The sequence below is a fragment of the Peromyscus leucopus genome, chromosome 8a (assembly GCF_004664715.2).
Source record: "Peromyscus leucopus breed LL Stock chromosome 8a, UCI_PerLeu_2.1, whole genome shotgun sequence".
Classification (NCBI taxonomy): domain Eukaryota; kingdom Metazoa; phylum Chordata; class Mammalia; order Rodentia; family Cricetidae; genus Peromyscus; species Peromyscus leucopus.
In genome coordinates, this window is record NC_051085.1 from 20,227,558 (window position 1) to 20,361,760 (window position 134,203).

The window sequence follows — 134,203 nt, forward strand, 5'->3', positions numbered from 1 at the left end:
CTAGCACCTAGCAGGCCAGGTCACGTTGGCCTCGTTGAAAGCCATCTGTCATCGAGTCGTCGGTGAACCCCTGACAACCTCTTCAAAAGCCCAAGTGTCGCACTGCATTCCGTTGCCAAAACCTCAGTAAACAAACACAAATATGTTCACAGGATCTCTCAAACCCACCTTCTTCAGAGTTACATTCTGACCCACAGTAAGAGAATAAAGACATCGTTGGCTCTCTTATCCTGCTAAGGTAGCAGTGATCTCCAGGGTACTCATGGTCAGAAGCTCTTGAAAAGAACCATCCATCGCAGGACGCTGAAGGTTGCTTTACTTCAGAAAGGAGGGTGTGGCATTAGGCTCCTCTTTCCCAAAGCTACATCACTGCTAAGTAGAAAACGACAGGTATTTAGCATGGCCGACTTCTAGGCAGCACGTTTCTCAGTGGTTATCACAGACCATGCCTTGGGTGGTTATTGCGAAGCCCCAACCCAAAAGGAAAATGATTCATAAGCACTGTATAAATCAACTAGAAATCATTTTGCTCAGCTTTTACGTCACTGTTGTGAAATGGAATTAATAGAAACTAATAAAAAAAAATAATCATCTGCCGAGATTGACTTCTTCTGGTGCCTTTTCCACATGTTCACAGCAGGCTTTGGTTAGGAAGGGAATGTAGCATGTGATAGAGACCATTTATAAAATTCTCCAGCTGAGAAAGGAAATTCTATACCTTGAACCTAGGTTCCCATTACTCTATGAAGTAAATTATCTATTGGCACACAAGCATGGTTAAGCCACAAGCATGGCAGCAAGAGCATGTGTACAGAGAGATAAAGAAAAATGGGTATACATTCAAAAGAAAAGATTCAGCCTCGAAGAATTTCTATAGAAGGCTAATCACCAAGTTTCAACAAATAATTAGAGTTACTTGCTTGTGTAGTTCAAATGACTATCCAATGGGTATGCTTATTGTCAAAGAGACATTTGTCTAATTTACCTGGAGTTTAATGTATTTCAAAGAAAATAAAGAGAGAAACAAGTTACACAGGGTGTTGTACCTTAGTTGATCAAGCACTTGTCTACTATGCACAAAGCCATAATTCTATACCCAGTACCATATTAAGACGGGTGTGGTGGTATAAGCCTATAATTTCAGGAATAGAAACAGGGGGATCAGGTTCTAGGTCATTCTCAGCTACATAGTGAGTTCAAAGTCAGCTAGGCATCACCTTGAATTTAACATTCATTATCTCCTTAGGTCTCAGTAACATTATTTTACATGAGTAAACAGGAGTTGAGAGGCAAAATGATACCTTCAATTACCTGGATAGTATCAATAAGAACACAGATGTTCATTTAATTCGTTTGGCTCCTAAGGCAATGCCAGGCATGCAGTGGATGTTTAATAAATAATTGTTGGTGGACCAATTCCAAAGCTGATACACTTTTCCCTATACCGGGGTATTTCTCCAGAGCTGTGAGGTGATAAGAGGGGAGAATAAAAGAAGGAGGGAAGGAGGAGAAAGAAGAGGAGGGGAGAAAGAAAACAGTATTTGCCTTAATAGGCAAAAGAACAAAAATTATTGTAACTGCTTAAAACATGTGGGCAATTGTTTTTCTGCCCTGCCCCTGTCTGGTTAACATAGCTGAAATTAAATTTCAGTTACAGAGCACCAAAAGTATCTCGTCCGGATCTTGTTAACAGATGTTTAGAACTGAAACAGAACTACTTCAAGTGCTTAATGATGCAGACATCAAGGCCAAATTGGATGATCACCATATGAGCAGCTAAACTGACATCACTTGATCGCTCATCGGTACATGGCTGCTATATGCTACATAATGCTGTAAGTATTGAGAATGTAACTATAAATACAATAAAATTTCCACTTCAAGTTTATGAGTTTGTAATATAATAAAGCTAAGAAATAAATGTAATATGTGTTACAAAATAGAAGAATCTAAAACATAGAATATCTTCATAACCTTGAAATAGGAAAAAAAAACAGAAACGTATACATATGATCTTAGCCAGAAAGCTGAAATGCAATTAAATAACCTTCTTAATCAAAACACAAAATAATTTTTCTGCCATAAAGAATAAATTTATATTGTTTCCAGGAAAATGTATACAACTGGAGATAGTCTTATTAAGTGAATTAAATCAGTATCAGACAAAACATTACATGTGTTTCTCATTTGTGGATCCTAGCTTTTATAGATATATATAAAATTATATAGGTATAGATGATGTTAATATATAAGCAAAATGTGTGGGGGAGAGGACAGAGGGAACTATCAAAAGGGGAAAAGAGGAGAGGAACAGAAAAGAGAGGGTAGGGAGTATGGTAGTATGTGAGGAAATATGCTCCAAGTACATTCTATATGGCCACATTAACACAATATCACGAAATTTTAAGTTAAGTAGTAACATTGAGTGGCATGGTAAGAACACCAAGCTTTTACCCTGAACTCTACACAAGGCCAAAGATTGAAAGAAGTTCATATGTTCATTTGAAAACCTGCATCAAGGGTTCATTTGGCCTTGATTCTTTTTTAATATGTTTTTCTTAATCATGTGTATATAGGCGGGTGTGTGTGTGTGTGTGTGTGTGTGTATGTGTGTGTGCGTGCGCGTGCGTGCATGCGTGTGTGTGTGTGTGTGTGTGTGTGTGTGTGTGTGTGTGTGTATACGTGTGTGTGCATATATGTGTAGGCCAAGGAAGTCCCCTCCAGCTGGAGTTACAAGGAATTATGAGCCACCTGACATGGTGACTGGGAACCAAACTCAGGCCCTCTGCAAGAGCGGCAAGTGCTCTTAACCACTGAGCCAACTCTCCAGCCCTTTTCTGTTGAATCTTTGGAAGCCTTGGCTAAAGAAATTTCCATTGTTTCAGATATCCCAAAAAAGTTTTACTAAAAACCTCTCTGATTTTATGAGGAAAAGGAGGCAAACGCTAATAATGGTGGTTAAATTATCATAAACTGGACTATAAAACATTTCTGTTTCTCAAGGGATAATAAAGAGCATATGATGTTTACTTTCATGTGTCAATTTCACCGCAAGTTATTAAAACATTAAACTGTGGGTGTGTCTGAGTGTGTTTCCAGAAGAGATTAGAGTTTGAATCAGATGATTGCGTAAAAAGATCCACCCGAGGCGGGTGGGTATCATCCAATTCTTTGAATGCCTGAATGGAACAAAAGAGGGAAGGGACTGAATGTGTTCTCCTTTTGAGCTAGGACATTTGTTCATCTTCTCTTGCCCCTGGCATTCTTGCTCCTGGTGTCAGGACTTCAAGCTTAGCCTGGAACTAACAACCACCAGTTTCCTAGTTCTTAGGATGCCACGCTCAGACTCTGGAATTTTGAATGTCTTTTACTCCAATGGTTCTCCAGCTTACAGACAGAAAGTGATGAGACTCCCCCAGGGGTTGATACATCTGTGGCTCTGTTCTATACAGTATCCTAATTCAGAGAACAAAAAGGAAGTACCCAGAGCTGTTGGACGAAGTTACAAAGAGTACTAAGTGGTAGTATTCAGAATATATAAAGAACACACAGAAATCAAAAAGAAAAAGACAACTATCTCAATCGAGAAACAGGTAAAGATTTGAAAAGTCACCTCACAAAGGAAGCTAACCAAAAAACCAGTAAGCATATGAAAAGATGCTTACTTTCATTTGTTATTAGAAATGAAACTTGAAACTACAGCGAGCCAGAGCTTAGTGATAGGTGCCTGTAGTCCCAGCATTCCAGAGGCAGAGGTAAGAGGACCGCTACAAGGTCTAGGCCAGCCTGGTCTGTATAGCGATTTCCAGCCAGCCTGGGCTACCTAAGGAGACACTGTGTGGTATTAATATTAGCTGCTCAGTTGATTGGATCTGGAATCACTTAAAGACAACAGCTTCCAGGCACAACTGCAGGGGGTTATGCCGATTTGGTTAATTCAGATGGGAAAACCCACACTAAGAGTAGGCAGTGCCATTCTCTGACTACAGATGCAGTGTGACCAGGTCCCTCAAACTCTTGCCACTGTGGTTTCCCTGCCATGATGAATTATAACCTGGAACTGTCAACCACAGTGAACACTTCTTCATTGTAACAGAAAAAGAAACTAAAATTGTCTCAAAAATAAACACTCAAATAAAAAAAAAAACAACTACAATGAAATGACACATATTTACTAGCATAGTCATATTTTGATAAAAGTAACAATTTAGTAGAAAATGTCCAGGTTTGAAAATGTGTCACATACAAAGCATTCGTCTTTTGCTTGTTCTTTACCTCTCTAGAGGCGGTGGGATCCGAGAGAATGGAGCCAATAAATGAGGCAGACTAAAGTCTAGTGCAATAGCCAACGTTATTCAGAGCATCAGACAATTTATACTCTGAGGGTTAAAAGGAGTCACATGAGTAAAGTAAGTGTCCAATCACAAGGGCAAGCTGCACATGGCAGACAAGCCACGTGTGGCAAAAACATGTTTTTCCACAGAGGCATGCAAACAAATAACAATAGCCAGTCGTAATGAATAGTCTGAAGTCACACCCCTATGTGCTACATCTGGGAGGGGCACAAAAACATCATCCAAGAGCAATTTCATGTTTTTGAAGACACTGAAGTCACAGGACTCATGTCTTTATTTGTTGGAGTTTCCTCAAAAACATTCAGAATTCTCCTCACATGGCTCCGTTCTTGAACCATGTTCCAACAGCTAGGAAGACTCAACTTTAATGTAAAGCCTTAGGCAACTAAAGAATATCACAATTGAATCTACACGAACTTGATGACTAGAGATTCAGTTACTGGTTGGACACCCAACAAAAATACAAATAATTGTTTATCAAAAGAGAAGTTGGAGAAAGAGCTCAATTGGATAAGGGCATTTGCTGTGCACTCCTGAGGACTGAGTTAAAATCACCAGCACTTAAAATCAAAAGCTGGGCATAGCAGCACACTTGTGATCCCACTACTGGGGATAGAAACAGTGGATCCTGAGAGCTTGCTGGCCTACCAGCCTAGAAAAAAACTGATGAACTTTCTGTTCTGTGAGAGTAATAAGAGAGGGTGTCTTGTGGCCTCAGTTTCTTCAAAAACATGGAATTATTCTTGGATGATGCTATGTGTAGCACAAAGGAGTGAGTTGACTTCAGACTAGTCATTACGACTAGCTATTGTTATTTGTTTGCATGTCTCTGTGGAAAAACATGTTTTTGCCACATGTGCAGTTTATGCCTGTGATTGTACACTTGACTCACATGACTCCTTTTAACCCTCAGAGTATAAATTGTCTGATGCTCTGAATAAAGTTGACTATTGCATGAAACTTTAGTCCACCTTACTTATCAGCATCATGATGTCCTGCTGTCACTTTCCTCTTAGAATACATGAGCACAGAAACCTGCACACATTTGTGACTATATCCATATGCTACACTCACATCATACCCCCCACCCCACATACATTACATAAAGTATATTCATAAAGCATATTTATAATGTCACCAAGCTATATAATAGCCCAAGTGCTTATCTATAGTGAAATAAATGAATTGTGTTAATATGTATATTGAAATTTTATAGACCAATGAAAATAAGCAAATCACAACTGGACACAAGATAGATGGTTCCAGAAAATATAATGTGGATAAGACCATAAGATTAAAAAAAATACTGCTATTGAGAAGGGGGAAAGAGGAGAGATAGAAGGAAAGGTGGAGAGGAGAGAAGGAACAAGAGGAAAAGTGCGCAGCATGATGAAGTAATAAGGAATTGGCTGCATGTTCTGCCTTAACTAAAACACCAGATAAGTTACAATGGTTTTCAAGACACTAGGGCAATGCAGAAAACACACACACACACACACACACACACACACACACACACACACACACTGAAAACCATAAACTGTCTCTACTATTTGCCAAGCTGGAAGTAGAGAGCTCCAGGGCTATAGCACAGAGAACTAGAGAGACATGCCCCCCAACAACACAGCTGAATATTCAGAGAAATGGGGTAAGTAGAGTTTGTAAAAGCAGGGTACTGGAGAAAATGGAGCTGATGAGGTTCTGCATGGAGCACTAAAATGAGTACTGGTTATCATCTAGGAGAAAGAAAACTACTCTTAGAGAGGGAAAGAACTGTGAGAAAGAAAAAAGGGAAAACTGTAGAGCCCTGAACAGTCGCTACATTGCCCAACCCAAATGGGAGGTCTCATCGTTCATGGGCACTGAGTAGAGTATCCAGAAGACTCTTGCCTTGGCAATGGAGTCAAGTGACTCCTAAGTTTTTCTGGTTCCACGTAATACATTTTACAAGCAAGGTATGAAGGTCTCAAAATGTACTCAAGGAGCTTAGCTGTGACTCAGGAGAAAAGCTATTGGGCCTCAACCCCACTACCTCTCTTGGTTCATAGCTAATTAACAACTCATGGCCCATCCACTTTTCTCTCAAATTTCACCTTAGTTAAACAATATTAAAAGTCCCCTTTTTCTGCTGCAGCAGCCTCAACTCTATTAAAAGCTGTTTTTCCATAAGGCTCTCACATTTGCTCGTCTAGTGCAACAAAGCACTGGCCCTTCCTTCTAGAAGGGTGTCGATAAAGAAGATAAAGAAGATAAAGACAGTGTCTCCTCCCTCAGCGAAAGGCCTGATGCGTGCTTCAGGCTGTAGAAGATGTAGATAGTGTCTTGAAGCAAAGAATGGCTGTTACTCTCCCCTCTATACCTTTCATACAGTAAATCTTGAAGCAGAAGCTAGTTCACCACAGGCGGAAAGGAAAGGGGACCAGGGGGAAAACTGTGTGTCACTCACAGAGGTCAAATAGATGATGGAGTTACAAGAACGGTTAAAGCAGGAATGATGAGGGTGAGGAGGCTGAGGAAGATAAGAGAGGGGGCTGGCAGCTGGGTATGAGACAGCCTGGCTGAGAGATAAGGAGAACAGGAGCTCTGGGAAGTAAGGTCATGTTAGTAACCGGCTGGCACTCATGAAGCCCTAGGGAACATATACAAAGGCACTGTTCCACTTTTATGGATCCTTGGCCCTAATTCTAATGTAACTAAATGGACCAGATTAAACTGTGGGTAAGGATGGCTTCTAATAAATTTCCACCTATTCTAAGAAGAAGACCACTCCACAGACAAGGAACTAGATATGAGGTGACCGAAAGGAACTACCAATTAAATGTTTGTAGCTATGAAAGTTAGCCCACAAGCCTCTACCTTCTTCATGATGTTATTCATCTGCATGCAGAGATCCACGGCTAGGCCCCAGGTGGAGCTCCGGGAGTATAATTAGTGAGAAAGAGGAGGGTTTATATGAGCGAGAATTGTTGAAACCAAGGTTGGATAAAGCACAGGGACAAATAGCCAAACGAATGGAAACACATGAACTATGAACCAAAGGCTGAGGGGCCCCCAACTGGATCAGCTCTGAATAGGTAAGACAGTTGATTGGCTTGATCTGTTTGGGAGGCATCCAGGCAGTGGGACCAGGTCCTGTGCTCATTGCATTGGTTGGCTGTTTGAAACCTGGAGCTTATGCAGGGACACTTGGCTCAGTCTGGGAGGAGGGGATTGGACCTGCCTGGACTGAGTCTACCAAGTTGATCTCAGTCCTCGGGGGAGGCTTTGCCTGGAGGAGGTGGGAATGGGGGGTAGGCTGGGGGGAAGGGGAGGGGGGCCTGGGTTTTAATGGGTAAAGCGTTCCTGGGCGATTCCTGGGCCTGCATAGAGGAGATCAGGAGGCAGGAGGGGGGAGAACAAGGGAATCCGTGGCTGATATGTAGAACTGAATGGTATTGTAAAATAAAATAAAAAGAAAAAGAAAGAAAGAAAGTTAGCCCACCACACACACATAATGATAAAACTAGAAGCTGATCATGTAAATGGGAGGGCAAAGAATGAGGAGTCTAATTAAGAGCCAGAAAGACCCTTAGCAACGCTAGCAAGGGTAACAGATTGCAGGCAGTCCAGTCAGGAGCTCACAGAGCACATATCGAGCTAGACGGGGAGACTTCGGCCTCCCTGGCTGGATGGTCAGCTGGCAGACGGGACACAGACATCTCCTAGTGTTTGCATTCACTTTACGTTCTCTCTGTTTTTACTCTTCCTCAGAATATGACAGTAAACCTGAGAGCCACTGTCTTGGGTTGAATTTTGATGGCTGTTGGGTGTCTGACACCATAAGTCACCAGGTTGCATGCATCCCAGAGGAGAAAAATCCCATTGCTCTTAAAACCCTGTATCAAGAGGCACCGAATATGCACCCATCATCTGGCCCACTATGTGTAACAGTGCAGGATTAGGACTCAGAGAACTAGACCTTAAAGAAACAAACAAACGTTAACACTGTGCCCTGGCATTCTTATCATAAAGAGCTAAGCTCTGACTGCAGTTTCCAATTTGATGCCGGCCCCCTTGAAACTGCAGACTACATTTTCAGCTAGTAAACAGAGTACACATTCCCAGATCCTTCCCAGTTTGGGAAAATTCAAATGATCTGAGATGTTTTCAAACACCATCATTCAGTTTCTGTTTGTATCAATGAACTCCAAATCTTTGCCAGAAGATGCTGGCATTGGCTGCTTTAAAAGTCCCCGTGTATTTCTAAAGGGCAGTCATATTACAGTAGCCCACAGAGAGAGTTTGAATTTGAGGCTCTCAAATTCTGACTCAAATTTGTTTTTCAAACTTGTTTTCCTGAAAGAAAAATAAAAAAAAGGAAAGAAATCAGCTAAGAAAGGAGAGACATTTCTCTCCCCGCAAAAAGCAATTCAAATGTAGAAGACAGGCTAGATAGATTTTAAAAAAAAAAAAAGTTGGGGGGGATTAAAATTTTTTAAAGAAACTGAAAAAACGAAAATTTGAAGAACAGGATAGAAAGCTACGAAAGAAAAATAAGACGCATCTGAAGCTGTAAGTTGTGAAGGACGAGGCTGGAGAAAGAAGAAGTAGCTAATGGTTAGAAGAGCATAGTATTAACACAGAAAGAATGAAGCACTGTTTGAGAACACAGAAGAGAAATTTCTTCAAGCAGGCCAGGCTCCTGCAGACTGTGAAGAGCGCCTTCTCCAGCTACAAATAGAATTTATTGTCAAAGTAGTCGGAGAACAGCTGCTTGCACATGCAGCAGGAATAGTAAACTGCTAAATAAAATTTAAAGCTGCATTGGTATGGAGGATGCAGGGGTGGGTGGTCTGTACTCATAAGTTTTAGGCCTTCTGAAGGTCTCTCTGCTGCCGCAACAAACTGAATCAGACCGAATCAGGAAAAGCCCAGGTTTTAATGGGTAAAGCGTTCCTGGGCGATTCCTGGGCCTGCAGAGAGGAGACCAGAAAAATCATGTGTCTGTTTTCTGGGATGCATAGATAGATAGATAGATAGATAGATAGATAGATAGATAGATAGATAGATAGATAGATAGATAGATAGATATCTCCTGTGGGAGTCGTCCTGAGCCTCTCTGTGAGAGGAGCTGTGTTTGGCGGGCTTTGAAGGAGCGGGTTTAGGGAAAGAGATGGGGAAGGGAGCGGAGCTGGATCTTCCACCAGACTCCTTCCAAACATACACAATCCAAGAATTTCAAGGTGAGTTTCAGAGTGACTGGAGTCCTGGAAGTACATGCCAGAGACTAGGTGGAATTAGAGCTGAAAAGATGTCAACGTAAAGATGAGACATATAGAAATGGAGCCAGGCAATAGAAGAAAGAATCTCAAGTTAAGTGTTGGTCTGTTCAGGGAATACAGAATGCGGGATCATCAAAGTGTTTGACTTGGACAATCTGTATTGATTGACAGCGGTGGGGTTTTTCTTCCTCTCACCCACCGCTCCATGGGGGAAGGGGAGGGGAGACGTGAAGATGAGTTTCCCAGGAAGCTGACTCCTGAGACCAGCATTGAGGTCCAGATCTGGTTTAGTGTGTGTGTTCACTGGTATATGTGCATGCATTATCATCCAATAAGCTAAGGTCATATGGAGTTCCTATCCAGTGAGTCTGAATGGCATGCCACCTGCATTACGAGAGAGTGTACAGGGGGGCAGCGTGTCCAGATACTGTGTCTGCAGACAAAGAACAGGAAGCAGGCAACGCCCCTGGGCTTCGGCGCCAAATTAGAGGGTCTCCAGTTAGCTGGGACTCCATTATGAGTCATCTAGTGTTCCAGAGACGCAGGTCTGCTCAGACAGCCGCAGGAGGTGTTGGCATTTCTCAGGCTGCCTGTCTTTTATTGACACCATCTGAACAGAGACCCCTCAGGCTAGCGTATGCATTGGCGGTTCCAGAATACCATGCTATCAGCATTAATTGGTAGGATGTAAAGGAGAGTCTCAGGGGAAACACAGCAATTGCGCCAAGCAAACAGCACCAGAGAAGGGAGGCAGCAGTTTTGAAGGAGTGCGGAAGTTAGCGTTTCAACTGAGCACCCCTGCAGGAGGAATTCAAAAAGTGGGGAACAAGGCCTGGGGACGGAGTTCAGTGACAGAGAGCTTGCCTAACAAAAGTGTTCCTGGTTTCAGTTCCCCTCCCCACAAAGATGGGAGAGGCCATTTCTACAGAAACAGCGTAGGAGAAAACGTGATTTCAAACACAAGCCCTCAAAGGCCGACAGTTGGTTTCAGAACAATCAAAAGGAATTCTGGTTCTAAAACTAGGAAGAAAGATTCTTGGATTGATGCAAAGGGAAATTTCCCTTCTTGCAGGTTTCTAGACTTAGGCACTTTGTATTAAATTTGGGGGAGATAGGAACATTTGGGCCAAAGTATGAAAGGTGAAGGAACTATGAACACGTGGTTAGATTAAACTTTGGGGAACAGGAGTTGACAAACAAAGCTGAAATGACTCCTGCTGCCTCCTTTTCAGGAACAAGCTACCTAAGGGTACACATTATTCTTTATCCTAACTGATAGGAATTCTAGCAACGTCACTATGATTGCGCATGTCCTGGTGAGACACTTGGTCATTTCCGCCTAGTCAAGTCATTCCCAGGCCGTAAATCCTACGTTATCCGTGCACTACGTGTAATTTGCGTGCAACATGATTATGTACCTATGTGCATGCGTGGAGTAGCCACCTGGGCCCATATGCGCATGCATAGGGTAGGCCATAAAAGGTCAGTCCCATGTACCCTCCCCTCTCTTGGCACATGTCTTTTCAGCAGGCCTGACCACATTCTGTCCTGTCCCTCTCTCCTCCTAATAAAATTCTTAGAGTGGGTTTTTGTTGTGCCGCAAGACTTTTCCTTGAAAGGTAAAAGCGCAGCATGAAACCAACACTAACATTATTAATATGTTACAACTATGTCTTCTGGAACATGGTCTTCTGCGGTCCAGATTGGCTTCTGTTTGTTTATGGCCTCTGTATTTATGGAGTTCCGTATCTTTGCCACACACCCAGACAAGTGTTCCAACAGCTCCTGCAGGAACAAAGCTAACACTCAGATAATCCACCCGCTAGGTTGCTTTGTTCATGGCAACTTAACCATAACAAAGAGAAAGGATTTAGAGGAATGTGATATACTCTTCCTCCTCAAATCCTCAATCTCTTCCATCTTGAAGCCCAATTTCACTCTATTGCCTCACAGCAATGGCTTTATTACCTGTCTAAACCAAGCAGCCAATGAAAAGTAGCCTTGAACCACAGCAATTGTAATAGGAGTGTGTGTGTGTGTGTGTGTGTGTGTGTGTGTGTGTGTGTGTGTGTGTTTCTGGATAAATGTAGATGTGATTTGGTAAGAGATTAGAATGTTATGCAGGGCAGAAGAAGAACCTGAAAAAGAGAGAATAATGTCACTGTGAAACATGAGAAAAATAGAACACACAGAACTGGACATGGTTATCAGGACTCCTTCAGGGTGACAGGTGTGTGTGTGTGGCATACGTGGGGTTCTAAGCACTGTGTTGTGTGTTAATGATACACACATGAAAGGGAAGAGTTTTGCCAAGGACCCCATTGTGTCTTGTCTTGCCAGGCAGCACTAGCAGCTAGCACAGTGATGTATTACATACAGTAGAACCCAATCCTTGGGCACAAATCCCTTGCTTTAGCTAGTCAACGACTATGAAGAAGAAATCCAGGGACAGGTCCACAACAATAGCTGTGTCACCATTATCTCTGTATCTTTCTACCCCCAAACTTTCAGAGACATTTAATGCACAATCTCCTCATTTCTAAGCCCCCAAATTCTGGCCCCTCTTCCTTCCTTCTGTTTCCTCCTCTATCTTCATTTCCTTTGGTACCTGATCTTTGCTCCTGAAAGGACCCATGAATTATGACCTCAGGAATGGAAATCAGTCCACCGAATCTATCCTTCCCATATCTCCATTTTTCTTCCTGATCTGGCATCAAAACAGTCTACACTCCTTTCTAGAAATGCCAGAACCCTGTGGGAAGTGATGGATGGCATGAGGCTAAGCGAGGAGAGTCAGAGTTCTTTCAGGGAAACTACAAGGAAAGCTAAGAACTACCATGCAGCATTTTCAGACACAGTTATAATAGAAATGCTGAATTTATACTATATTAAATGTCTTCACAGAATCTATTCCTTTAGGTACAATGGGTTTGTGGGTTTGTTCCTTTTTGTTTTTTAGACTGAGCCATCTTTCCTTCCTCACACTCTTTCCAGTGAATATTTTCTCATGGATAATATTAGGATTTTTAAAACACTTTAGGATGTATGTGAATACATATATATCCATATACATGGCAACAACATATTGTCAGCACTCCTGTAGAATTTGATCATTTTACTTATAATGTATAAAGAAGAACCATACTTACACTCACCCCAAACCTCCAAAATTAATGTTGCCTATCTGTTTCTCTTAATTCTATAAAGAATATGATCCTCATCACTCCAGCCAAAGCCACAACATCAGTGTAGAAGTCACTGTCTTTCCCATAATTTGCTCAACTAGATCTGGTAAACCTTACAACTGTGACCCTTGTTCACATGACTACTAACACAACCACCCCAGTGTCTCATCACTTTAGACCTGGAAGCATCGTAAGTCAACTCCCGTTGTAAGCTTCCGAGCAGCAATAGATTAAGTTTAAGTTAACTTTACATAAACATTCCAGTGGATTCTCACTGTATTTAGAGTTAAGTTCACATTCTTTGATCAAAATTTGACTTCTGGGGAGGGGAGACAGTTTGGGTGGTAAAAGACTGCCTCACAATACCTACCCCCCTACTACGAATCCCAGCACTGAGAAGGTAGAAACAGGTGGATCTCTGGGACTTGCTGGCTAGCCAAGCTCACCCAGCACTCTCAATGCCTAATGAGAGACCCTATCCCTATCTAAACTCTGGATAAACCCTGGACTGTATTAATGCCATTTTCTTGGTTTTATAAATGTGCTGAAGATGTTAGCATGGGGGGAAGATTAAATGAAGACACATGGGACCTTCTCATTCCTATGCTTGCAGGTTTTTACTTTTGCCCCTGAGATAACTCCCAATAAAGGTGCTTGATGCCCACCTTGATGTTCTGAGTTTGATCTCTGGGACAACGAGGTGGAAGAAGAAAACTGATTCTCACCTGTTGTCCTCTGACATCCACACGTGCACCATGGCACAGGCAAGCCCACACACAGACACACAAATGAGTAAATAAGTATAAAAAGTGTAAAAACTGTCTTACACACATGATTTTTAAAAAATCCTTATTGCAAACACACAATGACAAAAAATGTGAGATATATATATATATTCATATCTCAACCCTATACAAATTAAATATTATGAAATAAAACATGAAGGACCCAAATCTGTTAACAACAGTTGCTTTTAGGGAATGGAATATGGAAGTGGGGGGGGGGGACAGGATGGAAAAATTGTTTGAATTGTATGTCCTTCACTTTGTTACACATTTCTTTATTCTTTCTTATTTTTTGAGACAGATTCTCGTGTATCGCAGGCTGCTCTCTGACTTATGATGTCATCAAGGACCAAGGATGACCTTGAACTTCTCAATCCTTCTGCTGGCTCCTCCAGATTGCTGAGATTATTGGCATGGGCCACCTCCTCTGGTGCTGCTAGATAAGCACTCTGCCAATTAAGCTACACCCCTCAGCCCCTACATAATACATTTCTGTACTGTTCAGCATTCTTTTTATTAGCATGTATTTCTTTTAATAATTAAAAATTGACAGAAGCACTAAGAAGCAAAAACTGAGAAAGCAAAGAAATGAAGAAAAAAAAAAAAGAAAGAAAGAAACGGCCCTGTCCCTTTGCCATCCCCACAGGTAAGATCTGTTTTAAGAGTTGTAGTGTTAGATCTGAACGCCAGGGGATTTTACTTCTTAACACACGCAGGTGTGATTTAGGAAGGTGATCAAGAACTGTATGATAATGTAGTAGTGACAATGCAGAGTAGGTATTCCTTTCAGAACATCAAGTTATCGTGCATTATTAAGATCTTCGTTTTAATTAATAGATAACAATTGATTTCTGCCCAACCATCTTACTTCCACAATTAATTCACAGCTGCATCATTTCCTGCAAGACACTGTGCTGCCCCCCTGTGGCGGCTTCTGTGCATGGCAGCAAGCGTCCTCTGCGATATTCAGGGTAGACGAAAGATAATACAAAAGGCTGATGTCTCCCATCGAACTTCCTGTCTCTCTCATCGAAGTTGGGGAACAGACGAGGCCTGCTGACGATATCTGAGGACCTACTAGCCACACTTTCGAGAACGCATCTAAAGCTCTTCAGTGTACATGATTTCCCTTTACACACTGACGCCTACACAGTTGGGATGTTCACTTGAAATAACTGAAAATTTTAAGTGCAAATATTAATTTTCCACTAACATTAAGAAAAAGTATGCCTGTATTTGACTCTACTCCAAGAAATTACTGTGTACATGTAGATTTCTCAAATGTTTGACATAGTGTCACCTCAGTTACTAAATGATGATGAAAACATAGAAATAGCTTTTATTCAGTTTTAGATTACAATATAAAAATGATTGTTCTGGCCTTTCCAACTTCACCGTACTTCCTGCGCCACCTACAGGAAATTTGTAAAACTTATATTAAGCATAAGCAAGTGTGTGGTGCATAGAGAACAGTGGTTCTCAACCTTCCTAAGGCTGCCACCCTTTAATATAGTTCCCCATGTGGTGGTGACCCCCAACCATAATTTTATTTATTTTTTTTTTCTTTTTTTTTTTGGTTTTTCGAGACAGGGTTTCTCTGTGTAACTTTGCGCCTTTCCTGGAACTCACTTGGTAGCCCAGGCTGGCCTCGAACTCACAGAGATCCTCCTGGCTCTGCCTCCCGAGTGCTGGGATTAAAGGCGTGCGCCACCACCGCCCGGCCATAATTTTATTTTTTGTTGCTACTTCATAACTGTAATTTTGCTACTGTGATGAGCCATGATGTAAATATCCGATGTGCAGGATATCCGATATGTGGCCCCAGAGGGGTCGTGACCCACAGGATGAGAACCACTGATATAGACAACCTGAGCAAGCTCATCACTAAGCTTATAAAAACAATTTCACCTCACTAAGAGGGTTCTCATGGAGTCCTCTGGAATATGACTTTTGATCTTACAGACATGAGGACAAATGTCCTAGTTAGGGTTACTATTGCCGTGATCAAAGCAACGTCGGAGGAAAGAGTTTAATTTGGCTGACACTTCCACACCACAGCTCATCACCAAAGGAAGTCAGGACGGGAAGGACAGGACCACAAGCATGACAGGAGTCTGGATGCAGGAGCTGATGCGGAGACCATGGAGAAGTCTTGCTTGCTGGCTTGCTCCACTGTTACTACTGTTCTTGCATCCCACGGTACTAGAATTTCTGAAATGCTGGGGTCTCTTGCTGCATCTGGGCTTCCCTTTCAGCAACAGCATTTCTTGGGCTCTCTTCCAGGACCCCCAACACTGCCACACAGTGCCAAGCCTCAGATGCTCCCCATGACCCCTTCATGCTTTCGAGCTCAGTACCACCTGGGTGACTCTTACTCTGCCAAGTTCATTTGCCAGCACAAGGTACATCCTTAGCAACCTCTGGAACACAGCTTCTGTGTGCTGACTCTCAGGAAACACTTCCAGAAGATTTCACCTTAAGTGGTGCTGGCCTCTTCTAATTACAGCTGTTTCTTTAGCCCTGGTTGACCAACATCCACTGTCCCTGCAAAGAAAATCTTTTACTTTAGTGGTTCTGATCTCTTGTTAATCACAGCTGATTCTGCGACTCCAGCTGACCAGACACCAGATTCTTCACATAAATGGACCCTTAGTGTCTTTGTCACTCTCTGAAACCATGCAAGCCAGGCCTCCATCATCTGTACTGCTCTCAACATTCTTATCTTCCACGATCCTACAGAACAGCCCACTGAACTCTCAGCACTCAATGACTCTTCTAGCCCAACATTCACAAGTCCTTCCAAAATCCTCCTCCAAACATGGTCAGGTCTGGCGCAGATGTCTGAAATGTAGTATATGCGCTTACAGTTGCAGTGACTTAATATTTCACTTCATTGGATTGTTAGATTTACAAAGGCTATTCTTTTTCTTTTCTTTCAGCAAGTTATAGTTATATGTTAATTCCTATACACATGTATGTAACAATAACAACTAAAGAAAAAAGAGACCATGAATCTGAGAGGAATTGGAGGATGTGGAAGGAGTTGGATAAGAGGCAGAGGGCGGTGAAATGATGTAAATGTGTTAGAAATACATGAAATTCAAAAAAGAAAGAAGGAACAAGGGGTGATATTCATGAGCACACCAACAGTATCATAACTTCCACCCTCCAGGCTCCCACCTCTCAAAAGTCCTATTTATCCTGTCGTCTCTCAATAATACTGTGTGCTCGAGACAACCTTTGTTATGGCACCTTTCTTTTTTAATTATTTTTTTATTCATTTTACATACCAAGCACAGTCCCCCCTCCCTCCTTTCCTCTCACTCCCTCCCACCTCCCCCAGCCCACCCCCATCCACTCCTCAGAAAGGGTAAGGCCTCCCATTGGGAGTCAACAAGGCCTGGCATGTTCAGTTGAGGCAGGACCAAGTCCCCTCCAATCAAGACTGAGCAAGGCATCCCACCATATGTAATGGGCTTCAAAAAGCCAGCTCATGCAGCAGGGATAGATCCTGGTCCCACTGCCAGGGGTTCCACAAATAGACAAGGCTGCAAAGCTGTTGCCCACATCCAGAGGTCCTAGTTCAGTCCCAAGCAAGCTCCCCAGCTTTTGGTCTAGTGTCCATGTGCTCCCACAAGTCCAGATCATCTGTCTCTGTGGGTTTCCCTCCCATGATCTTTACCCTCTTGCTCCTATAATCCCTCTTCCCTCTCTTCTACTGGACTCCCATATCTCGGCCTGGTGCTTGGCTGTGGGTCTCTGCATCTGCTTTCATCAATTACTGGATGAAGGTTCTATGATGACAATTAGGGAAAAACCTATTCTTAAAATGAAATGAGAAGATAATTTTTAAAAGGAAATTTCTGGCTCTCCTTTGTTTTCTGTATAAACAACAAAATTTGTATCACTGACAGAAAAATCCTAAAATATTTATTACAAAAATTTCCAAGATAATACTGCCCCCAATGAGAAAAGATCAATTGAACTTTTCACCAGATATTTCTGGCCTCATCACATCTATGTAGCAAAGTGCATTAAATTCATGGCTGAAGTACTTTCTGGAAGTAAACATCCTTAATATAAACCTCAGGTACTTAATTTCTGACAATAATTACTATTTATAAAAACAATTACTTTACAAACACATTTTGAATGTTCTTGATGGTGGTGGTGGTGGTGGTGTGTGTGCACTTGTATGAGTGCATGCGTGTGTGTGTGTGTGTGTGTGTGTGTGTGTGTGTGTGTGTGTGTGTAAACAGGTTGGTCTGGAACTCACTATGTAATCTAGTTTAGCCTGAAACTCATAGCAATTCTTCTGCTTCAATCTCCTAAGTGCTGAGATGCTGTGTATGCTGTGAATGTGTTGCTCTGATTGGTTAATAAATAAAGTGCTGATTGGCCAGTAGCCAGGCAGGAAGTATAGGCAGGACAAAGAGAGAGAATTCAGGGAAGTGGAAGGCTGAGTCAGGAGACGCTGCCAGCCCCCGCCATGAGAAACAAGATGTAAGATACTGGTAAGCCACGAGCCACGTGGCAAGGTATAGATTTATAGAAATGGGTTAATTTAAAATATAAAACTAGTCAATAGTTAGCCTGAGCTAATGGCCGAGCAATTTTAACCAATGTGAGCTTCTGAGTGATTATTTTATAAAGTGAGCTGCAGAAATGCGGGAGCCCGAGTGGAACTGGAGAAAACTCCAGCTACACTGAGATTGCAAGCATCATCTGCCATGACTGACTCCATCAACACGATATTCTAAAGATGAGGATCAGGTCCAAGCACTGGAGAAGCAGACAGGAGGAAGCAGGGGAACGTTTGAGGTCAGCCTGCTCGGTGGTCTCATTCCCAGACCAGCTGGGCTACAGAGTGATGGAGAGCCCATCTCAGAGAGAGAAAAAAAAAAGTCTCTGCCAACCATAACTGTAACTGACAGAGCTACATTGGGGTGACATGTCTAAGCCTTGACTCCTCAAACCATGCTCAGAGCCTTCTCAAGAGTGATGTCCTGGACCCCATGACATTTGAAAGACCTTTAGAATACATTGTCTCTTTCCTTGTCTAATCCAGGGTCTACCACACTGACTTGACTTCTCAATGACTCTCAGCATTGCTTTCCCTTGTCGCTCTCTACGACAAACCCAACTCAAGTGACCAATACTTTAAACAGTATACCTAGAAAATGGTGCAAACTGACAATGAACAGGGAGATAGGGCTTTCAACCACTGACTGCAAAATCGAACTGGGAAGACTGGGAGCAGGTGAAGGACCAGTGACTGACGGACACAGCAAAGGGAGGTGCTACAGGGCACTCACCGAAGGGGCAGATGCAGAGATCTGGCCTGCCCCCAGAACCCAGGGTACGGAGAAATGCAAGTGCTGATGACATTGGTGGGCAGAAGTGAGGCGTGGGCTGAAATGGGTAAGAGTCATTGAAAGATTTCAGACAGATCCACAGCCTGCTTAATGCTGTGTGGCTCAGGTGGGTGAAAGACACCCACAGGGCAGCCTGGGTCCTGAAGGCATCCACCAGCCTGCCCAGTGCTATGGTGAGCAAGTATACAGTAGAGAAATGGGGGAAAGGGAGGCGGAATGGTTCGTGTGCTGTGATAAGAGGCAGATCTGAAGAAGTGGGGGCGATGAGGAATGGGCTGATGTTTGGCAGCCTGCTTGCCAGGATGACATCTGGGCCTGGGCTGCTGCCTAGGGCCATGTCTGGGTCCATGGCCCTGCAGCAGCCAGGGTCTGTGTTGATGTCCATCACTTCAGTAACCACTGAAGGCCCTGCAGATGATTAGGGTCTGGTCAGACACCCAAGTACATGTTGGTGTCCAAGGGCCACGCTGCCACCAGGGCCATGGTGACCTCTGAGCCTGAGCTGTGGCAGAGGGCCATGACTGGGTCTGTAGCCCTACTACAGTGAGGGTCTGGGTTGATATCCATGGCTCCTGATACCACTGAAGGCCTGCTAATACCCAGGGTCCGGCCTGTCACCTGAGGCCAGGTAGGGATCTGAGGGTCATACAGATCTGAGTGGCCTGTGCTGTCGCAAAGTGTCTGGATCCATGACCCTACCACAGCAAGGGTATGTGTTGATGTCTGTGGCTCCTGATACCACCAAAGGCCAGGCCATGTCGATGCCAGGGGTCTGGGATGCCACCTGGGACCATGTTCCTGTCCTGATGTCCCAGGGCCATGCTGCTCCAGGGGTCATGCTGATCTCAGTGACCTATACTGCCACCTGGGGCCATGGTGATATCCAGGCCCAGGCTGCTACCACGGACCATGTCTGGGTCCATGGTCCTACCACAACCGGGGTTTGTGTTGATGTCTGTGACCCATGGTAACACCGAAGGCCACATGGATGCCCAGGGTCTAGGCCGCAATCTGTGGCTATGTTGATGTCTGAGGGCCCTTGCCGCCACCAGGGCCATGCCATCCTTGGTGGCTTGCACTGCCACACGGAGCCATAGTGCTGTCTGGGCTGATGCCTACTGCCATGTCTGTCTCCATGGTCCAGCAGCAGCCAGGGTCTGAGTTGATATCCATGGCTGCTGTTACCACCAAGAACTGTGTGAATGCCTAGGGTCTGGACAGCCACCTGAGATCACATTGGTGTCCAAGGACCTTGCTGAAGCTGAGGCCGTACTGATGTGGCTGTCCTGTACTGCTACAAGGGCCATGGTGATGTCCGGTCCTGAGGGCCAGGTCTGGGTCCATGTTTCTGCTGCAGCTGGGGTCTGTGATGATATCCAAGTTCTGTATTGCCACAGGGGGTCATAGGAACCATGCATGTTGAAACCCTTACTGGCCCCGGGATAGCGGCCTCTCCCTGTCTCTGGACACAACAACAGGAGAGCTGTCCCCACCCCACCCCCATGGGATAGCTGCCCCCCTCACTCGAGATAGATGGCCCACCCATCAACAGGGTCCTAGGAGAGCTAGCTCTGCCCCTCTCCTGAGAGGGTGGTCCCAGTGACTGAGACCCACCAGCTCAGTCAGCTACCACCCCGACCCACCCACATCCTGGTCTTTGGGTTGGCCCACCTGACATCTACCCCATCTATGACCTGCTGGAGTGCGTGAAGTGACTGGACCGGCAGAATAATAACCTCAGGGTTCCCATGAGTAGGGGTAACAGCAGGATACCTGAGAGAAGTTTCGGTGAGGGTCCATTGATGATGGTGTGCCAGAGGCCTTGAACCAGACCAATGCATCATTGCAATGAAAATGTTGTGGGTGGGGCTGATTGGACAAAAGGATATACTGCGTGACACACCACAGTTCCCAATGCCACTAGGATGAGTGAAGAGGGGTTGGAAAGATGAGAATCGGAGTGGGGTTTTTTGTTTGTTTTGGCTTGCTTTTAATTGATTGGAGGAATGCTTCTGGAGTTGGGGAGATATGGAGGGACTGGACGGTGAGCGGGATTGAGGTACATGATGGGAAATTCCCAAAGAATCAATAAAGAATCACGATGTATGGGTGGGGGGAGACTTCAGACAGGACAAATTCAACATGTACCTTCACCCTCACCCAAGTTTTACCTCAGTGGGTCTAATGGCTGCCACTGACCCAATCCCATTCGTGGGTGAAAGAAAAGGAAAAAAGGGGGGAGAGGAAGAAAAGAAAAGGTGGCAGTGGCGCACGCCTTTAATCCCAGCATTCAGGAGGCAGAGGCAGGCGGATCTGTGTGAGTTCAAGGCCAGCCTGGGCTACAGAGTGAGTTCCAGGACATCCAGGGATACACAGAGTAAGCCTGTCTTGAATGAATGAATGAATGAATGAATGAATAAATAAATAAATAAATAAATAAATAAATAAAGATTTTAAAAAAATAAAGAAAAGGAAAGAGAGGAAAGGGAGAAGGGAGGATTAAATGCTTCTATGTTTCTCTAGAAAACCTCACTTATTTATTTATTTATTTATTTATTTATTTATTTATTTATTTATAATGTTGGAATCAGGCCTCTTGTTTGGACATTGGAACTCTGGCCTCTGACATGCAGGAGTCCTAAATGATAATGCTCAGCTCCCCTACCCCATATCCCAGAATACCTCTCACCAGTATGAGAAACTCACTCAGCTTTTGTATCGCCTCTTTCTTAAACACAAATGGACAAACAACAAACACAAAAGATCTCAGGGGGAAGAAACAAAACTGCAACATGAAAGGGAAATGTCAAATGAAGCAAAAATGACTCAAGAAAAACCAGGTAATTCATCAATGAAATGGGAAAGGGTGGCAGGGAGAGGTGGAGAGGCTGATTTACTGTCCTCTCAGGAACATTTGAGAAGATGTTACATCATTTGCATGTGAAGAGCGAACAAAAATAAGAACAAGATGTTATTTAAAGTAGAAATAAAGAAGCAAATATATCCTTGGAAATTAAAATGTTAATATTAAAACAAAAAATAGAACCAAACGATACACATGAAACAAAATGAGACATATAACTGTTCCTGAACTGTTTCCCAAGATCTTAGAGATGGCCACAGTTTTCACTTTAGGAAATAATTTTTAAAACATATTTAAATAAATGTAAAACACACTATAAGAATATTTCAAAATTCCGTTCCTGATTCATCAAAGAAACAAAGATGAGGTATGCACGTGGAACATCACCTAGGTGGTTTTTGTAAAACCAGACCTTCTAAGAGAAATACTTGCTGTGCATTTGTATTTATCATTCTACACAAGAAAACTGATATTAAGGAAGGGGAGAACATTTGATCTCAGAAAATACAACTCCCTAAATTACTTTCTAAAACATAGCTTTTATGAGGACATGAAATTCTGTGAAAATTAAAATTAATTGATCAGATTAAGTGTCATATAAGTGCATCTGATATTGAAAATTAGATTTCGTAGCACAAGTGCTTTTTCTGTACACATTTTTTGGGTGACAGCAGTAACATAACATGAACAGTAGGGGGAGCAAGAGGCAAAGCCATCCAGTGACCTTCCACAAGCCCTCATAGTACTTCCCAGAACCTAACCACACTCAGACTTAACTACACACGGATAACCATGAAGATGTAGAAACCACACTGCGTGAAAAAGACAGGTTTCTGCATTCCCTGTAGTCTGAAGATGTCACTCTATGTCTATTGAAGCCCATTCTTGCCAAGCATTACTTTAAGGCAAATGTACTTAGGAAGAGGGCCTTCATATTCGTTTATTTTAAGCACACCTTGAAAACACCATTTTCAAACATTTCAGCATCTTTTAAGAGTGTACCACTAATGAGTGCAAAGTGGGGAAAGGGGTGTTAGCCCCTCAGCATTCCTGTGGACTTGTAAGGAGACCCTGTTACAGGCCGTTCGCCATAGAGGAGGCAATGGTTTTATCTCCATTTACTACTGTTTTCTGTGGGTGCATGTTTTCTCAATTCTTCGTGTACAGCACTTCTATGATATTACACTTGCTTATTGCTTTTCTTTTAGATATACTTTCACCAACAAACCTTTAGCCAAATTAACTAAGAGGTGGAGAGATACGATCTAAATTGAGAAAATGAGAGATGAAAAGGGGACATAACGACAGACACTGAGGAGATCCTGAAAATCATAAGGACATACTTTAAAAACCTGTATGTTGTTGATTGTTTTTGCTCTTTGGGGGAGGGGGGGCTACCACCCAGCTCCAAAACAAATCACATACAGAGGCTTATTCTTAATTATAAATGCCTGGCCTTAGCTTGGCTTGTTGCTTGCCAACTTTTCTTAACTTAAATGATGCCATCTACCTTTTGCCTCTGGGCTTTTACCTTTTTCTATTTCTGTATATCACTCTTTCTTATTCCACGGTGGCTGGCTGGGTGGCTGGGTGGCCTACAGATGACCACTTCTCCAATTCCATGCCTGTCTACCTGCCTGCCACCATGCTCCCTATGGCCATGGTCTCTACCATGATGATAATGAACTAATCTCTGAAACTGTAGCAAGGCTCCCAATGAAACACTTTTCTTTGTAAGAGTTTCCATGGTTATAGGGTCTCTTCATAGAAGTAGAATAGTGGCTAGGGCAATATCATGAATTGGTAGGATTAATGTAGTAAATATGGCCATCTTACCAAAAGTAATATACAAATTCAAAAGCACTCCCCACCAAAATTCCAATCAGAATTGATCTACCTCAAAAATACAGCTGTACCACTCTTGATCATATACCAAAGGACACTTTATCCTACCACAGAGACACTTACGCAACATGTTCATTGGTACTCTGTTCATAATAGACAGAAATTGGAAACAATGTAGATGCTCATCAACAGACGAACCGATAAAGAAAATGTGGTACATTTTCACAATGGAGTATTACTCAGTCATCAAAAAATGAAGTCATGAAATTTGCAGGTAAATGGATGTAGCATCTACTATGAAGCATGGAGTCTACACTTAAGACTTGGTATATCCCAATGAGACTCCATTGGAGAGAACTAATAATTCATTTGTGAATGGTTATCAATTGGAGCTAGTTTCTGGGTTTGGGATGTGGGCTTATGTCTGCCTCTTCTCTCAGTTCTAGCACCCCATCGAGCCCTATCAGTTCAGGCCCTGTGTATGCTGTGTTAGTTTCTGTGAGTTCATCTGCGTATTGGTCCTAACATGTTTCAAGACCTTGTGTATTGAGTCTCCTCCACCCCCACCCCCCACCTCCGGCTCTTCCATCCTTTCACCCCTTTTACTTCAGGATTCCCTGAGCCCCGAGGGGAGGAATTTGAAGGAGACATCCCATTTGGGACTGAATGTTCAAAGGACTCTGACTCTATGCACATTGCCTGGCTGTGAGTCTCTCTATTTCTTCCCATCTACTGCAGAAGGAAGCTTCTCTGATGATGGCTGAGCAAGGCACTGGACTGTGAGTATAGCAGAATGTCATCAGGAGTCATTTTATTGCTATGTCCTTTGGGAGAATAGTAGTATTTTCTTTTCCCCTAGGTTACTAGCCTATCTAGTCTTAGGTTCTAGGCCACCCAGCAGTGTCAGGGATGGGGTCTATCTCATGTGGGTCTTAAATCCAATGAGATATTGATTGGTTACTTCCACAGACATTGTGCCACCATTATACTAGCACAATTGCAGGCAGGTTGTCCTTGTAGACTGAGGGCTTTGTAGCTGGGTTGGTGTTTATGTTTCTTCTTTGGTAGCATGCAGAGTACCTTCCTGTGCATGAACACTACTAGTGTGTTGTCTGTTGTTTTTCACTCCTAGCTCTTTGGGGGACCCACCACCCAGCTCCCAAAGAAATTATATGGAGGCTTATTCTTTCTTATGAATGCCCAGCCTTAGCTTGGCTTGTTTCTAGCCAGCTCTTCTTAACTTAAATTATCCCTTCTATCTTTTGCCTCTGGGATTTTATCTTTCTCCATTCTGTGTACCTTTCTTTACTTCTTACACTATGTCTTGCTGTGTAGCTGGTGGCTGGCCACTGAAATCTTCTTCTCTTCCTCTTTCTTGCTCCTCCATCTTCTCTTCCCATATTTCTCCTCCTATTTATTCTCTTTGCCTGCCAACCCCACCTATCCTTTCTCCTGCCTTGCTATTGGTTGTTCAGCTCTTTATTAGACCAATCAGGTGTTTTAGACAGGCAGGATAACACAGTTTCTCAGAGTTTAAAAAAAATGTAACATAAAAGAATGCAACATATCTTTGCATCATTAAACAAATGTTCCACAGCATAAACACATGTAACACATCTTAAAATAATATTCTACAACACTAGTTTATAGGTGTGAAGGCTATAAGTAGGGACCAGTGCAAATTCTCTGTTCATCTGAGTTATGCAGATGTTTTCTTCAGCAATGAGGCCTTGTCGTCAGTTTGTGAGAAGCAACCAATAGCCTTGGCAATAGTCTGGTTGTTTGGGGTTTCCAATGGTCCCTTGGGCCAAAAACTCAATTAGATGTAAGCCATTCCCAGCACTGGTAGCTTCATTTGGTTATAAGAAATGTTCAACTGGGGCTCCATCTCCCCCATTATTTGGTGACTTTTATTTAGATAATTTTCCCACATGATTATGTTTTAAGAAGCTTCTACACTATTTGGTTGCCATAGGACCTCTCTAATGTCCCTTACTTTTAGCCGCCCCCTCTACTTTCTCCTTATCCCCTCATTTCCCTCCCTCCTCCCTGTTGGATCCTCCCAGTTCCAGATCCTGCCTCATATACCCATAACTAATCTGTTTTATTTCCTCCTCTGGGGTGACCCAATCTTCCCTGGTCCCTTACTTTATCTAACCTCTGTAGTTATAAGGATTGTCGGTTGCTTATCATTGACTTAACACCTAATGCCCACATGTAAGCGAATATATACCAAATTTGTCTTTTTGGTTCTGTGTTACCTCATTCAGGATGATTTTTTCCTAGTTCTCACCACCATGTACCTGTTAATTTCATGATTTAATTTATTCTAATGGCTGAGTAATATTTCATTGTATAAACTACCACATTTTCTTTATCCATTCATCTATCAATGGCCATCTAGTTTGTTTCCAGTTTATGGCTATTATAAGTAGAGCTGCAGCTGGGTGGTGGTGGTGGTGGTGGTGCACACCTTTAATCTCAGGAGACAAAGCCAGGCTGATCTCTGTGAGTTCGAGGCCAGCCTGGTCACAGGGAAACCCTATCTCAAAAAACAAAACAAAGCAAAACAAAAACAAACAAACAAAAAACAAAGTAGAGTTGTAATGAACTTGGCTTAGTGGGTGTCTCTGTGGTAGGCTGAAGCATCCTTTGAGCCCAAGAATGGTATAGCTGAGTTTCAAGGTAAATTGATTTCAATCTTCCTGTGGAACTACCATGCTGATTTACATAGTGGCTCTACAAGTTTACAAACCCAGCAGCAGGGAATGAATGTTCCCCTTATTCCACATCATCACTAGCATGAGCTATCATTTCCTTTATTGATCTTAGTCAGTCTGACAGGTGTAAGATGAAATCTCAAAATAGCTTTGATTTGCATTTCCTGATGGCTAAGGATGTTGAAAATTCTTTAGGTGTTTCTCAGCCATTTGAGTTTCCTCATTTAACAATTCTGTTTATTTAATTATATGTTTTCTAATTTGTTTAAGTTCTTTATATCTCTTGAATATTACCCCTCCATCAGATGTGTAGTCACTAAACTATTTTTCCCATTCTGCAGGCAGCTGCTTTGTCCAAATAATGGTGCCCTTTGCCATGCAGAAGCTTTTCAGTTTAGTGAGGTCTCATTTATTAATTATTGATCTTAGTGCCTGTGCTATCAGTGTTCTGTTCAAAGTCTCTTTTCGTTTACCAATGAGTTCAATGCTATTCCTCACTTTCTCTCCTAGCAGGTTCAGTGTATCTTCTGATTTTATATCAATGTCTGAGTCATTTCAGTTGGGTTTTGTGCAGGGTGATAAGTATGGATATATATTTGTATTCTCTTGCATACAGTTTGACCAGCACCATTTCTTGTAGATGGTGTCTTTCTTCCAGTGTGTATTTCTGGCTTCTTATAAAAAAAAATTCAGGTGTCCGTAGGTGTATAGTTTTATATCTGGGTCTTCAATTTGATTCTATTGATCAGTGTGTCTGTTTTTGTGCTAATACCATATTGTTTATATTAGGTCTGGAGCAAAATTTGAGGTCAGGCATGGTGAAACCTCCAGCAATTCTTTTATTACTCAGGACTGCTTTAGTATCCTGGCATTTATGTATTTCTATATGAAGCTGAGGATTGCCCTTTTATGTTCTGTGAATAATAGTGTCAGAATTTTGCTTGGGATTACATTAATTTGTAGATTGCGTTCGATTGGACGCCCATTTTTACTATATTAATTCTAATGATCAATGAGCATGGGAAATCTTTTCATTTTCTGATATCTTTTTTCAATTTCTTTCTTCAATGTCTTAAAATCTTTGTCATACAAGTCTTTCACTTGGTTGGTTAGAGTTACCTGAAGATATTTTCTTTTTCTTCTTTGGGGGAGTCTTAAGGGAGTTATTACGAAAGATATTGCTTCCCTGATTTCTGATTTTTTTTCCTCAGTCCATTTGTCATTTGTGTACAGGAGGGCTACTGATGATTGTAAGTTAATTTTGTATCCAGCTACTTTGTTGAAAGTGTTTATCAGCATTAGGAGTTCCCCAGTAGAATTTTTAGGATAACTTACGTATACTATCATATCATGTGTAAATAAAGATATTTTGACTTTTTCCCTTCCTATTTGTATCCACTTATCTCCTTCAGTTGTCCTATCACTCTTCAAGTACTATATTAATTAGGTATGGAGAGAGTGGACTGTCTTGTCTTCTAGTGAAGATGATTTTAATTTCCCTTCGCTTAGGTTGATGATGGCTGTGGGCTTGCTGTAACTCACCTGTACAATGTTGAAATGTGTCTCTTATATCTATGATTTCTCTGGAACTTTTATCATAAAGGGAGATTGGCTTTTGGCAAAGGCCTTTTCTGCGTCTAATGAGATGGTCATGTGGGTTTTGTATTTCAGTTTGTTTAAATGGTGGGATATATTTATCACTTTATGTATGTTAAACCATGCTTGCATCTTTAGGATGATACCTACTTGATCATGGTGAATGATTTTGATGGGTTCTTGGACTGTTTGCTAATACTTCATTGAGAAATTTTACATTTCTGTTCATAATGGGATTTGATCTGTGATTCTCTTTCATTTGGTCTTCACATAGTTTAGTATCAGAGTAACTCTGACCTCATAAAACGGATTGGGCAATGTTCTTTCTGTTCCTATTTTGTGAAATAATTTGAGGAGTGTTAGTATTAACTCTTATTTGAATGTCTGGTAGAATTCTGTGCTAAAACCATTTGGCCCTGGGCTTTTGGGAGTTGGAAGACTTTTATTTACTGCTTCAATATAACTAGAGATTGATTATAGGTTTGTTTAAGTTGTTTATCTGATCTTGATTTAACTTTGGAACGTGGTACCTTTTGAGACAATTATCCATTTCTTTAGATTTTCCAATTTAGTGAAGTACAGTATTTTAAATTTGTCATTATAATTATCAGTCTTTTCTCATCATCTGTTGTTATGTCTACCTTTTAGTTTCTATTTTGCTAATTTGAATCTTATCTTCTACCTTTTAGCTAACTTGGCTGAGGATATATTAATCTCTTTTGTTTTCTCAAAGGACCAACTCTTGTTCATTGGTTCTTTGTATTGTTTTTGTTTGTTTCTATTTTATTGATTTTAGCTCTGAGTTTGATTATTTCTTGTAATTTACTCCTTTTTAGTGTTATTCCTTCTTTTGTTTTAGAACTTTCAGGTGTGCTGTTAAGTTGCTAATATGAGATCTCTCTATCTATTTTGTTTTTTGTTTGTTTGTTAGTTTGTTTTTTTATGTAGGCACTCGGTGCTATGAACTTGCCTCTTAGAACTACCTTCTTCGTGTCCCACAAGTTTGGCTATATTGTGTTTTTCATTTTCGTTCAATTCTAGAAAGTTTTTAATTTCTTTATTTCTGTCTTGACTCATTATTCATTTAGTAGTGGATTGTTCAGTTTCTATGAGTTTGTAAGCTTTCTGTTGTTGTAGATATCCAGCTTTAATTCATGATGATCAGTTAGGAGGCAGGGTGTTATTTTAATTTTCTTGTACCTGTTAAGACTTGCCTTCTTTCCAAGTATGTGCTCAATTTTGGAGAAAGTTCCATGAACTGTCAAGAAGAAGGTATATTATTTTGTGTCTGGGTGGAATGCTCCGTAAATATCTGTTAGGTCCATTTGGTTTGTGATGTAATTTAGTTCCAGCATTTCTCTGTTTGATTTCTGTCTGGTTGATTGTCTATTGATGAGATTGGGGTCTTGAAGTCTCCACTATCACTGTGTGAAGGTCAATAAGTGATTTAAGCTGTAGTAGTGTTTCTTTTATGAATCCTTGGATTTTATGCACGTTAAGAACTGCAATGTCCTCTTGGTGGATTTTCCTTTAATGAGTATGTAGTGCCTTCCCCATCTCTTCTGATCAGTTTTAGTTTGGTCTCTTTTGTCAGATATTAAGTTGTCTACACTACCTTGCTTTATGGGTCCATTTGCTTGGAATATCTTCTTCCATCCTTTTACCCTGAGGTGATTTCTGTCCTTGGCAGTAATGTGTATTTCTTGGATGCAGCAACAAGATGGATCCTATTTTCAAAACCAGTCTGTAAGACTGTCTTTTTATTAGAAATTGAGACCGTGGATATTAAGTATTGAGGACCAGCCCCAACCTGTCGAAGGGTATTAAGATCAATCCACGTGAGTCTATTTAATGGGTAATAGGGATTTCTTAAGATATGAATTGAGGAAATCCACTCATGAATACAGAACCGAGGAGACAGCTGAAGTTGTGTTCTGATATGAACGGGAGCAAATCCATCTCACAGGCAGGAGCAGGGAGAAAAGGCATCTGACCCTTCTCCCTTTCCTTTTAAGAGGTCATATACAATGGCAAGAAGCATCGCCTCCTTTGGGTCCTACAGCTCAAAGTCATGAGCAGAGCAAATACCACTATAGAAGGTTCTTGAATGGAGGAGTGAGGAACTGAGAAATAATACAAAGAAATATAGATGTAGACAAAGAAAAAGTCAGAGACACAGGATAGCTTTCAGAAGGGCCCTGGGTCATTATCCAGTTGAGTTTATTTCTAATGGGTTTTTATACACCAGCAAAGGGAGGGGCAAAAGACCTCCCCCTTTCAAGATCAAAGTCCAAACAAGTATAAACCCTTTCTTAATTCTTTAAACACCTGTTAACCATGCCTTACGGCAAAGCATGGTATAATTAGGCCTTGAAGCATAAGACACCTAGTAACCACACCTTTTATGCAGCCTTAGAGAGCAACACAAACTCTTACTCTCTGTCCTTGAGTCAAATTGGAAACAAACTACTGTGGTGATATTTTGAATAAATAAAATTTGCCTTAAGATCAGAGGACAGAACAAGCCACTAGATTAAACATAGAGGCCAGACAGTGGTTGCACACACCTTTTATCCTAGCACTTGGGAGGCAGAGGCAGAGAGAGATCCATATGGATCTCTGTGAGTTCAAGGCCATGCTGGGCTACAGGAGATTGATCCAATCTAAAAGAGAAACGGAGCCAGGCAGTGGTGGCACTCACCTTTAATTCCAGCACTTGGGATCACACACCTTTAATCCCAGCACTAGGAAGGTTGAGACAGAAAGTGATATGGCTGGGCAGAGAAAGGAATATAAATCGGGAGGAGACAGGAACTCTCACTCTTTCAGGCTGAGGAGGTGGTGAGGTAAGAGGTGGTGGCTGTGGCTTGCTCTGCTTTTCTGGTCTTTCAACTTCCACCCTGATATCTGGCTCCAGGTTTTTATTATAAGATGGTTTAGGATTTGTGCAAAAAAAAAAAAAAAAAAAAAAAAAAAAAAAAAAAAAAAAAAACCCACAAGGTGGAATCTTTGTGGGCCCCCACAGTTGAGAGTCATCCATCAATGAGCAGTGTTTGATGACTGTTATTTTGTTGTGGTGGTTTGAGGGTTTTTTTTTTTTTTTCCTTTTCTTTTTTTCATCCCTCTTTTGATTTGCTGGTTTGAGGTTGTGTTTTCTTCTGTTTTCTTGGGTGTGGTTAACCTTTTCAGATTGAAATTTTTGTTCTAGCATCTTCTGCAGAATTTGATTTCTAGGTTGATCTCGATTAAATTTGGTTTTATCATGGAATGCCTTTCTTTCTCCGTCTATTATGATTGAAATGCTTGCTTGGTATAGTAATCTGAGCTGGCTTCTGTGGTCTTTTAGAGTTTATAGAACACAAACCAGGCCCTTTTAGCTTTTAGAATCTCCATGGAAAAGTCAAGTATTATTCTAATAAGTCTACTTTTTAGGTTATTTTTCTCTTTTCGTAAAGGTTTTAATATTCTTTATTCTGTACATGGAGTGTTTTGATTATTGTCATTTGTAATTTCTCTTCTCATCCAGTCTATCTGTTGCTCTGTATGATTTCTGTACCTTGATAGGTACCCCATTCTTTAGGTTAGTCAATGTCTATTATTTTGAGGGAAATATTTTCTGTGCCTTTGACTGTGGTTTCTTCTTTATTCCTTTTTGGAGATTTTATATTTTCACAGTGTCTCAGATTTCCTGAATGTTTTGTTTCTAGATTTTTTTTTTTTATAGATTGGACACATTCTTTGACTGAGGGATCCATTTCCATTTGTCTTCAGTGCCTGAGATTCTCTCTTCCACATCTTGTATTCTGTTAGTGAGGTTTGTCTCTGAGGTTCCTACTCAAGTTCCTAAATTTTTCATTTCCAGTTTTACCTCACTTTGGGTTTTCAATTCCACTTTAATTTCAACTGTTTTCTTTGTTTCATTCTACTGTTTGTATTTTAATGGAGTTCATTAGCAGATTTATTTATATCCTTTTTAAGGTCTTTGAACATAATCATCATAGCCTTTTGGAGTCCTTTTCTTATGCATCACCTATACTACATTTTTTCAGGGCCTACTGTAGCAGGAGTGATGAGTTCTAGTGGAGAGATATTGTCCTGGCTGTTTTGAGCATGTATTTATGCTGGCATCTAGGCATCTGGGTTTGAGATTATTGTAATTCTAGGTGTTGATATCTGGTCATGTCTTTGTTGGGTGGGTGCTCTGTTCCTTGGTTTCTATTGCCTTCTCTGGTTCTTAGGAGACTGTGGTAGCTGTGGTTTGTCTGGGAGGGAATGCTTCTGAGATCCTGTCATATATGGCCTCTGGGGTTTGGGGGTAAAATGTGTTTTTAGGTATTCAGAGCTGCAATTACAATATCAGGATAGGCTAGAAGCGGGGTGGGCTGAGAAGGTCCACAGGTGGAAAGAAATCTGCACGGGCCGTGAGAATCCGGGTAGACCTTTGGCAATGGAGGCAGAGAGAAAGGAGAGGCCACAGCTGCTACAATGCTGGGGATAATGACAGGGGAATGGAATTGGAGGACAGGAAGGAGAGAGAAGATAAGCTATCTGATTCCTTGGTTGGAGTGACTGCTGGGACTCCATCCAGGAAGTACCCCCTGGAGCTGGAGGCTGAGATAAAGGGCACAATCCACATTCTCAAACAGTGACTTTCACCACACCACCCACACCACCCACACATTCCCCTTCTTTTGTGCTTAAGGTATCAAATCTAAAAAATCTTTTCCTTCGCCGGGCGCGGTGGCGCATGCCTGTAGTCCCAGCTACTCGGGAGGCTGAGACAGGAGGATCCCTTGAGTCCAGGAGTTCTGGGCTGTAGTGCGCTATGCCGATCGGGTGTCCACACTAAGTTCAGCATCAATATGGTGACCTCCCGGGAGCGGGGGACCACCAGGTTGCCTAAGGAGGGGTGAACCGGCCCAGGTCGGAAAAATGTTTTCCTTCTTTTCTTTTTTTATTGAGAGATTCATTTTCTACTTTCATAAAGTAGGAAGTATATTTGTTTCTGTTCATTATTTTGTGTTTATCCAATGCCATGTATACTATAGCATAGCATAAATGGATAGTTTGCTAAGACATGTACGCACTGTGACTGGTGTGTATAAATGTGAAATAAGTAGGGCAGATGGAAAATGAAAGAGAAATGATAAAGTTTATAGTAAGTATGAATAAAGATAATAAAAAGCACTACCATGCAGCACCCCAAGAAAGCACAGTATTTTCCCTTGAGATTTGGAATTAGTGTAAAAACTACTTATGAGGAGGAAAGGCTGTGAGGAACCTTAAGGAGTGAATGAGATGTTTATGAGTATAATGAACAATATTGAATGAGATAATGAATAAATGGAGTGGAGAGAGTAAGATGAATGGCAATACTTAGGCTGAAAGAAGGGTGTTGAGTCAAGAGGTAACCAGCTGAGCACCAGGTACACTGTGTGTGCCAGTAGGGATGATTCTTTTGCAACATTCAGATCAGACTCCGCCTCTATTAACCCTGTCACCTTCTCCAGTCTCAATGACCAAGACTGGAAATACTAATGATCACAATTAGGACTTCCTTGCTCTCTTTCTCCTTCATGATGTGAGATAAAAATTAGCACTTCCTTCTTAGGAATTTGATGAGAATTTTAAAGGTTGCTGAGCAGAAATTCCTTAGAACTATACTTACCGCATACTAAATGTTGTGAAGGTGTTTCTGGCCACTGATATTGTGTTCATACTAAATGTTATTTGCCAGGAGCTCTTATAATCGCTCCAACCCACTCTGCTTTTCTATTTCACTGCACTCCTAAGCAGTGTTGCCTGGATGCGACTTTATTATTCTCTAATTATTTTGTGTGTTGTCCTTTTGTGTCTTCACTAGATCAATGACTCCTCTTGGATGGGATGGTAAACTACTGTCATGCTTGTTTAGCTTTCCTTGGAACTAACAGGACTCAGGATACACACTAGCAAATGCACTCACAGAGCATTAACTGATCAATGTTTCCCATGGAGTAAGTAGCATGAGCGGCAAGCCTCTGTACTGGTTAATGGAAGTGAAAATATTGTATAAGCTTGGAAGAGAACTGAGAAAAACTGCCCTCACAAACAGATTTTCCTGCTTCTAGGTTGCTCGCTTATAATGGGAACATTCATTTGACATCTACTATCAAATATTTATCCATTCAGATTTATTGTTATAATTTGTATGACAGTCTTGTGAGGTTTTATAAGGGGATGAGATTCCCAGAGGTTCTCAATCAAATTGTTACCGATCATGGAGGGGTTAAGATCCATATCTGTATCTATAAACTAAGTGTGTGCTCTTTCCTGTAAGCATCTTCCACCAATATAAGCAAATGGGGAGTAGTAATTCTCATTTTTGGACTAAGCAAATGCGTAAAGCAGAACAATTATTAAATGAACAAATAAGGCAAAAAGAAGAAGAAAACTGCATATTACAGAGTTAATCAAGGAAATATTAGGGAAGCTAACAATGCAAATAAAATGATTAATTTAGAGGATCAGAAATTCTTATGATATATCAAAGTCCCAAGACCTATCAATGCTGATATTTTTCAATGGTGCAACACACATTTTTTTAAGCAAGGGATATGGGAAAGCTTGAATAAGCATCCATTATTGAGAGACTCAGAGCTCTGAGAACAACAAAGCATTTGATTTTTTATTTCATGTTTCAAAAAGTGCCATCCATCCTTTCTTCCCTTGTGACAGAATCATTTCTTGGCTCTCTTGTACTAAGATATTAATAAACCACCCTCATGCTTCGTCAGCTCCTGTCACTAACTTGACTGAGTGCTCCCTAAAAATTTGCTTTTCTTTGTTGTACATCTGTTTTTCAACAGGTTATCTATTGAGAACCTGTAATGTGCTGGTACATGTTCAGAATTTTGGAATACACTAGTGAAAAAAAAAGCAAGCCAACATTCCCTTTTTCTTCTGAGACAAGGACTTTCTACTATGCAGCCCCAGCAGCGCCTGGATCTCACTACATAAGACCTTGCTGGCCTCAAATTGACAGCAATCCTCCTGCTTCTGCCTCTCTAGTAGTGGTATTCCAAGTATGCACACCACACTCAGCAGCATTACTGCACCTTAGGGAAGAGTGAAGATTTTGAGGTCCACAAAGTGGGAGGATATTGAGACAGTTGCAATTCCGGATGGGCAATTCCGGACCGGCCTCCAGGAAAAGATGAGATACTTAAACAAAAGCTTAGACAAAAGGAGCTCCCAGGAAACCTAGGAAACTAGCATTCCAGGCACAGGAAACCTCTATGGGGAAGGCCCCTAGGCGCAGTTCTTCTGACATGTTTGATGAATGTAAAGTATCCAGTGCATCTGGACAGAAACAGACAATGCCATTAAGAGATGAGCTTTGTTTGGGGAGAGGGTATGCTGTTAAGAAGACAAAGCAGGTAGATACATGCAGACCTTGGAAGGACTCTGGCTCTACTTGGAGGAGATGAATTATGGGAGTGGCATACCCTAATACTATCTATACTTCAAAGTCAAAAGCGCCAAACCGGGTAATTATTTCTAGAGAATAATTCAAAAGTAGGAGATTAGGTCTGTTGGTGCAGACTTGTAATCCCAGCTGCTCAGGAGGCTGATGCGGGAGGATGGCAAGTTCAAGGCTAGCCTGGGTAACTTAACAAGACCTTATTTCAAAATAAGAAATGAAAAAAGGACTGGAACTGCAGCTCAGCAGTCAGGCATCTGTGAGACCCTGGGTTCAATCCCTAGAACAACCACCACCAGAAAAAAACAAAGAAACAGTGAAAACAAAGAGGAAAAAGGTCTACCATCTAAAACATCAGTAGTTACTTTTCCCTTAGATATGAAGATGCGTTAACTAAGCTTTTTATACTAGTTAACAGATATTTCATAGATAACCTTAATTTTAACATAAGTGAAAATGCTTTGCTTATATAGCCTTAGAATAATACTTTTATCTAATCATTAACTTTCAGCTATTAAAACGAAAATATTGATGATCTTTCACAGTGTACTCCATCCCTAGAAATCAAGTATATTAGTAAAATATGTTGTTAGAGTTGCTTTCACATACAGAGCAGCTGGCCTTTCAGGGTAACCCCAAGTTTTGAACTGACTGAAGGAAGGTAACCTCTTTGTGGAGTGCATGTTCGTCATCTCAGCTGCAGGAGATGAGATGTGTGAAGAGCAAACTTATAAAGACCAGTGCTAGGAAAGAAGCCCAGCTTCAAAGCAGCTGGGACCAGATGGCCAGCAAACCAGTTGCCATATCCAGAGGGCATGGTGAATTCTCTATCCCGACAGCACTCACACCTCACACAAGGAGATTGAAGATACCAGAGCGGCTCCATTGCTCACCTGATTTTGCTGAGATCTAATTGCCATTTACAATTACCTCTATGTGTGTGAAACCATATAAACGTATTTTTTTCTGGAGCCAAGCAGTTCAAGGACCAGGTGTCATCAGGTCTGGTTTCTTTGGAGATATCTCATCTCGGCTTGGAAATCGTTGCACTTTCTGGGACCATGCATAGTCCCTCCCGGTCCATGTGGCCTCTGTATCCTGAACTCTTTTTGAGAGGACACCAGGGATACTGGGCCAGATCCTCCCACAGGCCCTCAGTTATCTTAATTATATAGCTAAAGGCCTTATCTGCAATACAGTCACAGTCTGAGATTTCGACACAGAAACTCTGGGTGAACAAATCAGTCTGTTACATCTACTTTCAACATCCAAATGAGCTCTCTGGCGAAACAAGACTCTGGGTAGCAATATTCGGTTATTTAAGTTCTAGATAAACAGGGGGACTGGAGCATGCCTTTGTTGGGGGTAAGGAGGACTTGCTTGCTACAGACTTTGAGATTTTAGAAATCATTGAGGGAAAAGTAGGACTTTACTTTCTTATATAGTCTTAGTTTTCAATTGGCCTCTCAAATCTTCATGGACACTCATTTACTAGCCCATGGCTAAGAGCCAAGAAAGCTGCCCAGTCAAGTGAGTAGGTTTGGATGCCTGGTTAGCATCATGCATGGAAGTTGGAATACATATCGGAAAACTATAACTGCACCAATTTAGAAACGTGAGAGACAAAAAGAGAGGCTTTCATTTTAGATAGAGATGGGAAGAGCAGGCACTCCTTTCACATGGATCAGATACAACACACCTGGAATCAAGTTTGATTTCAATTCCTTGAGAGCCAGAGGAGGATAAATCATAAAGTAGTAGAAAGACCGTAAGCTCCAAGACTACACACACGAACACATACACAGTGATGGTAAATCAAAGAGAACACGAAGAAACTTCCCTGGATCTCAATTCTATAAACATCTTCATAATTACTTGTTAGCTTCCTTTTGATCTCACAGCTGAGTGGGACCAAAGGAGATAGTTGTGGAAAATTATAAATTAACCTAGTGAACACTACAGCAGAAAGAAATTGGTCCCAGAGCAACACAAAATTACATCTTCAGCAACCAATGACCAAAATGTCACAAGTAATGAAATTCAGTTCTTGGCATTACAATAATATCTTATTAAAATAACAAAGAAGTAAAGTATTTTCTTTCATTTCTAGCCAGTGATGAAATCTCGCCTGAACTCAGAGTATTAGATTCTTTTGTGAAGCTTAAACATTTGTTATTGCCATAGAAGCATGCTGTTGACATTTCTGGTTGCTAGGCGCATCATTCCTTGGAAGCATATATAACAGCATTCTGTTGGCTCAAATGTGAGACTTTTTAATCAGCAGGATTCTGTTTTTACATGCTGTACTATATTAGAAAGATTAACCTTACCATTCCAATTATACCCAAAAAACCTAAATCCACTAAGCCAGAGAAATATAAGCACTAGTATTTAAAGACTTATGTCTAAGCAATTTTTCTTGTGTGTAGTGTCATTAAGGAACAAAAATTTGATCAAAGCCCTGAGAAAATGATGCCCTTTGGTAGCAAAATGTCTGACTATAGTATGATAGTCACACCACAGAATGCCATGGAATCATTAAGAGGAGTAATATAAGTATATTATTGTAAGTAATATAAGTATAGCTATGCCAGTTAGCTTGTAAATTTCTATATGCTGTCAAGTGAGAACAGAAAATTATCTCGAGTTATGTATATGCAGCAATGTTCATAGCCTGTAGTTTACAATAATCAAAAATGGGGAACAACTAGTGTCCAATCCAAATGCATGCCCCAAAGGTGTGTTATTCCACTTTAACTATGATGGTAATTATGACAAACGCTACAAGAAGAATGAGCCCTAAAGACATTGTGCCAAGGGAAATAAGACACACACACACACACACACACACACACACACACACACACACACACACGGACAAGCCGCAGGTAGAGTACCCTATTTATAAAGACAAAGTAAAGTGTTATCTGTCTGGAATTTCAGGGGAGGGAAAGGGGTAGCTACACTCGTACATGGCTATGTGTTTTCAAGACAAAAGAGCTCTGCAGTTTTGTTTCACAGTTTGAACATATTTAACACTAGAAAACCTCGCACTTCAAACAGTTAACATAAACTGGGAATGACAGTGCCTGTCCTAGCACTCAGGAAGCAGAGGCAGGAGGAGGTTCAATAGTTCCAGGGCATCTTTAACTACATACGGAGTTCGTCAAGGTCAGCCTGGGGACTTGAGAGTCTGTCTCAAACACACACACACACACACACAGAGACAGAGAGAGAGAGAGAGAGAGAGAGAGAGAGAGAGAGAGAGAGAGAGAGAGAGAGATTTAATTATAGTCATTAAAGGTAAATTTTAAAAAATTTAGATAGATACAGTGGTGCATGCCTGTGGGCCCAGCCAGTTTAAGGCAAGAGGCTCAACTGAACCCAGGAATCAAGGCAAACATATATAAAACCCTTGCCTCTTACACCCCACAAGAAAAAAAGCAACAAACCTAAAAAAAAATCTATGAGCAAAAATGTCAATAAACCCATCGTGTGACTATAAACATATATAGTCTCTGATGCAGAATTGTTAATTATGCAGAAAAGCTAGAAGGCTGCTACCAGGTTGTCAAATGAGTTTCCCTGTGTAAATGCTTGGTACGGAATACTAACTATTCCATTACATCAAGAAACTAAGAGAGACACAATCTATATGGAAACAATAGGAGTTCATCACAAAGTAAGGAGGTTCTTAGGAACCTCCTCCTGCCTCTGCTTCCTGAATGCTAGGACAGGCACTGTCATTCCCAGTTTATGTTAACTGTTTGAAGTGCGAGGTTTTCTAGTGTTAAAGTGGCTGGTAAGATCTTAGACTATATCCCTAACCGCTAAGAGGGGCTACAAAGTCACGTGTCATAAACTTTACAAGCCAGCACGGAAATCCAGCTTCTTCACTGAACTCCTTCCTGGTTGTTGAAAGAAGAATCTGTTTTGTTGCACGAGTTTAGAGAATTTGTCAGATTTCCACTTAGAGGAATTCAACTCAACTGATTTAATATTTACAATGACAGGATTTTTTTGGTTGCCCCCAAAGAATTCAAGTTAGGGGAAAGGTTGGTCATTCTTCCACAATCTCACAATGATGTGGAATGTTACCAGGAACATAAGTCTCAGTTGGAATTCTTCCACACACAACAAAGATGAGTCAGCCCAAGGGCACAAAAAGTCATTTATCATGTTGTATGAACCCGAAGAAGTGTATTGCCTGGGAGACATTACAGTGACTACAGGCGTCCACTACCTTTCAAGACAAAAGTCAGTTGGTTAAAATAGTACTATTACCCTCTATGGTGGTTTGAAAGAGAATGTCGTCTATTAGTCTCAGGGATTTGAATACTTAGTCTCCAGCTGGTGGCTTAGTTTGGGTAAGTTTAGGTGTGGTCTTGCTAGACCGGCTTTGAGGTTTCAAAGTGTTATACCATTTGCACCTTGCCTCTCTACATGCTTGCTGCTCCAGATGTCAGCTCTCAGCTTTTATCTCCAGCTGCCATCCAGTCTGTCATGGATACTATCCCTCTAGAACTATAAACTCAAGCATGCCCTTTCCAGTCTGTCATGGACTCCTGTCCCTCTAGAACTGTAAACTCAAGCATGCCCTTTGCAGCCTGTCATCATGGACTCCTCTCCCTCTAGAACTGTAAACACGGGCATGCGCTTTACTCTGTAAGTGGCCTTGGTTCCCAGTGTCAAACCACTGCAACAGAGAAGTGATGAATCCACCTTCAGACTCTGGAAAGCTGGGTTTCTGCCAAGACTTAGAAATTCCAGACTATCAAAGCCACATAAAAACAATTAATACATTGGTTAAATAAAATTGAAAAATGTATTAAGAGATAAGTGGATACTCCTTACCACTTGAGATCCAACACTCATTATTAATAACCTGGAACACTCTGTACCATTCCAGCGATGGAAGACTCCAGAAAAATGCTTCAGTTCCAAGTGCCCTGAATACAGTTCCCAGGCTAAGTCTGTTGCTATCAGACACAGAAGTGGCTTCAGTATAAGGAAATAATGCACTTTTTCAAATATAAGAGAATTTGATTATATTCCCCAAACATTAAGTTTAAAATATCAGTTCTTTGTGGATAGTTTTATTTTAAAATTTGAAGTTGTTAGGTTCATATGTAGTTTAAAATTTTATAATTCTAAATTTTTGTAATCTAAATACATGAACATAACTTCATAAGTTCTCAATGCTCAATATTTACTTTTATAGTTTAGAAAGAAAAGCACATTCACTTTTTCAGGCTTTGAATATAACTACATTTTTCATATTTTGATCAATACTCCCAACAAAACTCAAATTATGTGATAATTTTAATAAGGACAAACCAACCAGTGGCTTCACTGAAGTTAATATTTATAACAATAATTGTATTCAATGACCATATAACAATATATATATATATATATATAACTATATGCTATTATCATATAATTTAAATTATATGACTAATAATCATATAAATCACAGACAGGTATGGTGCAGTGTGCCCATTATCTCAGCACCTGTGAAGCTAAGGAAACTTCCAAACCATAGGTTCAAGGCCAGCTTGTTCTACATACCAAGTTCCAGGCCAACCAGGACTGCATAGAAAGGCCTTGTCTCAAAAAAAAGAAAATACAATAATTATGTATCTTTATGCTATTCATCATTTAAAAACCACCTTTCCACCATTAAAACACCAGACAATAATACCTGTGGTTGGGAGGCGGGTAAGTGCTCTATCAGTGAACCACATGCTCACTTTCTAGACTAATCTTAGAAAACCTGTGTGGTTCTATCCATCCTTTAGTCTGTTGTTATGAACATGCAGTCTAAGAGGTAGAGAAAAGAACTCATTTTATTGAATGACTTGTTAATTTGATTCACAGGCTTTAAGTACTCTAAAAAATAGTGTCGCCCTCTTTTGTTTCCGTTTTGTTGTTTTGTTTCAAGACAGGGTTTCTCTATGTAGTTTTGGTGCCTGTCCTGGATCTGCCTCCCGAGTGCTGGGATTAAAGGCATGCGCCACCGCCACCCAGCATCCATCAGCTCTCCTAGTGACGCAGACAGTTTGACTCAGTGCGACTGGCGCACACCAGCCCCCTATTTTTTTTACGTTGGCCTCAAGCCACTCAACTCTTTCAGTAAAACTTATGAGAACCCAAAGATGTGGGTATCTGCACCAAGCTATAGGTGGTCACTCAAGATATTACGACTCCCAATTGGTCCAACAGTTCAAAAGAAAACACTGGTTTTAGTTGATATACATACTCTAAACTTTATTTGTACTATCAAAAAGTAAAGCTTCATTTCTACATCCTCTGTCATAATAAAAAAAAAAAACTTCTGATGTTCTTTTAAAAAGGAAGAAAAATTTAGATAAGCTTTCATATAGTAGGCATTTGATAAATCTTTCTAATGTTAATTAACTGCCAGAAAAATACACATTCATCATCATTACAATACTTCAAGTGTTAACCTACCCTGGAGCACAGATTACAATGAACTATTACACTTTACAATACTGTTTAAATGGTATTTTACAGAAAATTAGAATGTTAACAACCATTATAAATTACAGGTATAAACATTAAGGTTTTTGCTATTTAGCAATCATTTCTCAAGTCCCACAAGGTCATAATTAAGACAATATCAAACCCCAATTTGGAAGGCTGCTATTATGCAATCCTATCCCAGGGACATGGCTTGAGTCTCTGATTGATCTAAATTGTATCATAACACACACTGCAAATGAATAGAATAGAAAGGAAATTTTTCTCAATATAGCTGGTGCCTGGGTACCATTTATATTGGCTAAACAGCAAAGAAGTTAGAAGTGTTCCCATCAATCCTACATCTATGTACACACTTCTCAGATCATGACATATCCATAATAGTGGTTGCATCTTCCAGAAGCCAATATCTACATTTTAATATAGTATTCAGATTAAGAGTATTTATACATCTGAGCTCAATTAATATACAATGCATTTAATATTTGAGGTGGCTCACATATCTCTGTTGTCAAGTGATTTGAACCATTATTTAGAAAGATGAACTGCAAATTCCTTTATTTTTACTACCACCTTCAACTGGAATGAGGAGAATGGAAATTGTAGCCTTAATATGATTCTATTCTGGTGAAAGTAACAGAAGGCTTCAGTTGAAAGTCACTTACCAACTAACTCCATTTTTCTGCTATTTCCAGACCTTTCAATTGTCTAGACCCGTTTCCTTTCTAATAAGCAAACTTCCATCAGGGCTTTGAGTAGAACACAGAATGAATCCATTTATCAGCTATCTGTTGGAGTGCCTGTCAAAGAATACCTCCACTCAGTTTCCCGAAAAGGCTAAAGCCCGTGTTCTAGCTACTCTTCTGTTGCTGTGATAAGCACTCTGACCTAAAGCAACTCAGGTTGAAAATGGTTTATTTACAGTACAGGTTACAGTCCATCATCAAAGGAAGCCAGGGCAGGCATCGAGAGGCAGGAACTGAAGCAGAAACCATGCAGGAATGCAACTTACTGGCTGGCTTCCTCTGGCTTCCTCAGCTAACTTCCCTACAGAACCCAGGGCCACCTACCCAGGGATGACACTGTCCACAAGGGGCTGTGCCACCCTACATCAAGTAGTAATGAAGAAAATGTTAGACAGACATGCCCACAGGCCAATCTGAGGGAGGCGATCCCTCAGGTGAAGTTCTCTCTTCCTAGGAGACTCTAATTTGTGTCAAGTTGATGAAAACTCACTGGTACAGCTGGTATTCAAGTGTTTAAGTCACCTGTTGACACTCGATGCTTAACTTGTCAAGTTTTGCTTCCTGTCCAGCATCAATGACTGAGCGAGACTAGAGCTGAGGTGATTAACCATCCTGCCTTATTTGGGGCATAGGACTTTCAATACTTAAGATATACCCTGGACGAACCTAGAGTAAACCATTACCTTAACCAGAAGGTCAGTTGGATTCTTACCACTTCAACACAACATGGCATTTTAAGCCAATACCTGCTGCAAACCACACTAGCCCGTTCCCCTTCATGCCTGTCACACACAAGTGTGGCCTTAGGAGGAAGGATGCTGCTCAGCTGCCTAGGTAGTTTGTTGTCACTTTGACACGAGTTATCTGAGAAGAACCTCAGTTTTAATGCCACCATCATATCGATAGCCTGTAGCATATTTTTTTGATTAATGATTATGAAGGGCCTAGCTTCCTATGTTCAGTGCCACCCCTGGGGTAGGCTGTATAAGAAAACTGGCTGAGCAACATGAGCAAACCAGTCAGCAGCGCTTCTCCATGGCCCTCACTTCCGTTCGTTCCCGTCTCCAGGTTCTTGCTTTGAATTCCTGCCCTGACTTCCCTTCATGATGAACTACCCCCTAAAAGTTGAGGAAATAATCCCTTTCCTCTGGAAGTTGCCTTTGGTCATGGTATTTAACTACAGCAATAAAAAACAAACCAAGACCAAAAAATTGGTACCAAGAATGGGGGTGGGGGATGATGTGCCAAATCTGACCATGTTATTTAGGGGAAGATTGTGGAAGGAGTTTGATGGGGGTGGGGGTGGGGTGGGTGGGGTGGGGTGGGGTGGGGTGGGTGGCCGATGACAACAGTTAGTGTTGAGGGATTAACGAGCTGTTGTGGAAAGTTGGAAGATAATTGAGAAGAGTGCATTATCTTGGAAGATATGGAGGCCTGGCTTGTGACTCTTCAGAGGAGGAGTTTGAGAGTGCCTCAAAGTCTCTACGGGAGGCACTCGGGTAATATTTTGTATTAGGAATCTGGTGTATCTATCTGGTCAGCTGCAGCTGAGGAACTAGCTGTGGTTAAGAAGAGACCAATACACACTGAAGTGAAACTCTTACTGGAACAAATAACTCTGGTTAGCTGGAGTTAAGTCGGCTGTGATTAAGAAGATCTCAGTGTCACTGGAATGGAATTTTCTGGGAGTGTTTCCTCATAGTCACTACACAGAAGATAGGGTCCAGAGAAGGCCAACGCTGCGTCTCATGCTGTCAGATGCACGTGGTAATGTGGAAAAGTCTTCCAGGTGACACTGGTTTTGAAGGCATGGAAAAAAATCACGGAGAATAGGTGAGGTTTGGCACCAGGAGAGGCCATTGGTAAAGGTGCAGTCTCAGTAGCAGTGACAAGCACAGGAATACAGGGTCAGGAAGAGAAGCAGAGGTTTGTCACTATGTAGCCGGGTCAGAGTCCCTGAAGAAGGCTTAGGAGAGATATTGGTAAAGGGGCAGCCCAGTCCTGGTGCAGACACCAACATACTGGAGATGGCTGAACCATAGGTGACTGCCACGGACAGCAGTAAATGTAGAATGGCTTTGGCCTAAGCCTATGAGAGATGTTGCATGTCTGCGAATGGCAGACCGGAAGAGGTGGAGCTGCCTAAGTTCTTTGGAGCCCAGAATAGCATGAGTAAATTTCAGGTGCAAATCGTTAAGCTAGAAGATTTAATTTACACCGTTGGAGCTTGGTTTTGCTTTGATGTGAATGTGACTGGGCCCTGATTCTTCCCTCTCAAAACTAAGAAGATGTTTAACTTCATTTTGATTTATGGGTGTCTACAATTAATAGACTTTGGGTATTTTAAAAAGATTGAACTTTTCAATTTTTTGAATTTTTAAATACTGTGGGACTTTTCAGAATTGGAATGTTTTCTATTATGATGTTGATATTGATATGAGATCTTAGGGATAAACAAGTAAAAAATTACTGTGTAATAGTGTTGTATTGATGTGACAAACTGACAAGGCAAGGCAGGCAATTAGCCTGGTTCGTTTTTTGTCAACTTGACACAAGTTAGAATTATCAGGGAAGAGGAACCTCAGTGGAGATAATGCCTCCATCAATTGCCTTAGGCAAGTCTGTAGGGTATTTCTTGATTAATGATTGACGTGGGAGGGCCCAGCTCACTGGGTACAGGGCCACCTTTGGACAGGTGGTCCTGGCTTCTATAAGAAAGCAGGTTGAGCAAGCTTTGGGGAGCAAGCCTGCAAGCAGCATTCCTCCACAGCCTCTGCTTCTGTTTCTGCCTCCAGGTTCCTGCTTGAGTTCCAGCCCTGACTTCACTTCATGATGGACTACAACTGTAAGCTGAAATAAACTATTTTCCCCCATAGTTGCTTTTGGTCATGGTGTTTTTAATCACAGAGATAAAAAGCAAAGTAAGATATCAGCCTTCTTGAAAAAAAAAATGTAGTGAACTTTGAGTCTTCTTGGGAGTTTTCCACTTGTAGAAATACCTTCCTAAAGGGGGCTTAAGCACTTTGCCCCTGCAATTCATTTTGACACCACAAGTGACTTCAAAGGTAGGATTCAATGACATTCCATTATTATTTGTCTTTTTCAAGGTTCTGATATTTTCTCAATGCTAATAGCTCCTCAGCTATATGCCTCTAATTTGAGCTAGTCTTATTTACACCCCCACCCCCACCCCCCACCCCTGCCTTTCAGGCCCCAGTTTCTTCTTTGGTAAACAAAAAGGTTTGCACTGAGTGACAGGAAACTGAAAGGGCCTTCTTGATTATTAGGTAGAGCATATTTTATCCAAATGATGTTTTAAAGCTGAAATTATTCATGTGATAAATATTTATTGAGCACTCCCTATGTTATTAGCGCCCTGTTTAGTGCTGAATATACAGGGTACACAAGGTCAGCAGTCTGCCAGACTAATGAGGGTGTTGAGAGGCAAATGAGCAACTGAAGTATGATCAACATTTTGAAGGCAAAGTTTCACAAGCTATGAGAACACACAGGAAGAGCAATCAACCTAGATTTGTTGGTCATGGAAGACTAAGCAGATGGTTAATATTTACCTATTTATGTATTTATTGATTTAGTCAACACATATTAGATAGGCAAATGTACATAAGGCACTATGTACACTGTTTCTATTAAATATTTTCATAATCTACTGTAAGTCTAATAAATCCTATAATCTATAATAAAAAGTATGTAAATACAAATATATACTTTTATGTTAAATGGGATAATACAAGATTATTAAGTAAGGTTTTACAAAAACAGATGTATTCTGCATTAGTCAGGGTTCCTAGAGAAACAGAACTGATAAAATGAATACATATATTCATTTAATATATTTTATGTAAGTCATATTATTTATACTGTTATATATAAGATACATGCATATTATATATATATGTAATATATATACACACACATATATATATATGATTAATTAGAGTGGATTACAGGCTGTGGTCCAGTTAATTCAACAATGGCTGTCTACCAAAGGGAAATCCAAGAATCCAGTAGTTGTTCAGACCATGAGGCTGGACGTCTCAGCTGTTCTTCAGTATATGTCAGAGCCCTGAAGAAGTAGGATCTAACACCTATGAAGGTATGATGTTGCCAGAAAGAGCAAGCAGGGAAAAGAGCAAGGACTTTATTCTTCTTCCATGTTCTTCGGTACAGGCTGCCAGCAAATATTGTGGCCCAGACTTAAGGCAGATCTTCCCATTTCAAAAGCTCTGGATTTAGGGCAGGTCTTCCCACCTTAAATCATTCAATCAAGAGAAAGCCCTCCTGGGTGTTACCCAGCTGCTCCGGGGTTTTTGTAGTTCCAGATGTAACGAAGTTGATAACTTCATCATAGAATAGTCATCATAAGTTCTGTGTGGAATTCTGCTTCACCTCCCAGGTTCAGAAGGAACATGGCAGAGCCAACAACATTCCAGAATTATACAGAGATGTGGAAGAATATGAACAGTTACCTGCAGTACAGCTATCATGTGACCAAGATGTGACGAGTGATTGACAGTGAACAGGCTGGAGGATGGTGTTGGATCACTAATGATCTTCTGTGCCATTTTAGGGGAGGGGGGCAAGACTTATTCTGGAAAGCAGGAAAGGCCATGGGCTGGTTTGGAGCCTGGAAGTGGCTGTTCAGATTCATGTTTCAGAAAGGTATTTGTAAGATTTCAGAGACAGATCGGAAGAAGAAGTGACTTACTTGATCTTTGTCTTGTGAAGTAAATACATGAGGATTTTCACTGGCATTTTATCTACGAGGCTCTGGGACTGGAATATATTTCCAAATTGAGGGAAATCAACACAATGTCACATTGGAATGTAATTGGAAACTTCTATCCAACCCACTTTGGGAATCTGGTTACAGGGTTAGTTCTGATTAGCTTTGTATAATTGATTGAATGGACTTTGTACCAACCTGAATCGGACCCTTTGAAGCATCTTTGTAGAATATTATTTTAAGGTGTGTTATTTTTGTTTATGTTGCACTTGTTTAACTCAGTGAAGCTGTGTTACTGTGCCTGTGTAAAACACTTGATGGTCTAATAAAGAACTGAATGGCCAATAGCGAGTCAGGAGAGAGAGATAGGCAGGGCTGGCAGGCAGAGAGGATATATAGAAGGAGAAATATGGAGGAAAAGAAGGAACAAGAGAGGAAAGATGAGGACTTCAAGGCCAGCCACCCAGCCACCCAGCCAGACAGCAAGCCATGGAGTAAGAAACAAAGAAAGGTATACAGGAATAGAGAAAGATAAAAGCCAGCGGCAAAAGATAATGGGATTAAATAAATCAAGCTAAGGGCAGGAATTCATAATTAAGAATAAGCCTCCGTTTGTGATTTATGTAGGAGCCAGGTGGCAGGCCCCCAAAAGAACAAAAAAGTTAAATAACAACACATCTTCTTTGGGTTGCTGTGAAGAGTAAATAAGATAACACATGTAAAGCCCTTGTCAAATAAGGTCTCATCAAATATTAATCTTTTTATCATAATTACCCTGTCATATGTCCATTTTTTGTAGCAAACAGTGTTGTATATGACTATGTTTAGTATATGCTTACTGAAAGTTGCACATATATGTATATAAACACATTATATATATATATGTGTGCATATGTATATATATATATATACATATATACCTAATGTATGCTTACTTTGAGAGAGAGAAAGGGGATCTTGCCATGTAGCCCAGGATGACCTGGAGCTCATATTTAACCCAGGCTGGCCTCCCCTGCTCCACAATTCTGCCTCAGCCTCCAGAGTGCTGGACTTACAGGTCCAAAACACCATGCTCAGTTATTGTTTTTAAATGTATTATTGTATATATACCCAGGATGTAAACCAACCTGGAATAGAATGGAGTGGTAACTATTACCTCTGTTTGCAAATCATTCTTTCATGTGTTTTTCCTGTTTAAAAAAAAAAAAAAAAAAAGAACCTTTAAAGAATTCTTTACTTTCAAAGTATTTTCAGAGGTTTACATTATTACAGCCACTCTGAGTAGGTAAAAAGTCTTATTCTCAGTGAAGAAATGCGGGGAATTGTGCTAGTTGATTAAGGTTTTACAAATCACACATTGCCAGAAGAAACCTCTGTAAGGTACACACAGAACAATTTTGACCCAAATACTATAAACTAGACTAATTGCTTTTGAACTGGGTTTATGGCAGGCACCTGACGTCTGCTGAATTAAAAAACAGCGTGTAAGATGCTCTTAACAGTTGCTGCCTTATAATAGCTCATTTACTGGGTCCTTGCTATTCTATATACTATTACTTAAGCTTCAGGTTTTGATTACAAAGTGTCTCAAATGAGCCATTTTTCTCCCATTGAAAAATGTAAAACAAGGCTCATTATTTTTAAGATAGCTTCAGCCAGGGGCCTAGCACATCTTGCTCAGGAGCACCTCTCCGCCGCATGTGATTTATCCCTTCCTTTAGACTGGAGCAAATTACTCTTTGCCGGCCAAGACTTATGAGTCAACGGCTCCCGGGGGCGTTTCTGCACTCTGCCAGCCGCAGCCCGTGCGCCCAACCGCTTTCCACGTGAACCCACCAAACAAGGTTTCCCCGGGTCCCAACCTCGTTCCCTTTCAGAGGAGGGGGTCTTGCCTAAAAGGTAAAAGACAAGGCGGACCTCCTGCGCCCACCCCCTCCTCGCAGCAGCAGCAGCCAATCGCCTTGCTCCGTGGTGCACCCCCGCGGCTTCGGATTGGACTACCAAGAGGCCCGGGGGCGGGAGCAGAGCGCCTGGGGTGGAGCGCGAAGCCCTGTCCATCACGTGCGGCCGCGGGGGTCTCCCCGCCTCACCACGCGCCCCGCGGCGCCCAGGGGGCGGAGCCCGGGAGCCGCCGCGCCTGCGCGGTGTGCTTTCCCGGGGAGCAGCTGCTGCCGCCGCCGCCGCCGCCGCCGTCGCCGCTGCCGCCGCCGCCGCCGCCGCTCAGCGCCCTCCGCGTTCGGGAGTAGAATTCGGAACCCCTGCGCCTGGCTAACAATGAAGCAGAGTTCCAACGTGCCGGCTTTCCTCAGCAAGCTGTGGACGCTGGTGGAGGAAACCCACACCAATGAGTTCATCACCTGGAGCCAGGTACGGGTCCGGGGATTCCGTGGGCCGCCCCCCAACCCCGGGTGCTCCCCCCCCCCGTGGAACCGGCCGGGCCGCGCGGCGCCGGGCTGGGCTGGGCTGGGCTCGGCCTGCGCGGTGGCGGCGGCGGCGGCGCGCGGCCTCCCGGTCCTTTCCCTCCCTCCCCCCTCACTCACGCGGACCCCCCGGCTTTGTGTGAGCCTGGAGCCGGGCCTGGGCCGGCCGGCGGGCCCCGCTGCCTCGGGCCGCGGTGGGGGAGGGGCGCCCTGGTAACGTCCCGCCGACCGGCCCGGCCCGGCCCGGTGCGGTGCTCATTCGTTCGCTCGCTCGGCACCGGCCCCGCGCGTTCTGCACACTCATCCTCCGCCGTCCGCTCGCTGCTGCGGGCGCGGTGGTCATTCGCCGGGCGAGCCGGGAGCGGGCGGGCGGGCGAGCGGGCGGGCGAGCGCGGGTCTTCGCGAAGGAAATCAACCTCCGCGGGGATTGATGGCTCGCCCTCGCGTTGCCGGGGGCGGGGGGGGAATCTTTTATGATGATTAAAGGGGGAAAAAAAAATGTACAGACTCGGATTAAAACTGCATGGAAACGAACCAGTTGTGGTTTGGAGACTGGACCATGCTTAGTCGGCTTTTTTTTTAAAAAAAAAATAATAATAATTCTTATTTTAGTGAAAGTGGCCCTAGACCATGCTTAGTAACTTAGCGAGGAGTTAAAAAAACGAGTCGTTAAATCTCACTGAGTAGTTGCTGGAGGAGTGGTATGTGGCTGCCCGGATCAGTTTGATCCAGATTCTACTTATAAATAAAGATGACCTTAATCAAGCCCGGTATCTTGCCTGGTCTAAGTTATGCGTAAGATGAATGCGTTGCCTAGGTGACCCAAGGACCCTCCCCCCACCTTCCTAGTTCCACACAAAGATTCTTTGCAGTGATTATTTACATCCCTTGTGCCTTTGGTTTAGTAGGCTCAGTTCTTAGATTATTGGAGTCACTTTATGAAGGGGATTGGCGGCTCTTAACTGTAGACGATCACCTCTTCGTGGGTATTTTCATGTTTACAGTTTTTGAGTAAGTGAAAACTTAACAACTTAATATAATGATCTCTCTTTCCTCTGTTTCTGTGTCTTTTTGTTTGTTTGTTAAACTAGTTTTCAGTTTTACATGATTTTAATAGCGAACAATGCAGTACCTCTTATTTTGACAACTATATTGAATTTTGCGTGGTATTAGTGTCATTTATTTTTTAAAACTTCTAGAATTCACTTTTCTTATGTATTCATCAGCTAGGTGCCCCGCCCCACCCCCTGCAGGTTATGTATATTAAGTATTTGGTGAATTTGGTACAAAGAAGTGAAAATAAGAAAGGTAGCTACCAGCGTGTACTTAAAATAAACAGATGTCTCATGCTTTTCATCAGTCAGAAGGATTAAAGGTTGACAAGGCTGGATCAGTACAGACTGTTACTCAGCTGTGTTTTAACATTAGAAATTGGACTGAAATACTTTTCCCAGCCAAGCTGAGTTTATTGAACTTCTTTAACTTGCAAATGTCTGCTAATTTGTGCTGTTAAAAGTACTACTCAAATACATTAATAATTGGTTCTAATTAAAGAGTATTGTCTAAGTAGTAAGTCTAATAAATTCAAATTAGCCAAAACATTTTAATAACTTTCTTTTGATCGATTTAAAATGTGGAGAATTTAAATCAGTGCTTAAATATGAAGTCTTATTACATGAAACAAGCTACTTAATTATTTTTATTCATCTCATTATTAAGTCTCAGTTTATATTTTAACTGCCCATTTCTAATATACCAATAGGCAAGTCAAAATCTAAACTCAGGATATTTATTCTAGAGACACAATTAGTGCTTAAGGTTTAAATCATTGAAGCTGCTACAAAATGTAATGGGTTTGGTTGGAATGGTATCACAGGTCCTGGGATAACAATGAATGTGGCCCAACACATTTGTAGATGACAAAGTCATACTGTAATGTCAAAGGTTGGACACCCCTGTTGGAATAATATTGAAAAGTGTCTTACAGATCATCTAGATCATCCAGGTTCTTGTATAGTTATTTCTATGCTTAGTGGGCTATAATGCTTATGTGTATACAGGGTAGATGAGACTCCTAACAAAATTCTGAGCTCCAAACTCTCCCACTATCTGCAGTATTCTTTTTATACAGGCTGGTACTATCTTTAGTTCTATATCAGTGTTGCCCTCTACAACTAATAGGAAGTTCTGGGCAAAAGTTATCTAAAGCTAATCCTGGTTTCTTCGGACAGATTTCTCTCCCATTTTCTTTTACAGATTTTTCCAAAAAGCAATGCCAATACTGAATAGTAAAACTTTAAGCTGATGTTGGATGGAAGACTGAAAATAGTTATTTTCTCTCTTTTAAAGGAAGAGTTATTTTCTCTTTTCTAAAGATTTTATTTTTTAATCTGTGTGTGTGTGTGTGTGTGTGTGTGTGTGTGTCTGTCTGTCTGTCTGTCTGTCTGTCTGTCTGTCTGCAGGTACTACACTTGAGTGCAGGTACCTGCAGAGGGCAGGAGAGTGTCAGTTTTCCTGATGCTGGTGTTATTAAGGGCTATCATGAGCCTACCCACCTGAGTTGTAGGAACCAAACTGGGGAACAGTATGTGCTCTTGACTGCTGAGCCTTCTCTCCAGCTTTCCCCTTGATAGCTTTGCATGAGGCATTCAGTCACTTCACTTCTTCAAAGAAAATATTACCCTTCTTAGAGGTTTTCAGTAGGGTAGACAGAAAATATTTCCTTAAGGAGGCTTTGCGTTAATTTATATTTCTGTTAGTAATTAGTGAGTTCTAAAGTTTTCTTCTGTTATTAGCCACTAGGTTTCCTGTTGTTTATATTATAGATTTTTTATCAATATTTTTATTATTTATGGGAGTTCCTTTATAACAAGTATATAGTTACCTACTATTTGTTGTAATTGTATTTCTTCATCTTTAAAAATTTTTTGAAAATTAAGATAGTTTAAAGTTGAGGCAGTTTAATGTATTGGTTGAATTGAAGGAGAATTAGCAGCTTTACAATGCTCTATTTGTTTTCCTTGGATCCGTTTAATGTTTAATTAAAGGTCCCATGTGTTTTGATAATTTGTTATTGGGATATTTTACTCTATTGTAGTTTCACATTGTCTTCTCTTTAAAGTTTTATGGAGAGAAATGTGCTTTTTCTTTTCTATGTCTTAAATTTATATAGAATAAACTTTTTTAGCTGGTTTGAAGGATTTATCTCACTGCTTTTTTATTTACTTAGTTGCCCAGTATCTTCTATTAAATAATCCTTTTTTGGACGATTTATGCTGCCATCGTTGTGTTGTCTTTTTTTTTCTCTCTAGTAAAATAATATGGCATCAAATTAATCATTTTAGCTGTGCTTAAGTGTACACTTCAATTACATCATTTTTTTTTAACATAACCATTATCATTGCCCAACTCTAGAATAACTTTTATCTTTTCCAAACTGAAATTATGGCTTAATTTGTATTGCTGTGATGAGACATTAAGACCAAGGCAACTTACAGAAGAGTCTCTTTGAGGCTTACAGTTCAGAAGGTGAGTCTATGACCCATTGGGATGGGAGCATAGCAGACACACAGGTATTATGTGTATGTAACTCAATTAAATTGTAATGGATAATTAAGAAATACAGATTAACAATTAGTCTTCTATGATAGTCAAACTTATAGTCATGCTATTTAAGTTTTCTAGGTATACATAGATATATTTCAATTAGGTTTGTGCAGAATATGGCATCTAAAATGTTTTAAAAACAGACTTTCTGGACAGTGAGATGTGTCTGCTCCTGGCAGCACCAATTTACTTCAAAGAGGAAGATAGGCCTCGAGGACACTCTATGTGGAGTTTATCTTCTTGGCAGAATTGGCCATTTGGGCAAGAAACTGTTCTTGCCTAGACTGATTGACAAAATGTATCAACTGGACATGCAGGACCCATGGAAAAATGACCACTAAATTTTGCTAAAACAAGGCGAGATGGTCCTTCAGGTTCCTGCTTTGCAGATGAAACTGCCAGACATTCTACAGGACATAGAAAAAAAAATGACTAAGGGACTTGGCCTGTGGGTTGAAGATGGATACCCCAACATTACTAAGGAACTTTAGGTGACTGTCCTGGCAGCCAGCTGTCTCTGTCATCCTAGATTTTTGGAAGTTGCTTACAATGCACTTCCTATTTACTTAGGTAATATTATATCCTTCTGAAGTCTTTGATGTAATTGAAGACTAGATGGTTATAATTTTCCTTAGTTAAGATAAAAGGTAAGTTAGATATGAAACTTTAGACTCACAAATATAGGATAAATAGGGTATTTTATTTGAATTTGCCAAATATAAATAAATAAGTTAGATAATGTAACTAATTCTTGCTTGATAACTGTTTTGTTATATATAATTTTACTGTGTTAAAGTTAAAGCTTTACTTTTTAATTAAACAGAAAGGGGAAATGCTGTGGAATACTGCTTTTGTATACTGGTTTAATAAAATGCTGATTGGCCCTTAGCCAGGCAGGAAGTATAGACGGGATAAGCAGACAAGGAGAATTCTGGGAAGAGGAAGGCTGAGTGAGTCAGGAGACACCAGCCTGCCGTCCAGGGAGCAGTATGTAATGGCACAGAGGTAAAGCCATGGAAAACGTGGCGATGTATAGTTTAACAGAAGTGAGCTGAGTTTAAGTGCAAGAGCTAGTCAGTAATAAGTCTGAGCTAATGGCTGAGCAGTGATATTCCTCAAACAAGACCATACCTCCTAGTCCTTCCCAAACAGTTCCATCAACTGGGGACCAGTCATTCAAATATTTGAGCCTAAGTAGCCATTTTTATTTAAACCACTACTAAATGCCTACCTGTTAGACAGTAACTGTCCCCTTTATCAATCCTGAACAGTCACATCCTATTCTATACTTGCCTTTAAGAAATTGGCTTTTTAAAATACCTTGTGCAAGTTGTATCATACAGTATTTTGCTCTGGGACCAGCTTAGTTCACATAGCATAATGTCCTTAGGATTCATTCATTTTGTAACATCAAATTCTATTTGAAACACTGAATAATATTTCTGTGTCACATTTTGCTCATCCATTGATCAGATGAAGAACACTTAAGTTGCTTTCACGTTTTGGCTTTTGTGACATATTACAGGGATCATGCAATGCCGATATCTCTTCAGGTTCTTTTTTAGTTTTAGAGTGTTTATATAGAGTAGGAATTATTAGCTCTTTGAGTATTTAATTGTTGTTTTTTGTTTATTTTTAACAACATTTTTTTTTGTTTTATAAAAGCCATTCTAAATTGCTGGGAAGTAGTTTTCTTGTTTTTGTATTCCTAACGATTTGTGAATATTTATGCACTTATTTGCAACTATGAATCTTTCAAAAAAATGATATTCAGAGACCTTGCTTATTTTTAATTGGCTTTTGTTGTTGTTTTAAATATATGTCACATATCTGATAGACAAATCTTTTTTACCATTTTGTGGGAGGCCTTTTTATTCTTGTTGATGTTCAGTGTGCATAAATTATTAAACGATATGGCCCCTTATTTCTGATTTTGCTGATGTTGCCTGTATTCAGTATTGTATTCAAGAAATTATTTCCAGTTCCAAAGTCATGAAGTTTTTCTTGTGTGTGTGTGTGTGTGTGTGTGTGTGTGTGTGTGTGTGTGTGTTTGGTATTTGGAGACAGGGTTTCTCCGTGTAGTTCTGGCTGTCTGCATCTGACTCTTGAGTGCTGAAATTAATGGTATGTGCCATATCGCCTGGCAAGATTCAGATCTTTGATGCTAATGTGTTTAGGTTTTTTAGCTATTTTGAGTTAAATTTTGTACATGATGTCAGGTAAGAGTTCAACTGTATTGTTTTGCATATGAGTATCTTGTTTTCTTGGTACTAATCTAGAAGCTAGCCTGACCTGCTGGTGATGGTGGTGCAGCCTGTTGTAGCTTCTCATAGTCTGAGGCCTGGAGTGAATTCTTGGCCAGCCTGGGCAACTAATGAGACTGTCTCAGAAACTAAGGGCTGGAGAGATGGCTCGGGAATTAAGAGCACTTGTTCTTGCATAGGACTTAGGTTTGGTTCCCAGTACTCACATGCTGGTGCACATGTAACACAGTTCCAGGGATCTGAAGCATTCCTTGCACCTCCATGAACACCAGGCATATTTTTAGTGTACATACAGATATAGGCAGAACACTTAAGTACATGCAATTAAAGATCTTATTTTAGAAATAAAAAGGGGGCTGGAGATACAGTTCAGTGGGTTAGTACCTGCCTAGCTCTAAATGTAGACCCCAGTAATTAATTAATCAGTTAATTAATCTTGTAACCAGAAATTTTTCTAAATTCTTTTATAGTTTTTCAGTGTAATATACTAGTTACACTGTTACATATGTTGTGGATAGTGTTAAAATGGTGATTTCTCTGTTTTTGTCTGTTTATATTAGCTTTAAAATAACTTATTAGTACTGTCTACATATTAGACCTTTTGCTTACCTAGTAAAAATTCTTTTTTTGTTTGTTTTTCGAGACAATGTTTTTCTGTGTAACAGCTCTGGCTGTCCTGGGACTTGCTTTGTATACCAGGCTGGCCTCGAACTCACATAGATCCACCTGCCTCTGCCTCCTGAGTGCTGGGATTAAAGGCCTGTGCCACCACAGCCTGGCAGTAAAAAATTCTATTAATATTTTATCACAGAGTATGGTGCACTTTTTGGTTTGATGCTGAGACCTAAAATGTTCTTATAATTTGACTTGTAATGTTGGTCTGAAGGTATCTGGAAAGGTTTACTAGAGCTGATTTAGATTCACATATATAACTTCATCAGAGGACCTTAACTAAGTGACATTTGTGGGCTTTTTTTTTTTTTTAGAATGGACAAAGTTTTCTGGTCTTGGATGAGCAGAGATTTGCAAAAGAAATTCTTCCCAAGTACTTCAAACACAATAACATGGCCAGCTTTGTGAGACAACTAAATATGTGTGAGTATGACCAGTGGTTTGCTTCTAATGCTATTAACAACCACTGATTGAGCCAGCTTTTCTCATGAAAATAATAAAGTATATTTCTGTATAAGCGTTATTAATTTTTAGTTATCTAATTTTAGTCATGTAAATTTGAATCTTTGTCAGATGGTTTCCGTAAAGTGGTACATATCGACTCTGGAATTATAAAACAGGAAAGAGATGGCCCTGTTGAATTTCAGCATCCTTACTTCAAACAAGGCCAGGATGACTTGTTGGAGAACATTAAAAGGAAGGTGAGCTGCTGCTAACGTGCATTAATTAGGTTATAGACATGAGGCACAACTTTTTTTAAGCTGCTGGACTTAAGAGTACACAGAAAAAGCCGTCTGTGGTGGTCCACACGTGTGGTCCCAGCACTCGGGAGGCAGAGGCAGAAGGATTGCTGCAAATTGGAGTCCAGCCTGGTCTACATAGTGAGTTCCAGGCCAGCCTGGAACATGGAATAAGACCCTCTTCTCAGTAACCCCCAATAATAACAGATACATGAATAATGAAAAATGAATGCAGAAATACAGAGCTATTTCTTATGGAGATGAACTAGACTAATAAATCTTTGATTAATTGTTCATCTGTTCACACCACTTATTTTAGTACTCAACTGTGCTGAGAGTAATGTAGTCTTCACTTTAATGAGGGAAGGAAAATGCTCACCGTGGAGTCACAGAGGGTAGAGTTACCCAGTGTAATGGGAGGGCTTACTCTTGAGTTGGCAGAGAAAAACAGCAACTGTCTTCTGCTAAAATGAGATGTCTTTCCTAAATCCATAGAAGGTATATAGAAAAGAAAGAATGAGGATATTGATAGTCCAGTGTTAGAGCACTTCTAGCACTTTGAAAACCCTGGCTTCAATTCCTGTCACCAAAAACGTAGGAGGTGGTGGTGAAAAGGAGGCAGGGGAATACTTATAGCCCAATGGCTAGAATATGTAAGTCTAATTTAACATGCACAAGGCCTTGAGTTCAGTCCTAAATACTGCAGAATAAAAACAAAAGGTGAAGAGCCCATGGAAAAAAATGACTTACCGTGAAGCTGTATTACTATGTAATTTTAACTAATGTAGAATATGATAATAAAGAGACTTGGAAATGATGGGAAATTTGGCAGAGGGAATAAAAAAGATCTTCATATTTCTGCTCATCTCAGTATGATGGCTTACTCCTAAGTAGGTTAGGAGAAGGGTGAAAAATAAAGTGGTTAGTCCTTGATTTCTCTTGTGTTGAGCTATAAAGTTTATTCTTGCTCTAGAATTTATCTAGAAATTTGTAACCACATCTCACTTATTTAATAGGATACAGAAACGTCTCATAATAGGAAGTTTGAACTACAATTAGTATATATTTAATTTTCTAAATTTGTATTTTTGGAAGGTTTCATCTTCAAAACCAGAGGAAAATAAAATTCGTCAGGAAGATTTAACAAAAATTATAAGTAGTGCTCAGAAGGTTCAAATAAAACAAGAAACTATTGAGTCCAGGCTTTCAGAATTAAAAAGGTAAAATATTATTTCCAAATATAATCCTAATATTATGGAGGTTGGGGCATGTGTGTTGGGGTTTGGAGAGTGTCTAGTATTTTACTTTAATCCTCAATAGCCAAGATGAAAGGTCATCTTGTTTTCTGTAAGTATCAGTTCTCTTTACTTTTAGTTTGTAGCTGTAGACTTTGTTCTAATAGCAGGTTTTAATTATGGTTGTCAGACTATATAGAATGTTGCCATGAAGCTAGTCTTGCTTATGCAATGATAGATCTTTAAGATAATATAGTAAATAGTACTACATCGATTAGTTTTCATGTGACTCACACATAAATGAGGGCACACGTTAGAAATCTTATATATAACTAGTTGATAGTGTAGTAAATACAGTTTTACATAGATTAGTTTTCATAAGGTCTTCATATATAAGTGACTTAAATGTATGTTTAATTGTGGCCTGTCTATTAGGAAAAAGTAGGGCATGGGAAATAACACACACACACACACACACACACACACACACACACACACACACACACACACAGAGTTGCCCTACGTGATATTGCACATAGACCCAGGAGAGGGTTCCACAGACCTCTTACCTTCAAAAACGTGGCTTATCTTGTTTTATAACATTATTTAGTAGCATTTTTCTTAACTGCCGCACTATCAACTTGTAAATCGAGTAGGTGTGTTTTATTCTTATATATATGAGGAATTCCATTAATAACAAGAGCCTGAGGGTAGTTATTTCACACATTGCATCTATAGTTTTGCTGTTAATTGTTCCTAATTCAAATGTTTTCATGAGTGACTTTGGACTTTGAGTCCTGGTTTGAATAAGCCTTTCACTTTCCAAATTTGCTTATTTTATCTAACTAGTTGTGCTGTTCGCTGTTTGTCTTCTGCTGGTAGCATCCTTTAAGTTAATTCAAGAATTTGATCATTTAATCATTCTGTAACAATTTTCTTTTCTGATAACTCTATATGTGAATCTGCCCTTTTGTTATAATAGTACAGATAACTTGAGGAAGATAACTTTTGGGATGTTAATAGAAGTTAAAATAAGCATTTGATAGTTGGATTATCCTCTGTATTTTATTAGCTCAGCAATACTTAATAACTACAGTTTCGATTTTACAAAGGCAAGTAAGGGAAAGGAATTATAGCTATTGGGTAAGTTATTGGACTTCTTTTGAAATGCTTGGAAGTGTTCTGCGCTTCCTTAGAGGGTGTGAGTTTACTTTAATTAGGTGCAGAGTTATCTGTATGATATTATGCAGAGTTCCATCACTTCATCTACATAGCAAGATCATGATTCTTTTCCTGGCAGTGTTTATGGAAGTTTAAGTGTTCCATACATGTAAGATGCTAAGCATAGTGCCTGGAGCATGTCATATGCTGGTCAGTGTCCCTTTCCTTTGTGTCCTGAAGGAATTACCAAAATCTGTATGTAATTGCTCTCCTGCTTAAACCTAGTCTACTTTTAAACAAAAAGTACCAAGCCCTTTTATCAAAAGGAATAAATTACCTGCTACTATATGCTTGCAACTATGTATCTTAAGGCTTTTTACAAGTATTGCCATGACTAGTAGATAATACAGTTGAGAACAAATAATTAGAGGATAGGAGAAGCATAGTTATGTAGTATTTGTTTCTTTAGACAAGGTCTCACTGTATAGCTTAAGCTGGTCTTGAACTCATAGTTCTCCTACCTCTGTCTGCCTACTTTCCCCTCTAGAGTTGTGAAATTCTCTGGCTCTCTTGATTAAAGATGTGGCTTGGTCTTCTGACCAAATCTTTCTTGTTTGGTTTTTAAATAAATTTTAATACAGTGAGAACGAGTCCCTTTGGAAGGAGGTGTCAGAATTAAGAGCAAAGCACGCACAGCAGCAGCAAGTTATTAGGAAGGTAAGAAGCCTCCCTGCCCACACAGTGCTCTACAGTTGCTTGATAAGTAGACAGTTTACTGATTGTGGACTTTTGGTAGTTGTTGCTGTTTACTCTGATCGGCATAGTTAATTTTTAAGTCACTTGGCCAAATTTCCCGGGAGTTCAACGGTGTTTTTTCCAGTGTATGCTATAATTGGGTTTAATATAAAAGTAGTTTAAAAAGTTAGAAAATAAATACATGATATTGAACTGAAAATTAATGGAAGAATTAGAATCTGCCCATGGCATCATGTCCTTGTCATTTAATCTTTATATTCCAATTTCGACTTGCTATTAAAAAAGAAACATGAGCGTAATGAAGCTGTCTATTTTTTGCTTAGGAGTAAACTGGACTCAGCAACAGGTTCCTTTGAGGGGAGGGTGAGGGAGAAAGGAATCTTGTTCCTGCTTAAAAAGGCACTTGAGCTAAAAATAAGCTTATGAGTGACAGGATTTGGATCTAGTGAACCAGGCTTACAGTGGAGATGAATAACAGTTGTCACATTTGGCCTATGATCAAATAGTATACTAGTTTTATAAAATAAGATAACATTAAGGTTGGACATAATAGAATTCATTTCCCAGTGTTTCATTTAAGTATGTGTGTTTTTAGAACTTCTGCAGGCAGTTCTAATGCATAGCCCTGTTTAGGATAGTTGAGTTAAAATAACAGGTTTTTAATTTTGTACGTGATGAAAAGATCTGTTACTGTTTTTCACAAAATAGCATTTTGGATAAATATTAACTACTTAATCTGATTTTTTTCCCCAAGGCAATGATAGTTGGTGAAATAGTTGACACAGCACTTCAGTTTTTCACCAGTACTTTTTCTGCTCAGTTTTGAAGTTATATGCTATATAATAGATAGACTTAGTTGATACATTCTTTCTTAATCATGTTAAATTCCATACACATATACAACTCTACAGAGTCTAAAACAGTCCTCTAACCATTTTGGCCTTTATTCAGACCCTGGAGCACTTCTTTTCATTGTTACCCACTGTCTGCACTTGGACTTGGCATCTTTAGGTAGGAAGCTGACAGTAAAATTTCAAGTCCCACGCTAAGCCAGAGTAGTTCTCATAAATGTTACCTAAAAGACTAAACAGTTAATACATTCATTGCTGGACCCCATCAGAATTCAGGTCGGAAATTTCTGTGTTCAGGATGAGGAATTAAATTTCTAAGAAGATACTAGAATAGTGCTGCTGGGCCATGTTAAAGAAACAAATTTATAGCCGGGCGGTGGTGGCGCACGCCTTTAATCCCAGCACTCGGGAGGCAGAGCCAGGCGGATCTCTGTGAGTTCGAGGCCAGCCTGGGCTACCAAGTGAGCTCCAGGAAAGGCGCAAAGCTACGCAGAGAAACCCTGTCTCGAAAAACCAAAAAAAAAAAAAAAAAAAGAAGCAAACTTATAAAATAAGGTTCATTTACAGGTCTATCTGTTTAGGAGTTTTCTCTCTAAATTTAATGAGATATTTTAAATTTACGGTTGATTTAAATGTCTGATTGGGCAAGCTTATATGGATGCATTGCAACAGTAATATTTATAAAACTGGCCGTTGTACTTTTTCGGACCTGAAAGATTATGATCTATTCTGAGTTACTTTTGCCTCTAATGATATTACCTTAGTTAGGAAAATATTGTCTATCAAACACCAGTTTGTCTGTCTTTGCATCACACTTAAGTCTTCCTAAAGAAACTGCAAATATTAAGTGTTAACTTGTGAGAACTTAAAATGACTGAGCATTAGTTGGTGTGTGTTTTAGAATCATTTATTGAGAACCCTGCACAAGGGCAGAAAGCTAGGTAGTAACTCATAGGATGTGGACAGAAGCTTTGATGAAAGAATTTTATTTACATTTTCCTCTCAGATTGTCCAGTTTATTGTTACATTGGTTCAGAATAATCAGCTTGTGAGCTTAAAACGTAAAAGGTAAGTTTTTTTAAGTTTTGACTTAAAAACTGTTTGGTGTTTAATCATGAATACCTGTGTTTGCTGAGTATATGTCTGGTACCAAAGAACAACTCTCCCTTGTTAAATTTTGTTAGCACTTCAAGAGTAGTCTTATCAGGGTAAGCATCCCTTAACACAATGCTTTTAGGATAGTAAAAATATTTGAGATTGTAATTTTTTTCAGATTCTGGAATATTTACATACATAGGTGTCTGTGATAAATTTTATGTCTGAACTCAAAATTCATTTAGGTATTAGGCATACCTCATGAATGCATGTAGCCTGAAAGTAATTATCTCTTCAATAATTTTGTACATTAGGTAGTTGGTTTGTCAAGCAGCTAAAAGGGCTGAGAATGATGCTTTTAATTGACCATGGCCCATCACATAAATATAAGTGACTTTTCCATTTATGCCATACTAATGCTCAAAAATTTACTTACTTTGGAAATATGCAACCTATTTATCCTATGTCCCCAGCTCCATGCTGATGTTTTTTTTTTTGTTATTTTTTTTGTTTGTTTGTTTGTTTTGTTTGGAGAAGTGAGGCTAGGCTAGATGGTCACTTTGTAGACTTGAGGGTGTTACTAATAACTGATTTTTCATTCATATTAACAGTTTAAAGTAGCATTAGGAGGCCCCAGTGAGGAGAACTCTTTAAAAATAGGTCATTTGTTGTGAATAAGGAGAGAATCAAATATTTGGTTTAGTTTATATATGGTTGACCCAGTCTTTTCAAATCTTAATGATAGGTTGTGATGATTATATTAGCGGGTTATGGCATTGGGACACCTAAAGCAGAAGAAGAGCTGAGAGAGTCACAGATAGAATGACCTGTAAGGCCAAGATTTCAGCAGGTTATAATGTCTGCTGCCTCTTTCTGTAATGCCACTGGAAAAAAAATCAGTATGTGTTGTAAGGAATTCAGGAGTTCGAAAGAATTTCTGTTGTGTTTTTATTGAAGGTTTTTATTCACTATTGAAGTAAGTATGCTTGAGGTGTTGAGTAAATTATTAGAAAACTTTAAATCCCTTTTATTTTTTCTCTTGGAATTATATAAATATTATTTTTGTTTACAGGCCTCTACTTCTAAACACTAATGGAGCTCAAAAGAAGAATCTATTTCAGCACATAGTCAAAGAACCAACTGATAATCACCATCATAAAGTAAATTTTAATGTATTTTATATTTATTGTCTCAAACTAAATTTTATTATGGCAGTATTTCATGCAGTCAAAGACGTTTAGTGAATAATAATGTAAGTGCTCATTCCCCAGCTCTATTAAATCATGACAGTTTCATTATTGGCTTTAAGTATTTTAAGAAATAAATCATTACAAAATAGTTGTTTATTTCCAAGCTTTAATATTTGTTATTGCCATGGGTGTTTTATGTTTGAATTCAGGAGTATTGCTGAATATTTTGCATATGTCTAAATTTCATGTAGATGATGTTATTTCAATACTCTGCATTGTGACTTGCACTTTGATACAAGGGTTTGATTGAACATGGGCCTCTTACCTACTAAGCTCGCAGTGTACCAGTGAGCTGTATCTCGGCAATGTGGCCTTTTCGTTACTTTTGGAATTGATAAAACAAATGCAGTTTGCTATGATGCTGTATAGATTGAACAGAATGATAATGTCCTCTTGGTGTAATATGATTGTGGAACTCACTGCTACTTACTCCTTTTCATCTTCTCTGATGAATATGTACTAGGTTGCTTTTCTCTAGCAATTTCAAATATTTTTGAATACTTGTATTTTTTTTTCTATAGACATCTAATTGCAGATTAGTCTAACATCAAGCTAGTCTAAGCCTCTTTATGATACTGCTTTCTTGTTGATAATCCTTTTTTTCTTTTTTGGTAGTACTAGATATGAAATCTAAGTTCTTGCATGGCAACGCAAATACTGTACCACTGAGTTACTATTGTTAATTTGAATGTTGGGATTTTTAAATATTGAGTCAGATTTATTATTGAACTTTCATTGAGGTTTTGTTTCTCTTTTATTTTACCCCCTCTGGGACAAAGCAGCGTTAACTTCATATCACAGTGTTTATCCCACTTCTTTTTCTAAACCAAGTAGATGTAGCCTGATTTTTGGATTGATCTTATATAAGTAGATGAGTGTTGGTTTTGTTTGGTTGTTTGTTTTAGTTTAACTGAAACATATTTTTAAAGTGTTTCATGTATTTTAGATGATTTTTTTTAAAGTAGAACTTACATATTTTTAAGCACTTTCAACTTTTACCTCTGTCATCTAGTGTTAAAACTTTAAAAAATTGTGCACTATAATAATGATTTGCTTACTTTTAGAGAATTGAACTTCTTAATGTAACTGACCTGAATGTACCTATACATTTTTTCTTTTTCTGTTGGTGATAGTAAAGATTGAACCTAGGGTCCCATGCTTGTTAGGCAAGTATTATGCCACTGACATATATCCCCAGCTCCTTTTTTCATTTTGTGATAGGATCCCACTAAGCTGTCTAGACTGCTGTTGAACTCACTCTGTAGCCCAGGCAGGTCTTGAACTCAGAATTTTCCTGTCTGACCCTCCTGAGTAGTTGGGATAACAGGCCTGGGCTACCTCTTAACATTAAAAAGAACAAGTTGTTGGTAAAACAGCCAAAGTATCTTTAACTATGGAATTGTTGAAGTTCTGAATATCTCTCAGTGAAGCTATTTAATGAGTAAGAATAAAGCCTCTTAGAAACAGCAGGTTCAGAGAGTGCAATCACTGTCAGTGCAGTGGCTGTGAGATTATGATTGAAATTTCTGAAGACCTAGAGCTTGTTCACTAATTTTAAAGTCGGTTAGAATATGAAGATCTCCATAGAGACAGTCTTTGGGCATGTCATCTTCAGGGTCTCTTACAATAAAGTAATTTGTTGTTAAGTAGAATGTGGGTATATACTTCATAGCTCTGTAAAATGATATTATAACTCATTAATATGTGAGTCCCAGAAGGGCAGAGGACAGAGCTGTTTTGTTTACTGTCCTCAACATTTAGTAAGTAGAATGTGTCCAGTTTATTTATTCAATGATACCCTCTGTAGTAGTCCATACGTTCTTGTTCTCTCCCGATTCTTTAGGTTCCACATAGTAGGACTGAAGGTTTAAAGTCGAGAGAGCGGATTTCAGATGACATAATTATTTATGATGTTACTGATGATAATGCGGATGAAGAAAATATTCCAGTGATTCCAGAAACTAATGAGGATGTTATATCTGATCCCTCCAAGTAAGGAATCAGGAGATATTTGGGAACATGTTCATCATTTGTTCTTAGCAAACAAATTAAAAACCCTGGTTCTTTGAAAAATTTAATTTTTCCATATTTGGTTTGAAATACTAGTCTTTTCCTCATATTTAGAGTATTGAACCAGATAAACCGTCTGTCCAAAAAAAAAAAAAAAAAAAAAAAAAGGAAGGAAGGAAGAATGAAATAGATGATTTCTATTTGGAGTTAAACCTTTTTCCTTGATTCATTGTGGTTTTCTATCTTATGAATTATCAAAATTAAGCTACTTACTCCAAAAAAGGAAACCTTTTAATAGGTGATTTGTGAATCCCACTAGAGAATGGAAATCAATTTGCCTTCTCTAAATTATATTTTTTTCTCATATCGCTGCTGTAGCTGTAGCCAGTATCCTGATATTGTGATTGTTGAAGATGACAATGAAGATGAGTATGCGCCTGTCATTCAAAGTGGAGATCAGAACGAACTAGCCAGAGAGTCGTCGTTCAGTTTGGGAACCGCTGGCAGCAGCCCTGTTAGGTCTGGTGCTGTCCAGCTAAATGGCTCATCTGCTCTGCCCTCCGAAGATCCTGTGACCATGATGGATTCCATTTTGAATGACAACATTAACCTTTTGGGAAAGTGAGTATTCATCTAGAGGCTTTGAGTTACTTTTTAGTATTCAGTTCAATAATACACCTGAAGTAAATATTAAATTTCTATAAATTCAAAGTAATAATGATAGCTCCAGTGGTACAGTGATCTTCCTTTTAGATGCTGACCCTGTCTTGTCTCTTTTTGTATTGATCAAAGTTGAACTCTGTAGTCAGGGGTTTAATTGTCCCATGAGTAGTCTTGGAACTTTGTTGAGCAATTCATTAAAATTTTTTTTTAAAATTCTTGTTGTAACTGTAAGATATTCATGCTTTTAACTGTACCAATTCTGTATACTAGTGTAGTTTCGATCAAGGGACACATTGTCTTAATTTATTGTACAGAAGTAATCAATTTGAATATTAGAAGTATTAGTGAGATAGTAGAGAAGAAAAGGGGAAAGCACACCTTTATGGCAGCACATCTTCTCTGAAAATACTAAATTTGTATAAAATGTATGAGTTTTTCAATTTTTAGAAATCCCAGATCTTAAATGTGATGTCTTTAGAACTGGTAAGGACTTTAGTCACTAAGGTGATTTTGTAGAGCTGGATTACCAGCAGTGATTTGAAATGTAAGTATAAGAATACTTAATAAATGTGAATTTTTTTTTTCTTTAGGGTTGAGCTGTTGGATTATCTTGACAGCATTGATTGCAGTTTAGAGGACTTCCAAGCTATGCTTTCAGGAAGACAGTTTAGCATAGACCCAGATCTTCTGGTTGATGTAGGTATTTTGGAAAATCTTTACTATACTAGTAGTTTGTGTACATACATATTTAAAATCAATACTTTTTTGTAGTCTACACTTTCTGCATTTTACTTTCTTAATTAATGATTTTATTAGGAAGCATAAACAGGCACTGATAATGTGATCACTCTGAGGAGCAGTTGCTTCTCTGGTAACAATATACTATTCTTTTCAACATTACCACTACTAAATACAGGCTGTGTCTGGACTTGTTGCTGTGTGTTACTGTATGTATATTTTGTTCTAGAATAAATTGTCACTGAATAAAGATCTTTGAAAATTAGTAATAGAAGTACCTAATCAGGGAGTATCATAGAGATACTTCTTAATACTTGGGAAATTAATGTTTTCTAGTAAAATAACTTTCATTATATTTGCTATATTTTGAATATCTTGAGTGATTCCCTGTTCTAGTCTTTGTCACTGTCTGTGTGGACTTACTCCAGTATTGTCTGGACTGATAATCTTTTCTCTGATTTCAGGCCCTACGAATCTTTCTCACCCATTTTGCTTTTGTTCTCTGGCATTCTTATCCAAAGCTTTCTAGATTCATCTAACTTTGTCCTACTCATATGATTCTTGTTCTTTCCTAGATCTGTTTATTCTGAGAAATCTTTTGCCTTATAATGAACCTTCTTTAACATCAAAGGATTCTGTAATATTATATCACTTTAAGAACTTCTTAATGATGCCAAAAGGAATTAGTCCTTTCTTACTTTTCAGTGTAATTTCTGGTTAATTAATCATTTGCATCTCTTCTCATGAAATTAATCTGTCACCTAGCTTAAGCACTTCCCAAATCATCAGTTCCACTCAGGATTGTATTTCACTGTCTTTAAAGATTTTCTTCCCATGCTGACCTTGTTACCATGGTAAGTGAATTAAGCTTCCATGTGATATCCCATTTCAGCTAGATAGCAGTAACCTACCAATCCTTGAGTCCATCAGACCCATTCCCAACTCTGAATGTGGGTGTTAAAAGCAAAATTCTGTTATCTATCCTATGGTCTTTGGATCATTTCAATTTTACTTTGAACATTTACTGAATTCATATTCAAATTTCCATATTTGCTGAGAATATTTCACTGTGCTTCAGGCCTCAAGCTTCGGCCCTTTGCAGTTTTGTGTCCTTTCTTAGAGAAAATAACTCAATGCCTCCTTAAACCCAGGTGTGTGTGTGTGTGTGTGTGTGTGTGTGTGTCTGTGTGTCTGTCTGTCTGTCTGTCTTTCTGTGTCCCTCTGGTTTTGTTTGCTTTATCCATTTTTCATCAGCTGGGCTGGTGGAAGATGACATGCTTTGAATTAGATAAGTCTGAATTTTGATATTCTTCTTAATACTTAGTAAATACTTAATACTTAGTAAATAGTAAGTTACTGGCCTTAGAAAAATTAACTTCCTTTTTTAAGACAGGGTTTCATGTATTCCCTCAGCTGGCCTTGAACATGGCATGTAGCTGAGGATGATCTTGACTTTCTGTTCTTCCTGCTTCCATCCTAAGTGATAGGATTACAGGCATGCATTAGACCATTACACCCAATTTACACTATGGTGTGATTAAACACAGATTTTCATGCGTGCTACTCAAGCACTACCAACTGAGCTACATCCCCAACATGGAAAAGTTGTCTTCCCCAGTTTCTTCATCTATTAAATAGGGCTAATGCTTAACATGAAGGGCTGCTGAAAGAATTAAAAATAATTAACCCTACTATTAGTGCTGTATTTTAGTACTGTAGAGTGGTCTACAAGAGAATTCATTTTGCTTTTGAGACAAGATCTCATATAACGTAAACTGGCCTTGTATCTAAGCATTCACCTCTCACATGCTAGGGTTATAGATGTGTTCCATATGAGGGTATCAGCATCTTATCTTCCTAATTATTCTCTTTCCTGTAAGAATTTTTTTTTCCTGATTTCTTTTATTTTGGAACACTCAATTTTGTATCAATTTTGTTTTGTTTTTTTGTTTTCCTCTATTTCTTGTCTCTCTGTTCTTCCTCTGTGAAAACATTTTGACATTACTATGCTGTTCTGAAATGTGCGTGTCTCTGTTTCTTAATACTTTAAATGCTAACTTGGCTCAAATTCCACTCTATGACTTTGGGATATTCTGCTTTATGTGCCTGTTTTTAGATTATTAAATTAGATTGTAGTGTCATAAATTTTAAAGACTACTTCTGGCTTGCCTTGTTCTCTGAAATGGGTGGTGAAGATCGTCAAGATGTAAACCACTAAGTAAGTGCATTGTAGAATTCTGGCTTCTCTTTACAAAGTTCAGTTCTTTCTTATATCAGGGTAGAGTCAGGAGGAGGTCATCAGGCCTCAGAATTGAAAAAGTTGTATCAGTTCTTTATATGTGAACTGGCTGTGTATTGTCCCATCTATCTTCTGCGAGTATGTGTGAGATACTCCAAAGTCAGTAAATAGGATTTTGAGGCATAAAGGGAGAGAGAAGCTTACATTGCTGTCCTCACTCAGGTGTACCACCCTGTTTATAGGTACAGAATTACATCAGGCTTTTCTAAAATAGTCACAGGCTGAATTGACATACAGATAGTAGTCATCTACCACCAGAGATTTGAGCTCTTTACCTCTTCAGCAGCCAGTGGGTGATTGGAAAAGAAAGGGAAATAAAATGAAAGAGAACCAAGGATATTCTTAGGACAGCTATGGTCTTTTAAGAAAGGAGTCCATGTCTAAAGAGAATGGAAGAAGAAAGAAAACTGTGACCTCTGTATTTCATTGTTTGTGAACCATTGACTTTGGTCATTCTTATAAAATGTGAACCTAATTTCTGTTTCAGTGCTCAGACTATTCTTAGGGGTCTTATTCCTCCTAGGATGTGACCTCATCCACTGAATAGCTTTGCACTGCTTCTTTTAAACTTGTGTATATAACTGTTCAAGTCAGAACTTGTGTTATTTGGGTTGGTCTGAACCATTTCTAGAACATGCTCTACCTTTTTGGTGTAACCGTAACTCAGGACTCTGCTGTCTTCTCTTGGGACTGCTGATACCTCGCAGCATCATGTTTATGCCTGTGTCTGTGCTTTCCTCCCTTCTTGGTCTCCAAACGCCTTTCTGCTTTTAAAGCTCTACTAACTGTTGTGAAACTGGATCATGTGTGAGTTAGTTATTTAATGTCAGTATTGTCTTTTAGATTGTAAGCTCCTGGAGAGCAGAAAGAATGTTTCATGGTGATGACTTAAAAGTTGTATTTATGAATTGGCTGGACTGTGAGTACAGCTCATTGGCATTATTTTGACACTTAACAACTACCTTTGCTACGTGGAACATAAAATGAAGTAGTTATGGCATTTTGTCAGGGCTCCACTTGTCATTATGTTAGGATTCACTGTCAGAGTAGGTTCACCTAATTAGTAGGTATTCAGTGAATGCTTAGTTTCAAGACATGGGATTTAGCATTTGGTGCTACATATGGCTAAGGATGTTTAGGGAGAGAAAAAATAAGAAATTGAATGGAGATTAAGGAAGGGATAAGAATTGTGGGAAACTATCTCAAATGATTTACCCCCCTGTAGAGAAATCCTTACAACATAAAACTCCATCTAGTGCATGGCCAGCTCGCTCTGCCTTTGTTTGTTTTTCGCTCTGCTTTCCTGCTTTTCCAACCTTGTTTTAATCTGTGGAAACTTCCCAGTGTAGGAGTGACATTCCTTCACTCAACATGGTTGTATAGAAATTTTTAACACACAAATCTTTTTAGATATTTTTTAAACTTATCATCTTTCTTGTTTGGTCTTTCAGCTTTTCACTAGTTCTGTGCAGATGAATCCCACAGATTACATCAATAATACAAAAGTAAGTTTTAATTCATGTTGCTCAGGACCCATAGCTATAAAAATATGAAAAAGTCCTAGTAAACATACATAGAAAGCAGTATCACTCTCAATTACAGAAAACATTTTATACCCTTAACTTGTGTGTGATTGAGACAGTAAAGTACTAGATGGAAAATCAGCCTTTGGTTATGGGGTTATTTTTCATTGCCCAATTCTGCTGGCACATGTGGGATTCACTCTCAGTAGAAAATCAGCCTCTTAGTGCTGGGAAATCACCTGGCCTTGGCTTGTTCAGATATTTCTTTGAAATGTACATAATTAAAATATAATTTCTGCATTTTATATTCTTAAACAATTCCATAAACAATTTCTCAGCTTTTTCAGTTGAAAATAACTGATTCATATTTCTTCTGTAAGTTCCTTCACTTTGTTAGCATTTTAAAAAGTAACTAAAGCAAAGGCAAATTTTACTAGGTAGGAGCTTTACCTGTATAAAGCTCCTTTTTTTTCCCCAAAATAATTTTTTCAACATATAGGAACTCCAGATGGACTTAGGAAATTGACAGGAGATTCTTAAGGACAGTTTTTCATGGCAGATGCTTATAAATCTGTTATTTTTATATAGCTTAATCATCTTAAATTTATTCCCCATATCTAATATGTATACCAAATTGTCAGTCTTTATTTTTTACTGATTACAAAAAAAAAACAAGTTCAAATTTTGGATTAGAGAAGTCAGTTACATTCTTGTCTTTTGTAATACAAAATGAGACATCTCAAATAAATATGAATGATTGTAGAGTTGATGAGTTGAAATGTTCTGTTGTCATGAGTAAGGCCATGAGTAAGGCCATAGCCTGGCCAGTTTTCCGACGTTTTTGAAGGTTCATCTTGGCTGACACAGAGCCTCAAAACTTTATGAACTTGTAGAGACCCTGTTTGAGTTATTGCCATATGGCACACTATTTCTGTAAATAGCCAAATCTACTAGATGTTTTTGGTTTTATAAGTCGTATGTCACAACTGTCAATGCTGTAATTGTAGATTAAGCAGATATGGGTAATGCATATAAGAATGTTTTGATAGACATTTCAAATAAACTGGCAGTAAGCTGAATTTCACCATCATTTGCCTAGGCTTATAGTAATATTTGGTCAGTATATTGAGTGTTATTAAGTCATATAATATTTTAATTTAATGAATATGCTTTGCTGTTTATTGCTAAAATTGAGTCATTGTTCTTTGATTGTCCTCCTTCTAGAAACCAATAAATTGAGAATTTTCAGAAATCTCAGTAACAGAAAATTGCATATTGCTTTTCTATTTTTATGAAAAATATTTTTAAGAGTAATGTTTTATAGTTCTGAGTCCAGAGTGATTGCAAATTATTGGTATTTTTATCTCTAAATTTTATTCATGGCAAGGTATAATGACATTTAACATAATATTTCCTTATGTTAAGTATAATACCTTATACTCCTTAGTGTAGCTGAGTGTCCACTAATGAGTAAGAACTTTCTTGGGAAAAAATACATAAATACATTCATAATCTTGGTTCTGAGATTAGTATATCAACAGTGGCATCCTTAGGAAATAACTGTTTCAAGTATGAAGTGTTTTAACATTTATATATTGTGACTTCTAAATGATGGACTATTTTTACTTAAATATTTAGAATGGTTTAGTCTTTATCTTAGGGTCATTGTCTTTCTAATATCATAGAAACTTTTACTGCTTCACTTTGTGATAGCTAACAGAGGGATGTACGAATTATACAGATGTTTGTTATACTATGCATACTAAAGCAACTTGTAGAAATGTGATACTCGGCAGTATCTGGTACTTAAGATTATCAGAAGTAATTGAGCCTCGTCTGCACCTTGGAGTTTGAGCACTGCTGAAAAGATGGCTGGTATCTCAGCAGCATTGTAGATTTAAATCCCCTATGAGCCAGAAAGGAAGAAGACAGTGGCTGAAAGAATCAACCGAAAGGAAATAAAAGAACCTAAGGAGTCTCAGAAAGGACAAGAAGAAACCATCACAGTTGAGGCTCCCGAGAGCAGGGATGGTTTCATAGATGTCACTGTGTCATCCTTCGCGACTCTGAGGCATTTATCTGTGCTAGCTCTTCTGGTCACATGAAGAATATTGTGGGATGCATTTCTAATCAAAACTGTTTAAAATGCATATTTAATTATAGCCTCACTAGCATGTAAAACCACCTGTCTTTGATTTATTCCTGTCTTTAGTCTTTGACAATTCTGTCTGTCCTATTACTGAAATGCCCTTTTCTTTCCTCCTTCTTCGGGTACTTTATTCTGGCCCTTGAGGACAACTTTCTTAGCCAGTCTGGTTAATTCCAGTGAAATTTTTCTCTTCAGTTCATCTTTCCTGATGGTCCCCTTTCTAGTATATTTCAGATGTGTTGGTGTTATTTTATCAGTTGTTAATTTTTGATACCCTTAAGGAATGTAAAAATGTAAAACAAGTATTTTCATGTAATTTATTTTCTTTTAGTCTGAGAATAAGGGATTAGAGGCTACTAAGAGCAGTGTCATTCAACAAGTTTCAGAAGAGGGAAGAAAATCCAAGTCCAAACCAGGTAGGTATTCAAGTAGTCTTAATTTCTGTAGTTGCAAACCATGCAAATATTGTGTTACTCAACAGCTGGATGGGCTGGACTCTTGCGTAGCATGTGCAAAGCCCTGGGTTCAATCCTACAAGTGTTGTTTGGCACTACCGAAAATGAAACCCATATAAACAAGTGAAGATGGACTGCTGCCTTGGCTTCTGTGGGTGGTGTCTTAAGTTTATAGTACCCAAACAAAATGTAAATGGTGAGGTAATGGTTCCTGGAGTTTGAATCCCCTCCCCACCTTATTTAACATTAAAAGACAAATCTTATAGCTAAATTGAATTTAGGCTAACTTTGCTGACAGATAACTTCTCATTTGGGTATATAAAAGTATCTTTTATGATCTTTGTAGATAAACAACTTATCCAGTATACTGCCTTTCCACTTCTTGCACTCCTCGATGGAAACCCTGCTTCTGCTCTTGAACAGGGGAGTACAACAGCATCATCAGAAGTTATACCCTCTACAGATAAACCTGTAGAAGTTGATGAGCTTCTGGCTAACAACCTGGACCCAGAACCAACCCAAAGTAAGCTTGTTCGCCTGGAACCATTGACTGAAGCTGAAGCTAGTGAAGCCACACTGTTTTATTTATGTGAACTTGCTCCTGCACCTCTGGATAGTGAAATGCCACTTTTAGATAGTTAAAACCCACAAATGGACACTATGTATATATTCATCAAAATGATGAAGTATTTATTTTAAAGTATCATTTGGTACTTTGTTTTGTAAATTACTTTTTGTTTAATCGGATACTGTGGAATAAAAGCACCTTTTGCTTTTCTCACTAACCACACTCTTGCAAAGCTTTCAGATGTTACTCGGCTGCCTAGGTATATAAATTTTAATGAACATTATTGGAATATCTTAAGTTGAATTCAAATGACCATTTTCTCAAGTTGTAGTAATTTGAATTTTTTATATACAAATATGACCCTTTAATCCCAGTTGAACTTGTTTATTTGCAATTGAGTTTAAGTTTTTAGAACTAAAGGTAGAAAATTCTGTTCTAGTTAGTTTTTATTAAAGAATTTTTGATTTGGTTTATTTGTAAAACTGGGAACATAAAGTGCCTGTATCTTGTAATATTTCATGTCTTTTCTTGGTTCAGAGAAATTCTTTTATGTTCAGAGAAATGTGTTAGTAACAGAAAAGGCAAAGTGTGCACGAGTACTCACTGAAGGGGTTCCAGCTCCACATACATAAAAGAACTGGAGACAGGTTGTTGCAGTTAAACCGTCCACTTAGACTAGCTCAAGTATGTTTTCTGGTTTGTTCTTTTGAACCATGGTATTTAGTAAATAAATATGACGAATGTTGAGTACTAGTATTTGTTGTGTCGTCTTTGGAAGTGATGCCCACGTGAAATGAAGGTGGTGGCTTTAAACTGTGTTGTCCATTTTTATCACAGTGTGGGTCACGTCAAGGTCCTTGTGGTTTATCTGAAAAAATACTGTCTATTGCAGTAAGGAAAGACTATGATGCTTCTGATCTTAATGTATTTTAATGTTCTTTGTTTAAAAAGCATACTGGCTTGCTTTTTATGTTTCTAATAAAGAACTGAGAGAAAAATAACCTCTCATTGTTGCAAACAAGGTGAGAACATTATCGGTTGATGCCACCAAATGCCTACATTTTTTGTCCTGATAAAACATAGAGAATCAAATCAACTTGTCTCTTTCAGGATTGGAGAGGCCTTAAGGCCAGGGTACTTTAAAACTTCAAGAAGTCTACACTCAGGCAGAAGGCTAGGAGCCGTGCAATTAATATCTAAATAGTACATATAATTAATTAGGCAGTAAGCGCTTCAAGAAGGCTTTTCTGGCCATACTGTGCTTCAGGTATTAGAATTTTCTTCCATGTGGTAAATTAATTAGAGTTCTAATAAATTAACATGAGAAATGAAATCTAGCATTTTCCTGGTCTTTTCTGACCACCTTCGTTCAGTCCTCCAGTCTGTATTCCTTCACTGGCTTCACGCAGAGAAGTGTACACAGCTTCTAAAAATACTCATTCACAAAAGGAACAGACTTGGCTTTCCAAATCAGTTTATAGGAGAGCCACCCAACCCTCCTGCATACCCACTTTAGACTCATCAGTCATCTTTGATTATGTTCTGAGCCTTTGGAGTTGGTTTGTTAAAGCTTTTAGTGTGCACTGGTACATAATAGTCCAAATTTTGTGAGTTGTGAAACAGAAAAAGGTAATTTTTTTCACAAGTACATCTTTTACTGGGATAAAGAAGATTTAATAAAGGCTGTTGAGCATCAGTTTTGATTTTTTAATTGATATAACAAATTTCATGTATTAATATAGAATAAAGGAATTTTGTTATAATGTTAATTCTTTTAACTCTTTCATAATTATATGTCAGAATTCAGCTAGTCATCAGGTCATGTTTAATTTTTTGAAAGCAAAATACAAGAAAAGAAACTGACCCCTACCCATGTCTGGGCCTGATCTGTTCAGAGAAATTCAGATCTCTCTTCCTAATATAAAGGTTGTACACAATTGAACAGCACAGCAAATACATTATGTAAAGGGAAAATCAGGTACAGGTTGGACAGTGTCCTTTCTAAGTGACTCAGTTGATCTAACTAAACCTCTTTGGTTTAGCTTAGCTCAGCTGGTTTCTTCTTCAAGCAGATGGGGCTTGTCTGAGAGTCTTTGCAGCTTTGCTCTTTTCTAAGGGGAGCTCAGCTTTTATTGCCTATTCTGGTAGGAAGAGGACTAGTGAATCTGATCGGTTTCATGAACTTCCTGAAGCTATTTTGAGTTTTACTTCTTTTTCTTTCTTTTTTTTTTTTCCGAGACAGAGTTTCTCTGTGTAGCTTTGCACCTTTTCCTGGAACTCACTTGGTAGCCCAGGCTGGCCTCGAACTCACAGAGATCCGCCTGGCTCTGCCTCCTGAGTGCTGGGATTAAAGGCGTGCACCACCACCGCCCGGCATGTTTTACTTCTTAAGAGCTGTTTACTATAGGATGCTATGTTTTAATCTCAGAGGAAGCTTACATAACAGGGTGAGTGTTTCTTTTGACTGTTGCTGGAGGGCTTCTCTCCAGGTTCCCCAAGCCCCACAGTCCCACAATACACTCAGGTGCTTATATCACTTATAAACTGTATGGCCGTGGCAGGCTTCTTGCTAACTGTTCTTTTATCTTAAATTAACCCATTTTTATAAATCTATACCTTACCACGTGGCTGGTGGCTTACCGGAGTCTTTACATGGTGCTTGTCCTGGCGGTGGCTGCAGTGTCTCCCCCCTCAGCCTTCCGCTTCCCAGAATTCTCCTCTCTCCTTGTCCCACCTACTTCCTGCCTGGTCACTGGCCATCAGTGTTTTATTTATATAGAGCAATATCCACAGCATTTGACCCTGGCTGTCTCTAGCAAATAGTCTTCAGTTTAGCCACCACATCTTACATACATAATAAATACATACATACATACATACATACATACATACATACATACATACATACATACATACTTAGGGGATGAATGGACCACAAAGAAAAAATAAGGAATATGGTAGGTACATCAGTGGGTTCCAAAGCATAGTAAGATTGATTAATTGTTTTTATTGAAAGTTATCTTAAACAGGCAGAATGAGTACCTAGTAGTAAATGTTCTCAAAGGCTATTATTAACTGAGCCACAGGTTAAAGTTTGGTTTGCAAAGGCAAGCTACAAGTAGTATTTCATAAGCCATTTCCACATTTTGTATTTGTTATACGCTAACCCAGATTTTGAGTTGTTACTTATTTCCTTACTACTTGTACCCCATGTTTAACCATTTGCACACTGAAAGACATCTATTCTCTAGTTTTGGCTATTAGAACTGCTGTAGTGGCAAGAGAGTCCAGAGTTAAGTTCTCAGCACCAGTCAGGCAGTTCCCAACCACTTGTAACTAGATCCAGAGAATCCAGTGCCATCCACTGGCTTCCAGTTTGTCTGTCTCTGTCTCTCTCTCATACACAATTACCTGCCTAAATACTCTAACTGAATACAGAATTTACAAACAAAATATACCAGTCTGGCAGCTGCTATAATTGATGTCAAATATTCCCATGTTTATGGTGGTGTTCCCAGGGTACTAAGGAGCAGTGATGGAAACTACAGAAGGTGGGGCCTTGTAGGCATATTCTTGAAGATGATGTAATCCTGGTCCCTTTTGAGGGGTGAGGAGTCCAGAATCTTGCTCTGCCATGGATTCTCACTGGCATGATACCTTGATACTCATAAGTTCTCTCACATATTCCATTATAGTGATAGGAAGTTAATGTAATTCATAGATAGTGATGTTTTATCAGTACAGTTGTGTACTAGAGTTTATATCAACAACAAACAGGCTAGACTCATTTGGGAATAGAAAACCTCAAATGATAAAATGTCCCAACTATACTGGCCAGAAGGTAACCCTGCTGGCCATTTTCTTAAACCATCATTATGTAGGAAGGCCCAGCCCATCCTGGAATGATATAAAAGTAGGCAGACAGAGCAAATCATAGGGAGCAAGCCAGTAAGTAAGCAGCACTCCCCCGTGGCCTCTGTATTGGTTCTTCCCCAGTTTGCTTGTGGTCATGGTGTTTTTTTCACAGCAACAGAAAGAAACTCTGAGACCAATTATATTGTTGGACACGCCACAACTTTTAAAACCATGGCTGGTGGAGGACACAAGAGGTGTGCATTTTCAGTTTTCAGAACTAAAATCCATTCTCTAGACTGAACTGGCTCATTTACCGAAGGTTCTTTAGGGGTAATAATACTACTTTACTTTTGAGAACCAACTTCAGGATTCAACGGACAAAAAAAGGGGTAAAATTACTTTCAAAATAATTTGTCAGAGTAAAAGGTGGATATTTGCTTTCTAGAGCCCCGTTCTTTTCACACAGGGAAAAAGAAATCTTTAGTTAAAGCCACCTGAGGTTTTAATGCTAAGGAACCACCACCACACAGTTTCTCTGAATTCATTTATTTAAGAGACAGAACACAGGCATTCAAAATTGTGAAACACAGTATTAACACAGTAAGTTTGGGAAATTAAGAGGAATTGTTATATTCCATGTGCAGAATAAATATTTTTAAGCAGCAAATGTAAACTGAGCTTTACTAGATAACTAATTTACACATAAACATTTTTATCTAAATTAAATGGCATACTGATTTCCAAATTGACTATTTTATCAGTTACATGGCAGTAAATACACATATTTTAAGCATGTTTAAATGTGTAGTGTAATATAATGTAAGTAGTCTATTCTACAAGTTTCTTATACACCTGGCCTTCATGTTTGGATAAAAAGCATGCAGAACAGCGGCAATACACATCACAAATTACCGTTAATGATTTATGAAGTGAATTACTGTATTTTGGATATAAAAATTTTTATGTCAATGTTGGCTAGTTTTGGTAAACTTAGAACTTCTCAACTTTGCCACTAGCTAGCTGTTTGAGCTAGTTGAGTCTGTGCTTCTGCATCATTTTTAAAGTAAGAGCTGGACGGGATCCCAAGTCCCTAACCCAGAGCATAATACTTCACATCCTGTCAGAGGAATCCCAGTTTTGATTTGCAAATGTTTAGTTTCAAAATTTTACTAACACATGATTTTCATTTCAAAGCTTTGTGTAAACTCTAACATCTCTGAAATCCATAATTGTATGTTTGTAAAGAACAAAGTTCATTTTGTTGGTGAAGGCCACCCTGTCTTACAGAGAAAGCTAAGATCTTAGATCTCATGATCTAAGAGTATATTCACTTTAAAACCCACTACCAGAGACTTTGCATGAAGGCTCTTGCCTGTTCCTTAGCCTTCCTCCACATCCTATACTGTTTTCCAGTGAACATGACCATTCTGTACCTAGTAAGAGAAAATCCTGACAAACCTACAGTGACTTGCATTCTGCAGACAACTAGCTTGTGGCTTATTTACATAATTTTAGAACAACTATTTGCTTTATCTGCTTTGCAGTCCTGTAAGGCGACACACCAAGTATTTCAAAAGGCAGCCATACAGTAATGTTTCTAAAATAGCGTATGGTCTAACACAATTTGAGACCAACTGTCAAGAATGTTTTTTACTTTTAATTTCATATGTACAGAGCAGATGATATGCCTATCAGTGTTCATCTTTCCTAATTTGCCACCTTATTCAAAATTCTCTTTGCAATCCATATCATCAATACACTTAGCAAGAACATGGATAAAATGGCAGAGTAAATCTAATTCATGCAAGAGAGAAAAACAGTGAGTTATACAACAACACATAAAACTTTACAAAAATTGGGAATACTGTTAATGTCAAATAAACAATTACCAAAGTAGGACTTTCATGCCAGAGGTCCGATTCAGTCAAAATCACGATTTGTAAGAACAAGTGGTGCCACCAGTGTCCAAACATACAGCACAATGCCAATCCAGCTGGAAGAGATTTTCACCCAGACTGCTGTCCACTGACTCTTCATCTCACGAGAAGGCTCATACCTAAAATTTGAGGAAATGTAGAAGTGACTACTTTGGTGAATGGACTGTGTTACTAAGCCTTCAAACTACTATGCCCCTTCACTCAAGCTTCCTTTGTATGGTTTTGTGATACCAATGTGCAGTAGCTCATCCTGCTGCCATGCCTTCCATACTGACACATTAGGAAGACTTCCTTTGAGCACAGCGCAGAACTGAGGCAATCTTTTGCATAGTTCTAAAGCATGGATGTAGTTCTACATGTTATTAAACAGGAGCAGATGAGACCTGAGTAAATAATGTGTGACTATTATGTACAAGACTGGAAGGTTTATGGGCCTCCTTTCTCAGCTAACACTACTTCCTCCCTCAGATTTGACAGATAGGAAATATGTCCTGAAGTTAGCTGATTTTTGTATGCAAGCAGAAATATAAATTTTACATTTTTTTTTTTTTTTGGTTTTTCGAGACAGGGTTTCTCTTTGTAGCTTTGCGCCTTTCCTGGGACTCACTTGGTAGCCCAGGCTGGCCTCGAACTCACAGAGATCCGCCTGCCTCTGCCTCCTGAGTGCTGGGATTAAAGGCGTGCGCCACCACTGCCCGGCTAAATTTTACATTTTTAAAACTAATTTTTTAACATTTGGTATTATCTGATAGTAAAAGTTATCAATTACGGAGAGCTACTTACATCTTGGCTTAATAAGATATAGTTTAATATTTTGATTAAAATATACTTTTTAATCATAAAAATATAAATACTAGCCTCAAAAACATCAGAGAAAAATAATATTTTTCTCCATCTTTTGCTGCTATGGTAAATATTTTATACACTATTTACAGACATGCATTAAAATAGGTCAATGTCAATCTTGTGTAGAATCTTTTGGTAATCATTTTATACAAAGTCAGTTTAAAAACAAACTACAAATGGTTACTTTTTTCAGGAAAGTCTGAATTTTGAAGGGATAAAAAACACGGTTAAGAGAATAATACTAGAAGTAGAATCACACAATTATTCACATTCAAAAATTTTCAGATATCTTGTATATTAAATCAACTATTAACATGAATTTCTGTTAAAACATGGTTATATAAAGTTTTTCATTTAAACTTCAAGATTTGGACAACCACATTTGTGTAATTGTTAAGGAAGTAAAATCTGTATTTCCCACTCTCAGAATTCATTTTAACTAAATACTGAACTACATCAGAGGATTAAAAAGGACTTTGAAGCTTGGGAACTGGAGTCTGATCTCAGAACCCACATTTTTAAAAAGCCAGGTATGGTGTCGCTCCCTTGTCATTCCACTAGGGGAGGGTGGAAACAGGGTGCTCACCGGAGTTTTCTGGCTAGCTAGCTAGTCTATTTGGTCTTTCATCTCTGACCTTCACACACCAGGTACACATGCACTCAAGTACTTACTGTCACATATTTTACAGCAGAATCATGAAAAACCCACCCAAATTACCCTAAGTTAACATGAGATGTGAGTACCTGTACCAGTTGGTAAGGGTCATCATGATATAAAGCGAAGCCAGGAAAAGCATGAAGTGAAAGAAGGAGTAACTGTAAGTGACACCATCCCTTTCATTATCTACAGCTCGGTGGACATCATCGCCATCTTCTAGAGATCCTTCACTTCTGGCATTCCCATCTTCTATTAGTGTTGACTCATCACTTGTTAGAGTCAGCTTATTAACCTGACTATTGTTGGAGGTACGGATGCTGCATGAAAAAGAAACGACTTTTAAAAATAAGTAATTCCTTAGTCTATATAAATACACTCTCTGTAAAAGATTTTATAGCCTTTCTTACCTTGAGTAAAACACACACAGTAGGAAGAGAACCAGTCCTATGATCCCTTGGGGATGCCACCACTGCACAGACTGCCCGTCCTTTGGGAGAGGTCTTGTGGTATTGAAGCCAATGATGCTTAGAAGACTTGGGTTGCAGTTTGTTTCTGTAAAGTACATTGAGGTCAAGTTAAATGTTAGAGTAGTATAAAAAAAATTAGAACATTAAGGGGTTTTTTCCTGCCTAATTTTATTTTCGAAAACTTAAATTACTTTATTTCCAACCTTATGAGCGCCAAGATATCTTGATCAACAAATGGATACAATTTAGACAACCTACCTAAAGTTAATACATTTAGAAATACGATGCAAACTGGTGTAGCTATTTAATATCTAACAAAATAGACTACAAACCAAAACTACACTACATACTTACTATCAAGGAAAAATTCATCAAGATGACATTTCAATTCTGAACAGCTATGCCCAAAACACCCAAGTCTGTAAAAGAAGCACTACTACAGCTTAAATCACATATTGACCCTCACACACTAACAGTAGGAGACTTCAATACCCCACTCTTACTGATGGATAGATTATCCAGACAAAAACTAAACAAACTAAACTAAACTAGACTGTCTCGAAAAACCAAAAAAAAAAAAAAAAAAAAAACCTAAACAGAGAAAACTGGGGCTAAGAAACATTACAAACCAAATGAACCTAACATGGTTTTGTGTTTTTTGTTGTTTTTTATTTTTATTTAATTTAATTCATTCATTCACTCATTCATTTTTTGAGACAGGGTTTCTCTGTGTAGTTTTGGTGCCTGGATCTTGCTCTGTAGACTAGACTGGCCTTGAACTCACAGAGATCTGCCTGCCTCTGCCTCCCGAGTTCTGAGATTAAAGGCCTGCACCATCGCCACCTGGCTACAGATTTTTACAGAATATAAAAGCATATACCTTCTCTGCACCTCATGAAACTTTTTCCAAAACTGACCACACAGTTGGACACAAAGCAAGTCTCAAGAGATGTATGAAAATTACAGTAACTCCCTGCAGCTTCTCAGATCACCATGGATTAAAGATGGCTATCCACAACAGAAACAACAGAAAGCTTACAAACTCAAGGAAACTGAACAACTCTCTTCTGAATGAAAACTGGGTCAAGACAGAAATAAGTTAAAGACTCTCTAGTAATGAAAATAATACACAGCATACCCAAGCTTATGGGGACACAATGAAAGCGGTGCCAAGAGGAAAGTTCATAGCACTGGGTGCCTATATGAAAAATTGGGGAGATCTCATACTAGCATAGCAACCAACTTAACAGCACACCTGAAACCTCTGGAAGCAAAGTAAGTAGGCACACCCAAGAGTACACAGCAAGAAATGATCAAACTGAGGTCTGAAAGGAAAAAAAGGAGGAAGCAAAGAGAACAATAAAAGAATCAATGAGACAGAGTTGGTTCTTTGAGAAAAATCATCAAAATAGACAAACCCTCTAGCTAAAAGACAAGAGAGAATATCCAAATTAGCAAAATCAGAAATGAAAAGGGGGACATAACCTGTATTCTATCAAATTGGATAATCTAAAAATTAATTTTCTCCATAGGTACCACTTGCCAAAATTAAATGCAAGATCAGATAAACAATTTAAATAAACCTTAAATCCCTAAGGAAATAAAAGCAGTCATTAAAATGCTCATCTCTTGTAGCCACGTGAGGCTTCCAGTGGTGGGACTGGGTTACATTCAATTGAGTTGTTGGCCAAGTGGGTCCCATGGAAATCCCCAAACAACCCAGGCTGTTGCTAAGACAAAAGGGTTGCTCTCTGCAAACTGATATCAGGACCCCATTGCTGAGGACAACACTCACACAACGTATTGAATACGGACCCCTATGTTCTAGTCTCTTTGGTGTAGGAATGTACTCTGCAGGCTACCCAGCCATAAAACCTTTGCCTACAATGTGTTCTGCTTGCAAAATATGCTAGGGCAATGATAGCACAAAACTTGTGAGCGTGGCCAACCGGTCTGATTTGACTTAAGGCCCACTCCATGAGAAGGAACTCATATCCGACACTGCTTGGTTGACCAAAACCCACAGATTAGATAGTCCAGAGACTTTAGGGTAAAACCAAACACTACTGGTCTTAAAAAGAAAATTTAATCCCTCTCCAGACATGTGGAGAGTCTAAATGGAAGGTCGATATCAAATCCCTCCCCTCAGAGCTCAGGGAGTCCTGCAAAAGCAGAGGTGGAGAGATTGTAGGAGCCAGAGAAGATGGAAGACACCAGGAGAGCAAGGCCCTCTGAATCAATCAAGGCACACATTAGCTCAGACTGAAGGAGCAAGAGCAAGCACAGGGCCTACTGGGGTTCTGTACCAAGTCCTCTGCATATGTATTATAACTACTAGCTTAGTATTTTTATGGGACTTCTGACCCTGATAAGGACTGTGTCTCTGACTCTTGTGTCCTTTCTTGGGACTCTTCCTGTTGGGTTGCTGTGTCCAACTCTAATATGATAGCTTTTGCTTCATCTTAGATATTTTGTCATGTTTGGTTGTTATCTTTTAGAACCCTGTTCTTTTCTAATGAGAGACAGAAAGAGTGAATCCAGAAAGGAGGGGGAGGAACTGGGAGGAGTAGAGGGAGGCAAACTATAATCAGAATATATTGTATGAGGAAGAAAATCTATTTAAAAGAAAAAAATAAAAAGAATCCTACAGTGACCTTAAGGTGAAACACTGGACACCTTGGTGGGTTGCAGGAGTTAATCTTGATACCATAGGTCTGCTGTTGTGCTTGTTATTTTTTCAACAGAACAAAGGCTAAATCAGAAATTACTCTTGGTATCACTCATAATGCACAACTCTTATTCTTCCCACAGACAGTGGACAAAGAGATTTTTGTTTCAATGAACTTCACTGCATTTACTCTTATAAGCTAGAGAGGAAGAATGCTGTGAAGAAATCCTTCAGTAAAACTGTGCCCTTAGCATTGTTGCTTCCAACTAAACAGCTACAGCCTTAAAGCATTGGGCTTATCTATTACTTGAGTCCCCACCGTGTCTATTACCCTCAAAAAACTCAAGGAGATAAAATCCATCTTGTAAAAAAGAAAAAAAAAAAATCAATGCCTTTCCTACCAATTTCTTTGCCATTTTAAAAGGATAAGCATACACTTAAGTGCCCAATATATATATTCACTTTTGATTCCAACAAATCCAAATCTTCAATCTTTATTAATGAAAACTACCTAAGGCTAACTTCTCAAGCAAATCATTAGTGATTTTTTTTTTTTTTTTTTTTTTTTTTTTTTTAGTTTTTCGAGACAGGGTTTCTCTGTGTAGTTTTGCGCCTTTCCTGGAGCTCACTTGGTAGCCCAGGCTGGCCTCGAACTCACAGCGATCCGCCTGGCTCTGCTTCCCGAGTGCTGGGATTAAAGGCGTGCGCCACCACCGCCCGGCTCATTAGTGATATTTTAAAACTACTTATTTTGGAGTGAGGGAAGAGGATTCTCTATACACTAAGACCTGTCTCTATAACAACTGGAAAAGTATTTAATGAGTTTGTAAACAGTATGATTAGAGTCAGAGAAAGTATTTTATACAAATATGACTTTACAGGTAAAAAAATTATTTTCTAAAAATAGTAATTTCTTTGTCCTTTCAGGACAATTTTATTTCCCATGGAATTCAGTGTGATGAGTACAGAGATTCATTACAAAGCCAGTTATCTACTACAAGATAGTTATAAAAAATGTGAGAAAGTTATAATTAAATTTACAACTGAGAAAACACTTAAAGCTAGGAATGGTTCATGTTCAGAATTTGAGGCTGAGGCATGAGGAATGCCAAGGTCATGGTTGGCCTAGACTGCAAAGTGAAACTCTGTCTCAAACAAAACATAAAAATTGAAAATACTTTATTTCTTCCTATATACAACTATCTTACACACTGTAAAAAATAAGTATATATGTTTTCATAGGATTTCTTAGAACCGTATCATTTTGTTAGTGAAAGAAGAAACTAAATGAAAAGGAAAACAGTAATACCTTAAAGATGAATACTATTTACATGCTTTATTCTTCTACCAGCCTAATTAGGTAACTTCCTCCCTTAAACAGTTCTGAATAAAAAAGTCAATACTGCAAAACTCATTATAAATAAAACATACCCGGTTCGTTGGTCATAGCAGACCATGTCAAATACATTGTGTAGACTGTAATTACTGAAGACTGTAACAAGCCAGATCTTGGTTGTGATTCCTACAAACAAAATATTAAGTAATACAAATAAATGTCTGACATTCTGATGTATGAAAATTTAGAAAGTTAAAGGCTTCATAAAAATGAGTGTTAGGAAGTACATACTTGGATCTTGGGCAGTATAGACATTACAGAAGCACCAATGCAGAGGAGCATGTTGACACTGATGAATGCCTTATTTTCTGAACAACTGGCTGGGTGAGTGTAGTAGACAAAGAATAAGATGATGGCAACTAAAGACAGCAAATAATTCAGAGCTGTAGCTGATAACAGGGCTGTGAAAGAAATACAATGGAATTATTAGATTTCATAAAAATATTAGAAATTCAGCCTGGTACTTGTTTTTAAACAAATCTTAGATTTTATGTAACTAACCAATTAACTCAAGCTTCTTCTTAGAATCATACTACTACAGAAATCCCCTTAGGTGTTAGGCAGCCTTTATACTTTCATAAAGTGGTCCTAAGTTTTTGTTTTGTTTATTGCTTCTGCTGAATTAACACAATTCTATGTTATTTCTAGTAGTCTTCCCTTTAACATTTTACTTTTAATGTACTGGGAAATTTTTCTGCAAAAATATATGCTTTAAGCAACAGACTCTGTACATCATTCCAGCTATTCACAGATCTTTTGGTTTCCTTACTAGTCCCCAGATACAGTGCTAGTTAGGAAGTAAATTAGTGAATTACTTACTAATGTTCAGTAAGTTGCTGATACAGTCACTCTTCATAGGAAATTAGAACACAAAAATCCTAAGGGATTTCCCTGCAAACTCTTCTGTCCTCATCAATGTTCACCATACTGAGGATCCTCTATGAAATAAAAACTTACCTGCATACCAACACCTTGAGTTCCCTTCTTCCATTTTTTCAACCCATGATTCATTCCAAGAATGGGCAAAATCAATAAGCAAGACTAGTTGTATGAGGATGAAACAAAAGGCACCTGCCATGCCTACATAAAACCACACTGAAAGGAAAAATAATGTATTTTAAGTGAAGGAATGACTGCTTTTAGTTTTTATTATTTTTCTTAATAATCTTGATACAAAAAGGGAAAACAAACTTGTATGGAAATTGATTTTGCAACTGGCATAAAAGAAAAACCAAACAGTAAGAGAATGACAACTCCAGGTAGCAGTTACTACGACATCCTGTACAAACAAACAAACAAAAATATTATCAGAATTTTTTTTTTAATCCTCACCGGTTGTAAAAGTGCCTTCCGGAATGAAGAAAGCTCCGACAATAATTGCGACTGCTGTAGCAAATTTAAAGAACCAGAATCTAAGACAGAAAGAAATGTATCTTTAATAATAAGCACCCAACAAATAACTCAAACAGTAAATCTTCTTGGAACCACTTAAAGAACAGTTACACTTTACCTAATAGTTTTAAGCATATACTGAAAACAACAACAAAAAACCATTCCACAGGCTGATCTTAAGAAAGATGTGTCACCAATTCATTTGAGAATACAGGCTTCATTCCAAAGGACTGAATATATAAAATACAATTTTATTTCACAAATGAATTGCTTTAATAAATTTAACAAATTATGACAAGTGCCTATATTCAAAACAGCCAATAACTAAAATGGTAAAAGCCTGTTATAGAACATTTTTTATTAATGCGATATTACATTTTTATTCCATCTTTGGCATAGCATGTTGACAAATAAGCAATAAAACATACTAAGAAAAATGAGTTTGGAGGAAGAAATAGATACAATTCAAACATTCAAATAAACTACCAGATGAGATATTCAATATTAAAGGAGACTGACTAAATTAGCACTTTTTTTCTAGGTTGTGAAAACAATCACCTAGAAAAATCAATGCTTGTTGAGGAATAAAGTTTCTTTCGATTTGGCTGCCTTGTAGATCTAGGAAATTTAGAGTTCTATGTAATAGGACAGGTTCACCAGAAGCTCAAAGAAGGGGCATCAACACCTCTTCCTTTAATCACATATACATATCCTCCTTTGAAAATAAGATACATAATCAGAGGTGATGCCAATAAATGACTCACTACCATTATTTAATATCCAAAGCAAGGCTTTCTCTAGGAAAATCAACCAGAGTTTTTAAAACTTTTTATGGTCAAGATGACTCTGCTTTGAAATTTCCTTGGGTAAATTCAAAATTGCCAGGAGGAAAAAGGCTCTCTAGACTTTTCTCGAGTAATTCAAGGCTTACCCGTTGTGGACTGCGGCTCTAGGATCACTGCTGCTTTTCACTTTGATCATTAGTAAAGAGAGGAGAAGGTAGAACATGGCCAAGCCAAAGCACAAGCGATACACAGCTTTGTAGCCAACCAGAATACTACAAGGAACAACGCCTTTCTCATTCTCACAGAACCCAGGAATCTAGGAAAACAAAATGGACTTATGATCAATATTTTTCATGAACTAAAAGTTCCATGTAAACTGTAATCTGCTTTACAAGCCATACAAATAAATATAATCAAAATAACCCTGCTGCATTTTAATGGGGGTAGGGCCAGGCATGGTGGCACAAGCATTTAATCCCAGCACAGCAGGAGGCAGAAGCAGGCCAGCTGGGGCTACACAGTGAGACTTTGACTTACCAATAAAAAAAAAAGGAGCAAATAATAGATAATAAACTAACAATGGCCATATCTAAGCTGGAAAACTAACAATGGCCATATCTAGGCTGGATGATTATTTTTTTGAGCTGAAGATTTTAAATCTTTAAATATGTATCTGAATGTTACATAAAAACAAAAATGCACATTTATAGCATACCATAATTCTAAGTTTTATGAGACATGCACTCTATTGTGAAGTACTGAATTACATATGTAAGATAAGTGGGAAGAAATGAACAAAAACTTAAAGAATTACATAAAACAGTCATTTCTAAGACTGTAGAGCATATTTTTAAAATGGCTTTTTAGGGCCAATGCTATTTAAATCCATTTTGAGTATAAGACCTTTCAGTGCTATTTCTGATCATAGGTAGATTGACTTAACTTGAGCTGACAATACTTCATATTTTAATTCATAATCCTGAGAAACAGCAGTGACCATTTCAGAAAGGTAACTGGGTAGGGAGGGTTCAGTAATAGAGCCCTTCCCATGCAACACGGGGAGGCCTTGGCCTTGATCGCCACCAACACACACTCACAGACACAAAGTTGCAGTGAAATCAGGATGCAAAAAAGGAGCTTCTGTGAGTTAAGTGTATTATTGAAAACTACATATATTGTAAGAATAAACTATTCCTCCCACCCTAGTCCCAGTACTCCAAGGATATTGAATTTTAGCTACTAGTTTTTTACCGTCATATGGAAGTCCTGACCTTTTAACCCTTGGTGCACTGACAGTCTTTCGATAAGTCTGTCTAAATCCTGTATACTTGTGGTTTTTCTCTCCACTTCCTCCAGTGCTGTGTGCTTCCTCTTTGTCAACTCCCTGAAGAGCTGTTGATGAGGTTCTAGCAGCACTAACCCTAAATGGCTTTCTACAGCATTGCTGCCAGTATTTCTATTTCCAACTCTCAAAACATATACTCACTCTGATCTGAACTAATGTTTTCTAATTCCTCACAGGTGAACAGTGTTGGGCCTCTATATTATCTGCCCAAAATTCATCTATTTAAAATTAATTAGCTATATGCATATGCCATAGTATACTTTTGGAGATTAGATGGAACTCAAGGGAATTAGTGGGTTTTCTCTTTCCATCATGTGGATTCCTGGGATGGAACTCAGTTCATTGAGCTTGGTAGCAAGTACATTTTGCCCAGCCACCGGGCCATCTAACTGGCCCTGATATTCCTATCTTGTAACTCTGATCCCTAGTAGAACAAGATTAGGAAGGGGACAATAATGAGGTCATCAAGTTCATCCTGCATTACAAGATTTGCGCCTTTATATGAAAAGGCATGACACAGCCTGCTACTTCTCTCTCTCCTTACAACATGAAAATGCACAACAGTCAACTGCAAACAAAAGATCCTCACTAGAACCAAACTTTCTTGGCACCCTCATTTCAAATCTCTCACATCCAAACACATAAGAAAGAAATTTCTGTTAAACCACCTTTTTGTAGTATTTTAGCAGCCTAAACTACATACACACAAGTATATGACAGCTTCAAGTCAACATGTTACAGACTATATATTCCCTTCTGTTCCCATTAGCCAACTCACTGAAGAAAAAAATGAAAATGACTGTATTTTCATTTCTTTTTAAGATTTCTTTTTTGATTATGTGTCTGTGTGTGCATCTGTGCACATGACTACTGGTACCCACGGAGACCAGAAGAGGACCATCAGACCTCTGGGAGCTGGAATTCAGGCAGCCATGAGCCACCCAACAATGGATGTTAGGAAGCAAATTCTGGTCCTCTGGAAGAGCAGCAAGCACTGGACCGCCTTTCCAGCCTGTTTCTGGGTTAAGAGCAGTACTTTGCCCCTAGTCTCCAAGAACTAGAACCTGACTGATGAAATTCTAACACTACCAATATTGGAATGCCAGGCAGCTGACTCAGTCACTCCAACATCAATCACATCTATTTGAGGCCTGCTCCCTCACGGATCCTATCATAGAGCCTCTATATTTAAGTGTTTGACTTCTGTCTTTATAATCTTCAGACAAAATGACCTTTCCTAGTCATTATTGCTTCCTCATTTTCAGACACTGCACTTACATTTTACTTATTTTTAAAATGTCCCCTTTTCAGGAACAAAAAGAAAACACACACACACACACACACACACACACACACACACACACACAGAGTCCACTTTATAACGACATTACCAAAGTACAGTTTTTTTACTTTCTTATTGACATATATATTAGTTACACAGAGAATGTCTTTCAACATGACATTTTCATACACACATATTATATACCTGATCATATTCACCCCATCCCATTCTTGTCTCACTCCCCTCCTGCTGATCCCTATCGTCTTCCTATCTGCCCTTTTCTACTACAGATCTTTTGTTTTGTTCTTTGAACCAATGATTTCATTAGAGTTGCTTCTGGAAGCACTATAGGTTTCTTTACAGCGTCATAAGCATCTTAACACTGGCTACACCACTGAAGAAATTATCTTTTCCTCCCCCAGTAACTACTAACTGCAAGTAAATTCCAAGAAGAGGCAGAATCTTGTGAGCACCTCCCTTCTCCATCACTGGATGTTAGAGGCTTCAATCTTGTACACATTCTGTGCACATCCAGATGCTGTGAGTTTGCAAGTAGAATTTGTGTTATGCCTGAAAGTTGGGACTTGACACCACTCTTCATTTTCCTCTGGCTCTTACATTCTTTCTGTCCCTACTTAAGCAATGTTCACTGAGCCTTGGAAGCAGTGACACAGATAATCTAATTATGGCTGAGCATACAACCTTCAAGTTATTTTCAACACTCAAACCAGTCTATGGGCCTCTGAAGTTGTGCTCTCTGACCAAAGCTGACAACACCACTGGTCTATAGGTTTGAGGAACAGTTACTTAGAAGGAAATCTGATGGGCAGTTTATTTAGTAAAAGAGTAGCTGCAGAATCCCCACTAGGCCCAACACTCTCTAGTCACAGGCTTTCAACAAGGCTTCCAGTAGAAGAATTTACAAAGCCAGATGTAATTCCTCCCAGTGCAGTGGGCCTCAAATTACTCACAAAGTAACTGGCCATCTCGAACAGGCTTGCCACTACTGTACCAGGGGACACCTTGGCTGGCTGGCTGCTACTGTTGTATGCAGAATCAACAACTGAGTAAGACTGCTGATGATAATTCTCCCCAACAGCCTGCATAGCACTTTATGGTATCATGAAGGCTCCTCAGCAGCAAGGAGGCATCCAGACCACTTCCAGCCTGATTTCTTTATGTCCTGAGACCACAGCATGTGGTGTGTCTGCAGTAATAGAATCTACCATCTAGCTCTGGTGGGAAGCAAACAACCACAGAAACAGCCAAAGAACGTTTTCTGTGCTGCCATCACAGAACTGAACAAACTACTTCATATTGTCTTCCCTAAAAGAATATGACCTACTAAAACTAGGATTACATATTACTGTATTTTTAATATTACTTTCTTTTCAGTACCCAAAGTTATTAATGTATATGCTACAATTTCAGTTCATCCAGAGTAAAACGAAAGACTGACCTTATTCAGTTGTTCCTCCATCCCTGGTATTAACATTACACACGCTACACACACTCCAACAAGCAAGAAAAGTGCATAGATCAATCTAGTCACGGTCGAGTTGTTTCCACTGGGGCAGCAGCGGCACAGCAAGCATGGGGCGCTGCCACACAGACATGGTATCTGGGAAAAAACAGTAAAGGTCAGCACAGTTCACGTGGTTCCACGAAAAGGTACATTCTATTTGTTGAAAAGTTGATAAACAGTGACATTCATTAAAAAAAGATTAAAATATCTGCTTCACATACATTACCTTATGTTCTAAAACCTAGAGGCAGAGACGGAGCAAGGACTAACAACACACAGCCCTTGTCCTGCACACCGAGTAAAATGAGGGAGATAACAAGAGCAACCGAGATTCAGCTAAGAAATGGAATATTTATAAACAGCACAGACACTAAGCTCACCTCCGGCCCCTGCCTCCCAGATAAGAGTACAGCCCTAAAATTCTGAGAATTCTCAACCCAAGAAGATGGAGGCAACAGAGCAGGCTAGGGAAATATCATCCACCACAACACCAAAGTAAATTGGTGTTCTTTTTTTTTCCTTTTCAACCTTTCTGTTTATAGCTACAAAACTATAAGAACGGGCTTAGAAAAAGGCTAAGTGAACAACTGGTTAACAACTAGCTAACTTTCTCTAATGAACTCTATGCTAAACTAGGAAATGAATAGGCTTTTGACCAGGAGAGCTTAACATGTATAGGCATTAACAAGAAATATCTCAAAAAGACAAAGTTTAAGTATTCTCACAAGGACTGGAGCCATAACCTGGACTGAACTCCGTCAGTCAGACTTCAGGTTGGATGAACCAGGGTATTCCTGGGGAAAGGAATCAGACATTCCAGGCAAAACGTGTTGTAGTAAACACATTGCTATAGCCAATATAACTGTTAAGATGTATACAAAGATGTTTTACATTATGCTTCAGGAACAGAAAAAGATGGCACAGTGATTATGCATGCACTTGAAAAATTAAAAATAAAGAATTCTATGACTACGAGATAAGAAATAAGACATTTTAAATAAAAATAACTGAATGAGAAGGAAATATACTGCCAGTATACTTTATCTGAGCTATAGAAACAAGAGACAGAGAGAGAGCACACTAGCTCAGCAATGAAATGAGAAAATAGCAGATCACAGGGATACTGAAGGAAAGAATGAGAAGAAACAAAAGAATTAACCAGCATGCTATCCAGGAACAAAAAGATGCAGCTGAGAATGAAATTATGAATGGTGAATAGTACTTGAGATAATTACCTAAATGCAGGCTGAGATGAAGTAACAGTGATCAGACTTACCTTTGCTTTAGCAATGGGAAAAAAAATCAAGTATTTCAAACACATTATGAACTAATAAAACTGGAAAGAAGAACTACAAGGTAGTAATTTTGGAAAGGAGATGATGTAAACCATAGAATCTGCCCATCTTTCTAACTGGGAGAATGGTTCAGCACAACAGTCCACCTGCTGAGACAGAGCTAGGAAATCAGGGAAGTGAAAGCAGCTAGCACTCCTAGGGCAGGATTCCACAGTGGAAGCAATGGGGCAAGCAAGCTAGCTCTATCTGCTGGGCACAGTCACATTCACCTGAACAAATTACTCAAGGAGGCTGTGGGTGTTGGGTAGAGAAACACTAACTACTAATGGAATTTCTGAGCACTAAATAGGCTGTACTCATTTTATTTATTTATTTATTTATTTATTTTAAAAAAGCAAGCATCAAAGACATAAAAATCTCTTAAATAACAACCTAGATGCCCGTCAACTGAAAAATGAATTAAGAAAATGTGGTACATATACACAATGGAGTACTACTCAGCAGAGAAAAACAATGACAGCATGAAATTTGCAGGCAAATGGATGGAACTAGAAAAAAATCATCCTGAGTGAGGTAACCCAAACCCAAAAGGACAAACATGGTATGTACTTACTCATAAGTGGATTCTAGATATAAAGTAAAGAACACAGACTACAACCCACAGAACCATGGAGGCTATATATATATATAGCATGGGGGACCCTAGGATGACAATGGCTTAAAGTAAGTTTTGGTTTTACTGAATTACTGAGCAAACCTCAATGAAACATTTCACTATTAAGATAAGAATTTATACTATACCAAGCTGATAACAGAAAAATCAATTAATTAATTAAAAAAATAAAAAAGAAAAATTTAAACTATTAAAAAAAAAACCCAAACAAACATTTTGCTAAAATAAAAAGGGGGAACTAGGGACTCTTCATTCCTCTCCACATTCTATTCTTTCCCTTGTTTTATATATTTTAAATTTTTTATCGGTGGATTCTGCTGGAGTATCCGCTGCAGATAAGCACTGGAGGGCTCCTATTGCAAATCACCCTCTGGAGCGATGGAAGGATCTTTCTACTGGCACTTGGAAGTGACCCGATCTGGTATTGGTGTGGGCCCAGGGTTCTGTTTATGTCTTTCCTCAGGACAATGAGGTTCCTCTTTGGATTACTGAGTGCTGAGTGCACCCTGTGGCTACTGCTAAAGCCCAACATGGCAGAGACCTATTGGGCCTTCATGATAAACTCTCCCCTTCTGATGCCAATGGGGATTGAGAGCCCAATATGGCCAAATTTGGCAAGCATTAACGTAAGCCTAGGAACTGTAACCATGCGGTTGGATTCTCCAGAAGGTAATGTATGGTAACTGCTTTTTCAAGTAAGTTTGAGAATGTGTCACCCAGACACCTTGGAGATTAAGGATAACCCTGAAGGTCCCTGATCTCTATTTGTTAACAGTTGCATGCCAGCTAAGCCTTTTCATTTTCAAAATCCTCTTCAAGCTGGTATAATACATACTTTTCAGGAGTGGCTCTGTGCAACATTTATTGGCCTCCTGAAATTCATTTAGCCCCCTTTGAAGATACCTTAAAAATTATCAGCCTAGCTGGGTGTTAGAGGTGCACGCCTTTAATCCCAGCACTTAGGAGGCAGAGGCAGGCAGAGTTTGAGGCCAGCCTGGGCTACCAAGTGAGTTCCAGGAAAAGCGCAAAGCTACAGAGAAACCCTGTCTCGAAAAACAAAAACAAAAAAATAAAAATAAAAATTATCAGCCTAAATGTAGCCATTATAAGACCATTAGTTATGCTTCTTGTGAGCTGCCTGTTTTTTCTTTATGGTTCTTAGTTGTTCTTTTGCTGAGCTGCCTGATTAAGTTGTGCTGGGATCAAGAAAAATGGACCTTGGCAGTTCGTGTTCCTGGAGTTGTATCCATGTCAATGGATGCCCACACACTCCAGAAGAGAATTTGACATTGCTGCTGCTGTTTCTGGGATTACCATTTCATAATTGGTTACTACAGCTAGCACAGAGGAGACCCTGGCAGCAAAAGTAGCTACCACAGTTAGTTAATCTTTCATTCTATTGGACATGATAAATTTAATTCAATAGTTATATACATCTCGATTGGCTTTGAAAATTATAAATTGATAAACTCAAGTTCCATTTGCCTTTGGGATACCATCTTACAAGGACTCCAATTTACAGTAAGGCTTCTTAAGGAAGGGAATGGCTCAGTTGCCTTTAGCCTACTGGCTATGGGTGGGTTAGGACTTCTGTTGGTCTTTTCTGTATTGAACACACAGATTGCAAGCCCAGCGCCACTTTGAGATCTTTGGCAGCAGTTAACTCTGCAGCTCACACACGATTGAGCCTGTATGATAATGAGTATTCAGAGATGGGTAATGCCTGGGGGGTGCTCACCAACCTAAGACAGAGCACCTATGTGGCCTGGGCAGGCGTCTGACAGGTAAGGTGACCTGCTGACGTTCCATGCAACCTAAGTCAAAAGCTCATTTATTAGTAAAAGGGGGACCTGTAGGGCCCTGGCCCCCATTTTGGATAACTGTTGCCTTGCTTGCTGACCTTGTCCTTGATATCCTCCCTATGCTAATTCCTTCCCAGGTTTCACCTGTATCCTGCATAATGGGCGTTAACAGCTTAGATGCAAGATTGTAAAACATCTGTAGTGAACTTCTGCCCTCCAGGGTCCTCCCATTGTGCTGTAAGCCTGTATTTAAGACCTCCTCCCTCCTTCAATAAACAGCATTCGGCATTAAAAAAAAAAAAAAGAAGAAAAACCAAAGGAACAAACAACAGCAAAACACAAAAAAGTAACTGGTTTCTCCTATGTCCACTGATATTTTATATTTACACAGTTTTCCTCCCCATTTTCTTTGTCCTGTTTCTTTAAATCTTCCCACCTACATGTAAAACAATGAGGAATAAAAGATTTGTGATAAACTAAAAAACAAAAACAAAAACAACAACAACAACAAAAAACTCTTAAGTAATTCACCTATGTCCAAGAAAAAAAACCCAAAAATAGTTTTTAACATGGAAGTAAATCCAGCTTTCATCAAGGTAAAATGTATACCTGACATCTAACAGTAAACTGGAAGACATGCAGAAGAGCAGGCAAATAAAATCCATGAGGACCAAGTAGTCAAAAACTAATCTGGGAAGGGGAACATTTATAGAGGACTTTTAATACGATTGTTAAGGACACTTCACATACTCAAGATAGTTGAGGGAAACTCAAGCACAGAAAGGAGAGATATGGAAGATAATTTAAAAGAACCCTATTAAATATTTGGAGATTTAAAAAAGGTATGTCAGCTCAATACCAATAAACAGAAAAGACTAATGAATCTGACTGAAGCCACGGCAACAGAAATGACCCAACATAAAAAAAGATGTTTCAAGAGGGGGATCGGTGCATTATGACACAACTTCAAGCCGTTAATGTGAGTGAAATTAGAGTCCCTGAAGGACTGAAGAAAAAGAACTCGTGAAGAAATAATTACTAAATTTCCCTCAATTCAATAAAAACTACACATTCACATATCCAAGTTAAATAAAACCTCAGCAAAATAAACACGATAAAAATTATACTAAGTAACATCATAACAGATTGCTTAAAAATAGTAATAACCAGAAAAAATCTTAAAACCAGGCAAAAATAATATAAAGGCATATTTATATAGAGGAAAAAAGACAAAAATAACATTGGTGGTAAGAAATAGTTCCAGACAAAAGTCAGTACTGAAAGAGAGAAAAAAAAAAACCCAAAACTTTAATTTTGTAGTCAGTGATAATAGTTTTCAAAAGTTAACGCAAAAGATGAACTTTTTTAGGAACAAAAATAGGAAGGAAACCAAATCTAAAAGATGCAAACTATCAGAGATATTGAATATATATTCTTACTGAAGACATGGACATGAATTACTAGTACTAACCTAAAGATGCTATAAGAAAAACAATACATTAATATCATCCTGGACATAAACATAAAAATTAATAACTAAATTTTAGCACATCAAGTAGAAATATAAAAGGAATAGAATACTGTTACCAAGTTAAGTTTTAGTGTGGGGCAAAAATATGGCTCAACCAATTTAATTCACTGTATTAAGGAAAAACCTCAACCTGGTCATCTCAATACATGCAGAAAAGCTACATGATTAAATTCAATACCCTCAGCCTATGAGCTGGAATAGGGTACCCTAGGCTTGAAAAAAGGAATTTACAAAACAGCTATCATTCTCATCTACATTTAAATCAAATGCATTTTTTTCTGCCATCTAAAACAAGGCAAGCATGGGTGTTTACATTTACATTGAGGATCTTAGCCAACATGGGAGACAGGAATAAAAGATGTAAAACTCAGAGGGAAAGACGTAACTGAGGAGAACAAAACAAGGTCCCTGGTAGACAGATGAGCACCAAGTAGAGCTGACAAGGTACTAACTACATAAAATCATGCTTTATATGCAGAATGGACACTTCACTACACTTGGCTCCCCAAATATAGGTATCCTTTGCAAACAGGAAGCTGCAAGTTTTCTCCAGTGCACCAACAGCCTTAGATGAGCTTTCTGCTGGAAATGGCAATACTAGATCATTTCATAAAGCTGACAAGTCCCACCAAACTGTTCTATGTCCCATCGAAACCAGGAATAATTTCTACACACCCCCCAAAAGAAAAAAAGAAAGAAGAAAAAGTCATTGAACTACAATGGCAGAAAATTGGTATCTGGTCATTCCTACTTACTTCTTCTTAATTATTTAACTACATTAACTAATTTGGGTCAAGAATTGATTGTGGTTGTTTACAAGGTCTAATTATAAAAAACAATCCTATTCAAAACACTAATGCTGACCTCAGCTTAGAGAAAGGTATGTTAATTAGTAGCTGATAATATTTGTAGGTCTATGATTGGATAATAGGTCCAGAGATCCTTACCTGTAATTTTTCTTTCATACTTTAAGTTCAGTAACAATATTCTGTAATTCTTTTATGAACAAGGAGGGAAGAATTACTAAATTTGACTAAGTCTGCAAAAATTTGTTTAAATAGCAAGCCTTTAAATGATGGGTTGCTTCACATAATTTAATGATTTCAATGATAGAAATATTTGAATAAAATTTTATTTTATCAAAAGCTTTCAAGTAAATGAGCATATTAACTTGGAAATGGGAAAAAATACTGTGTCATAGGGCAAATTCTACTTACAGATATATACTGAAACTCAATAATTAAAAGAGACAAGCATACAGAACAAAAGGGATGATTCAAATTATACACCATGAATCCTCAGCTCAGTCATCAGGAAGCAGAATCAGGGTGAACAACGTGACCAATCAGCTCCAGTCAGATTTAACCCTGCATATTGTTACTACCTTTTCAGTATGCTAATAAAAGATGATGGCAAGGCAGTGTCAGTTTTCTCAAAGGCATTCTTTTAGTGGACAAAAGTGGCAATCTAAGTTGTAGAAATACTAACGTAATTTATCCCATGGTGTTCTCCAAAGCTATACTGACTTAAAATATACATATACAAAAAAATTGCTTAAAACTTTAAAAAAGGAAACACTGACCTTGAAATCAAAAATAGGTGCTCATAACTGAATTGGAAAATAATAAAATGGGGAATTCATATCCCTCCATCCCTATGATCTCAATAGAATTGCTTTATGCCCACATCACAACCAAACTAATTCCAGAATTACACATCAAATAACTCAACATATCAAAAAAGGAAAAGTTTCATAATAACTATAATTTTTTTTTTTTTGGTTTTTCGAGACAGGGTTTCTCTGTGTAGCTTTGGAACTCACTCTGTAGTCCAGGCCAGCCTCAAAATCAGAGATCCACCTGCCTCTGCCTCCGGGCAGAGAATAAAGGCGTGCGCCACCACCGCCCAGCTCTATTTATAATTCTTATATGTATGCATGTGTGTCTGTGTGGTAGAATGTTCCCAGTGGGGAGACAAGGTCAGAGCAGAAGAGGAAATCAGATTCCCTGGAGCTGGAGTTACAGGCAGTTGTGCACAGCCGGAGGCTGGTGCTGAGAACCAAACTCCATTATCTAGCAGAAGCAATGGGCACTAACTAAATCATCTTCCTACGCCCTTATTTACTAATTTTTGTTTTGTTTTGTTGTTGTTTTTGCCTTTCGACACAGGGTTTCTCTGTGTAGCCCTGGCTGTCCTGGAGCTCACTTTATAGACCGGCGCTAGCCTCAATCTCAACAGAGATCTGCCTGCCTCTGCCTCCCCGAGTGCTGGGATTCAAGGCATGCACCACGACCGCCCGGCTTATGTATTAATTTTTATTGCACAAATTCTGCCTTCTGTATAGGTGGTTCGACAGACTCCATTAGACTCTCTTAATTTCTATGGTCAAGTTCTAAAATGCGACTGCAAATAGAAATAGAAGAGAATAGCTTGTAGGTGCAAGAACTTCCACACAGTACTTGATAAAAATTAAGCATTTATAATTCACGTTATACCAAAGCGTATTTTAAGAGACGAAGCATGTAAATTGGCCAGTACGTTCGTTAATGTACATGCAAAGGAATCATTTGGTTAGTCAAAAAATTGTTTAGGGTTAAACTTAGAAATCACAGGTTTGAATCCATAAAACCTCGCCCAAAGCAATGAAGCTCGTTATTATAAACTGCCTCGCCAATGTTTTGTCTATTGGGGAATGGGGTTGTCTGTGCCCTCTGGGTTACGAGATCCTGCCATTATACTAAAGATGGTTGTACTGTCTAACGAAACGCAGCATACCCTTACAAAGCATCGACTTTCAGATTGCACGCCCATGCCTTACGTCAAAAAAAAAAAAAAAAAAAATGAGTACCACGAAACCGAAGAGCTTTTCTAGAAGCAGACATTTGGAAGTATGAGGGCTCACGCCACTAAAGATGAAGAAGGTACTAAGAGGGATTATTTTATTTCAAAAACCAGATGACTACCTTCGACACCGCTGTCAAACCTGTTCCAAATAACGGGGCCCCGATGCCCCGGAGGCTGCGCGTCAGAACAAAAGAGGCCTCCGGGAATGACACTGCCGCAGTGCGAGGTCGCCGGAGGCACCAAGGGACAGAAAGGGACGACGTGCCCACCGGAGGAGGGAGCTGGACCAGCGACGGCCGAGGCTGACACCGCAGGGAACTCCCAAGGGGAGCAGCCAGCAGCGGCTCGGGCGGCTCCCCGGCCCGCCGGGCCTCGCCCTCCTCCCTAGGCTCCAGCCCCGAAGCGGAGCCGCACAGACCGGGGGAAGGACGGAAGAGCCGGCCCGCACCCGCCCGCACCCGCCGCCAACCCCAGGCCGCCTCACCCAGCTCGCCACGGAGCACAGCCCCAGCACGCTCCCCATCGCCTCCGCGTCCCGGGACCCAGCGTCTGCCGACAAGATGGAGACAGCTCCGCGCCTGCTTTTTCTGGGCTTATTTACTGTCTGGCAGCCACTTCCGGCGCAGAACGCACCCGCCCCTCGGCCTGCGTTGCGTCACTTCCTCTCAGGCGAGGGCGGAGGGACGGCGGCCTGCGCGCGTTCGTAGTGCGCGTGCGCCTCGCGGGGAGGTTGGGCTGTCTCATTTGCGGTGCGTCCGGGCGGCTCTCCTGGAAATAGGTTTCTGGCTTTGCCGAGTGAGCCTGCTTAGCCAAGGAAATTAGACTGTGCTGGGGAAGACCCTTGCTTACCATCTACCTGAACTTGGACGCTGGCCGAGCTCAGCCATGTTCTCTTTCTGTTTTTTGAGAGATCTGGGTCCTCTGGGGATTTAGCCATTTCATTTCCACTAAACGTCCCTTGTCATCTAGTTTTGTGGTCCCCTTTTATTTTCTGTTTACATATGCAGATAATGCCTGCAGCCGCCGTGTGGAACCAGTTTTGCTGGTGTATACATATCCATATCCCCACCCCACCCCCAAATGTGATGCTTTATCTCAGATCTTCTGTTTACTGTCGAAACACATTTTAACTTCTTTTCCTAGTAAGATTTTAATCAGTTAAGACGTTTACTATAGTACAGTAGTTTTATTGACAGCTTTCCAGGATTAGCATCCTCATTTTGATGATCTATGCATGATTGAAATGTGTCCTAGGAGAGTGTTGGTTCTTACTTTTTTGGAATTGGCCCTTGAAAATATTCTGTAAGAAGAGTTTGACACACGGAAAGAACTTTAGTTTGAAATAGCCAATACTATAAATATTTTTTTAAAAAGAAAATGTCTCATAAGATTGGCAAAAAAAAAAATTGCATAGGTCTCAGTCATGTCTTAATTTACATGAGAGCACTCCTCACATGTATCCAATAATAGGGTGATATGTTAATTACAAAGATCATGACTTCTATGCACAAGTTTGTGCTGTACAATTGCTGGGAAGATATTTTCGAGAATCTGCAATTATTTGGGACCAGGAGAGAGGAGAGGTGGCAGAGAAGAGAGGGGTGGCATAAGAATATTTTGTCAAGAAAAAAACTCTACACAAAAAATGATTTATATAGACGCCTACTAGTTACTTACTTGAGCCATATCAAAGAGGAGATAAACATCTAGCCGGGCGGTGGTGGCGCACGCCTTTAATCCCAGCACTCGGGAGGCAGAGGCAGGCGGATCTCTGTGAGTTTGAGGCCAGCCTGGGCTACCAAGTGAGTTCCAGGAAAGGCGCAAAGCTACACAAAGAAACCTTGTCTCGAAAAACCAAAATCAAAAAACCTAAACATCTTCAAAATATAAAATATTTTAGAAGCATCAATAGGTGAGAAATATGACCATTAATGCTTTCTGTCCTCAAGAAATAAAACATTGTAAATTGTATTCATTCCCCTCTCTATTGTGAGAAATGAAGATGTGAGCAGATGTTAGGAACAGCCAGCAATCTATGCTGGGACAGTTTCAGTTTGCTGGCTTCACACTGCAAATGGCTCTTAAAATTAGGTTTCTCAGTTCACTCTTTCTCCACAGATGTTTGTGTTTGCCCTGCTATTGGTTAACATAGGGTTTATCACATTTAATTTGGAAAAAGTGGAACTCTTCATGTTACCTTGATCACTGATAATGCTGAAAACTTTTCTGTGATTATTGAACATTGATATATATACTCTTCTAGATAAGGTTCTCTTTCAAGTCTTTAAAAAAATTTACAGTTGGACTACCCACCTATTTTTATTGATTTTTGGATGGCCTTTTATAGTTGTGAATATGAATCTTTTAGAAAAATATAGATCGAGAAATTGTCATTCCTTGGCCTGGGCTTATTTTTCTAATTTGTAAAGTACTATACTCCAGTGACTACTGTGATGTAATTTTAAAGTTATTTTTAAGTGTCAGAGTTAACAAATTTGTCCTTTGAGTTACATGACCTGACTTATTGTTCAAATCTTCTTTCAAATCCTGAAATTTAAAAGAGATTCTCCTCTGTATATTTCCTTGAATTTCTAAGTCTTGAATTTTGGTTGGTTCACTTAGATTTTTAACCCATCCATATATGATGGAAGATAGAAGTTCAACCAGTAATATGCTGGTAACCCCCAGAAGGTGGGAGGGCCTTGGTATATAGCATGTACTGATTTCCATTGTACAAATCTCTCACTGGATGAGTTCCAGGTGCCAGTGGTTTACCAGTATACTTTTGAAATTCTTGACTATTTATCACGTGATGGTAAGCTTGATGTACCTTAGGTACATGACTAAGTAAAATTATATTTCAATTTTTCATATAGATAATGAATTGTCATACTATAGTTTACAGACTACTATAGCTTCCTTCCTCACTTGCAGTACCTCTACTGTAATATTTATTATTCCCATATATACAGGTGTTTGTTTCTAGATTTTATGTTATGTTTATGAATTGAACTAACTATTCTTGTGTCTCTTGTAAGTACTTTCAATTATAGTCATTTAGAAATAAGTTGTGATATTTGGAATAGGAAGTTTCTTTATTCTTTTCTTCAAACATGTTTTTGCTGATCTTAGTTCTTTATTTTTCCATAAACATTTTAGGGTCATTATCAAATTTGAATGATAAATTACATGGCCACTCTAATCATAAGGCTTTGCCCATATTTTAGAAGTATTTCATAATTATCTGTACAGGCTTCTTCATGGTAAAGACTTTCTCCATGAAAATACTTACATTTCTGGCTGTATAGTACTATATTGAATGAGATTAGATTTTTACAAGGCAAGGTGGTGAGTAACCTTGACTCTCAGTCACTATTTTATCATACTCATAATTATTATGATAAAACCTAAAGGACAAACTTGCTTCTGTTTCATCAGTAGTTTGTAATCAGTTGAAGGAAACCCATCCTTAAAATGTTAATTGTAGGAGAATATTATTTCAAGTACTAAAAATGTTCAAGGTGTCAAAGAAGGCAATGGAAAACATTCATATACTAGTAATTTTAAGGGCACAAAGAATAATTGATTAGGCTCATGGAGGAAGATGGGTCCTTGTAAATTTAAGATTTGTGTCTCTTGCTGCATGCAAGAAGATCCCTGATTTATTAATATGTTCTACTCAACAGAAAGGTTTCTTTCTGAGTAATTTATCAATGTAAAAGTTTTCATTTTAATTCTCCAAGAATACACAAAATATTTTATGTTCATTTAATTTATCAACTGTAATGTGGAATGGGATTTTGCTTAAACAGTTGAACATAGAATAACTAGATATGACAATACATGAAATTGGAAGTTTATTTATTAGAACAGTTATGGACAGCATTCCTTTTACTCTTTGCTGGCTGTTTAAGAGAATTAAAATTAAAACTTATTCAAATTTGAACTCATATATAAATATAAGACAAAGTACCCTTTTTCAATGTATGCAAGCTCTTATATAGGAGCATGGTTTCTCTGAATTTTTTTTCAGTGCCCCAAACTTTAGGAAACTTGTTTTCTTCTTCTTCATAAAATATGTGTTAAATCAGAATTAATATTCTGTGGCAGATAATTTAAGTCTTATTATTGGAGGGAACCTTGGACTGTGCAACATTAGGCAATCCACCTAGACTAAACTTCTATAACTTTTGATCATAGATTGGTATCAGAAAACTCAAGGTTATATTCTTTATGAATAGAAATGCTTTATGTTACCAATTATGAGAAAAATATACGCTTTAACATTAATACAAATTAATAGTCCTTTGAGAAAAATTCAGGAGTGATCCCAGGCAGAATAGAGATGAACAGACATGGGTTGAGTCATATACAGGTAAACCTTGGATGGAAGTGGGCTAAGTCATAGAGTGCTATAGATAAACCTTTCCTTTTCAGAAAATATTGTGGGTCCCTCTTACACAATCATAGAGAACCTATCCACCACATAGTATGGGAGTATGATCATTTGAGCCTGAGTACAATATAAAACAGAAAGCATCTGATTTGATCAGCACTGCACACATGCATTGGAATTTCATACTGCACCACTGTAGCTGGAGAGCTTCTCTCCAGGTTCCACCAAGCCCCACAGTCCCACAGTCCACGAATAAAATAATCACTCAGACGCTTATATTACTGATAAACTGTATGGCCGTGGCAGGCTTCTTGCTAACTGTTCTTATATCTTAAATTAACCCATTTCTATAAATCTATACCTTGCCACATGGCTGGTGGCTTACCGGCGTCTTTACATGCTGCTTGTCCTGGCGGTGGCTGCAGTGTCTCTCCCTCCTTCTTCCTGTTTCCCCAATTCTCCTCTCTCCTTGTCCCGCCTATACTTCCTGTCTGGTCACTGGCCATCAGTGTTTTATTTATATAGAGAGATATCCACAGCACACCACAAAATGCAAAGCGTTATTAAAGTTTAATAAGATGCTGAAAGATACATAATTGCTAAGTTTGCTAAAGGCTTCAATAGTAGATTTGTAAACAACAATATTAACCATTTTTCCCAGTATGAGTAAGGTACCATATTCAATTTCTATAGCTAAAAATTTGCTCTGACATGTGAACTTCCTATGTGTCATTCTTTAAGGGCTGGAGGAATATTTAACCAAAATAATTCCTTGTCCATCCCCCAAAAAATGCTTTTTTATCTTAATACATGCATTAGATTCTTAATAAATGTTGCATCTTAATACAGAAGTTGATTCTTCTTAGTTCTGCCCTGTCTTTATACAAATTCCTCATAAGCTTTAAAGGAAAGTTTTGAATGGACTGTTTGTCTTAGTCAAAGTTCTATTGCTGTGAAGGGATACCATGACCTTATAAAAGACATCCTGGCCCTTATAAAAGAAAACATTTAATTGGGTCTGGCTTACATTTCAGAGGTTTAGTCCATTGTGATCATGGCTGGAAGCATGGCAGCATGCAGGCAGACATGGTGCTGGAGTATCTGAGAGTTCTACATTCAGATCTGCAGGCAGCAAGCAGAGACACTGGGCCTGGCTTGAGCATTTGAAATCCCAAAGCCCACCCCCAGAGACACATTTCCTCCAACAAGGCCACATCTACCCCAACAAAGGCATGTGTCCTAAGGAGCAAGCATTCAAATCTATGAGCCTCTGGAGGCCATTCCGATTCAGACCACCACACTGAGAAATAATGTGGAAATGGAACAGAATTTGAGAAAAAAAATTAAGTTCTATTTTATATGGAAATTATAAATTATGCTGCATTGTCCCATTGTTCTCAGTAAAAAGGTGCTGAAGCTAATAAAATATAAAATATCTTGGCTTCTAAAAAAATTGTCTCAATTTGAATAAAATATGAGGATAGTTTCTGGTGAGATGACTCAGTGGTTAAGAACTCTTTTTGCTCTTTCAGAAGACTCAGGTTCAATTCCCAGCATCTACATAGTGTTTTAAAGCCATCTGTAACTCCAGTTCCAGGAGATCTAATGCCCTCTTCTGACCTTCACAGCATCAAGCATTCATGTGGTACACATAGATGGATGCAGGCAAAACACTCATATACATAAAATAAAATGAACAAATCTTTTTGATAAAAAAAAATATAAGGATGGTTTTGGGTTGTATAATGAAGGGAGAGAAAGGACATATGAGTATTTTATGGCATTCTTCCTAAAGTAATTCAATCCCGAATTTAAACATTTAAGTATTTAACCAAATGTTTGAATAGTTAATCAAATTTTCTGTAAGAATAATCCAGAAATTAGAATATAGCAACCCATAGGGGTCAGTATTAACTTAGCATTGGAAGGTACAACATTATGATTAAGGATGTACCTTTTCTCAGTGAGTTTTAAAAAACAAACTCAAGAACTATAATTTCAAAGACACAAAAATTCTCCCTTTTTTAACCTTCAATTTTATCTTAATGCTAAAATAGAAAATGGACAATATTCCTTCCTACAAGTTTTCTTTAGCTGAAGACTTAAGCCAGTGTGTTCCATGACAGCTAGAGGGATTTTTGTTTTGTTTTGTTTTACCAGTGAAGTAAAATGTTACAAGAATTTATTTCAGGAAAAACATACATAAATTTAGGCAAGGAGTGCATAGTCACAGTACCAATAATGACAAAGACAGAGATGCAGGCAGGTTTCTAATGTGAAATATGCTATTTTCCAAGCATTAAGAAGAAACACAGTGGCTACTTAAAACATATTGTGGAAATTTGCAAAGCAGTTTACCTCTTTTTTTTTTTTTTTTTTTTTTTTTTTTTTTTTTTTTTTACTAGAAGACCATCCAGTTTATTGTGGAAACAAACAAACAACAACAACAAAAAAAATCAACAACCCCCGTAGAGGAAAAAACTACCGGGAAGAGGCAGAACGCTCCAGTTTACCTCTTAATGGTAGTTAAGTAATGTGTTTATGATTTCATACCGGTACGATGGCTCAGCGGATAAAGGCTCTTGCCACCATGGCAACCTGAACTACATGATGGCAGGAGAGAACCAAGTACTGCAAGTTGCCTTCTGACCTCTACATGTGCTAATGGGGCATGTGCCAGACACAGGCAGACACACACTCAAGAAAATGAATCAATGTAGCAAGATTTTTAAAAAGATGTATTGACTTTGCATAGAGTTCTATAAAGTATAAGAGAATCATACTGAAAAACTTATATGGAAATAAAGCATGCATTGAACAAAATCTCATTACGGGAAGGAACTACTCGTTTGCTATTCCTCAAATTTTGAATTCCTAATAAGTAATGTATTAAGAGTGTCTAAGTTACCACTTTCCCATATAAATGTGAATCACTTTTGTAACTTGAAATGTCTAATACCTATATTAAAAAGAATAAAAGGAACAGGTGGAATTATATTTGATAACATATTAAGAAAACATATTGCTGATTCTCATGCACTTCTCCATACCTCATCCTGTTACACACAAATTCTATTAGCTCATATAGCACTATTAAAAATTCATGCATGAAACTCTTTGATGTGGGTGCTCAAGCACTGTGGGTACTCTTTTCTCACAATTTTTTCCCTCCTAGCTTTCCATACAGAAGCAGATTGATTAATCTTACTAGACAGGAAAGTTTTAAGCACGTAGCTAAGTCTGGAAAAAGACTGCCTTTGCTTAATGCTTGTCCACTCAAGACTCTTCAACAGAGTCTGTTGTCTGAGTTTCATGTCTTTCAACTTTAAAATCAATTCTTAGTACCTTATTTATATATTTCTGTAATAAATAATTGAAAGTACATGCATAGATTAGTGTCTGACCCAAGGTAAATGCTCTCTAAATGATAGCTACTACTTCCATTTATCAGGGACTTCCCTTTCTTTAGTCCCCTGTTCTTAAATCCCATTTCATTTTTTTTTAATCTTTCAAACTATATACTCAGCATTCAGCTAAATACAGCTAAATATTTCCATATAATTTTGCTTTTTGTAGGATAAATTGGTGTGGAGTAGGCTAGGGATTTCAGGTGATTCTAAGTGATAGAGCTACACGATAATCCAACTTCTACTTTAAATTATTTAAGAAAGTACAATTCCCAAGCATTGTTTGTTAAAATAATCAACCTCCTTGCCCCCCTCTTTCTCTCTCTCTCTCTCTCTCTCTCTCTCTCTCTCTCTCTCTCTCTCTCTCTCTCTCGCCTTCCTCCCCTCCTACTCCCTTTCTTCCTTCCTTCCTTCTTTCATTTCTTCCTCTTATCTATTTCATCTTATCATATCTTACTGCCATTTCTTATCAAAGACCCCATACTCAAGAAGAAAAGGAGATAGAAGTGTGTATGCTTGAGTCTATCCCCATGAGAGATAGATGCAGAATGGCTAACTGAAACATTATAATTTTGAGAGACATTATAAAGTTTAGGGACTATTTCTCCCTAAACAACTTGCTTTCATGGTGAGGAAAGACTTGTCTAGGTGTAACCTCCCTGTCCTGTGCCTCAGCTGCCACATTCTTCTGTAGGCTCAGTGCCAAAGTCATGTTACATGTTAGTGTTTAAACCAATGGCTGGGCACGGGAGACACTTATAGCTTTCTTATAAGCACTCTCACACAGGTCCCTGAAAGGCACAGCCTTGGGTCATACCAAGACCACATTATAAGTTTCTTATGGACCTACCTCTCTAATCTAGAAGCTACTTCTTCCTCAAACATATTTTACAAATGCATTGTCTTCTCAACAATAAAAATTATGATAAAACACTACTCTATATAAGCTGTATAGATAAAACATGCTAAAAATCAAGACAGGCGGTGGGGGTATTCACCTTTAATCACTCAGGAGGCAGAGGCAGGCAGATCTCTGTGAGTTCAAGGCCAACTTGAACTTCAAAGTGAATTCCAGGACTTTCCAGGGCTGTTACACAGAGAAAGCATGTCTCAAAAAACAAAACAAAAAAAAACAAAATGATTGCTTAAGCCAAGGTGACACTGTATATCTTAATTAGTTAATAATGATTTAGTTTTGAAAAGTTACTTTCTACAGTGGCAAAGGTCCCTGTTATGCCCATGTCACGAGTCCCCTGACAAGACCACCAAGGAACCAACTTCCGATGCAAAGACAAAAGGTCTCTTTTTACAAGCCAAGCCCGAGCAGGGACCTCATCCAACACTCCATTACAGCGAGTCCTTATTACAAGGGTTTCTATAGGAAAAAGTTTACAAGCAGAGAGTTACATATCTTAGCGTCCTACAATGGATGAGGGAGCTAGGGGTGAGGTAGTTCTTTGAAGTTATTGGCTTAATATAAGCGTGAAATTACTGATAGCTGACAGGATGTCTGCAGAAAGCCCCAGGATACTGACAGGCTGCAGGGCAACTATAGAGACATAAATTTTTGCTCCCTATATCTTGTTTCACTGGGTCCAGGATATATACATTCAAATTTATTGTTCCAGACCATTCCACGTGAGTTCAGTCACTGATCAGCTCTGAGTTCATCTACAGGTCAGCTCTGAGTTCTTCCCCTGGTGAACAGATACCTCAAGATGGAGGTCAACTCTCAAGAGGGCTACTGATTTACCTCTTCAGTCCCCTTTGGAACTAGTGCAGCATTTAAAGAAAAGTCATCAAATATGCTCACCTATTAGAAGCATGTCTCTTGCATAGGTTGAAATGCTATGGTATCTACTAACCCTGTTTTTAGAAGACATTTCCTTCCAAAATCATTTTGATTCAATATGAGGGAAAATAAGCAAACTGTCCACTACAAGAGGTCATGACACATATAATGTTAATTTTAAAAATTTGAGTTAATAAAATTTCAGTAATGTATGTCTCGTGTTTTCTTATGAGGAGCCACACTGTCCTGTTCTTTTCTTGAGCAATCATAGCTGGCAGCAGCACTTGGTCATCAGGAATGATGGAAAGATGATAAGCTTTTGGGATGAGTAACAAGCAGTGCCTAATACCTACTACCATTGCAAACTGGTAGTTCACAAACTGGTTAGGGGGAAAGCTGCATTAAACCTTTTCAGGTTAAACACTGCATTTCTCCTGCTCTGTAGACCTAATGTCCCATTGGGTAATGATTGCTTTAAAGGTTAATGTTATGTCCCATCCACTACAACCAGAGCTTGACTGACCTGGGGGGCAGTAAAAGAATGAAGAAAGAGACACATAGACATGTAGAGAAAAGCTGTGTCAGGTGGGTTGTGTGCACTCTGATGGAGTGGCACTGGCTACCATAACAACCAGACCCCTCACTGTGTTATGAACAGCACAGAGGAGGGGATTTGCCTAGTCTCAGTAGAAGATATTCATAGGCAATCAGTCTCAGGCTGTAAACATTCAGAATGAGGAAGCTAGGTTTTGCTCACAGTCATCAATAATTGATAAACACTTATACTTTTACACATTGTCAACACAGGAACTCTGACACAAGAGGAAGGCTTTGACATCCCCCTGAGACAGGAAAAGCCTCTGCCAATTTTCCATGAGTCTGAGCCATTGGTTCTTAACATTACTGTGCTCATGCGTGCTGGCTAGTTTTCTGTCAACCTGACACAAGGCAGTGTATCTAAGGAGAGAGAAACTCAGTTGAGAAAATACCTCCACAAGATCTAGCTGTGGGCAAGCCTGTATGGCTTTCTCTTAATTAGTGATTGATGTGGGATTGCTCAGCCTATTGTGCTATCCCCGAGCTGGTGGTATTAGCTGCTATAAGAAAGCAGCCTGAGAAAGCCTTGGAGAACAATCCAGTAAGCAGCACCCCTCCATGGTTTCTGCATCAGCTTCTGTCTCCAAGTTCCTGCCATGATTGCTTTCAATGATGAGTATTTGTGTAAGGGAAATAAACCCTTTCTTCTCCAAGTTGCTTTTGGTCATGATAATAGTAACCCTAACTAAGATACTATGGCAGACAACACTTATTTACTCAGATGTCCACCTGTTCTTTATACATTTACTCAGGGTTATTCTGTTCCCCACAATGATACATGGAATTCTTTTCCATTTTCTGTATCTGGTTTTTGATTTGTCCTCAAGAGAAAGAAACAAATGTCCATTCACTTATGAGAAGGCTCAACAGGCCGAGGAAGAAATTCAACCCACTTACACCTATCTTGTGAACCAGTAAGTAGTAACTGAAGTTTCTTAGTGGAGCATGGTGACTCAAGGGTAGCTACATTATTAATCAGCCCACTTCTACAGGGGTGATGACTCCCAACAGCTGCATCAGTCTCAGCACATCTTGCTGGCTTCTGTGCCAATGTGTTAACTAACAATTGTTGACTGCTCATGAAACAAACCTTAGGAAAGAGCTTATGGGCCTTTGAAGTTTCTCCAACTACCTGAAACCAAAGAGCATCCCTCCTTCCTCAAGGAGGGAATGTTTCAACTTGGACAAATACCTACAAAATACTAGATAAAATAATGTAATTGAATGTGCCATGTAGCTCAATGACTTGTGTTTCCAGTCTCCTCTCCTCATTTCTTCATGTTTCAATCATTCATCCCGAAATTATTTTAAGTTTCTCATCTTTTAAAAAATGGGTGCTGATAATTGAACTGAAGACTGTGTATGTCTGGCAAGCACATACCCTGAGCTACACACTCAGCCCTAAAGTTCTTAATATGAACATAAACTTCCTTTTTCTTTATAATTATATTTTAAAAATGAAAACATTTACACAAAAATTTTCTTTGAATAGCCTTGCTGATGTAGTCAAAAAATTTCTCCATTTTATTGTTTTCTAGAAAAATTATGATCTGTGATTATCACTACTCAATGTTTGTATGAATCAAAGCATCATATTATCTTACTCAATATGTACAAATTCAAATAATCCAAAAAATTTTTATAGGTTCTCTTCTTCATCCTCTTCCTCTTCATGTTGAAAAGTTGAACCCAAGCCTTCCATATACAAGGTAAGGGCTCTACTAAACAGCTATATCCCTGGCTTTATTCTAGCATTTATCAATTTAAATAAATTAAATTTACATTACTATGGCTAGAAAAATTATAAAAGTCATATTTTATCAATTTGTGGCAAACTGTCTGATTTTTTTCCCCTAAGTTTTACACTGATATAAAAAGAAAAAGGTCTGTCATTTATTGAAGAAATCTGGGGTGAGAGTTTCATTATTTTTGGTGTTTGTTTGTTTGTTTTTGTTAGTTACCTACAATTTAATTCTTCTGTCCTTATTTTTATTTGCTGGATAAAACTCCAGGTCAAAGTAAAGTCTGTTGCTTCTCTTGCCATATTGCCATAACTAACATTCTTCTTGCATTTTAACAATTTTACTTTGCATATGGCCTTTTTTTGGGGGGGGGGCAGGGTTTCTCTGTGTAGCTTTGCGCCTTTCCTGGGACTCACTTGGTAGCCCAGGCTGGCCTTGAACTCACAGAGATCCCCCTGGCTCTGCCTCCCAAGTGCTGGGATTAAAGGTGTGCACCACCACCACCACCACCACCACCACCACCACCACCACCACCATCACCACTGCCCGGTTTCATTATTTTCTTAATGTATTCAGATTTATGTTTATGTCAAACTTCTCAATTACAACTTTATTGGACTGCTTCCTTAGTCATTCTATTGAGTGCATAATAAAGTAGTTGTCCACGTTCTTCAGTATTGAAGCCCATTCCTGGTTACTCTTGGTATACTTCAAGTGCCATTTGTTCTGTCACTATTTTAACGGAAGAATCGGTATCCTTACACTGCTTGCCTCATCTTCCTGTTTTTATTACTTTGTGATTTCTAAAGAATAAGTTCATATAGAATTCATATTCTCTTCTGATATCCTCATCTCTCTTTTAATATTCTTGGTCATAAAATATGGTCAGTGTTTCCCCCCGGTAATTTGTTGCATTTTATTGAGTCATGTTTTAGTTTAGATTCCTCAAGAAAAAGCTCAGAACAAGTTTCTTTGACATCTAGTTGGTTTTAAAGTTTTTATTTTATGTGTATGTAGATAGTAGTTGGGCTGGGAATATCATTGCTGAATCACATCACTTTGTCTTGATAGCTCTTTTTCCTTTTTCAGTTTTCAAGACAGAGTTTCTATGTGTAGCCTTGGATGTCCTGGAACTCGATCTGCACACCCCACTGGCCTTGAAGTCGTAGAGATTCACCTGCCTCTGCCTCTGGAGTGCTGGGATTAAAGGTGTGTGCCAACACTGCCTGACTGTCTTGACAACTTTTAACGTGTTTCCCAACTGTCTGTCTTTTTTTTTTAATCAAATATTTCTATAGAGGAGCCTTCTGCTGTATGTAACTACTTAAACAAAATATGTTTACTGATTTACTTATTTGTGTGCACGTGTGAAAGTGCATGTTTGCCTCGGCAGGTGTGTGGAGGACAAAAGAAAACCTGAAGGAGTTGCTTCTCTCCCTCTGCCAGGTCAGTCCCAGGGATTGAACTCAGGCCATTAGACTTGGTGATGAGGGCATTTATAAAACAAGTCTCCAAAGCATATTTATGAATTTCCAGTTCAGCTACTTTACTAGGATGTATCTCAATATTGAATATCCTGAGGAAACTCACCCAAGAACTTGGGGAGCCCTTTTATGAGTAAATTCAAGTATTATTTCCTTTAAGAAAGGTGTCTTGAATTATGTCTTTGTCTATCTTCCATATTGATTCTCTTTTTTATAGTCCTTTTAAGACTTTTGCTTTGCTCAGTTTTCTTCTACACAGTGCTGGACACTTGTGAACTCACATTTTATTATTTCTTCATCTCATCACCAAGTTCTGTGTGTCTTCACTTTGTGCTTTATTTTACAGAGTCTAATTTGTTTATTTAAGATCATAGTTAACTACCTTTATCTGGCCGATACATTATTCTTTGGATCTGCTGTCATGGTCTGCTATTTATCTATTTGGAATTATATAGATTCTGTGCTCAAGAATGGAAGGCAGTCCACATAAACAAATGCTCATGATCTTTCTATGTTTCCTCATTTTGATAAACTATCTTCAGTCCAGCCAGGGAAGCAGATGGACTAACTGTGGGGTTTCACCTTTCCTTCCTCTCCTCCAAACTCAGAAGAAGCTTCCTAACACATATATGAAGGCAATCTGAATGAAATCACCAAATAATGGGGAGACAGACCTTCAACTGGCCATCTATTGTCATCCAATGATGCTTCAAGTTTTGGGATTGGGTTACATCTAATTGAGTTGTTGGCCAAAGGGGTCCCATGAGAATCCACAGACAACCCAGGCAATTGCCAACACCATAGGTTCCTCTCCACAAACTGTGAGCAAGGCCCTATTGCTGAAGACAACACCTACACACTCACTGACTGTGGAGAAGTTGAGTTAGTGCCACATAGAGCCTTCAGCCCTATGTTCTATCATTTTTTGATACAGGAAGGTACTCCTCTTGCTATGTAAACATCAAACCAACTACAAATCCTTTGATCTGCAGTGATGTCCTGCCTGCAAGATATGCTAGTGCAATGGTGCCACAAAACTTGCAGGAGTAACCAACCAATATCTGATTTGACTTAATATCTATTCCATGAGATGGAACCCAAACCAGACACTGGTTGAGTGACCTAGAACCTAAGACTAGATATCCCAGGGACCTAGAGGAAAACCAAATACTGGTATTCTTTAAAAAAAAAAAGTAGCAATAAAAGAACTCCTAATAACATTCTGCTATACTCATAGATCAGAGCCTTGCTCAGTCATCATCAGAGAAGCTTTCTCTTGCAGTAGGTGGAAATACAGAGACCCACAGCCAGACATCATTCAGAGAATGAGAAACCTTGGTATAGTCAGCTATAAATGGGACATCTCCATTAAATCCCTCCCTTCAGAGCTCAGGGAATTCCTCAGAAGAGGAGGCAGAAAAGCATAAAATTCAGAGGGGATGGAGAACACCAAGGAAACAAAGTCCTCTAAACCAACAACTAATTGCACATGTGGACACACAGAGACTGAGGCAGCATGCACAGGACATGCATGGGTCTGTACGAGATGGGGTCCTAGAGCCGAAAGGAGAATGGACACATGTTCTTATCCCTAACCCAGAACTTATTTCCCACTGATAACCATTTGCAACTAAAAATTTTCTTTTTTCCAATGTAGTCTCACTGGGGACACAGACTACTCTTAAGGGTAGGCTATATGCCCAGAAGTAGATAGCCAACAGAAAATGAACTCAAAGGCATCTTTGGAGGTTCCTTGTCTTATAATAATGTCATCTCAGGACCTTTTCTTTTAATTTTTTAAAAAATTTATTTTACTATTATTTATTTTTATTTTATTTATATATTTTTCCTCTCTTGTTTTACCCTACAGGTTCTTTGTAGATATATGTAGGCTGTAGCTTTAGTGTTTGTATGGGATTCCTGAGTGTGTGAACGAGTGAATCTCTGTTTCTTGTGCCTTCTTTCGGGTCGTTTTCTTTCTGTTTCTTTGTTTTATCCAGTGCCAATGTGTTGGTTTTTGTTATATTGTATTGCATTGTATTATAATATTATAATCTCTTAGAAGCCTGTTTGTTTTCTGAGAGAAATGGGGTCGATGGGGGTAAGGAGGGAGGTGGAAGGAACTAGAAGGGGTAGAGGGGGAGGACATGATTATCAGGATGTACTATGTGAGAAAAAAATCTATTTTTTATAAAAGTGAAAAAAAGAAATACTGTTTTTTGTTTCCCTGGCATTTTTGCAAATGGGCATGGGTGGGATGTGGGAGGAAGTCTGGTTGTCAATTGTACTTTACTTCTTCTCAGCTAATGGATGGTGTTATTTATCCCTGTTTTCTACCACTGCACCGACGTTCTCTTTGCTTTCTTATCTCAATTGTGATTTTTGCTCCCTTCACATGTAACTAATGTTCATGACCCTTCAGCTATCTCCACTTCTGTTTTTCAGGTGCAATCCAGGACGAGGGAGGCGGGGTGACCATTGCCTCCATCAGTTTTACTATGGCAACAAGGAACACTCTACTTCAAGGTGTGCTGTTCCTCTTGAGCAGTGGATCTTGCTGGGATCTTTGATTGAAACATCTTCTCCTCCCTCCTTAATACATTTTTTATGCAATGGTCTTCTCTTTTTTTGCGATCCTTCTCTTCAGTTCTGTGGTATTTTAGCTGTCTTCTGATTTCACCGGAAAAGAAGTTGTGAGGTCACAGGAGGCTTACTCATTTTATTTGGAATTTCCAAGGACAGAATGGGAGAAGTGATAATTCTCACTTCCGTCTTGGAAGTGGAAGTCAACTAGGTGACCTGGATTTCATTTTATTTTCATTCCATGTCTTAGTCACCCCACACTGCTTGCTGCATGAATATGCCATGAACTTTTCAAAAACTTCTTGTCTTTGCTTAGGCACTCATTTCAACCATAAAGGTTTTTTTTTTTTTTTTTAATCTAACTGACACCCATTTACTCATCCACTATAACTAAGCTTAATTTCTTCTTCAAGACCTAACAACTTTCTTTGGATCTTGTCTCTTCTCCAATATTAATACTAAATTTCAGGACTTATGCTTTAGGAAGTGTGTGTAGTTTTATGTAATACAAGCTTCATTGCTGTATTGTTATTTTATAATGATGTATAAAAAACTAGACTAGACTTGGAGACAGTAACACACTGCCACTGCCATTTTTGTAGCAAGTTAGGAAAATTAGGACTATGCTAAGCAATTGACACAAACCTAGAGTCATCTGAAAGAGGGAAATTTAATTGAGAGATTGCCTCCGTCAGACTGCCCAAAGGCAAGTCTGTTGGGCACTTAATTAATGGTTGATGTGGGAGGGCCCAGCCCACTATGGGAAGTGCCATCCTTGTGAAAGCTGTCCCGGGTGGAATAAGAAAACAAGCCAAACAAGCCATGGAAAGCAAGCCAATAAGCAACTCTCCTCTGTGGTTTTGCTTCAATTTCTGCCTTGAGTTCATGCTTTGACTTCCCTTTATGATGGACTATAAGTTATAAATTGAAATAATCCCTTTCCTCTCCTAAGCTCATTTTGGTTATGATGCATATCATAGCAATAAAAAACTAACACAGAAATCATATATATTGTTTGTTGGTAAAGTACCTGCTTAGTGCATATAAGCACCTAAGCTTGATCCCCAACATCCTTGTGAGAGCCGGGCATATGGATGCTCGTCTATAACCTCTTCAGTGCTGGAGTGAAGAGATGGGATGATTCCTAGACATATCCAAATCAATGAGTCACAAGTTCAATAAAAGATTTTTGTTTCACAAAATGAGATGTAGAGTGATTGAGGAAGCCATCCTGTGCCAATCTATGGCCTCAATGTTCATGTGCACAGGCTTCTGACCATACATGTGCATACACCTACATTAATACATACACACAAACACAGGTCACACACACAAGCAAAAATGGTAGTTGAATGAACAAAAAAATGCTTTACCTTGAAACAACACTCAAAGATCTTGTTCTGATGATTTTAAATCTACCAGCATTTCATTCTTAAACACAAATGAATATATTTGTTGTAAAGAAAATTTGATAAATAACTGCATAGTTGTGGCTATAAAATAGCCGTTCAGCTCAGAAAATATAGATCGGTGTGATTAAGATCATAAAGATTAAGATCTTTATACTTCTCAACGGTTTTCATAAAAAATTTGTTTTCCTTCAAGTAGAAATGTGATTTTTGCTGCTTCCGGAAGCCCACACACACACCACCTGTGAACTGTCAACAAGCAGGGCTATTTTTGTCTTGCATTCTCATCAGTAACAAATATTCTAATTGCATCTTAGCTGACAATTCTCACTCTGCAGCACGAGAGAAATAAGCTATTATTCTTCCCACAGTCAACAGCTAGAAAAGCTAGCTTCTTGGGGAAAAAAAACCAAAAACAAAATAGCATGGATTATTTTCATATTAACTAGAATCAGATACCAAGGGTAAGTGTAAGGGTATAGTGAGTAACATTCAGCCCTTGGGAGACACAGCTCAATATAAACTAAATATACCTTGGTTGTTAGTGCATGAAAGAAAATACACAGGTGTAGGGGGCCATCCCTCACCCCCACATTTCCCCAGAGTACTCTTGAGTAGAAGCAGCAGGAAATATTAGATAAAAGGATAGAAGGGAGAGAAAAAGATAGAAAATACAAGATAGCCTCAAGAGGGCCTGGATCCTAACCCATCGGGTTCTGACTGTCTCTGCCAAAGGGTTTTTAAAGAAATGCCAAGGGGTGGAGCAAAAGACCTCCCCCCAGTACAGCCAAGTGCAGACCATCTCAGACACCTGGTCCTCAGGCCGGTGGTCCTAATCATCCTCTTTATGCGGACCTGCTGGGTAAAACCAGTAGAAAAACTAAATGGGCTCCAACACACAGACTGGGTGGTGGCAGTGCACGCCTTTATTCCCAGCACTCGGGAGGCAGAAGCAGATGGATCTCTCTGAGTTTGAGGCCAGCTTGTTCTACAAAGGGAGTTCCAGGATAGGCTCCAATGCTATACAGAGAAACCCTGTCTTAAATAAACAAAAATAATAACAATAATAATAAATAAAATAAAAAAGAAAGAAAGAAAATACACTATATATCATAATTTTGTTAATCTATAAACCTCTTGGAAATAAAGGCACAATTAAAAAGAGCCTCATACATACACCTAGCTCCACTTTAGGAAGAATGAAGTACTGAGTAAATTTCATGTCATGAATAGTAAACACAAAGGCACAAAGGCCACTCTCATTGTTTAACTACATAGAACATACAATAAAAGTAGTTAAATACATAGTTATTGACAGAGCTAATAAAAGACCATGTTGCATGATAATGTTGATTTGTAAAATTTTCCAAAATGCATATGTATTATATTTATATGTTTATTATAATTTATTTTTTAGGATTATCCTATATCACATATATATATGTGTGTGATATACGTACATATATATCACATCATTTTCCCTTTTCTCTTTCCTCCCTTCAACCCTTTCCATGTACTTTCACTTACTTTTTTTCAAATTCGTGGCCTCCTCTTCTTTAATTGTGTGTGTGTGTGTGTGTGTGTGTGTGTGTGTGTGTGTGTGCGCATGCGCCTGTGTGCACATGTGTTCCTAAACCTATAAATACAACCTGCTCAGTCAATATAATGTTAGTTGTATGCATCTCTTTTCAGGGCTATTTGCTATTGGGTAAAGAACTGTGGGGGCTCATCCCTGAAGAAGGCTGTTTCTTACAGGTGCTTTTTAATTTCTGTTGTGTTTGGACAAACAGAAGGTAAATATGCAGGTGTTTTATATTCTGTTTTACTAAGTCTATACAGTATCTAAATATATATAAATATAGAGGTTGTCAATATACATATATACAGTTTTATATTAGGCAATTTGAATGATGATGTCCCTCATAGCCTCAGCTATTTGAACACTTGGTCTCTAGTGGGCGGCACTATGTGAGGAAGTTTAGGAGACACAGCCTTGCTGGAGGAAGGACATCACTAGGGGAAGGCTTGGAGAATTCATAACCTCCATCCACTTCCAGCTTGCTCTCTGATTTGGGTTTGTAGGTAAAGATGTGGTCTTGCAGCTTTCTGCTCTGGATGCCTTCTGTAATGCCTCCCTCACCATAAGGGACTCCCCTCTGGCACCATAAGCTAAAACAACCTTCCTCCTCAAGTTGTAGCAAACAAAAATCACTAATACATTAAATTTGCCTCCTACACAAATACTGAATTTGAGTGTGCGCGTACAGGGGTACACATATTTGTGTATGTGTGGGGAGGTCAGAGGTCAACCTTGGTTGTCATTCTTCTGAGGTCCTTCCACCTTGGCTTTATTGAGAAAGGGTCTCTCATGGCCTCTCCTCCGACGAGTAAGCTAGGTTGGCTGTTCACCGACCCCCAGAGATCTGCTGGTCTCTATCCCCCCAGTACCGGTATTACAAGTGTGTGCCACTACAACAGAGTTTTTTTAAACATGAGTTCTGGGGATTAGACTTATGTCCTCATGCTTGTGTGTCAAGTCTTTTCTATTAACTGGACCAAGAAGAGTAAGTTTTTAGCAAAGAAACCAATTAAGACTTACTGTATCATAAAATCATTATGTACAACCCACTCCAATAATTCTGTTATTTTTAAAGACTACCAGCCCTGCCACCCTCTAAGTAGCTTTGGCTAAACCAGGTAGTTGCTTTGAAGTTGTTTGAATATGATTTGAGTATGGCAGTTGACAGAGCTCACTGATTGGCTAGAATATCTACCCAGAAGACCCAGGGATGCTTTTGTCTCTGTCTCTCCCAGCGCTGGGATCGCAGGTGCCATGCCCTGCACTGGCTTTTTATGTGGGTTCTTGTGGTGGGATGGTCTGTATGTCAAATTGCTCTGATTGGTCAATAAATAAAACACTGATTGGCCAGTGGCTAGGCAGGAAGTATAGGCGGGACTAACAGAGAGGAGAAAAGAAAGAACAGGGAGGCGGGAGGAGACACTGCCAGCCGTCGCCATGACCAGCAGCATGTGAAGATGCCGATAAGCCACCAGCCATGTGGCAAGGTAAAGATTTATAGATAAATGGATTAATTTAAACTATAAGAACAGTTAGCAAGAAGCCTGCCACGGCCATATAGTTTGTAAGCAATATAAGTCTCTGTGTTTACTTGGTTGGGTCTGAGCAGCTGTGGGACTGGCAGGACACAAAGATTTGTCCTGACTGTGGGCAAGGCAAGAAAACTCAAGCTACAGGTTCTGCAAGGCAAACTCAGCTGCTTATGCTAGTAAGCTGAGCACTCTACTGACATAGCCATCGCTCCAGTCCCCTGTCAACCTTTAACAGTGAAACCTATCCTTGCAATTGCCCTCTAGAACTCCAACCTTGTCTATGGCAAACTGTGATATAATTCTTAATGACTTTCCATTATTTATTTAATGCCGTAGAGCAAATATTATTTGCTTTCAATGACATATTCTTTTTTAAAAACTGGATTATAATAACTAAGTAATTAAAGCACATAAAAATGATAGTACAAAAGATATGAGAACATTAGAGGGAAATAAAGCATCCTTGAGGTTATTAAATTTTCTGCAAATTTTATTTTATGGGCATGAGTGTTTTGCCTTGTGCATGCATACATATTTTTGTATATGTATATGTTCTATGTGCATGTCTGGTGCCTGTAGAGGTCAGAAGAGGGTTCGAATCCCCAGGAACTGGAGTTACGGTAGGTGGTTGTGAGCCATCGTGTGGGCACTGGGAACCAAACCTGAGCCCTATGCAAGAGCAAGTGCTGTGGACCGTTGACCACTGAGCCATCTCTCCAGCTCCTCCTATTTTTGTAAAGAGAGGAAAGATTTGTTGTTAGCTCACAGTGTGAGGATACAGTAGCAGGAAGACACACACAGCAGTGGAGGTGTGAGGCAGTTGTTCATATGTATCCACACTGAGAAAGAAGAGAGGAGATAGATAGATAGATAGATAGATAGATAGATAGATAGATAGATAAGATAGAAGCCTGCTGCCTCACTCTGTTTTTCCTTTCTATTCAGTCCAGGATGCAGCCATGGAATGATGTCACCTGTGGTGTCAATTGGTTCTTCTCTCTTTAGGTAAAGATTTTTGGAAACAACCTTATTATACATACCTACATGTAGATGCCTACAGCAATTCTTAATCCTGTCAACTTAATAATGAAATCAATTACATATTCTTTTGAGATTAAAATCAAATGTAAAAATAGGTCAAAATAAGGTTCACCCCAGTGACAAAACATAACTCCAGTTGAAAGACATTTCAATGTCCTGTGCATAATTTAGGACTAAAAGATGAGTTTAAAGTAAGTTTACCTTTGAGATAACACAATAATGTGGAATTATGATTTTTTTCCCTATTATCATAGGCTTAAAAACAAAAAGGTAACCAACAAATAGCCTGATGCTCCAGGCGGGCTACATGATTTTCTGCAAATTCCCTATGAAGTTAGTTAAAGTTCTCTGTTGCTGGAGGGCTTCTCTTCAGGTTCCCCAAGTCCCGCAGTCCCACAATCCACTTATAAAATAATCACTCAGACATTTATATCACTTATAAACTGTATGGCCATGGCAGGCTTCTTGCTAACTGTTCTTTTATCTTAAATTAACCCATTTTTATAAATCTATACCTTGCCACGTGGCTGGTGGCTTACCAGAGTCTTTACATGCTGCTTATCCTGGCGGTGGCTGCAGTGTCTCCCTCCTCAACCTTCTGCTTCCCCGAATTCTCTTCTTTCCTTGTCCCACCTACTTCCTGCCTGGCAACCTACTTCCTGCCTGGTCACTGGCCATCAGTGTTTTATTTATATAGAGCAATATCCACAGCACTTCCCCTTTTTTTCTTTTTTAAAAAAGGAAGGTTTTAACTTTAACATGGTAAAATTACATATAACAAAACAATTACCAAGCAAGAATTAGTTACAATATTAAAGAAGATGTCCTATCTATCTTATATTTGTGAGTTTAAGGTTTTATATCTAACTTATCTTTTATCATAACTGAGGAAATTACAACTATCTAGTTTTCAACCACATCAAAGACCTGAGAAGGAACATAATGATACCTGAGAAATGGTAGATGGATGCAAGCAACTTTCGGGAATCTTGCAAGAGTAGACCAAGACAGCTGGCAGCCTGAACAGTCACCTAATGTTTCTCAGCATTGTTGGTGCATTCAAATTGGCTACAAGCCTAGAGTATCTGACAGATCATTTTCAGAATCAGGATTTCTGAAAGACCATCTTACCCTGTCTTGGCAGAGTACAGTGGTCACTTTCCTTGTGTCCTGCTTGTCCAGAAAGGACAGCATTGCATTTGTACTGTCAGCCGTCAGGGCAAGGGCAGTTCTTTGCTCAGTAGGCCATTTTGTGCCATGAAGACAAACTTCCAAATGGAAATGTCTTAGAAGCCCTACATTCTCTCGGGATCAATTGGTGCAGCCAGGAGCAATTGTGTCTCATATCAACAGAATTCTAAGTTATTTAAATGCCATATTCTCTAGGTCTATGAAGTGTTTGAAGATTACCTATCTATCTGAAATATATCTATGTATACATAGAAGACTTAACTAACATGGCTACAAATATGATTATCATAGATGACTAATTATTAATCTATTTTTAATTATCCATTACAATTTTAAATGAGTTAAACATAATACCTCAAACAAGAATAGAAATATATATATATATATACAGTATAACAAAATTAACTTCAAGTTTGTATCAATAAACTAAAATTTATACCAATGTAAAACATTTTAAACATAAACTAAAATCTATACCAATGTAAAACATTTTAAACAAGTTGTTCTTTAAAAGTAGGTTGATTAATCTACCCTTTTATCTTATCATCTCCATATCCTCCTATATATCTATATCATATCCCCTTTTCTTTTTTAGAAAAGATCACATTTATAATCAACCTGTTTTAAATAAAAATATTGGTTTTTCTCTGTCCCACACCAGAGGGCTCTTCTGATTTGGGCCACAAGAATCTCTTAACCATTTTTTTTTAAAGCAATATGTCTGGGTTTAGAGGGGGAGTGAGCCAATTCCACCTCTAAAGCCAGCTTGGTATATTTGGGAATTTGGGCGTAGCATCTCTTACTACTTCCTGCTGGAGGGGGGCGCTGTATCTTATGGGGACGCAAAGAAAATTTTAGGCCTATGGGGTAGTCCGTGAGGCTGTATTGTGTGAACCAGTTGCCTTGAAACCTCTCTGGATGTTGGATCATCTGGGCCATGGTGTCATCGGAGACCTTTCAGGGGGTCTTGGCTGGTGAAACCTGATGTATCTTAATCTGGAACAAATCCACAGCCTCTGGCTTTCAGAGTCTTTACATGCTGCTTGTCCTGGCGGTGGCTGCAGTGTCTCCCTCCTCAGCCTTCCGCTTCCCCGAATTCTCCTCTCTCCTTGTCCCACCTACTTCCTGCCTGGCAACCTACTTCCTGCCTGGTCACTGGCCATCAGTGTTTTATTTATATAGAGCAATATCCACAGCAGTTCTCATCTGTTTTGGGAGGGCTGATTCCCATAAAATGGGCATTAGAGTCACCAAGGAATGTCAACAGTCAAGAGAAAAGTAAGAAGTATAGTCATGGAAAAATCAGAGCGTAAGGTTGCTTTACAAGTGCCTGTCAAAACAAAAATCCCAGTATCACTTGAAAAACCAAAGATGACATTCCTGGATGTTTTCCCTTTTTCTGCGTAAATGCTTCTACTTTTTCTACATGAGAAGAGTGACTGTGACATGCCACTGTGGAACACTGTGTGACCAGTGTACTTTTGGGAACTTCAGCCCTTCTCACTGACTACCTACTGAGCCATAAGGAAGTGAGCATCATCTCTCCTGGCTGGAGCACTATTTTCTCACCAGTTTGCTGCTGAATTTGCTCACTAAAATACTCAAAGATAAGTTCTACTTTGATTTTTGAGACTCTACAGAAATGACATATAATTCAATGAGACCTGAAGACTATGGGATAAGAGGGCATGAGCGCATGAACCCCTCCTTCAGTCAGTGCAACTAAGAGAAGAGAGTGAGTGGCAGAGCTGGGACGAAAAGGACAAAGCTCTAGGTTGGACCTTGGCTCTCAAGAATATTCTTTATCTGAAATTAGTAGCAAAGCCAGAAAAGGGTGTGCACTCTAACCCTTAGAAGAGAAGACGAGCTAGGTAACAACGGGATGTTATCCTGACACATGTTCCTTTTGATGAGGCTCAACTGTCAGTTCAGAGGCTGCCTGTCTCAGTGGGGACACCCCAGTGTTGAGGAAATCTCCACCAGCTATTTTTGGTTCTCTAAGTTGCAAAGAGAACTAGCATACTGCTAGTCCCTAGCACCTTGGTAATTATTGTCTTTTTCATTCACAATGGCCCCTTAATGTTTCTTTCCTCAAGCTACATGCATCTTCTACCCACCCACTACAGGGTTCATACAGGTGGTGAGAGTCTAGATTCACGATCTACATGCCAGTTGGCAGTTAGAGCAGGATAACGTGAACTTGATGGATTCCACTCTACAAAACAGCAACCATCAGTGAGGAATGGGGGACCAAGTGAGGACTCCATTGTTGCACGAATCTTAAATGGTCTTTTAATAAAATACCCAGAGCCAGATATTGGGGTAAATGCTCAGCCAAAAGGGCCTCAGCTGAAAAACTTAGTTCCTATCTTCTCACACCTTATATACTTTTCTCCACCCAGCCATATTACTTCCTTCCTAGTGCTGTGTGATTAAAGGCGTGTGATTCCCAAGTACTGTTAACAAAGGCATGAGATCTCAAGTGCTGGGATTAAATGCATATGCCTCCCAAGTACTAGGATTAAAGGTGTGTGCCACCACTGCCTGGCTCTGTTTCTCTCCTAGACTGAATCAATCTTATGTAGTCCAGGGTGGCTTTGAACTCACAGAGATCCAGACAGACCTCTGCTATGATTAAAGTGCTATGATTAAAGGTGTGTGCCATCACTGCCTGGCATCTAAATTTAATCTAGCGGCTTGTTCTTTCCTTGATCTTCAGACCAATTTTATTAGGGTACAACAAAATATCACCACACTCTGGGAAAAGAAGACTAAACTGTGGTATATGAGAAGGTATATATAAGACATCCCTAACTTCCTGCAAGAGCAATTCCAACATGAGACTGATAGCCAGCCCTAATGGATGCTAACATGGAGGTGAGGGGAAGGCATCTTCTTCATGGTCAGAGTCCTCACAAGGTAAACTTCTGGTCATTCATGGATCCTAATGTACCTCTTACCTTTGAGAGAAATGGGTGCGGTTCCTTCAAAGTACAGGCCTGCTTTCTGAATGTAAGTGATAATAAAACAATATCACAGAGAAGAAGAACATCATTTGGGAACTGTAGGATCAACACACGGGCTTTCCCTGTGCTAGCCTGCTTTGGATTTTCAGTTACAGCCCTTGGCAGCTCTGAGAGTTGCAATGTGAACTACGGAGACATTCTGAAAAGACCTCTACTTTTATGTCATAGAACACAAGGAAAAAGAGGAATTATCAAGATTCTGGTGTGTTATTCATTCTGAAAATCTCTGGGCCAAAGTGTTAGTGACAAAACCAGAGACCATAATAATTTGAAAGGCCTTCCCAATAAGTCTACAGTTTTAAAGGGGAGCTCCAATCCAGCACAAGGCCTTGAGCACTGGGCTGCCTGTAGCTGAAGTTTTCCTGGTCCTGCCTGGCCCATGGTCAGGACAAATCTCCCTCACCTGCCAGTCCTGCAGCCAAGCAAACACACAGAGGCTTATATTACTTATAAACTGTATGGCTGTGACAGGGTTCTTGCTATCTAGTTCTTATATCTTAAATTAACCCATTTCTATTAATCTATACTTTGCCATGTGGCTCATGGCTTACCAGTATCTTTAAATGTTGCTTGTCATGGCAGTGGCTGACAGCATCTCCTGACTCAGCCTTCCTGTTCCCAGAATTCTCCTCTCTGTTTGTCCCGCCTATATTATACTTCCTGCCTGGCTACTGGCTGATCAGCGCTTTATTTATCAATCAATCGTAGCAGCACATTTTCACTGCATACAAAACATTGCACAGCAGCTGCCCTCTCCACTCTTCATCTCATTGATCACTTTTGGAAACTAACATGGATATTTAGGGTGAATAGCTTGGTCATTGAATGAACTCCCCATATAGGGCTGTACTCAAAATGAGTTCCTTAAATACAGGAATGATTTCCTTAAAAAAAAAAAAAACCAGCTTTTTCTTTAAAGCATGCACAGCTTGACTGTCAATTGCCAAGCCATGCTGTGACTGGGGAGGGAGAGGGAAAGGGCTGTCTGTGGGGCACAGCTTCTTGTCAGCATATTGTCATTAACCAGAGGCAGTGATGGGAAGCAAGACATGCCAAAGGCTGTTCTGTAAAGTATGTAGGTCAGATAAAGTAATAGCACCTCCAGAATCTGGTGCGATGTATCAGCACTGGACTAACAGGCTGGACTACCTGACCACCCTGCCTCCTCATAAAAACAGACAGAAATGAATCCACATCAACAGCATCAAACAAAATCCACTAAAAACAAAGAACAAATCCTAACCCAAGAAGCCTTTTCTGGCTTTCCACTACTGGGAAAACTGTGCTGAATCCAAATTTCCTGCTGGAATGTGAGTTCCAGGGCTGTGCTCTGGAGCACTGACTTGTCAGGCCAGTGCAGACAGCACAGAGAACTGCACCACAGGTATTTGCTACCAAGAACTCAAAGGCAGCAATAGCAACCACACTGTGGACTGTCTCAAAAGACAAACGGGAGGATGGAAAGTGAAATCATTTTTTTTAATCATTTGATAAAGGGGGGTATGCAGGGGTGGCAAGGGAATGTCAATATGTCTCTACAACTCTCATGGTAACATTCAGAATAGTAGTAAGAGAAGAAAGAAACCATTTACACTTTGAACTTTATATTATTCTCTTAAATTGTGGAAGGGACATATCATTCATTACTAAGGATATAAAAATGGAATTGGATTAATCACTACCACAGGTCTATAATGGGCTTCCAGAAGCACAGTGGAGATGTGAGAGGGATGGCTGACCATCTATTAAAGAAGCATTTGGGGGCCGGAGAGGTGGCTCAGTGGTTAAGAGCACCGGCTGATCTTCCAGAGGACCTGAGTTCAGTACCCAGGTCAGAGGGTTGATAACTCCAGCTCCAGGGGATCCGTGCCCTCTTCTGGCCTCAGTAGGCACACACACACACACACACACACACACACACACACACACACACACACACAACAAAACAAACAAAAAACAAGCATTTGGCCTCTTCAGTTACATGTGCTGAAGCCATTCCATGTGTGCCAGTGACCAGAGAAAGCGCTCTTAAAAACTGATCTTTATTTCATTTGCAGTCTCAACTTCTTGGATGCCATCCAACTAGTTTTAGTGTTACTGCAAACCAAGATGCCCGCTTCGCCAGATTCTGAGGTCCAAATGTGTATGTAAGTTACCTGAGCAGTTTGATGGAGCTTCTGGTTAGTTACTCCAAGATCTTTGGAGCAGGGTGTGTGTTCTGATCACACCTGTGCTATATCTTGCATCTGATATATAAGAAACTATACATAATTTTTAATTAGATGACTATAAGAAGGAATTTGGTTTTATGGAGGAATAAATGAAAGAGGACTTGGGTGATGTTGAATGGCTACCTACGTTCCCTCTTTTGCCTTTTTGATCTTATAACAAAAGCATATGTTTGAAACCCACAATTTCTGATGCCTTTCAAAGCTAGAGTTTTTTTTTTTTGTGTGTGTGAAGCATTAAAAGGTAGAAAAGCTGGAAAATCATGTTTATTTTTCTTAGATTACTTATTATTTCTATGAAAAGACTCCTAAGCAAGTATGTTGATGTTTCTGAATGAATCCCCATTGCTAAGCTTTATTGTCCTCAGGAATGGTAAAGAAAAGCTGCCTCCTGGCATCTATGGAGAAAACTCTGCATTCCTTTTCCGCCTCCTACTCCATCCCCCAGATTTCCAGAAAATAGAAAGCCCAATACCAAACAATAGTCAACTGTATGGGGAAGCACAAGGTGAAGATTTATATTCTGAAACGTTGTTCTTTCTCAGCAAGGGTAATAAATGTGCAACACTGTCATGAAATAAACAACAATAAACTAAAAAACAATAACCCTGGCTTGTCTATTGTATTGCACTTAAAAACATTTGTTATCCATGAATATGAAGAACAAGGAATGGTCTAGGAACAAAAGTTGAACCTATGCCATTTTTTAAAATTTAATTTTAGAAAAAGTAGAAAAAAATGATTTTATAAAAAGTAGAAATATGGATTGCCATAAATTGTTAATAGTTAAAATTTTTTCTTTATATTTTAGAAATGTCTGTGAAACATATTTTAAGGTTAATAGTGTTAAATGATAGAATTAAATAATTTAAAATATATGCCCTTTTGACTTGTTTTCTTTTTTGAGAAGAGAGCTTTAACTGAAGCCCAGGCTGATGACCTGGAACTCATCAGGAGCCTTGAATAGACATCATCACTACTCACTGCTTTTGTGTCCTTAATGTTGGGATTATAACTGTGGGATACGATTATATTAACAAGTTTGAACTAAAGAGATGGAGAAGATAGGTTTTAGAAAAAAAAATGACTATTGTAGTTAGAAGTTTTCTCCAGTCCTACCGAGCCCTGAGGTCTCACAGCTACTTATAAAATAACCACTCAGAGACTTAATATTATTTACAAACTGAATGGTCTATGGCAGGCCTCTTGCTATCTAGCTCTTATATCTTAAATTAACCAATTTCTATTCATTTATGTTTTGCCACATGTTCTATGGCTTACCAGTCTGTTAGCATGTTGTTCTTTGAGCTGCAGACTGGTGTCTATCTCCAGACTCCACCTTTTTCTTTCCTGTCTCTCTCCTTGGATTTCCTGCCTGGTTATAACCTGACTCGCCATAGGCCAGAGCAGTTTCTTTATTTAACCAATCATAACAACACGTATTTACAACATACAAAAAGACATGCCACAGCAGACTATTTTTTAACATGAGATGCTTTCATTCAACTGGGAGACAGTGATAAAGTTAACACTTCACCTCACTGTCCTAGTTAGGGTTTCTGTTGCTGTGAAGAGATACCATGACCACAGCAACTCTTATAAGGGAAACATTTAATTGGGGCTGGCTTACAGTTTCAGAGGTTCAGTCCATTATCATCATAGTGATAAACACGGTGGGATGCAGGCAAACACAGTGCTGGAGAAGGAGCTGAAGAGTTCTCCATCTTAATCCTCAGGCAGCAGAAGCAGACTATGTGCCACACTGTGTGTAGCTTGAACATATGAGACCTCAAAGCCTGCTTTTACAGTAACACACTTCCTCCAACAATTCCACACCAACTCCAACAAGGCCACACCTTCTAATAGTTGGCACTCCCTGTGGACCAAACATTCTAACACATGAGTCTATGGAGGCCATTCCTATCCAAACCACCACACCCATCATGTGATTGCAAATAATAACATCACTGAAGGCATGCTTTGTCATTTGTGTCTCAAATTCTGAGGGGACTTTTAACGTAAAATTTAGTTTGAAGTAAAAAAAAAAATCAGTTAATTTGGTGCATCTGTCACTTCTCCAAAAATGTCCACAGCCGGTTATGCCCACAGCCAGTTTTAGTTGCACACAGATTGATTTTGATTCTTTAAGAGCTCTACAATGCTTTTTCAAAAATACTGTCATCTGCAGGTCCCTGTCATGTGACAATATAATTGTTTTCATTTTCACAGCTTGGTCTTTCTGTTGCATTTAAAGGCAGAATGTAGGCTTCATAAAATGCAAGCATTCTAAGGCTTGAGAGATTTGTATAGGTATTATTCTTGCCAACCAATGACTATGAGCAATTTTGTACAAATAAAGCCAGTGTTTTGTTTGGGAAAGTAGAGCAGTGGAACAGCTCTTTTAAAAATAGACTGTTGAATATGTGTGTATTTATCTCTGCATTAGCAGTTCTGGTCAAAATAAGGACGTTAGTCTATATAGATGCTCAAATTTCACCTGGAAACTACATATTTTAACAGGTAGAACTTTAAGTAGATTATTCAAGTTTAAGAAAGTGGGTTTGTTTGATAAAACTATTGTTTGATGTGTGTCATTCAATGTGTCTTTCAATTTAAAAGAGATTCTGAGAACTTGATGTGGACAACTTTTGAATCTAAAAAGTTCAAAAAGGTATTTACTTTTATTTTATTTACTCTTTGGCATTTTGACATAGAATTGCATTCAGTATTTGCTGTGATCCACCTGCTTAGGTTTCTGTAGGGTTGAGGCAAGGTGTTTTTGTTATTGTTGGTCAATGATTGATCTCTTTGTAAATAATACTTGTTATAAAATTTAATACTTAATTTGCATATTAAAAGCCAACAAGTTTTTGTTGGTGGTAGTTTTTGGTGCCCCATGAATCTTAGATAAGTGTTTTCACCACTGAGCTATGTCCCCAACTCCAACAAGAATATTTAAAGTTTTTTCCAAGGCAGTCCCTCTGGCTTACACTTAATTTATAGGTGAGCTACTTAGCCCCTCTCCTCCATTGTATTTGGTATACTTATATTATCTGTCATTTACTATTACACATATTTGCATTGTTGATAAATAACATAACTCTCATCTCAAAGGGAATGAAGTAGTTTACTTCTGAGCCAAATATGAGAGACCACAACTGGGGATGGATCATGTGTCCTCAAATAATATTCCAATGTGGATATAAATTGGACATTTTCAAATTTGTGTTGAGAACATCAGCTATGTGGATTAGAGCAAGAAGAGGGGATTTCTGCTGAGGGTCTCAGATGCTATCTGATGGAATCTTAGCTTTTGAGTTTATGGAAGTGAGTTGTCTGTTAAGTTCATATCATTGAAAATCTTTTGATAGTCACAAGGATGTTAGACCAGACACAGGAGGGCAGTGAATGACTATAAAGGGAACTACAGATATCCCAAGATAGTTGGCTTTATATCCATAACATACCAACTCTCCAGAACCACAAAGTTATAATTAATCAGTTAGGCTTTTTAAAATCTTTAACCTGGTTGTCTACTCTGAAACTCCATAAACAGTAACTTACAGCATGTATCAATGATTTAAATAAAAAAATGACTTTTGAAATTTAAAGATATGTCTATACGTATATGTATATGTATGTACATGTACCATGCAACAATGGAATTATACTTACATTAATAAATATTTCAACATTTATAAAACCTGGAAACTCAAGATAGATATCGTGATATATACCTGTAATTTTATTGTTCATGAGGCTAAGGCAGGAGGATTGCAAGTTCAAGGCCAGCATAGGTTACACAGTGAATTCTAGGCCAGTTTAGGCTACATGATGAAGCTTTTATTTAACAATACAACAAAACAAATTGGAATTGGAAATTCAAATTTAGCTGTTTTTTGTTGTTGTTTTGTTTGTTTTCCTTTGGTTAAAAATGTAGTGACCCACTTGTTTATTCTTGGCTTAGTCTTAGCTTCCCACTTAAATACTTTAAATGTTTTCTAAGTATCACAATAGTCCCACAACATGATTTGTGTTTCTTTTCTTTAAAACTTATTTTACAGTGAATAACCTAACCTACCTTCTTGGAATTGGAGATTGGATGCAAAGAAAATAAACAAACATCATTCATGTTTTCTTTCTTAGTTAATAATATAATAATATAATAATAATGCCACAGAGAAACAACATAATGAAAGTTTGCCAAACTGCTGTGCAATGGAGAGATAAAAACTGAATATGAATACTGTGGGATACCCGACTTGATATGGAAACTTCCTCGTCCTTGGACAACAGCTAAATGTGGAGATCCTGAGCTCATCTTTGCTATCTTTATAGGCATAAAGCCACTTGCCCCTGAAGGCAGCAGCTGGAAGGATTTGCTTGCCCCTCATCCCCCACCAGGACAGGGTAGCTGTCACTTTGGCTGACTCAGGTGTGGTGAGTGTCTTAGGAGCACATTCTAGCCATCTTAGGGGTGCAGATGGCATCACATTGAAAAGAATTTCTTTCTAAGAGTGGCAGTGTAGTCTGTAATATTCAGCAGAACCCTGAATGGCATTATCGGGAACAGAATTAGAGAAAGTAAAGGGAAAGGAATACTTCTCAGTAAGGGCTAAAAAAGGACTTGAAGCTGGTACCAATCCAGTTGTCCCTTGCCTGTTTGCACATACTTCAGATTCCCTTTTGTGTATCTTGTCCCATTTAGTGGATGACATTAATGTTTAACTGAATCTGATTTTCCTTTAGAGTTGTTCTAGGACGAAAGGATTAGGCAGGACCTAGGATGTGGCTCAGCTGGTCGAGTCCTATGCCTAGCACATATGAAACCCTGATTTTCATGCCCAGCACCACTTAAACTGGGCGTGGCAGTTCCAGCAATCCCTGTATTTGGTAGGTGGAGGCCAGAGGCAGAAGTTCAATGTCATCCTCAGTTACATAGCAAGTTTGAGGCCAACTTGGGCTGCATGAAACTGTAAGGATTATGTCCTTATTACGTCACCAGCCTGTGACGGAGTCCCATCCTAAAAAGTGGGGGTGTCCTCTCTGTGCCCTCTCCTTCTGTATTCTCTCCCCTCTGTGCAGTCTCTCTTTTTTTCTCTCTTTCTTCCTCTCTCTCTCTTTCCCTCTTTCTCCTAATAAAGTTCTAAAAGGTAACCATGGCTCGTGATTCTTCTGCCACCGTAGCGTTCAGTGTTCTCTTCCGTTGGCATGGCCACGAGCACCGCCGCTTAACCAACATCTGGTGCTGTTCAGACTTGGATAGATCACCAAGGACCTGCTGCTGCTTGCCGCCTCCTCCCCCATCCAGCGAGACCACGAGACCACCATTCTCGGGGCTGTAGTCTGAGCTATAATCTTCGCGATGGACACCCTGGGGGTTGTCCTCAGACTGCGCTGGCAAAGGCAGGCACATTTTCACTCCTGACGACGACGGGGTCAACGCTGTCTTGGGTCTAAAGGGTGGACCACCTGCAGCACAGCCACAGCCCTTAGCATCTCTTGACAAAGAGGACGGCTAACTTGAGCTGATTCATAGATTTTTCTTCTCTCCTTGGGAATGCCTGAGATTGGAGTCTGATCCCGGTTTGTTATTTTAAATTTTTATTTTTCTCTTGGCTACAGCCATGGGACAAAGGGGCAGATACATTTAGCACTTACATTGGTAGGTACCGGTAAATCTGGCCACATAACAGCTTTGCGGCAACTTCTGCCAGTGAATGGGCAAAAGCCATGGGACAAAGGGGTGGGTGCTGGTAAATCTGGCCACATAACAGCTTCTTGGAAACTTCTGCTAGCAAATGGGCAAATAAAAGAGTTGCTTTATCCCCAAGCTTTCTGCTAAAGTTCTAAACCCTTCTCCCTCCCCATTTCTGCCTCTGCCACGTGCAACCTTTTCTGTCTGACTTCTGCTGGCAGTGGGCGGGCTCAAATGGGCGGACTTGGGCTGCTTCAATGACTCTCACTCTCCCCTAACTCACCTTAACTCCACCCAC

General features: G+C 39.2%; 2 protein-coding genes across 3 annotated transcripts; one reads left to right on the forward strand and one right to left on the reverse strand.

The window, feature by feature from the left end:
* Positions 1-49,609: 49,609 nt before the first annotated feature.
* On the forward strand, positions 49,610-74,655 carry Hsf2 (heat shock transcription factor 2). Of its 2 annotated transcripts, XM_028868357.2 has the most exons (13): positions 49,610-49,811; positions 56,721-56,829; positions 56,980-57,107; positions 58,242-58,366; positions 60,184-60,259; positions 62,156-62,217; positions 63,317-63,404; positions 65,338-65,486; positions 65,883-66,125; positions 66,758-66,863; positions 70,656-70,709; positions 73,208-73,292; positions 73,678-74,655. In XM_028868357.2, the coding sequence occupies exons 1-13, from the start codon at positions 49,719-49,721 to the stop codon at positions 73,971-73,973; spliced, it is 1,614 nt and encodes a 537-aa protein (XP_028724190.1). In that variant the 5' UTR covers positions 49,610-49,718; the 3' UTR covers positions 73,974-74,655. The 2 variants fall into 2 exon arrangements, with proteins under 2 accessions (XP_028724190.1, XP_028724192.1); XM_028868359.2 differs by lacking the exon at positions 70,656-70,709 and having other exon boundaries at positions 49,611-49,811.
* A 3,629-nt stretch (positions 74,656-78,284) lies between these two features.
* Positions 78,285-100,831, reverse strand: Serinc1 (serine incorporator 1). Its single transcript, XM_028868355.2, has 10 exons — positions 100,685-100,831; positions 91,990-92,151; positions 88,050-88,219; positions 87,059-87,138; positions 86,684-86,821; positions 85,958-86,127; positions 85,762-85,852; positions 81,603-81,747; positions 81,282-81,512; positions 78,285-79,810 (listed from the first exon to the last, which is right to left on the reverse strand). Exons 1-10 carry the CDS (start codon positions 100,721-100,723, stop codon positions 79,675-79,677), a joined length of 1,362 nt encoding a protein of 453 aa, XP_028724188.1. The 5' UTR covers positions 100,724-100,831; the 3' UTR covers positions 78,285-79,674.
* Between the last annotated feature and the right edge of the window lie 33,372 nt (positions 100,832-134,203).

Bases quoted from the DNA above. Each gene is read 5' to 3' on its own strand.
- Hsf2 (XM_028868357.2), top strand. From the start codon at position 49,719: ATGAAGCAGAGTTCCAACGTGCCGGCTTTCCTCAGCAAGCTGTGGACG. The intron at 60,260-62,155 runs GTAAGAAGCCTC...TTTTCCTCTCAG, and splicing joins AGCAGCAAGTTATTAGGAAG to ATTGTCCAGTTTATTGTTAC. The intron at 70,710-73,207 runs GTAAGTTTTAAT...ATTTTCTTTTAG, and splicing joins ATTACATCAATAATACAAAA to TCTGAGAATAAGGGATTAGA.
- Serinc1 (XM_028868355.2), bottom strand. From the start codon at position 100,723: ATGGGGAGCGTGCTGGGGCTGTGCTCCGTGGCGAGCTGG. The intron at 92,152-100,684 runs GTGAGGCGGCCT...GTTTTTTCCCAG, and splicing joins TGTGCTCCGTGGCGAGCTGG to ATACCATGTCTGTGTGGCAG. The intron at 79,811-81,281 runs GTACTCACATCT...CTCAAATTTTAG, and splicing joins ACCCTTACCAACTGGTACAG to GTATGAGCCTTCTCGTGAGA.